The sequence below is a fragment of the Etheostoma spectabile genome, chromosome 4 (assembly GCF_008692095.1).
Source record: "Etheostoma spectabile isolate EspeVRDwgs_2016 chromosome 4, UIUC_Espe_1.0, whole genome shotgun sequence".
Taxonomy (NCBI): domain Eukaryota; kingdom Metazoa; phylum Chordata; class Actinopteri; order Perciformes; family Percidae; genus Etheostoma; species Etheostoma spectabile.
In genome coordinates, this window is record NC_045736.1 from 14,089,544 (window position 1) to 14,232,868 (window position 143,325).

General features: G+C 42.1%; 6 protein-coding genes across 11 annotated transcripts in view; 2 read left to right on the forward strand and 4 right to left on the reverse strand.

Moving 5' to 3' along the window:
* Positions 1-514: 514 nt before the first annotated feature.
* Positions 515-16,112, reverse strand: LOC116687986 (uncharacterized). Of its 3 annotated transcripts, none has more exons than XM_032513748.1 (9): positions 15,735-16,112; positions 15,359-15,481; positions 14,172-14,331; positions 12,269-12,377; positions 11,835-12,013; positions 11,494-11,643; positions 9,652-10,450; positions 7,498-7,573; positions 515-3,431 (listed from the first exon to the last, which is right to left on the reverse strand). In XM_032513748.1, exons 1-9 carry the CDS (start codon positions 15,876-15,878, stop codon positions 3,033-3,035), a joined length of 2,139 nt encoding a protein of 712 aa, XP_032369639.1. In that variant the 5' UTR covers positions 15,879-16,112; the 3' UTR covers positions 515-3,032. The 3 variants fall into 3 exon arrangements, with proteins under 3 accessions (XP_032369639.1, XP_032369638.1, XP_032369637.1); XM_032513747.1 differs by lacking the exon at positions 515-3,431 and adding an exon at positions 5,101-6,203 and having other exon boundaries at positions 9,652-10,381; XM_032513746.1 differs by lacking the exon at positions 515-3,431 and adding an exon at positions 5,101-6,203.
* Positions 16,113-16,928: 816 nt separating this feature from the next.
* LOC116687984 (protein TASOR) lies at positions 16,929-37,054 on the reverse strand. Of its 2 annotated transcripts, none has more exons than XM_032513733.1 (21): positions 36,587-37,054; positions 32,188-32,333; positions 31,767-31,859; positions 30,821-30,893; positions 29,561-29,652; positions 29,173-29,304; positions 28,788-28,918; positions 27,154-27,185; positions 26,840-26,945; positions 25,177-25,280; positions 24,058-24,161; positions 23,637-23,709; positions 23,318-23,386; positions 22,650-22,846; positions 21,406-21,696; positions 21,082-21,268; positions 20,613-20,741; positions 20,209-20,363; positions 19,660-19,846; positions 18,748-19,223; positions 16,929-17,169 (listed from the first exon to the last, which is right to left on the reverse strand). In XM_032513733.1, the coding sequence occupies exons 1-20, from the start codon at positions 36,855-36,857 to the stop codon at positions 18,775-18,777; spliced, it is 3,021 nt and encodes a 1,006-aa protein (XP_032369624.1). In that variant the 5' UTR covers positions 36,858-37,054; the 3' UTR covers positions 16,929-17,169; positions 18,748-18,774. The 2 variants fall into 2 exon arrangements, with proteins under 2 accessions (XP_032369624.1, XP_032369625.1); XM_032513734.1 differs by having other exon boundaries at positions 18,748-19,218; positions 19,664-19,846; positions 36,587-37,053.
* Positions 37,055-38,225: 1,171 nt separating this feature from the next.
* On the reverse strand, positions 38,226-82,570 carry arhgef3 (Rho guanine nucleotide exchange factor (GEF) 3). Of its 3 annotated transcripts, XM_032513750.1 has the most exons (12): positions 82,313-82,570; positions 74,465-74,528; positions 68,434-68,496; positions 51,712-51,819; positions 50,289-50,540; positions 49,920-49,982; positions 49,701-49,797; positions 48,755-48,831; positions 48,386-48,643; positions 46,637-46,807; positions 44,233-44,422; positions 38,226-42,832 (listed from the first exon to the last, which is right to left on the reverse strand). In XM_032513750.1, the coding sequence occupies exons 1-12, from the start codon at positions 82,345-82,347 to the stop codon at positions 42,126-42,128; spliced, it is 2,085 nt and encodes a 694-aa protein (XP_032369641.1). In that variant the 5' UTR covers positions 82,348-82,570; the 3' UTR covers positions 38,226-42,125. The 3 variants fall into 3 exon arrangements, with proteins under 3 accessions (XP_032369641.1, XP_032369643.1, XP_032369642.1); XM_032513752.1 differs by lacking the exons at positions 74,465-74,528; positions 82,313-82,570 and adding an exon at positions 72,194-72,736; XM_032513751.1 differs by lacking the exons at positions 68,434-68,496; positions 74,465-74,528; positions 82,313-82,570 and adding an exon at positions 57,175-58,023.
* Positions 82,571-84,586: 2,016 nt separating this feature from the next.
* il17rd (interleukin 17 receptor D) lies at positions 84,587-120,660 on the reverse strand. The gene is made up of 13 exons (XM_032512991.1): positions 120,478-120,660; positions 109,075-109,129; positions 99,851-99,901; positions 97,869-98,020; positions 97,645-97,710; positions 97,064-97,118; positions 96,489-96,599; positions 94,820-95,004; positions 94,560-94,675; positions 92,712-92,972; positions 91,357-91,893; positions 90,413-90,687; positions 84,587-87,553 (listed from the first exon to the last, which is right to left on the reverse strand). Exons 1-13 carry the CDS (start codon positions 120,595-120,597, stop codon positions 87,429-87,431), a joined length of 2,109 nt encoding a protein of 702 aa, XP_032368882.1. The 5' UTR covers positions 120,598-120,660; the 3' UTR covers positions 84,587-87,428.
* A 3,195-nt stretch (positions 120,661-123,855) lies between these two features.
* On the forward strand, positions 123,856-130,918 carry LOC116687991 (kelch-like protein 10). Its single transcript, XM_032513755.1, has 5 exons — positions 123,856-124,148; positions 126,102-126,591; positions 127,303-127,917; positions 128,228-128,377; positions 130,506-130,918. Exons 1-5 carry the CDS (start codon positions 123,952-123,954, stop codon positions 130,848-130,850), a joined length of 1,797 nt encoding a protein of 598 aa, XP_032369646.1. The 5' UTR covers positions 123,856-123,951; the 3' UTR covers positions 130,851-130,918.
* Positions 130,919-131,564: 646 nt separating this feature from the next.
* The window catches only part of appl1 (adaptor protein, phosphotyrosine interaction, PH domain and leucine zipper containing 1), a 22,311-nt gene continuing 10,550 nt past the window's right edge, over positions 131,565-143,325 (forward strand). The window contains 15 exon segments of the mRNA XM_032513749.1: positions 131,565-131,777; positions 134,607-134,705; positions 135,188-135,247; positions 136,423-136,494; positions 136,679-136,766; positions 137,370-137,411; positions 137,694-137,752; positions 138,967-139,113; positions 139,238-139,266; positions 139,268-139,318; positions 139,849-140,010; positions 141,205-141,393; positions 142,225-142,267; positions 142,362-142,418; positions 142,998-143,089. Of these exon segments, the coding sequence (XP_032369640.1) occupies positions 131,724-131,777; positions 134,607-134,705; positions 135,188-135,247; positions 136,423-136,494; positions 136,679-136,766; positions 137,370-137,411; positions 137,694-137,752; positions 138,967-139,113; positions 139,238-139,266; positions 139,268-139,318; positions 139,849-140,010; positions 141,205-141,393; positions 142,225-142,267; positions 142,362-142,418; positions 142,998-143,089 (1,244 nt within the window). The 5' untranslated portion in view covers positions 131,565-131,723.

Consider the following 143,325-nt stretch of genomic DNA (forward strand, 5'->3'; position numbering starts at 1 on the left):
TCAAATATTTGTAAAACCCACAGACAGACGTGACGGGAGACCAGTGGCATTGATCAATGAAAGAAAAAAAGAAAATGACAAAATATGGAGATACGAGGTTTCTGCTCGACGGCGGTGATTTGGAATTAATTTCATTAATTAGATCAGACTTTATTGTGGGATGAATAAAGTATAATCTTATCGATTTGAAGAGATTGTTCTCACTTTGTCATTAAGAGTATTTTTACTGTTTATCAGTGTGAAAAAAGCCGCTTTAAATCTACTTTAATTTAATGTAAAACTTCCCAGAGGAGTGAATAGGTTTCAGAGGCACGGTATTTACCTTTAGACGCGGCCGGATGCAGGTTTCTTCTTCTATCTATCTATCCATCTATCCATCATCCATCTATCTATGATTACATTGTGCACACAACATTTGTTGTGTGGACAGGATGAAAAAATAAATCAGATTGTGAGGTATGTTTGTGTATGTTTGTGTATGTTTAGGTGACATCAACAACATCTCAAGGCAAACTCAATGGTTTACGCAGGCAATTTTAATACAAAAAATGAGGTAAAAAAACATAAAAAGACTTTTAAGTTAAAATTATTGTTAGACAGTCACTTCCTACTGTACATACAACATCAACTAAACACAAACAGCTCTCAGGGTATTACACCAAACGCTTAGTACAAAAAAAACAAGATTATTTTACAAGACAGAGTCCACTGGAAGACGTGTAAAGTAGTCTCTCCATCGTTTTTCTTTACAGGTTGTACCAGAGTACAACAGGGTGCATCTTGGTCTCTCCCATGATGCAAAGAGAACAAATAAGCAGCCGTTATTTACTGTAGAAAACACCAACAAGGTTTCCTTTGAGGAAATGAAGGTGTCGGGTTGTTAAAATTGACAAAACGCTGTCAACGAGTTACTGTCAAGCTGGTGTTGTGTTCAAGAAAGCTGGGAAATGAGACCCAACCGGAGGCTTTTAGCATTTTAGTCAATGCTCTTAATCAGAGTAGCGTACAGAGAGAAAACAGGTAAATATTTACACAAAGCTCTTGAACGGATTAAACCTGAGAGCGTTCATTCAGTCAGAAGATGATCTGAGTTAGAAAGCACCTCCAGAAACCGACGCATGTTCACGTCGGGTCAGGTCTTAGATTAAATCCACGGCAGATAAACAAGATCTTGCCGCTACTGTTCTTTTCTTTCTTCTTCTTTTTTTTTTAACGTTGCACACACATGTTCAAAGGGGCAGGAGAACTTCTCTTAATGTTTTCTGACTTCTTCAGTACTAACAGGTAGTGGATACAGTACGTTTTTATCAGACTCTACAACAGCTGATTCCTGTAGTGTAAGCTGGCACAACAACTTCTTTCACATATAATAAGTCCACACTCTGGATACTACGCAACCGTTCCTCTTTACTGCCATTAAAATCTAAGTGATACTCGAGTTTTTGGGGCATTATCTACCGTTTCCTCGGAGAGTGACACAACGTGTTAGTGGTCGACTGATAAGAGCGTGTGGGCTGGAACATAAAATTCAAAATACACAAAAGTGGTTTCACAAAGAATATTATATAATAATATAATATAACAGGGTGGAAGATAAACTTTAAAACAAAAAAAATGTTGCACTTTTTTTCTTTTCTAGTAAAGTGATAGTAAACCAATATCTGTGGGTTTGATGTTCCACTTGCATGCTTGTTCACTACATTTTCTCAATGAAGAGAACAATAATCCATAAATTAAAGTGAGTATTTTAGGAACAACGGAACACGACAGTGATTAAATCTCTTCCCACGTTTAAAACAGAAGTGCAAAAAGGAGCCCCAATATATATTGACTTGTGACAAAGACTTTAAAAGTGGAAAAGACAACATCCACGCTACTACGTTTTCAGTTTGAAGCACCGCTTTGAGACAAAAACCAGAGTTTTAGCTCCGGGAGCAGAACTAATCTCCGTCCATATGAACACGGCTGAGAACACGCATCACGTGACCATTCGCACACACTGGGCGTGTGCGTGCCGGTGTAAAACAGGAAGCAGATTGTCTGATTGTTACTCTGCGGTTAGAATCATGGACGTATACGTTGAAAATACAGAAAGTCCTTCGGAGAAATACCAACAGTGAACAAAAGTAAGAGCAGGGATTTATTAGCTTGGTGGGACGACGCGGTGGAGCGTCACTGAGCGGTCTGGGAGCTCCGAACCGATAAGACTGACGCGGCGGCGTTTCCAGATCTCTGCGTTTGTGCCCGTCCAGACTGCAAAGACCCCCCCGGAGTTGTCCAACCAAAACGGAGGCAGCCATGTTTCAAATGTCCCAGTTTTTGGGGCTCGGAAACGCCGGAGTAGCGTGAATTCGAGGTGTAAACGTGGCAACGTATATTCATTTTTTTAAACCAAAACGTAGTAGTGTAGCTGCAGCCTAAAGGTCAGGCAGGTTCAACGCTATTTACTGGCTGATACAAAGCTTCCAGTCATCACAGGTCACTGACAGAGCGTCGATGACTTGTACTGACTTTAATGAAGACACCGTTCCCCTGTCAACATTTTTTTGTTGTTAATTTACACCTGCCAGACATCGATTCTTCCTCAAATGTCGCTGAGGTTGCCATGTAACGGCAGCGCGACTTTTTTTTTTTTTACTTGTTGTTTCCTGCCTGTATCTCTACTCTCACTATCAAATATATCAAATATATCAAATATATCAAATATAGCAACAAATTCAAAACAGACATGAGTTTGTAATTTCAACAGTCTTCCTGTGAGCAAGTTTTTGAACCCGAGTGACAAACGACCAGATTCTTGGATTTGTACGACGACGGTCCTGGATCAGCATGTTGGGGATTTTGTGATGCTAGAGAATAAACCTTGCGAGCTGTGTACAGAGAGAGCGTGTGGTCACGCCTTCCCTTTCCAGTCCAGGACCTGTCAGCATTCAGGAAGAGTTTCCACCTCCTGTTCTCTGGTGGTAGTTTTTAATAAACCGGCTACATGAACGGCAGCAGGGACCGTTCCTCGAGTTAGTGAGCCCGGCTCTCTACATCCCGTTAAAGCCCCCTCCCCTTTGCCCCCCTCTGTACCTGCTGCTGCCTTGCCCTGCAGGGTTGTGGAACCCCCCCAGCAGTCTAGGACCAGTGAAGTCCCTGCCGACCTGCTGGAAGCCCCAGGCCAGGGCAGCAGCACTTGCAGGGCCCAGGCCCCCCGGCCAGACAGGAACTGGCCCCAGGAGGCTTCCTCCCAGGGCAGTCAGGGGCGCCAGCATGGGGCCTCGGGTGAAAGGCTGGTTGGGAAGTTGATGCAGGTGGGGGGGCTGCAGGAGGCTGGCGCCCCACTGCTGCTGCTGCTGCTGCTGCTGGCTGGGAGGCGGTGGCTGGAGGAGGGGGCGACTCGGCTGGAGCTGCTGGGTGGTGTTCAGGTGCTGATTAGGCTGCTGGATCTGTTGTAAACGGGGCAGAGCAGGATTTGGGTTGCGTTATGCCTAGCATGCACTAGAAGACTCTGAAAAGACTTTAATAAGACTACAGCCTGACACCATCTCACATCGAAAAACAATTACTACAAAGACTTTAAACTTACGATAATATCAAACCATTGGACTTTTGTTGGAACGAAAAAGACTTCAGACGGCTCGGACTGAGATTTAGGATCAGCGCGTCCCAACTCTAGCAAGACTCACGATTTCACTCCGACGTCGGTCATTTGTCCGCGACGGTGGAGACAAAAACTAGGGCGGGCAAGGATTTCCCAAATGGATTCAATTGCGATTCACAACGTCCCGATTTGATTACATTTCCGATTCGGTATCAAGCAGGTCAGGGAAATTTCAGTTACAATTTTTGTTTGGATGTAAAAGAGATTCTCAAAGAACTTCTGCTGTAAATTGTACAACCCTCAAATATGTCTATAATGCACCAGGTTAATGTTTACATTAAAAGGTGCCCTGCCACATAAAACCATTTTTCCTTGCATTTATTGAAATATGTCAGGTCCGTGTGTGTGTGTGTGTGTGTGTGTGTGTGTGTGTGTGTGTGTGTGTGTGTGTGTGTGTGTGTGTGTGTGTGTGTGTTTGTGTGTGTGTGTGTTTTACGTGGTGAATGTGAAGATGAACTGCTACCTCCTCTGTCAGCTCTAGCTACTGGAAAGAAATAAGAGGAGAAATCAGGCCAATCACAACAGCTGGTCAGTCTGAGCTCATTAATATTCATGAGCTCGCCCAGCTGCGCTGGGTAAAGGATGCTGATAGCCAGGCTCTCATTGGCTAGCTGTTAGCCAATCAGAGTCAAGCAGCTTAGCTCGCTGAATATTAATGAGAACTGGCCCAAATGGAGCTGAGTCTTCCTGCAGGCTTTCTATACCACGCTAGAATGGTTTGAAACAAGGTAACCAAGGTAACCAAGGCATTTCTTCCACAAAAGGTGTTACAGAGTCCACGGTAGAACTTCAGACATTACCACAAAGTCATGAAATACGTGTGGCAGGGCACCTTTAAGAAATAACCCTCATTAAGTTCACTGTCGGTGACACATCCACGGTGAAAAGGCATTTAATAAAAAATAAGATATTGGAGCCAAACGACCTTGATCCCCGTCTCCGTCCCCCCCCCCCCCCCCCCCCCGGGGCTCCTGAGCTCTGTCAGACGTTCACTTCAGGGGCAAAACAAACATTTTAGAGAACTGCAGAATAAGGAATACAGAGTCGCTGAACAAGACTTGGACGGGGGGATGGAACAAATAGAGAAGGTAACTTGCTTTTCAACAGACCAAGTGATCTATTTCGTTTTATTAAGCAAAATAAAAATAATGTACAAAATGCCATACAGAGTAAAAACAGTATATGATTGTAGGGCCGGGCGATATGAGCCAACATCTTCTAGTCCACTATACAGGTCGCTCTGTATCGCAGGGACGACATAGATCACAACATAGCACGTCCACTTTTCTTGTTTTTAAATAAATAAATATTCTATGAAGCCTATTATGGTATTGTCCCGTGAAGAGGTGGATATCTTTTAGTTTTCAAAAAAAAAAAGAAAAAAAAAAAGATAAAGCTATACTTTTAAAACTGCACAAAACTAAAGTTGTGATAAAATGTGGCATTTTTTTATGCTGAGGCCAAATATAAATGAAGTTGTTAAAATGTAATAATACCCTTTTTGGGGGTTTTGGTACCCACTACTACTCCTGTGTGAATTGAGTACTTGATAAATGAAATATACAGTATTTTCTTATTTTATGAAGCACTTTAGTGCAAAATGAACGTAAGGAGCGCAACTATTGTCATAAGGCGCTTTGCTTGTTTTTGACTTCACAATACACGATTTAGAAACATATATACGATAAACATTTGATATAGATTTGACGATATATATCGCCATATCGCCCGGCCCTATGAGATTGCTTTTCCAAGGTTTCTTGTGAAGAGTGCTGTCTCAGTCTCTCTAATGTCTCTTTATATCACATGATTAAAAACCGAATACAAAGCTTCTCAAAAGGTTACACAGACTACACATGCGCATTAAGTTTTCTGTTATTATGCATAGGTTAGATTAGAGCATTTTGTTTTAAATTGTCAGTCTCCTTTTTTTTTTTCTGGCTTGTGCAGTGAGCACTGGCAGAACGCACGCTTGGCTCGGACCCTCGGTAAACATCCTGTCATCCTCTTACATTCTGCCCCCCCCCCCCCTTCCGTGGTCTGTGCCTCATCACAGGCGATGGGAGATGGCAGACCTTGTGGTGAGGAAACAGACCCCGTCCCCATTGTGGGACTGGACCTCGCACCAAGGGCCTTCGAAGTGGTTGTAACAGATTACTCCACAGGCCACCCTCTTCGGACCTTTCCCATATGAAGGTGCCATGCCACTGGAGACCACCGTGCTGTTAGCCTTCAGTTCCCAATACCGGTTGCCAGGCTTGAAGAATGGCAGGTGGCACGGTACCCATCCTGGTCTGTAATAGGTGATGTGCTTCCAGGACACGGGGTTTTTGAGAGTTGTATAGTTGAATTTTTCACCCACGTGGTTGTACAGCTGCAGGCGTTGCGGGGTGCAGCCCGACGCGTTTCCACGTTGCCGTTTTCCCGCTTGTTTTCCATTTGTTCTGGTGGGGGCGCTGGAACGTAGTTGTGGAAAACCTTCTTCTGTCTGGGAACAGGTGATAGAAGATGGGTGGGGGCCGTGATGGTCAGGCCCATCTCCCTCTCTGCTAACGGTCTAGGGTTAAGGCAGCACATTAGTGATCTATGTAAACCAAACTCCTGTTTTACTGTTTTGAAGACATTGTGCATCTGAGTGGTGTAACCATGAGACCTGGCATGACTTAGCTAATGCCACTACGCCTATGGGTAGGTGGAGGGTTTTCACCCCTGAATATCCTCAAATCCTGTGGTGGTGCGAATGCAGCAGTTGGGGCTTTTAGAGGAACACCTTGGGGGTTGTAGAGTATTCTCCCAACACCTTCAAAAGGCCATCTGCCTGGGTCTATTGTTCTTTGGCTTTTCGCTCGGGGACAACTCTCTCTGGTGGCTTTACCATTTATTTGCCCCCATTCCTGCATGAGGTCAGGTAATGCTCGGGTAGGAGAGGTCACGAGGGGGTGGAATCCAAAAGAAGATTGGGGATTGTTTGTTTCTGTTACCTAAACAAATTGTATGACTTTGTTTTTGTCATTTGATACAATGCTACGGGGTTAGGTTAGTTCATCTGCTACTGTAGGTTGTTACTGTAGGTTTAATGTGCTTCGTACTCAGATGTAGCTTGGATGGCTCTTACACAGTTACACGTTAGTGGGGTACCTGTTCGGGCGCCATGTTAGCCGGTTCTGACAGTCTCCAAAATCTATCATAAGTATCAAACTGGGTGCTGCATAGGAGCCAAGGCCCTTCTTTAGTAGATTCAAATATAGTGTCAAGGCGGGTTCTGGAAACATTTCCATGGTAACCGAGAGCTCCACCAATCAGAGACGTCGCTGTTACGCTAAGGATTGGGGGTAGTGTAGCGAATGAAACTTGTTTTTCTTAATAAAATGTTGATTGTAAACAGACTTGTGGCTTCTGCAGGAGCATAAATCCTTGTTTCACAGTTTTGTAGTTCATGGTAAGTCTACTTTGGACATTATTTGTCATTATGTCATCATTATGGCTAATAATAAAAAATGATGGTATTTTTACCTCCGGAAACAAAATTTTGAGCTCTAAAGGAACGGACTGGCATAGGCTTCTCAGCAGTGCCCAGGTTGACATTTTCATTTGATTTTTGGAGTCTATTAGAACCAGTTTCCCTCCTGGTCACAAATGTGCGTTTCCTAGTATGGGGATGACTTGTCCTGCCCTACTCTGCCTCTGATTGGCTGATCCTGGAATTCTTACACACTAACCAATCTCAATCCAACCAACAAAGGCAATGAGTACTGCCAATCAGAGGCAGAGTAAGGCAGGACATTTCTTCGCTATTCTAGGAAATGCAAACACACCTCCTGGTCTGTTACGATGGTGATACTTCCTGTTACCTTGGTGCCACTGACAGTGCTGTTGCCAGGTGCTGCTCCCTCTCCTCTTGGCTGTTCCTGGCCTGACTGTTCGTCTCTACAAGAAGAAAACAAGAAGGGGTTAAGCAGCAACACACAAGCAAACTGCAGAAGAGAAATCATGACAGCAGTGCGTTTTAGAAACAGTTTGGAAACTAAAAACCGCAACAGTTTATAATGCTATCACACTACAGGGCTGGGTATTAAATATACTTCAAATCCAGATTCTGTGAGTAAAGGCATGGCCCTCTAAGAGCAGTTGCCATTAGGTTTATCCCTTGTGCATGCGCAGTTGTGTAGATTTCTTTTGCGCGCTTGTGCCCTGCCCGGGTCTCTCTTAGGTCCACAGTTACTGTTTATCACAGCTGCGAGACGTGAAATCTGCTCCCAACAATCAGCCTCAGGCCTCTATGCAGCCTACTAACAAGCGACTGTGAGATTAGAGGTGCACAGCTGGTATTCAGGTGAATTTGCTCCAGTTATCATTCCGTATTAAAACGCAGATCAGCACATCATCTATGAATTAAGCTCTCATGAGTGTCCCCGGATGCCCTGAGGGGGCTCCACTCCCTCTGCAATTAGGCCTGAGTGGTAGCATCACACAGCCAGTGACACAGACGCTGCTGTGTTCGCCTACTGTGCGTAGAACAAAAGGAGAAAATGCACGCATTGGGCAGAGTCGGTGAGGCGCTTCTTGTGCCTCGTTGCTGTAAGGAAGAGGGGAAGAAACCCTCAAGGAAAACATTTTCAAACAAAAAGGAGTTTGTTATGACTTTCTGTGTTAATTGACTTGTTGCTCTCCAGCAGGTGTGTCTCCGTAGTTTCTCCACTTCCTCAGCCGCTTCTTGCAGGTGGATTGTACCAATCCTGAGGCACTGTCCAAACAGCCCATCACATGGGACCATCTAGGCGCTTAGATCTGATCTCGGCGGGGAACTGTAACATGCGCAGCCAGATGTTCCACTGCAACATTGTCTGCGGTGCCATGATCCTGGACAGCGCCACCGCGGAAGCCGTGGTGAGCGCCAGGACAGCAGTCATAGCTTTGCCTATGAAGCCGCCCTGGCCGGCGACTCATGGACGTAGACGTTTCCACCCAAGAGGCCACAAGCAGGTGCAGGCTGCTCTTTCGGCATCGCAAAGCTTCTCATCTCCGCCGCCTTCTTAATGATGCCGGGTAGGTAGAGTAAGTGTGCCTTGATAGCGGGCAGGTGACCAGTCTAGTGCGTAGGAAAAAGCCGCTTCTGCGAGGCTCCTGACCGCCCCGGAGACAGAGAAAGTCGCAAGGGTGGTGCTCCGTAGTTTGCTCCTACGTCAAGCTCCAGTGGTCCCAAGAGCGAGAAGGGAGAGCCGGCAAGAGAACCCTCTCTGGAGGGAGCTGAGTCAGTGGACTCATGCCCGCTACAGGATGTTATTGGTGAAGATGGTAATTTGACGGTATGCCCAGCTGCCATTGCTGTCGTCTTCAACTTGAAGTGCTGAGAAGGTGTACGCCTTCGCTTCAGTTCCTCTGTTGGTAGGCAGGCGCAGAACTGGCAAGTGGCCTGTGGTGTGAGCGCCAGCCCGGCATGGACAGGGCCCAAGGAACGCTTTGCAGCCGGGATGTAGATCTGACGGCAGGATGTAGCTGGTTCCGGCAGGCGTTACACAGATGAACACCGCTAGATTCTGAAGTCTTCATACTGCTTACCTTGGTGCTAAAGAAAAAAAGTGGAGCAGCTCTCAGGTCTCGCAGCAATGACTGCGGATGTAAGAGAGGCCTGTGCAACAATGGCACGAAAGAAATCTTCACAGATGGGCATGCGTAAAAGATAAACCCAACAGCAACAGCTCTTGAGAGTAAGAAAGCCTATACGAAATACAACTATCTTGTCATAATGAGAGATTGAGCATATTTTTTGAGGCATTGTTCACATACATGCTGTGTACTCTGAGAGCAACTGGAGGATTAAAATCCTCCCTAAAAAAACAGAATCTCTTCCTTGAGAACTCCTGATTCTTACAAAACTTGTGACACTCGAGGTTACCTTTTTGTTAATGTTGAGATCGTGACAGTTAACGGGGCTTACAGGGTAACATTATTTTACATTTCTTTTCAGAACTTACACCTAAAGTCTGAAGTAGTCATTCACATACCTCGTTACGTCGCCTTCTTCAGGACGAGCTGTGTTACTCGAGGAGGCTGCAGTGTGTTTATCTGTTTTGGGAAATACAGGTTCTTCGGTTGGATTTACCATCTCTGTCCGGTCATTGGTTGAGCCTGTTTGTGTACTTGGTGCCATCATGGCCGCTGTGCTTTGAATGGACAAAGGGCTAGAAGTGTCACTATCATTAGGACCCCTGTTTTCTCCCAGGAACCCCACTACTCTCACTGGAGTACCTTCTCTCTGATCTCCAGCCTCTCCTTGACTTCCTCCTATTGTCCGCCCCTCTGTGGGAGTCTCTGCTCCGTCCTCCCTCCTCTCCTGCTGTAATGCTGAGTGAAGGAACTCCAGACTGGCTGCCATTGCTTTCCTGTCATGAGTGACGTTAACAGACTCGGTGGGACCTCCTTGAGCTAAAACAGGGGCAGCGTGACCGCTACCTGTACCAACGAGATTGGGAGGGGAGCATTTGAGGGAGTTGATGCTCAACTCCGCCTGAGAGTCCAACTGCTGCTGCAGCTGGGCCTGACGCTCAGCCCGTAACTGTGAGATGGCCAGTCGAAGAACCTCAAAGTCTGTGTCCGAATGGTGCGGCACACCGTCCTTACAGGAAGCGTCCGGGACGAGCTGGTCAGACAGATTGGAGGGAGCGGGGAGGGTGGAGCCGGACTGCTGGAGGAGATGTTGGGGTTGATCACTGGAGGGGAGGGGATAGATGGGTTCTGGGAAGATAGAGGGAGAGCGTTCAGAGCCTGACACAGCGTCACTATGACTCAGCTGCATCCCGCGCCCTGAGGACAGAGGAGAGCAGTTAGTTGAACAAACTACAGACGCTGGAACACAGCGAGACGGATGAGGGGTGGAACAGGGGTAGAAACCGCAGCACGCATTGGGAGGATCTAGAAGGAAGGTTCCCCAGCTATTTGTAATGATGCTTTCTTTTCAAATGATTGACAGGGATTTGAATAATAAACACAGGTTATTTTATTCCCCAATCACTATGTTACATAAAGAGGGGGAAGGGCAAATTTTACACTTTAAAGTCTGCCACGTTAAGGCCTTGGGGAGTCCTACTGCATATAAGGATGAAAAAATCTGGAGGTGTGAAAGAAGTGAGCTTACCAGACCTCTGTAGGTCGCTCCTCATCTCTGCTTGTGGCTAACGGCTGGCGGCTACATTAGCCACTAAATACATAACAAACTTTAACCTCTGACAGATCAAATTGCTTTGTGGGTAATGTAGGCACCAGGATTTGAAAAAAAAAAGAACAAAGCATGTAATAAAAAGACGACATCTCTAGTTCTGCTGCACCGATTTAGATTTCTTTTTTTGTTTAAAGCTGTACACTGGGAGTCTGACAATGATAACTCTTATAACTGCATCCAAAGACAAAGATGTTCATTTAGACTCAGCATGTCATTTGATGGTTGTTGATCACGCTTCAAGCTATTTGTTTTTTTAAAAGGAAGATACTGCAGGTGAATAGGCAAAATATAATAAATATCACCATGACACTTCTGCAGTTGTTTAATCACCTTAAGACAATATTATTTTTTTGAAATGTATATTATATATGTTGAAATAAGCACAAGGCATTATACTAACTTTTGGTGAATGTAGGACACATCTACAGGCGCAAATAGACAAAGTGTAAGCATTAGTGTAAGTTACACCTTAATGTGTTTTTTGGGTGTTTTTTCTCCACTAGTCTGAAAGAAGACATGTTATGAAAGCAAAAACTCAAAATTGAAAAATTATGGTGTTGCCTGTAGTGTCTCCCCATAACAGGATATTGACGTATATTACACACATTTCACAAAAACCACAACTGACCTTTGGGAGCCAGCATGTCATCTACGATTGGCTGACTGTCCTTCATCTCATGGTTACCGACCAGTCTGGTGAAGTTGTGCAGTAACTCTTCAATATTGGCCATGATGATGCCGCTACTAGAGTAGGCAGCGAACTGCTCAAAATGATGCTCTGCGTTATAAAAAGACAGGTAACATCAGTACTACAGATCAACAGGTAAATCATGTTTTCAAATCGCAGCAGCAATACTGAGTCACAGGTCTTGACTAACATATCCAGAACCAACTCCATGCTGCTAAAGTGAATCTTCAGGGATTGTAAGACAAGTCCTGCTTACTGAACCCAACACGTACTGTACGTACCAGTCAGGAAGACTGTGTGTCGGTACTGGGTGTATCGGGCCTGGAGCTCCATGAGACAGTCCAGGTCAGGGGACTGATGGTTCATCATGTCACACTGATGATATGGGAGGAACTCAACAATCTGGCGCTTGTGATAGGTTGACAGTACGTTCAGTAGGTTGGCTGCATCTCTTCTGAACCTGATGACCAAACACACAACACGTTAAAAGACCTACTTTCCCGCCTGTAATTTAAGACAATCTGCACTTTAAACCTGTAAAACAAAAGGAGAGAAACCAAGCAAAAACTGGCTACAATTCTAAAAGGTTAATACAAGTTTAATTCTAAAAACAAGAGTGTGGCTGTTAATCCATTCAGTTATTAAACATATTAGAGTTCCACCTTGAGGCTGCAGTGTTTGTGGTGTGTGTACAGTGCTGACACAGTGTCAGTACCTGGCTTGTTCTTTTAATTTCTTGTGGGTTTTGCAGTGGACCTTCCACTTCCAGACGCTCTCTGGAGAACTGTGCTGCTCCAGGATCATCAGCAGCGCAGCCAGTCGATCTGCACAACATCATCAGTCAAATAAATACAAACAAGTTCACTACCAGTGATGTATTTGTATTTTCAAAATTTACAAAAAGACAGAACACGTAATTATGACAAAATTACAGTTGCATCTCCTAAAAATAAACTTTTCAAAATTATGTTTTAAGAGGGACTAATGTAGGACAAGAGTAAAAGAATACAGGAAATACTACAATCACCTAAAATATAAATTTTAATTGGTATTTGTTATGAATCCGTTACGTTCCATTCTTTAAAAAAGGTGCCCTGCCACACAAAAGCATTTTTACTTGCATTTATTGAACTATGTTAGGCTCATATATGTGTTATGTGTTATGTTGTGAATGTGAAGATGAACTGCTGCCTCCTCTGTCAGCTCTAGCTACTGGAAAGAAATAAGAGGAGAAATCAGACCAATCACAACAGCTGGTCAGTCTGATGTCATGGTGCCTGAGCTCATTAATATTAATGGACTCGCCCAGTTGTGCTGGGTAATGGATCCTAATAGCCAGGCTCTCATTGGCTAGCTGTTAGCCAATCAGAGTCAAGCAGCTTTGTTTGTTGAATATTAATGAGAACTGGCACAAATTGAGCCGAGTCTTCCTGCAAGGCTTTTTTATAAAACGCTAGAATGGCTTGAAACAAGGTAACCAAGGTAACCAAAGCATTTTCTCCACAAAACAAATGTTACAGAGTCTATGGTAGAACTTCCGACATTACCCCAAAGTCATGAAATACGTGTGGCAGGGCACCTTTACATTTTTTAACAAAGCCTCTCCGTCTTAATTTGTATCATAAATTGTAACTTTGGTTTTCCTTTCTGAATATTTATCTTTGTGAACCTACATTAAACCAATCCTACTTCTATGGAGCCTCTTTCTTATCTACTCTCACATTATCCAAAGCCCAGTTAAGACCACAGATTCACAGACGAGCTCAAACGCACCAGTCTGCAGCGTTCTGAAACCTGCCCGTTTACACCAATAAACGGCATTAGATGTTGTATACTCTCCATAGCAACAACTCTCTGTACGTCCGTTTTAACTTCTGACATTTCAGGCTTTATTGTAGCTTGATATCATTTGTAGTGCTTAAAATAGAATGAGCGATAGTGACAGAGAGATACTTGCTACAGCTTGTTTTAGCTTGACCTTATACCGCACTCGTTTTAAGACTCTTTTTTTGGGCTTTTGTAGGCCTTTGGAAGACATCAAAGGGGAGAGATGGGGAATGACATGCAGCAAAGGTCAGAGTCAAACCCCGCCGCGCTGTGTCGAGGAATAGTAGTAGTAGTTGAAGTATATGGGCACCCGCTCTACCAACACAGCTATCCAGGCGCCCGGCCCAATACTTTTCGACCAGTTGACAGTTTTCAATATGGAAATTAAATCGATTATGGATTATTATATTTCTAGTTTGGAGCCAACTTTACAAGCTGTTAAACCGCTGACGTCCCTTACAATCTGAAACCTCTGCAACTTGACCAGCTGAGAAGCAACAACGCCATCAGCTGGCTCGAGTAGAGCGGAGACGGGCTGGTTCTGACCAATGCAACTTTCCCCTGAAACTTTCCAAAAAGATTTCATCTTGTTGCAAATCTTTGGTCTGAACTGGGCTAAGGGAATGGAGTGAAAATGTATATATTCTTGTTTGTCTCATTTAACCTTTAGGACATTGTGAATTGTACCCTGCTTTGCTGCGGTCAAGCCAGTAATGAACAGGATACAAAACACAAAACAATAGTGATCGGATTGTTTCATAACAGTATTGGTTTGCTTATCCCTGACCTACCGTGAGTGATGAAGTCTGGATTGAGGACTAACTCGTCCGAAACGATGCAGCCCCCAGAAACAAAAAGCTCGTTGTAGCTTTTGTTCCTCATGTCGTCCAGTGTATCAATTCCCACAAACACCACAGAGGCATGACGCTTCAGGGACACCAGACCGGGGATCTGATGTGTACACAAACACACCCACTGTTAGTCATCCAGTATATCTGCTCAGTGTGAAAAGTAGACAGTGACTATGGTTGATGTTGAACTCCTTCCAGTGGCAGTAAACATGTTACCAGTTTATTAACCATTCCTTAGAAAGTGCTTTGACCATCAAAGTGTATCTTGTCACTCCAGTTCTGAGAGCGTTACACTGGCTTCCTGTCCCTCAAATAATTGATTTCAAATTACTTCTGTTGGTTTGTAAATTACTGAACGGTTTATTTCTGATCTGCTGCTACATCATGAACCACCCAGACCTCTCGGGTCTGCTGTCTGTCACAACGAAACACAGAGAAGCAGCATTCAGTTTTTATGCACTACATATCTGACACAAACTCCCAGAAAACTGCAGGTCCACTGCAAAGGCTGAAGACGTTTCCTTTTTAATACCGCATTTTATTTTAAAATTGTATTGCATTGTAACCTTCTATTCTTGGGGCAGTGGTACGGACCGTTAATAGACTGAACTGGTAACTGGTGAGGTGCCAGTTCACCTCCTGGGCACTGCTGAGGTAGCCTTGAGCAAGGAACCAACCCCTGCTTGGGGTTTCTTTAATGGGCTTCACTCCGACATCTCTCCATTACTGCATGTATAGAGTCCTGTTTGTGCCTGTGTGTGTATTTAGGGCCTGTGTGTAACACATCAACAGAGTGAAAAAATGTAATGTCTTCTTCTAGTTCTTATACTCCAAATCTGTCTTATTTTTTTAAAATATATTCATTTATTTTTTACTGCTCTTTAATGTTTTATGTACATTTGGAATTGCCATGTTGCTGAAATAGGCTTTACAAGTAAGGCTGCCTTGCTCAAAACAGCGGTTGCCAAACTCCCCCCCCCCCCCTTTTTTTTGTACATACAAATATTTCAAGCCGCAAACTGTAAACCGCCTGAAAAGTCAAGAAGAAGGTTAACAAACACAGAATGTAACCCTCTGTGGACCTGCAAGTGAAGTCAATAGATGTGAAACTGATTATTCGGAGGTACCTTGTGTATGTGTCCAGCTATGTCTTTGTTCTTGATGATGACCAGCAGTCTGTTGTCAGAGGTTTCTTGGCTCAGAAAGGTCACAGGACTCTGCTCCATGTTACCCTGCTTCAACAGGTATTTCTACAACATAAGAGAGAACACACACACACACACACACACACACACACACACACACACACACACACACACACACACACACACAACCACACACAACACACAACACCCACAACACACACAACACACAACACACACAACACACACACACACACACACACACAAAAAAAAAACACATCTGTCTGTCATATTCTTCAATGACAACTAAAACTGAAATATTATATCTAGGCATCACATTTTAACTGCCCATGAGGGTTACCTTGACGTCCTCATGAACCTGGTCTCCTGGCTCGGGGCTGTGGAGGTAGAACTGCAGCGAGTGTTTCTTGACGTCTTTGATGATCTCCACCAGGCTGTTGAACACCTCCGGCTGCAGCTGGCTGATGAGGGAGCTCAGGGCCATGGCCGGGGGAGCTGGGCTGTGCCGGGACCGGGGATGGATGCAGAGGGCTGACTGGAGAGCGCCTCAGACGGGCGAACCGGTTCTGTCAAGGGCTTAGAGACACCGCTGAACCCTGGCATGGTCACCTCAGAGTTTATACCTGCAAGACTGCTCCCACCTTCTACACTAGTGGTACAATGCACAGTCCTGGTAGTGGTGTTGTCTTGCGTTTGTCTGACGTTATGAGTGACTGTTCTAGTGATCTCCAAAGTGTGACTTTGCTGTGATTTCCAGTGGGACTGTGGGGACTTATTAGGAGAAACGAGGACGGAGGCATCAGCAGGCTCGTAGGTAGAACCAGACGCAGAGGTAGATAAAGTGACATGAGACGTTGAGGGGTTCCTGTTTGTAGCATTAGGAACCTGTATGGTGAGTGTATGTGGCTGCCACACCTCACCTCCTCTGGAAAGAGCAGGATTTTGACTGACTGACTCACCGACATCAGCAGCTGTCAGTTCACCATAGAGACCATCATCATGTCTGCCGGTTTTAGCATTAGCTGCTCGGATGCTAGACACAAAATCACTAACTCTGCTAGCCAGAGCGTCATCAACAACAGTCCGGCTGGTGCCAGCCTTCTGGCTCGGCCAGCTGTCTTCAAACTCTGTCAGCATGCCCTCAATGCCGTCCTTTAGTGAGCTAACATAGTCCTGGACCGAGGGGCAGGGGTTGTAGAAAGACACATACTGTGAAAACTGAGATTTGAGGGTGTGTGGGAGTGTGTGTTGAGGTGCGGGGTTTTGTGTGTATGAAATGCAGTGTGGGTACTGGGGGAAGCTGTAATTAATGCTCTGCTTCTGCAGGAGGAGCTGTATCTCAGAGGAGAAGTCGCCCAAATGTTTGTCCACAATGTTGTCAAGATGAGAGGGAGGTAAGGAGACGGAAGGAGATAACAAAGAGCTGCTCACGAGTTCTGTGGCTTCTCCCCTCTGATCATTATCACTAGCTACCACATGTATCCTTTCCACCACCTGCCCCTCCTCGTCTTTCTTACCCTCGCCGACCTCTTCTTGTTCTTGCTTTTGCACTCTCTCAACTAGCTGAGATTCTTTTCCCTCCTCTAAAACTTTAGCCTGAACCTCATTCACCTTCCCCTTTGCATGTTCCTTCTCGCGCTCAGCTGGTTGTGGTGAGAGGTTCGTCCTCCTCTCTGGAGCTGGAGGGACAGATGGCTGGAACAATGCAGACATGGATGGCTCTTCATTCTTCTTTTCTTCCACCTGAGGTTTCTCTTCTCTGTCCTTGAACACCCCTGCAGAAGGAAGAACACACAATGGATGCATACTGAGTAAAAAAAAAAAAAAGTCTAACAACGCAAGTCCCGACTGATGTAGCATTATTTAAAGTTGAGTGCAGAATGTGGTTTAGGGCTAATTTGAATATTAAGATTTGTGGCTCATCACCTATCTTGTTGGAGCTAAAACAGTTGTGTGGACAGAGATTGTTCTTGTCTCCAAACACTGCTTAAAAATGAAAACGTAGTTGTGGAGTCTCAGTCTACATCTCTAATCTCTTTTCGATCCCGATTGCACACCCACTCACAGCTCTAAAACCTTGATTCTATTTGCACGTGACATCTGCATGGTGCAAGGACAACAACCTGAACTTCAACAACACAAAAATTAAAATAAAGAAATTATCACTGACTTCAGAAAAACAAAAAAAACACACACACCACACAAGACTGAGTCTAATTTCAAGTTCCTGGCAGTCTACATAGACTAGTCTTCATAGTCTTAAGCCTGGTCAAGAAGACTCCTAAAAACTCCTGACCAATGGGGCTCCCATTAAATTCATGTCATTCCCGCTCTCCCTCCCCTTTCTTGTCTTTAGCTCTCCTGCCAAATAAAGGCTCAAAATGCCAAAAAATAATCTTTACAACATTAAAACAGATGATCGCTGCAGACAGGAAGGACCTGCAGCGGATAGTTAAAACGGCTCAGTTGAGAGACATCCACTTGAGCAGTCTCTATAAAAACGGGCTTCAAACATATTGGGAGACCTCACACCACAGACCCCCCCCCCCCCCCGTTTACCACCCTCCCAGCTGGCACGCAACACCTTTTCCCCAGAGGCGTGGACCCCGCCCTGCCCCCTCCATAACAACTAGGCCCCAGGTGCAATGACCAACTGCTGCTGCTAATGCCATAAGTACCATGACTGTAAATCTGTGTTGTTAAATTCATGTATAGTATTTCATTTCCCACAATGTTTGCCACCATAATATTTTAAATATATATATATATATATATATATATATATATATACACATTGTTATTATGGAAATGGCTAGTGAAAATGTTACAATGGCTACCTTTTTTTTCTTATTAAATCTCTCTTTCAAACTTGGTGGCAATAGTTTGATGTTGCAGCGCTGTTTGGGAGGAGAAGGGAAGGAATTTGTGGCCAAGAAGACAGAAGTTACAAATGGAGCAGACGTGTATCACAACATCGTGCCGGAAGAGGGCAGAAAATATGCGTATCTACACAAGTGTTCTGTTTCCATCACTGCAGAGCATAGCTGGAGCCGCTTAATACCCCGTCTAGTCTAGAGTCATTTGTCCCGTGATGTGAGTGAATGCCGATTGTAACTTTTCCCACTGAAAACCAAAGCCCAATGTTACTGAGTGTAAGTGTGTTTTTTGGCCAGTGGGAAATGATTACATATGTGTAGACTACACAGTGTAAATCTTTTAGGTACAGTATACAACTCCTTATTTCTTTATAAATGGATATATATTATATGTGTGCGGTGTGTGTGTGTCAAAGTTGCACACTCTGAAACGGCCATGTGACCATTTAAGCAGACCCCAAGTGTGGCTGAGGTTACCTGCAAACTCCCTGGAGGCTGTGGCGGCTAACTGCTCCTCGTTAACACCACTCTGCTCCTTGTTAAACATGCTGAGCTCATTAGGCTCTGTGTACTGGCACCAGGAGGGTGAGTGGTAACGACCAAGTTGAGAGTCCAAGCATAAGGAATGGGAAGGGGCAGGGCTGGGCACTGGGGACGGGCACTGTGACGGGGAAGGGGGTGGGCTGGGCTCTGGAGATGGACATTGGGAGGGTGACTGGGGAGGGCTGGGGTCGGGTGAGGGGCATTGGGAGGGGGAGTGAGGAGGGCTGGGCTCAGGGGATGGGCACTGGAGGGGGGAAGGAGGAATGCTTTGCTCAGGAGATGGGGTGGGGCTCTTCCTGCGAGGTTTGGTTGCTGTGGTGATGCTCGTTGCTGTGGTGAGGTGCTGGAAGCGAGGGTCCTGGGGGATGTTTCTGTCTCTCTGGGTGTACCTCTGTGAACACACACCTGCAGACGAGTTTAAAGTTAACTTTCAGTTTTCCTTCTGGTCACTTCTGTTAAACAGTTGCAGTCTGGCCAGAATACTAAGCTGCTCTGGAAATGGTAATGGTAAAAGTATAAAATGCACATTTGCTGTGTCTTAAAAAAAGAAAACATTATAAAGCACTGTGGCTCCCACTGTGAGTTTGACATCTTTTTGTGCAGGATAAATTAATCAGGACTTCTATCAGCCATTTGTTTCCCCTTTTTCCCCTCATTTGTCTCATTGTTTGTCTTCCGTTGATATTGTAATGTATGTATGCACATATGAGATGTGTACGTATGAGATGAATGTAGGCTGGTGTTAATGTTGATTATTTGTTAAGTGAATCTAAGAATGGTTTGCTTGCTGATTTATTACAAAACATACATTTATACTAATTGCAGCTATTTGATAAGGTGGCAGACAGACCTGTAATGGGGATGAGAACCCAAGGGATCTCCCCCACGTCGTCGTCCTCTTCGTAACCTGCTGCTCTCCTCGTTTGGCCTCCTCCTCCTCCTCCTCCTCTCTACCTGCTGCTCCGTGGCGACTCATCTCCCCGCTGTGGGAGCTGGGACTGAATCCCTCCGAACTACTGATGCTGCCCGCCGTCTGCTCCCACACACACACACCCACACACAATTAACCGTACCTGCTCCTTTTTAGGTATTAAATTCTGTCCCACTATGAAAGAGGGTCTTAAAAAGTGAAAAGACCCAAACTCTGTTTCTGCTAGCCGAGGACACAATCAGAGTACAAGTAAGTACTACATTCTTTTCAGATGGAGATTTACACAAAACGTATATTGTTATTATTTATAATTATTAAGTAACGCAATATACATCTTTTGTAATGCTTTGTACACAGTAGCGAAGTATAACAGCACTAAACTTATTAGCACAGAGACCTAAAAGGGGACGTAAACATAAGAAAAACATTTTTGAGTGGAGGGGATCTTTAAAAACGTCAGTTACCTCCAGCTCGTCCTGCTTCCTCAGGTCAATGTCACAGTTGGTGGGCAAACCAAGCTTGGTGGCCAACTTATCAAATGGACAGGATTCCCTCTGCCCCTCCTCTTGCACTTCACTAGCACTTTGATTGGCCGTTCCCCTGGCATCCTGGGCGAGGCCTGTCAGTGGTGCAGGAAACATTTATTTTCAAAGATCTGTTTTTCATCGAAAGTTTTCAAAATGTGGTCATCATAACCAATGATTTCAAGATGTCCTACGATCTACTTCTAGCGTTTTGATGCAACCAACTGGAAAAAGATCATGTTAAGGAACAGATAGAAAAGAATATGAATAAAAAGTCAAAGGCTCCACAGGTGGTAAAGTGGTTAGTGTATGTGGTTAGGCAGAAAGTCTCCGTATCCAGTCACCTGTTAGTAAACTGAGAAGACTAGCAGCTAGTTCAGATCCATCTTCCCTCAGATCAAAGTCCTTCAAACCCACTGAGCCAATGACAGACGCAAGAGATCCAGGAGAGCCAGGGACTTGGCTTCCTTCAACTAGGAACCAAAAGCAGAGATAAAACATGTCAGTAAGCAGAACATTGCCCATTGATTGCAAGATGAACAATTAAATTATAAAGAGTAAATGATGATGCAGACTTAAATCAAAGCAAGAACCAACTGGAGGTGAAACAAATGTACACAAAGTTGATGAAAAGCTGCAAATTCCTGACTTCAGAAGTTACATTTTTGGTCCCAAAATCTAATTTTACGTAGCCGGGAACAAGTCCCCCTAACATCATTGACATTGTTGACTGGCAAAAGAACAAACACGCCTTGTCCCCTCAATAAAGCGTGTTGCTGGCGGGGGGGGGGAAAAAAGCTTCAGACTCCTCACCTGGAATCTTGCCGTGTCTTCCGGGATCCTGTGATGCCTTCAGGAACTTAAGTGCCCTCTCTGCGGTCTCCTGTTCCATTTTCCTCTTCCTCCCTGGTACCTTGACCCCTCCTCCTCCTTCCTCCCTCCTCACCTCATTCTCTGCATTCCTCTTACAGGTCAAAACTAGGTCTACCAGCTGCTGCATCTGAGCCACAAAGAAAAAACATTTGAGTTGACTAAATAATTCAATCTAAAGCACCACACTGACAAAGAAATCTTTGTCCACACCGCTATATTTTGTTTTGTTACATATACCATTGTTGCCCAAATGTCATCGTTCACCTTTTGAGTGTTGGCCTGTTTGTCTCTAGCGTTGCTGGTCGCCTCCTTCCCTGTTGCCTCCCTCTGGCCTCCCCAGCCCTTCCTGAGCCTCACGTCCTGCAGCTCCTCGGGGCCACACTGTGCCTCCACCATCTGCCTGGCCCGGGCCACTGAAAGCAGGTAGAGGGCTGGGTTGTACAGGTAGGAGCGCAGATAGCCGTCCATGTTCACCCGGTGGTGTTTGGGAGCAGGAAACAGCTTTCCTCGCTCATCCAGTTTGGAATCGTACTCGCTCATGGGGTACTGTCGAATCTGGAGAGCAAAGACAGAAATATTTGCTTTAATGCTCATGAATGATTTAAAGAACAAATAAAACGCATATGGACTAATTACATGCCAAAAGTATGTTGACCGCTACAATCAAATTCATTTCAAAATAGTGGCCGTCAAAAATGACACGATAATAACGAGTTACCGATCGATTAATTCGGCGCGTACTGTGATTTTAGGTCTAGGGCTGTTTCATAGCATGGGAAAATCAGGAAGCGATGCAGCAGTAACCTTACGGACAGCTAGCAGAAACCGTAAAGAACTCCATGATAACATCCAGGTGATCACCAAACCCGGCAGTGGAGCGCATCTCTGATCTGATCTAAGAGGTGACCCGCGGTGGGCTGAAGGTGTTCTTGGATAACTCGATCTGTGACGCCGTCACCTAACACTGAGCACGTCCAGAGGAAGACGGTGGCCGCCATGGATGTGGTGTACGCTCTGAAGAGGCTACGGAGGTTAAACCTGATCCTGAATCACAAATGACCCACTTCATCTAAAGAGAGACTTCCCGCTCTGAGTAACAGCCTATATTACTTACATTTTGAACTAAATCAATGATTAAAAAGCAGCTTAAGGCCAAAATGAAGGTAAAAGAAACAAACCTCCTCGAGCAGAAATAGATAAGGAAAAGGTTCTTTTGAACAGAAAGTTTAGTTTTCAAAGCTCTTCCAGATGGTTCTCTTGACAAGATTAAAGGTATTTTTATGTACCGTCTATGTGAACTGAGTTACCACCGGAGTACGTCGAGTCTCAAATATCACTTTAGGGTTAAAAACTTTAATATCCCTTTTAGAGTACATTTAAAACAGATACAAAAGAAAGTGCTATGAATAGCGAGTTAACTATGGACAATCGTGCGATTAATCTCGGTTTAATGTTTGAATCAAGAATTGAGAGCCCTATTTAAAAACAATAATTATAATCTGTCTTACAATGCCGTCGTTCAGGCTGGCGAGGTAATCCCGTGCCAGGCGCTCCACCCCGGCAGACAGCTCAGGAGGGGGGTTGGCGCGGGCCTTGACCAGGGCGTGGTGCAGCACTGGGATAAACTGGTTCAGCCGCGGCATCACCATGCCGCCAGACATCAACGACTCCGAGGCATCATGGGAGGAGGAGGCACACCTTAATGCTACAGGAAAGAAGTAAGAGAACATTAATATATACATCAAAGCTTCAGTTTTTGTTTCCTGTAGATGTTGCTTAGCATTCACGGTTGATGCCGGTGTGCTTATTAAAGCTGCACTAATCGGTGCTGTTTGTATCTACAGTGGGTCAACTGACTATGTGTAATAGCGTAATAATGACCTGCTGTCTCATAACTCTGCTCAGCTATATGAAACCTTAAACCTCTTTTAGCTCACTCTCTTTTTAATTACTTTCTTTTGTCCAACAGACAACAACGCACTGAATAATAGAAAAGCCCTGAGCTGATCCTAAAGATTAGTATTGGGGGCCGATCCTGGCATATTTTAATGGCTCTGTATTGGCTAAAGTAAGGCCAATGAAAAACTAGATCGGGACATCCAAACTGGAGAATACAGGATTTGGAAAATTTTGTAAATAAATCATCCACACAAGCCGCAGCCCCGGTGTTACTCACTGGACACATCTCTGGACTCTGGGAATACGAACAAGGCCTGAAGACACCTCTTCCAGCTCTCTCCTCTCTCTGAAAAAATACAACAACATGGCTTCTCTTACCTGAAGCTGTAATGTAACATTTACTCCATATAACACAAACTTCACATTTAAAGAGTGTACTTGCCCAAAATATGAAACTATGAGTCAACAATATTATTTGGATTACTGGCAAGTGGCCATTGTAAAAGTGGAAAGATTCACTCCACCTCATGCAGTGAAAGGGTTATCCTTTACATAGTTTACCCCCACCCCCCCCCTCTATCTGACCCACGTCATACCAGAGGGAGTAGCCATCTGAACACTGGATATCAGGAAGAGGAAGCCTCTGTCTGTAAGTTGAGTCACCAAAACCTGAAGGGAGACCAGACGACTGTCATTCAGCAATCATTACAGCTTAGCAAGAGTAACATTTAGCTTTCATCAACCAAACACATAGCCTCCAGAAAATGCAGTTTTCTTCTTTGTCATATTACTTAAAAGCCCAATTGTAAATATATATCACATTTATCCTATCTATCCTATCCTTCCCTATCCATCCATCTATCAAGGAAAATAAAAGCCCTGGCCAATTTCGTACATTTTACATTGATGTTGAATAATTGTCTTTCATGTGCTGTATCCTGTTATTTCTCTATATTGAAGCTGTCATATACTCAGCAAAACAAAACTGATATTATTATAAAAACAAGCCAAACTCACCACTCTGTTGATCTCCAGTTCCTGCAGCAGTCTCGTCACGCTGGTCGTAGACCGACTTCTGTCAGTCACCTCCAGAAGACTGCTGCAATGGCCATTTTTCACAACTACACACACACACACACAAACACGTAAAATTAATGTAAAATTTCTTCTCTAGTTTATACAATGCAACACTGATAATACAATACAAACGGCAAAGAAAAACATTTTCTTCTTTCCACACTTTAAGACTCCACCCTGAAAGGATTTTTCACGTCCTGTGATTGTGTAAATGTGGTCTCAGAAATGCTGATTACTACAAATCTGCAATCGGTCAACTTTAAAGATGTTGAATGTCCACACAAAATAACATCTGGAGGAAAAAAAAAAGGTCTGGAGTGCTCAGAAGTTCAAATAACAAATAAGGAAGGTGCACTATGGAAAGGAACATAAAACATAAAACATAAAACATCTGTTTTGTGCAATAACACTGGCCTGACATCTGTGCAATTTCAAATACTACAATAATAATTATTATTATTATTATTATTATTTAACTTTTCACCATTCCAAATCCTTAATTATGTTAATTATGTAAATAATGTATAATAACATTCCTTTATGTAAATACCGTACGTATCCAATTCCTTATATTTCTTTATTTCTTGTATTTCTACTCTATTTATAATATTTGTGCAACTACAACACAGAGTTTCCCTTCGGGGATCAATAAAGTATTTCTGATTCTGATTCTGATAAAAGTAAAAAAAAAATTAAAAAAAGAAAAGGTCCAAGGCCCTCTTCTTTCAAAAAGTTAAAAAGCCTTTATGTAGATGGCTATTTCATGTGGAAATTGTTAGGTTAAAAATATAGCTGGGTAGCAATCCACACGTGGTGGCACAAATAGCCTTCCTCTACGCGTGGGTTGCTACCAACCTCAAACTTAACGTACTAACAATTTAAATATCTATTTTTTTTTTTACTTTTTTTGTAAGAATAGTGCCTTGGAACTATTTTTTTTTTTTTTTTTAAACAAAATAATGGCTATTTGTAACTCCTTGAGCCTTGAGCTAGACCCATCCTCTGCATCCCGGTGTGTTAGGTGTACTAGAGTCACTCCGAGGGTTCATTCGGCTTCACCTTCTTGGCTACTGGTGTAGAGGTTGTACGAGAGCAGGTCGGAGGGCAGGAGCGTGGTCACCTGGTCGAGCTTCATCAACCAACCGATTTCCAACTTCTCTGGTCTGAAGGAGACAGATGATGAACACAGAGTGAGGATGAAATTGTTACACTCGGTTTTTAGTTGGTAATAAGTAGTAGGAGTGTAACAATGCATCCTTAATAAATGTATATAAATGTAAAGAGAGACAACCAGGTGAGACTTTAAAAAAAAAAGAAGAGTATCACAAAAAGAATCACAATGCAATTTTTAAAAAAAGGGCCTAGGGTGTTTATTAAAAAAATCCTTTTATTTAGTTATTTTGATGTGGGATTTGTTTTTAACATCTAATTATTAACTTGTGTCATTCAAGATGAAATACAATTTCAGTTGCACTTGCATAAGAGATAAGAGCCCACATCTGTGGATTTGCACAGTTTATATAAATAAAGTCATATTTTCTTTTGTTTGTTTGTTTGCTCAATGTGCGAAAGAAATCGTGATTCCGTGAATCGTATCGACTCAACGTGAGTAAAGTGTTATTGTTACATGGTTGATAGTTAGCGGTGATTCCCCTACACAGGCCTGCCATCCCGGAAAAGAAATTTCTTGATGCCAAATATAACCGCAAATTTGCATTCCAGCGTTTCCCCTAAATTCATTCTGCAGTGGCACAACGACATATAATAAAACTCTTCAACACTTCATCCCTGGGAGCTAGATGAGACTCAAACAACACAATATTGCAATAAGGGCAACCGGCACGATTGGTTCATTTACATTTTAACAGTTGCACATTCTGTCTTTTTCCCATCTTGTATATATTTAAATATTTTTTCTTATATTCTTATATTTTTATTCTTATATTTTGTTATTATAATTATTATTTCATGTATACTGTATGTATGTATATTTTGTGTGCTGCTGTAACACTGTAATTTCCCATTTTTTTGGGATCAATAAATATCTATCTATCTATCTATCTATCTAATGAACGAGGCAACCGTCTATGGTTAGTTCACACGTCTGTAGTAATAGCAGGACAGCCGAGTGTGTTATCTAAACTCAGGTAAAGAAGACGTTGTCGGTACCAGTTGCGGTTAGGCTCGTTAGTAAAGTTTGTTAGAAGTGATTTAACGTAGCCCTGGAGTGTTTTATGTTGAGAGAACACTGAGCCGGACTGAAGAAATAGCCGGTCATTGTAACTTAGGAGACAATTTGGCCTTGTGTGCTCTGGTATCTCTTGTTTTGTTGTTGTCCAGTCCCCCGGACCCCTCCCGGGTTGTCCCGGAAATAGGGCTGCTTGATATTGATTATGAATGTAAAAATTACAAAAGTTATTAGAAAACGCATCAAAATTGTTTCATAACAAACTTAAAGTTTTCTTGCAACACAAGGTTTACTTCAACTGACAGTCACAAATGTCTTGCTTTGTCACAACTCAAAGATATTCAGTCACAGAGGGGTGAAGACAGCAGAACATATTTACATTTAAGAAGCTGGAATCAGAGATGTTGTTGAACTTTTTTTTTTTTTTTTAAATGATTAGGACCTACAGTATCATTGGTTATCAAAATAATTGCAGATTAATCTTTGCAGCTCTAATTACAAAGTTGCAGTCATAGAAGGCGGTTCAGTACTCACAGTCTGTGGGGCAAGAAGGGAGGAGAGAAGGAGCGAAGGGCGATCTGGAAGAGAACCTGATCCCCTTTCACCAAATCTCCAGTCCACACTGTGAACTGAGCCCGCTCTGAGAGAGAGAGAGGAGAGAGAGAGAGAGAGAGAGAGAGAGAGAGAGAGAGAGGAGAGAGAAGGAGATAGGAGAGAGAGAGAGAGAGAGAGAGGAGAGAGGAGAGAGAGAGAGAGAGAGAGAGAGGAATTAGTGTCAGGTTCCTATATGTAAGTGTGAACCATCTTATTTAAGGTGCGGTGTGAATAGATGGCAAACAGGGACTCACCTTTACTCCCCTCTGCTGACTGACTGTTCAACCTGTCCATCAAACACAGCCCACAGAGAACATTAAGATACTTAACTTATATTTAAAGGACCAAGTTTTGTAAGTTTCAAGATTTGTATATTTGTCCCAGAGGAGATCTGTCTTGGACAAAAGGCTGGCACGTGCAGCATGCATATAATACAACGCATACATGGACAGACACAAGACATGCGTACAATACAGTGTGCAAATACATTCCATCCCTCCATATACCTTACGGCCTGAGTTTCGGAGATTTACTGACATCTGGAAGAATTAGTTTTAGACCTGTTGACTTATCTTTTATGTTAAATTGGGACCCCCATAAGCTAGCTGGGCGCAGCTCATATTCAAAAATCAGTTGCTCTGTTTCAACAATGATGAGTTGGCAAAACTCTGCTAGCCGCTAAGCTAATTAAAGCAGTGTAAACTGTGAAACACTGCAGCGCCGTGTCGACCATCTCAGCTGAGAATGCGGAAATGTTGAGTAACGACCGATGTGTCGTCTGATGTGTAAAGAGGACTGGTGATACTGTAGCACCCGGGTGTTGTCTTCAAGCCACGTATTGAAGGTCAAAACTGTCGCACAGTGAAATGCCCCTGCACGGGCTGGCTACCCAATCATCCACTGGGCGCGTCCCTGCTGCGCCGCGGTTTTAACCCACGCTGGGAGCATCACAGAGGCGGAGCATCTTGCCTACCTGACTCACAGATTTTATTGTCTCTAGAAGTACTTTACGGAACCATCACGTGTGTATTAAGCTGGGATCTACCTTCCACTCCAAGCACTCCTGCAGTTAAACTCCATGCCCTATCTTTTCTGGTGTCCTGATAAAAAACATCTGTGAAGTCTTATTATGTTTTTCCACCTTCAAGATGAATCTCTCGGCGTTTGTGGTGTTCTAGAGGATATGTGTACGATATTGGGGGTTGGGTGTTTATTTTTTTTTATTGACCAGATGCGCTGGCTGTTTCACTTCCTGCCTGGCTGTCCCAACAGCCCCGCAGCTGGCCTGAAAATAGACCTGACGCGTATCTTTAGCGCAGCTGAGAGCCGCTTCTGGGACGAGCCGCGGCGCAGCTGGTGGAGTAGCAAACATTTAGTTGAATGGCAGCGCTTGCTCGCGGGGGTTGCGACGCGCCCAGTGGAAAATAGGAGGTAGTCCTTCCCGAGCTGCTTCATTCACTGGGAAGAGGAACGTTTTGTCCCCTGCTTCCATCATGTTTACAGAGCTACTGTGGACAACTGTCTGTACAGTGACCTACGGGTAAAGGGGCAATCAAGGAATCATTTAAGTTGCATTGTTATTTTTTTACGTGTTATTTTATTTCTGTAAATTAATAATCAAAATGAATGCACTATATTCACATCCCTATTTTAAACACTTCAAACTATTTGATTAACAACTAAAGAGTAAAAAGAGCACCCTAAAATCCTCCATGACCTCCACAATCCAGATGATTTCATTGACCACCTCAGTTCTATGTTCTCTGTATTGGCTTCTTTAATGTTTAATATATAGTACATTTCAGGATCTTTGTGAATTATTCAATTTGTTTTAGTGTAAGCCAAGAGTTTTCACTGGAATAACAGAGTTGCATTCTGAACTTGATACCTGATGGGGGTCAGAGGCTTGCTGGGGAGTGAAGAGTCTTTTCCTTTGAACTGGAAGGAGACGACGGCGTACGGACACACCTGGCGAGGGCGCTGCAGCAGCTCGTCGAAGGAATACTCGTAGAAGTATTGCTGAAATAAACAACAAAACAAGACAACGGGAACTTTAAGTCATAGAAATGTTTTAACAAAACAAAATCTTTACTTAGCAATTAAAAGCTCTGAAGAAAGTTAACCTAACACCAAGTGGCCTGGTCAGTGTTTCAGTTGCTTTATGTCACAAGTAAGTGTGTGTGTTGTGTGGTGTGTGTGGGTGTTGTGTGGTGTGTGTGTGTGTGTGTGTGTGTGTGTGTGTGTGTGTGTGTGTGTGTGTGTGTGTGGTGTACCTGTGTGAGTTCGAAGGAGCGGTAGGATGCGAGCGATGTGACTTTGCTGGCATTCTTGGAGATGTGGCTGTCAAAGCGAGGCGTTGGATCCAGAACGTTCTTCATGTTCTCATATATGCTCTTCACTTTCCCCTGAAACCAAAAAAACTGATTATTGCCATTTCTATTACTGCATACTCAGTGTATACCAGCTACAATAATACACTCATTAAATGACAATTTCAATGACTGTCGTAAAAAAAAAAGTAGCAAAAAGAAGAAAAACTGACAACTGCATGAGAACAAAGCAGAGAGCAGGGGAAAAGAGCATCTGCACTGCTGCAGGAAGCAGAAACTCCAGTTCCATCACGCTTTCTGCCTCCGACAGGTGAACAGACGGCAGATTTACCTTCATCACTTTGAAGATGATTACCTCCCCCGTGGCTCCAACATTTAAGGGGTTAATCTGAAGTAGGTCTGAGTACCTGGACAGATACACTCCTACAGACACACAAAGAGACACACACACACACACACAGATAACAAAAATTAAGATCACATAATTTTCCATCCAAAATGTCCATCCCACTTTAAATAGCATACATAGTTGGTCTGGGGGGAAAAAATCTTAGATGCGTCGCGATTCTCTCTAGAACGATTCAATGCTCGATTCTGAAAAGTTAATAGTCGATTATTAAAAATATGTTGATTTTTATTTAAAAGTTACTGTCTCCAGACATGTGTAAATCTGAAAACAGAGGGACTGAAACAGGACGGGATAATGGACAACAACTTAGAGTGTAGGCAAGAGTACAGAAAATAAACACAAAAATGGCCAAAAGACAAAAGGTTTTGTCCATATACACATGATCCAATAAGACATGCATAAAATAATTAGGCAATACACATAAAGGCTGTTGATCTACTTTATCACATCACATGTGACCGCCTCATGTTTCATGTTCTAAGAAGCCGATTCTCCACCTTTAAACATGACGTAGCCTCTGACATGGAAGATTATTGTGAGAGGAGGTGACTTTCTCAAGCGTGTTCAAGGCTTAAGCATGGAATGACCACACAATAAAAAAAAAACAAGTAAAGAGAAAAAAAATCATTAAAACGTGTGGGTGAAAAATACTGTATGTGTCAAAATCAACAACAAAAGTGCACGGAAATGTACAGAAAGAAATTGTTGCATCGAGATGAATTGATAATCGATTTTGAATCAAATCGTTGGCTTCTGAGTCTAATCGTGAGGTGCCCAGAGATTCCCACCCCTAAGAAATAATATAGTATAAGCACTCAATAAATACCCTAAGATTACACTGAAATAAGCACCAATTAAATAAGATTATGCTATAATAGAATTTGTGGTTTAAAACATTTTAGAAGAAGAGTCTCTTATTTGATTAATCTGATTAGTCTGATTGCTGTTGGCCTTTTCCCAGACCGCATGAGTGCAAACATGCCAGGAGAGTTTAATATGATATAAAACTGAAATAAGAAAACTGTATTTTGTTCGATTAGTTTAATGTCCGTTGCAGCTCTAGCCTCCTTTCAGCATGCAGGGTGTGGAGCTCACAATGAACAATAAACAAGGCTAGAAAGATACATTCATTTTTATCATTATTATGTTTTTATATTTCTGCTTGTATCTGTTCCCTCCTACCTTTACTAGGGTGTCCCAGCAGTGTGATCCAGCTCTGACCCACAAGCAGCCCCTTCTCACAGACACAGGGCAGCTACAACAGACAAATAATTCAGAGAAATGACAAAAGGGGATTATAAACTGGGTAAAATATCAATCCTAAAGTCTTGTTTTAGAGAAAACCCAGTCATTCAGTCCTCAGGGCACAACAACAATCTGTGATGTTGCCTTTTTCTCCACGCATCCAAAGTAGAAGGCAATGTCCCCCATTAAGAAGGTAAGTAAAGTTTATTTCTAGAGCACATTTAAAAACACAGCTTAAGCTGACCAAAGTGCTGTACAATGAAGCACCAAGGTGCTGTTTAAACATTGAAATGTCAGAATAAAAAGAAACAAAACACACAAACAGAAAAGCATCCCAAATACATCATCACAACCACAACAACAAGCCGCAATTTAGAAATATATCATTATAAACATGACAGAGCGATTAGAATAGTGTGTTAAAAAAGACCAGAGAGGAAAAATGTGTCTTTAGCCTAGAATTAAATACAGAAATTGACATATACTCGCTGCAGTTTTCTTTTCAGCATTATAGTGCATTGATCCAGGAAAGTCCTTCAGTAGTTTGACTGTTACAAAATACCTACAGTATGGCACAGGATAAATGGCCAACTAAACAAAAAAGCAAAAGCACCACACAGTTACTGCTTGTAATGTGCTCATAACTAAAGCTACAGTTACAGTACACTACACCTGTGGTTTAGAAATGAATATCTTTTGCTACGTTTATTCACAAAACTCCAGCGTTTCAAGCCACTCAAAGAAAATTTGAAAAAACAGCTGCTCCCGTTTTAGTTTGAAAACTAGGGTATCTTTGTACTAGAGCTAAAACTCATGTGTGGAAGGAGATCTTTGGAAAAGGTAGTAGTGTAGATGTAGCCTTAGACTCTTCCTTTCCTCTCACCTTAACAGAATCAGCCAACAAGAAACAGTAGCTCTCCTCAAGCTCTTTGTCTGTCCTCCCATCTGCCTTCATCTCCTTCCTCTTCTCCACAAACTGAAACGCACACAAACAAACACACACAATCAATTCATGAACAAACAAGAAGCTCAGCTGGTCACACCAAACATGGCTCCATCGTAAACATTTACAACGTATCCCAATTTGTCTGAATGGCCTTTTCTTGACGTCTTTGGACAAATCTAGCCACGACCATTCCTCCATGATCCCATTTTTATTTTACATTCATCACCACTTCTCTATAATTAGCTTCCAAATTCTTTGACATACAATCAAACACAAACTCTTGTACGCACTGCACATTTCACCTCCAGGTAGCAGACATATTTAAATGGTAGTGCTCCTCCACCGGTCAGTATCTCACCTCTTTCTCCAGCAGCTCGCTGTGGACGAGCCGAGGTTTGCAGTAGGTGAAGCAGCCAGCAGAGCCGGCGTCGATGTAGCTGGACGTCAGGATGGTCATCATGTCCTCATACTCCCTGGACTCAGTGGAGACATGCTGGAACAGCGCTGAGAGAAAGAAAGCAGGACACAAACAGTGTCAGGAGCAGTGATTCGCTGGCTAACCTACAACACGTTCTATCCCCTAGCAACCAAGAAGCCCGATTTCCAGAGCCCCTACATACACTACAAGGCCAAGAGACGGTGGACATCAGAATCCGAATCAGGATCAGCTTTATCTGCCAGGTATGAGGACACATCCGAGGAATTTGTCTTTGGAGCATCGTTACTCACACTGTGCTTACACATACAAAACAACCAGAACGAAATATACACACTAATATATACACACTCTAAACAGAAACAATATAGAGGCATGAGTGCAATGAAGAGATCAATAAAATTATTTAAATATGGAGCATAGTGCAAGGATACTGGTATAAATAGTATTATGTTATTATATTACAATATGAACAGTTCAGAAATAGGAAATGAGAATGATGAATAAATAAAATAATAAGTGAGATGTGAGAATGGGAATGATGAGTAATACTAAATAAGTGGAATAATGAGTGGAACCAGTGAACAGGTGCTGTGTAGAGACAGTGTTGCTGGGTTATTGACCAGAATTGGACCCGACACTGTGGGTAAGAAGTCAGCTGTTCATCAAAGAGATGGCTTGTGGGTAGAAACTGTTCCTGAATCTGTTGGTTTTGGCGAACAGTGCTCTGTAGCGTATCCAAACATTGTGACCATTGTTGAACACGGTATTCCAAAACCATTACTGTACGCCATTTTATTGAGTTTAAGTTTAATGAAAGAATCTGAGTCAATTCAATTCCCACCGGTAAACAGTCGCCTTAGAATGTACTGACAGTGAAACATCCAGTATCTCTATGGCTTTTATTGTGAAAGGTGAGAACTGAAAGAGTGTTTTAGGTAAACGCTGCTTTTGTCGAGGTTTAAAGTTGTGATAAATAGGGCCGGGTATCGCCAACGATTTCCCAAATCGATTCGACTCCGATTCACAAGGTCTTGAAGAAGATTTTAACCCAGCCCTAGAGATAAGGTTTGCTGTCTATACAGCCTCCGTGTTGTTGCATTATGATCGTCATAATAAGAGGTTTTGATTCGCACCAAGTTGAGAAAAATGTTCCGGGGAAAGATTATGCTGCTTAATCTCCGCGTAATATTTGCATTCTGTGTAAAAGTTTATTGACGTGCGAATTAATCACACGAAAGTAAAACATCCCCAGTGAGTAAAGCCTCCGCTCCACTGGCTGCAGGGTTTTGATCCTATTCAGAAATCAGGAGCATTAGGGAGGTCTGACACCGATGTTGGATGATCATTTCTGGCTCACAGACAACGTTCACCCAAAAAGTGACGTGCGTGTGGTGTGTGTGTGTGTGCAGTTGGCAGGGTTACACTTTGTTTCGTGTAGATTGTGTTGTTTGTGGTTGGTTGTATGCTTCATTGATTCGGGTTCTTTATTTTACTCACATTTATACTGTGTTCTTATATGTATGTTGTGTATGCTACCTTTGTTCCCATGTTCATGCTTATATTCTATTATTTTGTCTTTCACTGTAAAGCACTGAGCTTCTTTACAATATCTAATTTTTTAATTAATAGTGGATTTCATACGCATCGGAAACCATAAATACACGATCAATTGTGTCCTAATACTGTCAATCCTGTGAAAATAAGACATTTTATTCGTTTAGTGCTTTTTATTAAATTCAGAAATATATAACACACTTTATGCAGCTTTTAGCACCTTTCAGGTGAGCCTCACCCACACAGAAGGTCTGGGCATCTGGGGAGCCCGCGAAAACTAGTCGTTAGCCCGCCTCAATTATAACAGAGGCGTTGCAGCCTTTTTTGTGCTAAATTCTCAGGAGACTACCTCCTCCACCCTCAGCGTGGAGGAGGGGTTGAAATGGAGCATCAAACACCTGAGAGAGGCGGCTGTCGATGTGCAAAAACATCCACTCGTGCCAGACATTTAACAACAGTAGGGCTGTGCAGTTGATCTAATTTTGATGTATTTGAGACAAAGATTGTTTAGCAAATTACATTTTGCAAGTAAACGCTTATTTTGTCTTGTGTTTTGAAGGGGAATTAAAAAGCTCAACAGCAAAAGTATTAAAGGAAATTTCATAGTTCAAGGTGTTTTCCCTGTTGATTTGATTAACTGTTTCTTAAGTTCAATAAATGCTGCTTTTTTATATATTGTAAATTATATATTTTTTCACGCCGACAAGCACAAACATGCATGCACAGTCAGACCTATCAAAACAAAAAACAACAGAAAAACTTGAATTACCACACACACACACACACACACCCACACACATATATTTGTTTGTTGCTATTAAAGTTCTGAATGTTTAGTGGAGCCCCTTTATTCAGGACCAGTGATGTGTTTCTTTCAGTTTTTTTGTCACACAAAAGGCAACATACTACATATATAGTGTTTACAATACGGCAGACCCAGCCTAGCGTGTCTAGTGTGCCTCCTCAAAATACAGCCGTGATACGGCAAATTGTTACGGCCACTCCAAAATAAATCCATATCATTCTGCATGCATGCATGCAGTAACATGCAATGGCAGAAATATTTCTGCCAAGATGCAAATTTACATCATGTGATTCCACCCAAAGCTGGATGAAAAGAAAGTGATAGCAAATCTCAAAGCTTTTACATACAGAGAGAAAGCAACAGAAGTCCCAAGAAAAATATGCCAGTTTAGTTTGCCTTGTAAGGGACCTAATACTTTATACTAACACTGATTACAGTTTGTTGTTTGTTCAGAGAAAATCTCACCAAAAGATAATCATAACTGATAGCTGGGTGATGCTAGATACTTGCTAACTGACAACAACAAACAGGATGATGTGATGATGCAACACGCTGAGATGAAAAGTCAAACACAGCTAATGCAGGATGAAAATTGTGTTGTTGTTGTTGTTGTTGTTGTTGTTGTTGTTATCTCTTTTGACTGAATATAAGATGTGGAAGGAGGGATCATAACTAAGAACCACGTGGCTAATATTAGAATAATTTACTGTGCACATTACCTACCTTCAGACGGAGTCAGGCTGGCCGTTTTACAGTTTCCAGTCTTTGTGTTAAGCTTAGCTAAGTGGCTCCTGACTGCAGCTTCATAATTGATTGATTGATTTTATTTGACCACTTAAATATAAAATATGAAACAGTACTCTGTGTCATACATTAAAATACATTACCATTCAGACATGAGAGTGATGATCTTCTCATGTAACCCTCCGACAAAAAGAAGATACGCTTGTTTCCTAAAATGTTAAACTATTCCTGTAAAGTGAGGTAATCCAAAACATGATGGAGACTACAATTCCAATGCTATAAATCAATGTAATCACTTTAAAGATGAAAAGATGAATCAATTAATCGATTAGTCTCCGGTGACCTTTTAATCGGTAACTATTTTGATAATCGGTTTGAGTCGACCGTGAAAATAATATGCAGTTGGAGCCCTTATAAACAGTAAGTAATTAAAACAGTAGGTAAAACTACAATTTACCCATATATCGAGCCTGAGCTGGTCAAAAAGAAGAGGGGACCGACACAAATGTCCTTATTTATGACGTTTTTACTTCATTTTAGTGTCATTCATCAGTGACACTAAAAGCAGAAAAAAAGAAAAAAGCAGAGAGGGCACACGTACATGTGCACGCACTCGCCCAAATGTAAACAAATCAAGGAGGTGGTTACCTTAAGTTAGCTTGACGTGCACTAAGATAGCGTCAAAATAAAGCTGAAAACAAGCTTTGGACTAACAACTGAGACACAGTTAATGAAGATTTATTGTCACTTGCAAACAAAACTACGGTTTGCTGGTAGCTGAAAACAAAACGTCAACAAGCACGTTAATAACGTTAGCTGGCTAACCGCTAACGTTAGCTAGCAACGTGTTAGCCTAGCCGCTAGCTCCAACACATCACAACACAGCATGTACAGTGTGTATGGTTTTCGTTAGTTCATTATAATGAATATATATATATGACAGTCCCAGTTACGTATATGACATAGCTATACTTTGGTGATTAAGTTATGTGTAGTTAACGCTTGCTCTGCACCGATGCTAACACACAAACAGGTCGGAATTGAATGGACTTTGGATATTGTCCGATAATGGATCTTTTCCGTTAAACCCGAACGTTTAAAAGGATGGATACCTCTAAGGCAACGACTGTAAAATGCATAAAATTAGTCAAAGCATAACAAGTAAAACGTTAAGAAAAACACAACTTTTTGTGACTATACGAAGACTACTCCCACCTCTCTTTTCCTTGGTTTTCCTCGGGATATGGAACTTGAGGGGCTCCATCGGCATGTGTCTCTGGTGGACCACCTGCGGTCCCGAGTTCCTCCTCTCGGTTCTCCCGCCGGCAGCACTCGGTCTGTCCGGACCAGCTTGAGTTTCCCTGGCTGAGAGTACCTCGAGTCCCTCGCCATCTTGCAGGCTTACGTTAGCTCCTCCAACCTCCGCGGCAGCAGACGCCCTCCTCCTCGGACGAGCTGCCTCCCTCCGAGCGGGGTTGTCGTCCATTGTTTTGGATTCTCGACCAACCCTACGCGTCTCTCTAACCGTCAGTGCGTCACTGCTTGTGGGCTAGATCCCGCGGTGACACCGCTGTTACCTCCTGGTTCCACAGCGAAGGGAGCCGAACCAACACATATACCGCGCCATGCTCTTCCTGGGGGCCGAGGTCTTCTTCACTAAGATTTAACTGCAGCTGATTGTTATTCTGAATGTTGCTTTACTGCCATCTCCTGGAAATAATTAGCACTTCTCGACTTTATCACGTGACCTTCATACACGGAGCAAGGCAACATGTGTTCCACATTTTTCTATAACTTCACACAAGAAACGTTGTGCTCCAATCTGAGTCGTGTTATGATGATTTCCTCCCTTCTTGTCATTTCTTTATAGTTCTTTGTTATGACTTTTGTATTTTGTGATACTCCCTTCCTTTCTGGTCTTCCTCCTAACTTCTCTGTCACATCTGCATTCCTCTCGTCTCAATCACTGCTTTTCCAAGTGGAACTGGTACTGTTATTTTCTTTTGAAATGCCATTCATTTTCAATCTATTATGTGCTCTCACTCAATAGAACTGAACATCTAGATACCACCTCTATGAAGGCTTAGCAAACTTTGATAAAGTTCAATAGATACATCTTCTCTTACAGTTGTTAACTGTGTGTTTTCCTAGTTAGATATTGAGTCCGGGCTAACCACCACCCTATCAGGTCAGACCTCTTCAACCCACTAACTTAATAATGGCTGCCAATATTTCTGCTGTACATGCATTTTGGAGATGGATATTTCAAAATCAGGGACATACACACCTACTCCCACACACTCATATTTGTTCTTCGAAACTGTGATGGCAGTTTTCCATGTCCTTTTTTGTTTTCATTACTACACAGGTTGGGCATAAGTGATCATAAGCTGACCCATGTAACAGAGTTCCAGTCTTAGGGCCAGTGTGGCTGTTTGTTGGAGTAGTTTTTAAAGTATGGACAGGCCAGTTTTGTAGTTCTGCAACTGCAGCGGCGTGTTGATTTGTTGCTGGTGTGCTCTGCTCCTCCGTTTGTCGGGTTTGAACTGCGTGCTCTCTCTCTCTCTCTTCCTGTGCCGTGTCTTTCCTGTTCCTCAGGTTCCAATTTCAGGTCCTCTCCATTTTACAATCCACATTAATATCCCGGGGCTATATTTTTGTAACTTGCTTAAAAAGGTTAAAAAAAAAAAAACTTTAAAAAATGTTCTTTTAGTCTTTAATCTAATATGGCAACATTTTCTTTGCAACCCCAGTAACCACCCAGTCACTGATTGGCTTCTTTTATAACAATTTATTAATGTTTTGGTCTTATAACAATCCAAACATTAGATGATAGCTCCACTAAATATTACTCTTAAATGTTTTACTCAGCAGAATAAAGAGCAACCGACAGCATCACAACCATCCTGACGATGGCCATTTGTAATATCAAACTGATTGTCTCGAAATTGTAAGTCATATTTCCCGTGTAATGTGTAAGCACATTAAATAACATACAGGCATGGTTGGCTTTGTTCCTACATTCATATACATATAGACTTACTATACATTCTTTACATACATACAGTACATACGCAACAGGCTCTTTCTTCAAGATTGCTATGGCAAATCACTGAATATGTCAGCTATGCAGTAACACCTACAGCAGTTGCAAGCTGTTTCAGTTGCACAGTTGGACATTGTGGAAAAACTGTCGGGATATATGGTCAAAACTGATAATCTACTTAACATGTGTTGAACGTATTTGCAATGCATTACGTTGACTACGTGCTAAAATTACAATACTGTATGGGTAACCGTGTCTCCCATGAATTCCATTTGTACACAAAATGTCTGCAATGTTCACCGCAATGCATTCTCATGATATAGTACAAAAACCCATGCACAGCCATTCGCATGACATGACTACAATATCATGCGACTGCCGGCTGGTCATGTGACAAAAAGTCACTCAAAAGTTAATCTAAGCAGTGTTTACAGTTAAATTTAGCTGAGAAAATGTTACTGGGAGCCGGCTACAGAGCACCGTGAGCTGTTGTTCGTTTCCAATGTTTTCAGTCATTACAACTGATTTAAGACATTATTTAAAGAAAGTAAGGAGAATTGCTAAGATGCAAAAAAATAATAATGATTCACCAGAAGAACAAAAATACCCCAAATTGTGGATCCAAAGTACAAGTTTTAGATGATTACTGTTTAATTAGTTTTGGAAAGCTGTAGGCGGCTTATGCTAAGTGTCCAATAGTCACAATTCAGGAATTTCCCTTCAAGTCTTCATGTTTTTCAATATTGCATAAGTGCTATTAAGCGGCTACAAGCATGATTCATTATCTATCATTCACTGATAGGGTTTCAAATGCAAAAAGCTAGGAAAACCTTTCAGACAAAAGGTAAAACCCCCAGGATAAACGTTAAGGTGTGAGGCGAATCTTGGCATAGTGGCCACAGTTGGAACTGCAGTTCATGTGACAGCCACTGCCCCAAAAATGCTTTTTTTTTTTTCTAAAGCAGTAAAACCATAAATATATTTTTGCTTTTTCTTAAAGACTATTTCATGGGGCATTTTAGGGCCTCCTTTTCCTCAGGACAAAGAAGACACAAAAGGGGAGACAGAGGGGGAACAACATGCAGCAAAGGGCCGCAGGCCGGAGCCGAACCTGCAGCCGCTGCACTGAGGGGCAAACCCCTACACAAGCGCCCGCTCGACCAACCGAGCTAACCCAGCCACTAAATATATTTTTCTGAACATCACAAACAGGTCAACAGAAGTCTTTATATAATCAGAATTTGAGACATTGGGTCAGAGGAAAAGTTAAAGTCTTGTACAGCCATATCAGTAAATAAGTTGGGGGGGGGAGTTAGGAGGAAGTTGGTCTGAGCCCCCCTAAAAAGGCAAAGCTTGAGGAACCCGTAAAAACGTTTTTGCAGGATGTGCCTAGTGAGCAACGTTCACTGGAATGAACAGGACGCCATCTTTGTTCTCTTAATACATCCGTGCAGTTAGTAGGCCTGCAGTTAACATGGGCCCAGTGTTTCTGGGCGCTGCGGTGACCAGCAGTCGGGATACAGCAGTTACAATGTTCGGCAACACGTTGGTTAATGTGTACTGACCATAGGTATTTATACGTAGATAGCCTACCGCATTGGCGGCTGCCGTTTATTGGAAAGATAAGTGGAAGCGGCCGCCATGTTGGGACAGACATTGCGCGCTTCCTAGTTTATGTGTCTATCGAAGCACAAGGTTTGTCCACAATTTAAATCATGATTTCTCGTTGTATTTCCAACTGGTTTGCTTTGCTACAAAAGGACAGACGTGTAGAGTGGGGAGAACAAGTATTTGATCCACTGCCGATTTTGCAGGTTTTCCTACTTCCAAAGCATGTAGAGGTCTGTAATTTTTATCATAGGTACACTTCAACTGTGAGAAACGGAATCTAAATCTAGAAAAAAAAAAACCTTGTATGATTTTCAATTTGCACTTTATTTCATAATATGAGTATTTGATCACCTACCAACCAGTAAGAATTCTGACTCTCGCAGTTAGTTTTTCTTTAAGAAGCCCTCCTGTTCTCCACTCATTACCTGTATTAACTGCACTGTTTGAACTCGTTACCTGTATAAAAGACACCTGTCCACACACTCAATCAAACAGACTCCAACCTCTCCACATTGGCCAAGACCAGAGAGCTGTGTAAGGACATCAGGGATAAAATTGCAGACCTGCACAAGGCTGGGACGGGCTACAGGACAATAGGCAAGCAGCTTGGTGTGAAGGCAACAACTGTTGGAGCAATTATTAGAAAATGGAAGAAGTTCAAGATGACGATCAATCTCCCTCGATCTCACCTCGTGGAGCATCAACGATTACGAGGAAGGTGAAGGATCAGCCCATAACTACACGGCAGGACCTGGTCAATGACCTGAAAAGAGCTGGGACCAGAGTCTCAAAGAAAACCATTAGTAACACACTATGCCGTCATGGAGTAAAATCCTGCAGGGCAGGCAAGGTCCCCCTGCTCAAGCCAGCGCATGTCCAGGCCCGTCTGAAGTCTGCCAACGACCATCTGGATGATCCAGAGGAGGAATGGGAGCAGGTCATGTGGTCTTATGAGACAGAAATAGAGCGTTTTGCTCTAAACTAAACTCGCCGTGTTTGGAGGAAGAAGGATGAGTACAACCCCAAGAACACCATCCCAACCGTGAAGCATGGAGGTGGAAACGTCTTTCTTCGGGGATGCTCTTCTGCAAAGGGGACAGGACGACTGCACCGTATTGAGGGGAGGACGGATGGGGCCACGTATCGCGAGATCTTGGCCAACAACCTCCTTCCCTCAGTAAAAACATTGAAGATGGGTCGTGGCTGGGTCTTTCAGTGTGACAACGACCCGAAACACACAGCCAAGGCAACTAAGAAGTGAGAAGCATCTAAAGGTCCTGGAGTGGCCTAGCCAGTCTCCAGACCTGAACCCAATAGAAAATCTTTGGAAGGAGCTGAAAGTCCGTATTGCCCAGCAACAGCCCCAAAACCTGAAGGACCTGGAGAAGGTCTGCATGGAGGAGTTGGCCAACATCCCTGCTGCAGTGGGTGCAAACCTGGTCAAGAACTACAGGATCATCATGATCTCTGTAGTTTCAAACAAAGGTTTCTGTAAGTTAAGTTCTGCTTTTCTGATGTTTCAAATACTTATGTCATGCAATAAAATGCAAATTATTTATACATAATACAATGTTATTTTCTGGATTTTTGTTTTAGATTCCGTCTCTCACAGTTGAAGTGTACCTATGATGAATTATTACAGACCTACATGCTTTGTAAGTAGGAAAACTTGCAAAATCAGCAGTGTATCAAATACTTGTTCTCCCCTCTGTATCTCTGATGCAGGATACTTTACATTTAAAATGTGGGTTTTCAAACTAAAATACCTCATCTTGCATAGATATCAACAGTACACAGCTTTAAGCCTTAATATAATTTAAAGGGGTGCGTTATAAAATAAAAAAAATAAAAAAAACCTTAGTTTTGGCTTATTTACTCTTGAACATTCAAAAGTCTGTTATGGTAGGAACCGGTCAAATGTACATCCCAAGATGGCGGCAGCAGAGATGCATATCGCAAGCCGGAGGCAATATCTACGTATTTATATTTACGTATTGTAAGGTTGTCTGATGTTCTTTTGACTTTTGTCAGTGACATCATCATCAAGTCCCCAATTTGATTGGCTGCCAGTCCCTCAGTGTGGTTTTGGCCCTGGCATCAGCACCGGAGGTTCAGCTCCTCGCGCTGCCGTGAGTCCACCTCGCCGGTGTCCATGCCGTCCTCTTCCCCCTCGCCAGAGACACTCCGCTCCTCCTCCATCACCTCCCTCGTCTGCTCTTCTTGACAGGGAGAAGCAGAGGAGAAAAGCAAGGCTGGAACATCTTCAGCAGCACCTCCTCCTGGAGTTTCTCCCCCTCCATCCATTTTCCAGTCTGCTCTGGCTCCGGGCTCTGCCCCCATCTCCCCACCGACCTGCCCTGTCTCCACCTCACCGATTGGCTGCCTCGACTCACCCTCCATCCCTGTTTCTCCGTCTAATTTCACACCCGTCCCACCTTCCCTACCCAATATTGTCTCTCCAGTCAAACCCACCTTAACCTCTTTCCCCAAACCGAGATCTTTCTCTCCACTCAGACCTTCCTCTCCATCCACCCCAAGCCCTGTTTCCATCGCTCCCCACACCCCATTTTTATCTTCACTGCGCAAACTCAGACCAGTCTCACCAAGCAGCCCTATCTGTCCAAGCAGCGCTGTCTCCAGACATTGTCCTGTCTGTGGTGGCTGGTCTCCAGTCAGTGCCGCGGCTTCTTTGGCTTGTCTGATGCAGTTGATCCACTGCTGTTTGTTGAAGGCGTCGCTGGCCTGGAAGCAGTGGCTCTGCAGCTGACCTCCCGTCCGGTGCGACACCCGGAAGAAGTTCTTTGCTGTTGGAGGAGAGAGAGAGACAGCAGGAGACATGAGGGATTATTACGGACCGGCAATAGTTTTGAAGATATGTTTCTTAAATTCTTATGTTGAATTCTGTCAAACTTAACCTGTTCTCCGTTTTAATCCAGAATGTGTGTATAAATTCAAGCCTGACGGATACAGACTTTTTGAACTTGATACCCATTTTGATATTTGAGAGATTAAATGTGTCGGCCAAAGTAATTTATGCACGTGAACACAGAAAATAACCAGACATATACAGCCAAACTATGTGTACACATTCCACCCATATGGGAAAGGCTGTAACTAAGGATTATTGTCATTGTTGGTTAATTGATTAGTGATTGACAGCTTCAGCATCGGGTCATGTGGCGCACACCCACACACACACGCACGCACACACTCCAGACAACACACACAAACACACACACACACCACACACACACACAACACACACACACACACACACACACCACACACACACACACACACACACACCCTCCTGTAACCAGCCAGGCAGCATACCACCGCAGAGCCACATTCCTCCAGACATCAACACGGACTGCATCACATCACCTCGACTATTATCATGACTGTATGATATCGTTCACATGTAGGACACATTGCTTCAGCTTTTCTTAAACATTTAGGGAATTTATCTCTGTTTATTGTGATTTCTGAACAACACTAATCAGTTTTTATAATAGCACTGCAACTAACAATTCTTTTCACATTTGATTAATCTGTCAATTATTTTCTCAATAAATCGATTAGATGTTTGGTCCATAAAATGTCAGAAAATGGTGAAAACAGTGTGTTTCCCGAAGCCCAAGATGACGTCCTCAAGTGTCTCGTTTTGTCCACAACTCAAAGATATTCAGTTCAGTGTCACGGAGGAGGAAAGAAACTTATCAATCATTTTAATAGTCAACAACTAATTGAATAATCAATTAATATTTGCAGCTCTACATATAAGATAATTGAACAGGATTCCAAAACCATGGAGATTAATACGCAGATATAACGAGCATTTGTGAGGTGTAATGTTGGGGGTCTGGCTCAGTCAACGTTCCTCTTCATCCTGAAGGTGTAAAGGTGTTGCATGGGGTTGAGGTCAGTGCAGACCACTGCCTTGTCTTTTTACCCTATCACCTGTTATTTTTATTTTGTTTATTGAATTGTCATTATTTCTGTCCTTTAAAGTGGCACTATCTTGGGTTTTCACTATTACAATTATTGATTTGTATGTGCTTTTGTCACAAGCTCTGATCTTGTCCGATTTAGTTTCCTCTGTCAAAGCACTTTGTCACTGTTGTTTTTAAAGGTGTAATACAAATAAAGTTTTCAGAATTGGAACTCTTATTATTATTATCTGTAATATTTGTGAGGTACTGACTTCGCTCAATGTTGCTGAAGGCTCCTCTGATGGACCCGCCCACTCTCATCTCCCCGTCTGATAGGTCCTCCAGGTCCAAATGCCGGATGGAGATTGGCTGGCGGCAGAGCTGGTAGCTGATTGGCTGGTCGTTCAGCGAGACGGACCTGGTGATGACCAGGACGTCCTGGAACAGGAACACATGGAGCTTCTGGAAATAGAGAGAGAGAGAGAGAGAGAGGAGAGAGAGAGAGAAAGAGAGAGAGGAGAGAGAGAGAGAGAGAGAGAGAGATGCAGACGTTCACTTTTCTTCACTTGGTGATTGCTCTATTAGGTGTTTTTGTGTACATCAAAGTGCTCTTTCTTTCTACAGAAATGAAAGATAAAATATTTGTTTATATCTTTCTTTGTTCGGTATGTATTGGTAAAATGATCGAAGTATTAGTAGTAGTAGTAGTAGTATAGTAGTAGTAGTAGTAGTAGTAGTAGTGGTAGTAGTAGTAGTAGTAGTTTATGTGTAGCAAAGATGAAGACCTAAAGTAAACAATCCCAATAAAATAAAGTTATTGTTATGACTACAATAAATATTATTAGTTATATGTTATTTTATACGTTATGGACAAGGCATTACATGAAGGTAGACACAACAATAAACTGTCTTGTTCTTAGAGAGACATGTTTGTCCTGTTAATTAAAAAGTACTTTTTCTCTAAATACTAAATTAGGGAATCACAGGGTACCTCACGATACGATACGATACGATACGATACACGGCTCACGGAACCGATAATTTCACGATACAGCGAGCAGCGATATGGAGCACGGAAATCTATTTAGAGCTGTCTAAGCTGTCTAGCTGTCAGGCTCTACAACACCTGCACCACCTGAGAATGTTGTAGTTTCTGTTCCTGTTTTTTCATCTACTCCACACACACTCTGTATATCTTTATTATCAGTATTTATATTTTTCCATTACAAGTGCTTACTTTTTCAAAAATTTTTATGGTCACAGGTAAGGGTGTGACGAGATCTCGTTTTACGAGATCTCGCGAGATTAAAACATGACGAGATTTCTCGTCGAGGTGAAAAGTTGTCTCGTGAGGCGATGTGATGTCAGCGTGATGGAGCGTGAAATTACAATTGAAGATCCCCCTGCCACTTTTAAATCCTTTGTGTGGCAACATTTTGGTTTTTTGTTGTTTGTTTGCACAGTTTTGAGAGAGCAGTACTTTGGTTATTGATACACTTACTGTTTGCATTTTAAATGTTATTTTTCTGTTATTTACACATTCATTTTATTTATACTGTTTATTTTTTTATGTTCGGTTTGTGGAAAGGAGTTAGATTTCTCGTGTGAAATTGTACAGGGCAGAAGCCAGTTGGTAGAGTTTATACAAAACATTTTGCAGTGTTTGCACGTCCTTTGCAAAAAAAAGTTAAATAACATTCATCATTAATAGTTGATTTCAAAATGCACCTAAATTGTTTTGCATTTTGTGATTTTTCAGTTGAATAAAAAAACTATTTTCCATTCATATATTTCATCGAGGATTTCTTTAAATTGTTTTTAAAAATCTCGTCTCGTCTCGTTCTCGTGAACCCAATCTCGTGATGTGTCTCGTCTCGTGGAGTAAGCGTCTCGTCACACCCCTAGTCACAGGTAAATATGACTCATATTATTGTCACCTACTTTTGCTTCATTTCTTTAATTACATATTTAATTTAATTTTACGTTACTTAATTACACTGCAATATTGTTTCTTGTACTATGGCAACCGCACTTTACTTTACAAAACCTTTATTTGACGCCACTTTATTTTACTTCAGTCTACCTTCGGCTCATTGTCTGTTGTTTGCCTGTTTTTCTTGTGTGTTTCCTTGTTTGTTTGTTTGTTTTGCTTTTATTGTAGAAAATGCTGCTGTAACAAGGAAATGTCCCCACTCACTGTGGGATGAATAAAGTATTATCTAATCTAATCTAATCTATTTTATTCCTTAAAATATCAATATTTGGCACCAACGTATTGATATATTGTCCCACCCCTACTTCAAAGAAACCTTTTGAGGGTAATAATAACATTAAACTGCTGCATTGTGAAAAATATTTCAGGGTTTACTTCTTGCTTGTACACTTTACAGCCCCAGTTCTCTGAGAAGCTCCTTTAAATCCAAGCAAAATTGGTATTGTAACTGAAACTCCCCTGACCTAATTGACATTGAATCGTAAATGTAATTGAATCGGGACATTGGGAATCAGAATCAAATTTATTTGGGAAATCAGTGGCTATACCCCGCCCTTCTTTTGAGAAACACGAGTTTTACAGAAGGACTGTCTTGGCTACAGATGAGAGAGAGTACGTCATGCATAAAAAGGGGTTTATAGGTTGGTATAAAATTGTAAACAAAACAAAAAAACTCTACTGACGAGTCCTCTGTTGTTTTTCAGTTCTCCGTGGCAGCTGAGGGTCCTGGACCGGTCGATGAGTTCGTCCCTCTGTCCGTCCTCCGTGTACAACAGGCGGTCCTTGTAGAACTGACACTCCGACTCCCCCGTCCGCCTGTTGATGTCCGCCACCACGCTCTGAACCCTCAGCATCTGGAGAGCAAACACACTCCGTCTTAGGATGGATTGTAACGTCACCTGATCTGATCTCTCGTTATTCAGTGTAACGTGGCCGCTGCATTATGATTCCTTCTGCTCGCTCCAGCTGCTCTCTGTTGCCCTTTTCAATGAGAATCAATGACAACATGTTAATGTAGAGGACCCTTGTACCTCAAATTAAAAAAAAATTAAAGGAAGAAATTCATTTATATTATTGATTTTCATCCAGATTAATCTGATTTGTTTTTAACTAGTCTATAGCCAAAATCCTCGTCCGGTGCCGCCAGATATTCCACCGGACGTCACTGTTTTCAGCCGGATGTCCGTTACCTTCGTCTTTCTTTGTGTTGAAGTTCTAACCTCCGGCTGATGTCTGAGGACTATGGTTACCTGGTCCTCAGATCTCTGCAGGGTAAATCCAGACAGCTAGCTAGACTATCTGTCCAATCTGAGGACTATGGTTACCTGGTCCTCAGATCTCTGCAGGGTAAATCCAGACAGCTAGCTAGACTATCTGTCCAATCTGAGGACTATGGTTACCTGGTCCTCAGATCTCTGCAGGGTGAATCCAGACAGCTAGCTAGACTATCTGTCCAATCTGAGGACTATGCTTACCTGGTCCTCAGATCTCTTCAGGGTGAATCCAGACAGCTAGCTAGACTATCTGTCCAATCGGAGTTTTCTGTTGCACAACTAAAACATTTCAACGTACACATGTTCCACCAAAACAAGTTCCTAAGCGCTGTCCAAGACGATTTTGATTGGTTTGAAGAAAAATTAATATAAAAAAAAAAAAACAGAGCACGTTTTTCTCTCAACCAGCATGCTGTGTGGACTAGCCAGACCCTCCTCGGCAGTGCTGTGGAGGTAGGTCTGGCAATTAGAGACTAGTTTTTAACATACAACATAAAGTTATACCCCTACTTCCAAAATAATTCACAAATTGTTGGTGTTAATCAAGATCACTTGAGGTGTTTCTCTAAATTCAACATAAACTTTGAAAGTTTTAACATGTTAATTTTCAACTTTTCCCATGACTGTGACAATTACTGTGTTGTATAGCAATAAGCCCAAGACTCTTGTATCTAGAACTTCATGTTTTCTAATGTTGGTTTCAAATAACCGAGTCCCACATGTAAAAAGTCACTCAATAGGTTTACTCTAGTCAGTTTTAAATTATATTTGTGCTTGTCACTTGATGACAATTTACGTTGATTGAAGTAATGGTCAGGTAATGGTCTTTTATTAGTTGATATTATTTTTACTCTTTCACCTCTGATTTTCTGATGGATCAGACTTTCAGGAAAGGTTAACCCAACGGTCACGGCCACAGTACACAATGATGGCAATCAGTATCTCCAACCATACCGGCTAGTGGTATTCCAGGTATAGGGATTCTCCTGTTCACAGGTAGGCAAGTACTAGTAATGGAATTGGGAAGGAGACAATGAGTCTGGACGACTCCTGTTCTGATTAGTCTTATATTAATTTATTCTATACCGTCGGTTGACAGGGAAGGGATCCGACTTGAGGGAACAGGTACTACAGTATCCTAAAGCTGGTTATCCTCACCGCCTCGTCCAGGTGCTGCCGGTCCGGGTGGTCGTTGGGCGTGTGCTTCAGGATCTCCCTGACCAGCAGCGGGTATTTCACCAGTCGGCTGCGGGGGATGTCCAGGAAGTTCCACAGGTCCAACTTCCTGCTAAAGGGTGACTGGAGACAGCGCTGCAAGAAGTCCTGGACCCGTCGATCCTGCTTCTTCTGGTCCAACAAGTCCTTGGCCTTCACCTGGTTACTGCAGTACGAGGTGTAGGAGCTGAGACAAGGAAGCTGCAGGGACCCGGAAACAGAGACACACGGTTACTACGCAGTACAGGAGACAAGGAAAACTGTATTTATTTTCAGAATGTTTAATTTATTTTAAGAGAAACACTCACTCACCCAGTCAGTCAGGATGTGACCCACATGTTCTGTGGACCCGTCTGGTTTTCTGGCATCTTTGAGGCGACTTAGCAGGTCTGAGGAGAGACGTTTTTAAAAAATATGAAAGAATTTAAATAGGGCAGGACCCAGAGCAGCATGGGAAGATAAAAGAGGACACACATACAGAACATTTTTTTGTGACATGCAGAAATACTGATACAGCCGCACTGCAGGAGCATGAAGTGAATGTCTGAACTCAAGCCATGTCAATCAGAAACTGCTACCTGACAGTTTTTAAGACTTGGTATCACGGACACATTTCAGTCCGTTCCAGGTCGATATGCAGCTGGTAGTCTGGATCAACGGAAGTACATTTCCAAAATAACTGCCTGACATTCGGCGACGCTCTCTGCATGTTGTCATTCTCAAAATCCTTCCTCTACACGCTGACAATGGTAGGGTTTCAAGAACATTTGGATCGTGCAACAAGGCAGGCCTGCTTGGTTCCTCTGGGAATGATTGTAAAGACTTAAAAAGAATTTGTTACGACATTTTCCCTCTAACTGGGACATTTGGGGATTTACTGTAGACAAACTACACATGGCGATACACTGGTAAGAGCAAATGAGGTTTACCAATGCATCAAGCTAATTTAAATAGCTCATGTTACTGAATTGTGTCAACAGTTAACTTCATGTAAAATTTTATGTGGCGTTTTCTTTTGCGGGGTTTAAATGTTCCACCAAAACAAGTTCCTTCAACTAGTCCCAATTGTTGTTAAAGAAATGCAAACAACCCAAACTCCTGTTTTTGGAAGGACAAGACATTAAAGGGTAGTTTTAGAATTTTTCAACCTGGACCCTACTTACCTATGCTTTGTGTGTAAATGACTAATAAATAATAATCTTTGAAATTGGTCGAGTATCGAGTGAGAACGCTTAAGGTAGGAGATGCTCCCGCCTACCTTCATGCAGGGGTATCAGCGAGTCCAGAGTGCCAAAGATCTGGTTCAGTTCCTGCTCAGTCATGATTGACAGCTTCAGCATCGGGTCATGGTAAGCCTGTGACACAAACACACACACACACACACACACACTTAAGCATGCTCAGAAACAACTGGTACCACAGAATAAATACAGAAGGAAAGTCAGTTCTTCAAAGGAAAGTAAAGGGTTTTGTTTACCTTCTTAGCCAACTTGAGATCCTCCACCAAGTCTTGCTCGCCCTGAGCCAACTCAAATATAGCCTGCAGGAAGGGAGGGAGGGAGGGAGAGGGAGATTGTAAGAGAAAGGGGGAGAGGGGGAGGGGAGAGAGGAGAGAGAGAGAGAGAGAGAGAGAGAGAGAGAGAGAGAGAGAGAGAGAGAGATGGTCTTAGAATTAGGTCAGGCTATCTATGCGTGGCATTTCTTTTTTGTCAAAAGTAGGTTGTGGTAAAGCTGTATGTTTATATATATATATATATATATAATATATAAATATATATATATTGTCATTTGTATTTCTTCTGTAAATTTCCTCTAAAGAATCCTTCAGTAGCAGTGCGTCTCTCACCTCTTGTCGTTTGATCTCTTTTGGGCTCAGAGGCTGCGTCGCTCCCAGTCTGACGTCGAACGTCTCACTCCAAAGCTTGCTGTCACGGCGCTTGGCGGGCGGGAAAGTTGCCGTGGAAACCCGTGTCGCAGTCATGGAGGAAGAAGGGTTGGAGACTGACGCTGAGACGACGCGCGTCTTCATCGTGGAGGAGGAGGGAAGAGGACGAGCTGCTCTCTCCGTCTGACTCTCATTATTTAAACTGATGGACCGCTGCAGAGGCAGAGAGATGGGGAAATAATCAAATAATAGCCCAGAGTTTAATTCGTTATAAAATACAAAACCATACAATATTTCTTTCAGATATTTTACTGATAGTTGTCAAAACTAAAAACTCTTTATTTTCAGCATCGGTTGAGTATAGTGTTGTAAAGTGGGAAGAGCTAGTTAGGCGCCGCTGGTTGCAGAAGTAAAAGCCCTTTATCCCGTATATAATGTTATTTCACAGTTGGAGCTTCGACAGCATGGATTGGCATGAAACTCTCCCGGTTGGATCGTCTGAGGATGACTAACTATGTCAGAAAATATCTGATTCTTTGACTAAAATATCAAAGCTACAAGGCGACATGCATAAAAAGGTCAGTGGAGAAGTTAACTACATCTCCCAATGTGCACCGCTAACGGCAAGTGGAAGCTAAAGACTAGGTGTTGAGAAAACTGGGTACATGGTATGGGTTAATTATACTATACATCTGTATTAAAGTATGCCAAATTGACAAAAGACACAAAGTGGAAATCATTACTGGAGTTCATAAAATGAACAAATGAATACATTTTATTTTCAAATTGTTCAGGTTTTATATAACAAAACGGGACAGAAAAAAAGGCAAAAAAACCAACACAAACAACGGAGCTGCCAGGAAAATTAAGATTAAAAGCATGTCTTGGATAGATGTCATATTGCTGTCATCTACACGTTCAGATGTCATAGCAATACAAGTTGCACTACAGTCAAGAGCACATCTCTACAGAAAAGAATCACATGTTTTGAAGATAGTCAATGAATGGTCGCCGATGCTCAGAAAGCGGTTTTGTGTTTTAGAGTTTTGCATGCGTATCCTTTCCATCTGGATGATCCCAGTCATTTCATTAAGCCATTTTTGAAAGCAGGGAGGAGTGGGCGACTTCCAGTCCAGAAGAATCATTTTCTTTGCGGCAACCATGCCAAGCATTAGTGCTTGTTGCGTCTCAGGCGGATACCTGAGAGCCTTTTCTGAACACCCAAAGAGCGGCAGCTCTGGGTCAGGGGCAATGTCCAAGTTAAAGACCAGACGGAACATCTCTTGTTTCTGTGTTGTATGAATAAACCCTTCTGGAACCAGCAGCCCCTCCCACTTTACAACCTTATTGTGACTGGGGGGGGGACGTCTGAGTGGCGGTTTACCTGCAGCGTCTGGCCAATCCTCTTCAGCGGAGCGGTCTTAACGGGCTGCAGCAGGCCGGCCAGAGACGTCAACCTGGATACCAGTTTACTGCGCTTGGTGCTGGGCTCCTGGAGGAGAGAACAGAGTCAAACTACGTTCACATCATCACACAAAAACAAGTCCTGTGCTCCACGTGAGACTTCACACAACACAACGTGTGAAGCCCATATGAGGGCAGGCCCGTAGCCAGCCTAGTGGAAGGGGGCGAGGGGGGGGGGGGGTTCTTTATTATGAGATTGATATACTTCATTTTAATGCCCTTGGCCTCATAGATGTTGCTATGAGTGTATAAGGTTAGTTGCGTGGATTGTTGATACATTAGACGTTAGATTGTGTTAGAAAAAACTTTCACGTGTTCTTAGATTTGATGAAGACGAAGAGAAGCTGGAGTTCCAATGGAGAATTGAGAAAAGGTTTAATGAAACAGCATGATGAAGATGATAAGACAAAGACAATAAAACACAAAACATAAAGACACTGCAGCTGACAGCGGACTTGATCCCTGCTTCTCCCTGATGGAGTCACATGAGGCCAGTCCCAAAATCAGTTCCAAGTCCCAAATTTGACCCAAAGAAGTTGAGGGTGGTTCCTCAAATTAAAACTTTCCCTATCGGTCAGATGTTTTCTCAAGATCAAGTCCCATCTCTGAACTCTCAGGTTTTATTGTCAGGAAGTTAGTATTGATATAATCCCTTTTCGCCCAGCTGCAGGGTCAACTGATTTGTAACTAGACCAAATGTACATCGTTTTCAAAATATTAACATAGTTTTATCTTTTTAAAACCCAACAATTGTTACATGTCGCATGCCAGTTAACACATTCACAGAAATGGTGGTTTTAACAAGATTAGGGCTTTGGGTGGGGGTGGGGGTGGGGGGGATGAATGCACACATTTCCATCTGTCTAGAAATGTTTGGAGGTTTTACCTGACAAATTAATTATTCAATAGAATTATACTCTAGATCAAGTGCCAAAAGGTTTGGAACACAGTGTCCAGTCTGAGGTTTTTAAACAGTGTGGTGTGTGTGTGTGTGTGTGTGTGTGTGTGTGTGTGTGGTCTAGGTATAGCTACATTTGTGGGGACCAAAATTGTGAAAACAGTATACTTTGGGGACCTGAGTGCTTTGTGGGACCAAAATGCTGGTCCCCATACCGTTAAAGGGTCTTTTGAGGACTAAGACTTGGTTTAGGTAGGGTTAGAGTTAGGTTATGGTTAGGGTTAGGGTGAGGGTGAGGTTAAGGTTAGGCATTAGGTTTGATGGTTAAGGTTAGGGTAAGGGGCTAGGGAATGCATTATGTCAATGACTGGTCCCCACAAAGATAGGCAGACACGACTGTGTGTGTGTGTGTGTGTGTGTGTGTGTGTGTGTGTGTGTGTGTGTGTGTGTGTGTGTGTGTGTGTGTGTGTGTGTGTGTGTGTGTGTGTGTGTGTGTGTGTGTACAATGTCTTAGTTATTTGTTGTAAAGTTTACTCTGTATTGTTACTGCTGTAATATGCTGCTGGTCAAACAATGAATCAAAGCCCTTCCCTCTCTGAACTCAGGTCTCCATATTTTAGGTTGTGTCTCTGTGTGTGAAACTGCCTCCAGGATGCATGTCCTCGATACAGACTTACAATAAATCAATACGTGTGTGTGTGTGTGTGTGTGTGTGTGTGTGTGCGCGAGCGTGAACGGTCTGCTGACCTACTGGAAAACAGGAACCATCAAACTCAGTTTCCATCAACACAGCCAGGGATCAGTTGACCAAAAATAAAATCGACCTCAGATGGTTTTCGTTTTTTTCGTCCTCGATCGCCTCCAAGTCACAGATAGATTTTCATCGTCAGCTTCAAGTTCAAGTCCCAAATCTGACAGATTTTCAATAATTTTACCAAAACCAACAAGTTTTTTTTTTTTTTGTCTTTTAAAATCAACAGTTAAGGAGAATGAAGAAGAATGGAAACACCACCGTTTAACTATGTTATTTAAGTCGGTGTGTTTACGCTCAACTGCCAGATGATACGGTTGTATTTGCTGTAAGTGAGGATAATACATATGCAGTTTATTTTCTCTACACTTGAGAAGTTTCCATTGGACATGTTGTAATGGGTTTCTGTGTGTGATGGGGCTTCAGTTGATTTAATTTGACAAAGATCAATTGAGTGCAGTGGGTCAACAAAACAACTGGTTATATAATTAGAGCAGGTTTACAGCAGATTGACTCTCTGGTCAAGACTTTTAAAAAGAGCCAGAAAAACTCGTGAAACAGCCTATAGTACACGTTTAGTCTAATCTTTTAAAATTCATGTTTAGAAAAACACTGTTCGTTTTTTTGTAACTCCAGTTCAGAAAAAACATCAGGGCAGCGGAGACGCATGTTGGAGACTCTGTGGAACAGACGGGGCAAATCATCATCACATCTTCTGGGATTGTCCGGTTATTAAAGGTTTTTGGGAACAAATGTGTTCCCACCTGAATAACATCTTTACTGAAAGGATCCCATGTAAATGTGAATCCCTATACTTAGGAAACATTTCACTTGATAACTGGACTCTGGAAGATAAAAAACTGCTGTTGGTGCTCCTGGCAGCAAGCAAAAAGGCAATCACTAGAAAATGGTTGAAGCCTGAAGCTCCTACTGTTGAGGAATGGTTCAAGATTGTACAGGACATTTACATTCTGGAGAAGATATCTTTTCTGTCCAAGGCCGAAGGGAATTATTCTTCAGGATCTGGTCTAAATGGACAAACTATATAAATCAGTAATTCCTGTGGACTAAATATGTCTATTACATGCAAGTACTGTTTCTCTGTGTATTGTACTTTGGCTCAGGATTATGGCAAATTTACGCTCTTGATTGTGTTTTTCCCCTAACATAAGAAATCTCAGACCTGACCCTTCATCCCCCCCACTCACTCTTCTGTTATGGTTGTTCTGTTATTCTACAAAAAAAAAAAAAAAAAAAAACCTGGTTGGGCTTATGTTTTTCATTCTCATACTTCCAATGTGGTGGAAGCTGGATTGTACAAAATAATTGCAATTTTGCCTTTCCAAATAAAAAATTAATTAAAAAAAAAAAAAAAATTCATGTTTAATGTCTTCTAACGTGATATTTCATCACCTGTGATATGAAATCATCAGATTCCCACACAGTACCATAATCTACTGACAGCTTCTTTTTAAACCATGATTGCGGCAGATGTTGTCTTGACAATAGTGGCCTTAGATTAGAAAACAAAACACTATGAAGGATCAAATACGAATGTTGTTCTTTAATTGGGAGGACTTGGTCAATGAGCAAATCAGGCCAGAACTAGGTTAGGAAATAGGCATTAAAAAACAAGAGTAACACCTAAACAGGGAAGGACAGTGTCGGACTGCTTAAAGAAGTGAAGAAGAGAACTGAGAGGAATGTTCAAGCCTAAGGGGACACATGGAAAATCTAACAAGAGCTTCACATCATGACAAACAACACGCGGTTCCCTTACATCACACGTCCTAGTTTGAGGCCTGCAACTTCACCTTTTGCTTATTTTTTTTCTTTTCTCAAATTGGAAAAAAACAGCCTCCAGGGACAAACAGGCTGTTTTGAGACCCTGAGCAGAAATTGTTTTCATAACCATCCCAGAAGTTGTCGTCACAAAACAGACAAGTGACCTTCTGAATAACAGAAGAGAAATTTATGAAAGGACTCATTTAATGCCATGTTGTCTTTAGCAATAACAGTAGTAGTAAGGACAGTAGTTGGCATTAGGAACGTGGTGTAGGGCTTCACGATGTCGAAACGATAAATCGCAAACAAAAGGATAGAGATGCTCTTTGGTGTCGGGTTTGGCGGTTATCGCACCACCATAGTGTCTGCAGGTTCTAGTGTTAAGGCTTTTACACACCACGGGGCGTAACGAATAAACAACACCAAAATGTGAAATGCTCACCTGTGGTTATTTTAAAACAGATGAGGGAGATGAGGTGAGAGCGGACGAGAGAGATCAAATGGAGCAGAGTTAAAGTTTAAAGATGGCGATAGCAAGTGAATGTACCGTAGCCAGAGTCTGCAGTTTGAGTACAATTACAGCCGAGCAGGGAACGTTAACACTGAGCTAAGTAAGATATAGCTGAGTACTATAGGAGTAGGATAATATATTGATTTTGCTTTTAGCAAAATACTGATTTTATTGTGAAAGGTAAGAGTGAAAAGACGGTCAACGCTGCCTTTGTCAAGGGTGAAAGGAGAAATAAAGTTTGCCATCTGTACAGCCTATGGTTCGGACAACGTCATAAGTAAACACTAGGACTGTCCCCTCTTTGTTGATTGGATTTTTTTTAGTTGAGAAGTTATTTTTTATGCTTATTCATGCTTAATTACTTACTTCCAAGAAACTTATGAGCCCATTTCTGGTGAACACAAGATTTAGAGTGGTGCTTTTGCAGGATTAATTGTGTAGAAACTCAGTTTTACGGATGGTTACTTAACTACATTTGTATTGTGCTTTTCTAGCCTCAAAGCGCACAGCTCTGTAGATTAAATCAAGTAATCCATTAGTTGACAAAATCATAGTGTTAGTCAACTAAGGATTTCTTTAGTCGAGGGCAGCCCTAGTAAACAACACAACGTGATTGGTTGGTGTCTTTGGTTGGGGCATTTGGGGTTTTTGGGAACAACATTTTTACCCTTGGTTGTTTGTTCACTTCAACACTTTAACTCGCCAGTCGGACTTTGTACTGAACATACAATCGCTTAAGCTAGGTTTAAACCGCCGTAGTGTCCCTGACGCGAGGGGAAAATGACGTCATCCCGTCTTTTGCATCTTGCACAAAGGCTCTGCAAGTCTCTTGGTTGTGCACCTCTAATTTTTTGTAACTCGTGAATAACTCGCGCTGCACTTTCCATTTTAACATGGACGGCTATGAGGACTGGCCGAGCAGGTTCTCCTGTAAAAACATCTGTATAAAGTCTTCCTGTGGAGACCACGGGGAGTAAAACGGCCTTACATTGGGGGAAAGAGAGAGACACCACACTGGGAAAAGAAGTGGCATTTTACAAGAGGATGTGTAAAAACATTAGAAGTCGCTTAGTCAAAGCTAAAAACAGTCTCATGAAAAGAGTGTTAGTTACATCGATGGGAATGGCAGACAGGCATTTTGAATTGGAGGTAAGCGACAGTTACGTTAATAACTTGAGTACACAGATGCCATGTTTGACGATACGACAGCGTTTACTACTGTTGCCGGGCAGCCTGTTTAACTTTACTTCTTCTCTCTACTTCATAACTTCCAATAACCTTCTCTTCCTTGGCCCATGCTACACCCTCACACAAAGTTATCGGGCCAGTATACAAACCAAGCAAAGACAAAACCTCCTACCTAAAACTTAGTACAACTAAATAATAGAGGGCTGGGATTATAGTAGTAGTTCCACAGAGGTCATTTCCTCTGGCTTACCTCCACCTGTTTCCCCATGTTGTTGTTCCCTTTGCCGTACTCCACAGAGCCTGAAGACTTAAACCGGTGTACCAGCAGACAGAGGGGGCTCTGCCCCACCACCATACTGCTCACCACAAAGCCCAGTACAGGATCTGGACCCTTCCCAGTACCAAGAGAGCGTCCAGAAATATTTTCAAACTGGTCCTGGAGGATCCAGGTGTAAATGTTCAAAATAGGATTAATGCAGGTGAGGAGTGTCAAGAAAGAGTCTGGTACTACTTAGAGGGTCCGGTAAGAGCTCGAAAACAGAAGAGAATCCGGAAACAGTCTGGAGACTGCAGAAAGTGTGATTCTGACACAACAAGAAGGAGCTTGTTTCCAGTAGAGAGTTCAGACGGTGTGAAGAACACCGTCCAAACCGGGGTTTAGCGCTGGTCAGAAATACTAGAGACACTGGTAAAGAATCCACATAGAGAGTCTTAAAAGAGTCTGGTACTGGTATTGTGTCCAGAAAATGTCTGGTTTTTAGTATTCAGCGTCCATAAAGAATTCAGTACCAGAATCAGCTGGTACCGGTTGAGCATCTGCAAAGTCTTTGGTGCTTTTAGAATCCGAAAAGTGTCAAATACTAGAAGAGAGCCCAGATAAAAATTAGTACCTGTAGAGTTCCAAGGAAAAGTTTAGTTCTGGAAAAGCATCCTGAAAGAGATTAGTACCAGAGGAGTTTCCTGGTAGAGTCCGGAAAACGCTGTTGGAGGATTGACAGGAGCAGGGTTTCTGGATCCAGCTTTGTATCTACAGTGTTGAGAAAGAGTCCAGTAAAGGTTTGGTCCCCCCCATAGTCCAGACAGTTTGGGGGTCTCCAGGTATCTGTCTGATTCTCGATTAAATAGCGGTTAAAAAGCCTTCACTCTCGCTGATGGTTGGTCACTCGTCCCCCTCCTGACTCTGTCTGAAAATGAATGCTCTCTCTCTCTCTCTCTCTTTCTGACTCACTAGCTTTCCTTCCTTTCCTTCTGCCCTTTTTCCCTAGCTTCTATTTTATTTTATTTCTACTATGAGCCTTTACTTGCAAACAATAAAGTTAAGGATAAGAGATTCTATAATTTCTTATTATAGAAGATTATAGAAGACCAAAACCAACAATGAGTTGATCCACAAGCAAGTAATTGTTGTGTGTGTGTGTGTGTGTTTATCCAACGCCTATATAATAATATAACCTCTTCCTCCGTGCCACAGACACACACTTAATCAATTATAGGTCATCTATTAAATAATCACCAACCATTTTGATAATCCATTATTCTGTCATTTTTTTGTGGAAAAAAGGGAATAAATTCTGTGATTTCAGCTCCTTAAATGTGAATATGTTCAAGTTTCATCTCTTTATGACGGGGAATTACTGATCGTCATTTTTCACCATCTTCTGAAATTTTATAGACCAGACAACTAATCGAATAAACAAAAATAATGTACAGATTAATCGATTATGAAATAAGTGTGAGAGTAAATGTACTCAGGTTTTTAAGGTGAAAGTACTTTGTGACCGCGTCTTCATGTTGTAGTTGTAATCCGGCTGCTGTTAGATTTAACTTCTTTTTTTAATCATGTTATAGTTTAATCTACAGCATTGCATCATATTTAAATCTCAGATAATTTACAAGGAAAATGTAAATTATCTGAAATTACAAGGAAGAAAAAAAAGGTAAATGCAGTGAGGAACAAAATAAAAATATTTCCCTGGAAAAAAAATAAAAGTACATTTTTTCAACGTAACATGTAGCAAAGTAGACATTAAAATGTATTATTTCCCTGTTAAATGTAGTAAAGTGGAGGGGTGCTGGGGCAGGACAGTTCAGTTCTCCATCAGTCAATGTCAGTCTGATTAGTAATTAGAGAGCGAGAGTCGCCTGGAGGCAGCCAACGCTCTGCCCTGCTTTTATCACACGCTTCCATCACTGTGTGTTTGTGTGCACTCGTACATCTGGTTACAGAACCAAGCTGTGGGGACCAAAACATTACATTTAAGACTTGTTTTTTTTTGGTTTCGGTTAGGGTTAAACACAATTATTATATTGCCAGAGAATTAATAATTATAATTGATAAGTATTTCTGTTATCAATTCATCATTTTAGTCATTTTTCAAGCAAAAATTCCAATCGCGTTCTGTTTCCAGTTTCTCAAATGGACTTATAAAATTGAATATTTCTGGGGTGTGGACTGTTGGTCGGACAAAGCCAGACATATGAAGACTTCACCCTGGGCTCTGGGAGATTCCAATGGGCATTTTTCCCTTTTTTCATTGCTTTGTTGCATTATAAAGACAGTTTGGATGAGTGTCAAGGAAATGAATGCAAGTCGGTGTAATGTCTACTTTAGTGAAATGTATTCATGGTTTCCTTTGAAAAGCTGTGACTGCATCACTGACCCCTGACATGCCATGAAACCTCATGTTCAGCTAACAAAAGCGTCCCTTAAGACGCTGCTCCATTGTCGTGAATACGAGAGTTGGTCGTGGACGCCCAGAGAGGAACATTAGTCACCAACTGGTCCAAGAACTGATTCAGCTTTCTCTACTGACTCAGACAAACCTGCCTCATTTCATCTGAACTGTGACACATCGGCTGCATGCTCATTCATATTTAAAATATGGATTGATGTGAACAGTAAAACCAGGTTTTCCTCCTTCCTTTAATCACTAAAATGGGCAATAATCCACTCTATCCACTCTTTAGATATAGCACAATCTAGAGTCAGAATTCACGAGATTATGAGACTAAAGCTGTACAATGTGTTGAAAATCAGTATATAAGTATAAACAACTCTGTCATGAATTATTGTACCTTTACATTTTTAGTCTTGCGTTACCAGACCCTCCTCCACACACGATCAATCATTTAATTTTGACCATATGGCCTTAGCAATAAACGAGCCATTCTTCAATGTTGCCAACTGTCGGGGAAAAATGACATTTGTGTGACTCACTGAGCTGCAGGGAGTGACAGTAGAGAAACAATAGAGTGTCATTTCTTCCAGGTTATTTATCTGCCGGCGCTGGTTTGTAACAACATAAGTCTGGTGGTGTGTTTGGGTCCGTCTGTCACACTGAGAAATCTATTGAACAGGGTGAACATCCTGTGTTCGACTGAGCAGGGAGGGAAACGCCCAGGAAAGAACCGCCGCTGGCAGAGGGATAAAAATACAGACATGTACAGAAGGAGGGGCCCGACAAGGGGGTCGGGGGGGCCACCCGAGGGTCCGAATATACAAATATCCACAGTCTGAGGTCGAGACAACAAAGTGCAAAGTTCAAAAATCACAGGTACTGCCTGGTCTGTGAATATCTACAATGCATTTAGCGGCCTGTTGGCCTATTTGAGGGGACAAATTCAAAACCAGCTTCTCAGGTGGTGGTTGAAAGATTTCAAGTTTCATTTATAACAAAACATATGGACAGAACTAGGTGCCACACACAGTGCTTCAGATTACGGGGCTGTTCTCTGTGACGCTGGTTGGGTTCAGACAGAAATAAGCGTCCGGAGCCACATATTGTCCGTCCCATGCTCTGGTTCCAGAGGCTCCGCCCACAGAACATCATCCTAGCTGCCAGGTGGCTCGTAATTTGGCGCCTGTGGACATTTAAAAAAAATCTAGACCCCGAATAAACAGTGGGGTAACTTCACTATTTCAAATATATATATCCAGGAAGAAGAAAAAAACGTCATATATTTGGACTAATACGGTATTTCAAGTATTAAAAGGCATCCTGTTGAGTTTTTGATCACTATTAGCTCAAGGAATTAGTGTTATTGCGACCAGGGCCCCCGTTTTGTTTGCTCTCGTGCACACCCACAGGGGGTTTCATGAAATACATATTCTTGCCAGTGGCTTCACACCATCCCACTCATTTAAAGGGGGCAGTGATGCGCCAAGATAGGTCACAAATGTGCAAATATGGACAGAAATGAAAGGCCGCTAGCTTGTAAACAAGTTTGTGAACAAAGCAGCTTTCGATGTGTAATGTTTCCATATGCACTCATTGAAGTTAATTTGACTAGCAAAACAGGTAAAGTCCTTCTTACATTACACAATAATGTAAAAATCATAATATATATAAGAGTCAATGTAGTGTGTAAAGACTTCAGAACTGGAGTGATGTGATCCAGTCTCTTGGTCTTAGTGAGGACTGGAGTGATGTGATCCAGTCTCTTGGTCTTAGTGGGGACTGGAGTGATGTGATCCAGTCTCTTGGTCTTAGTGAGGACTGGAGTGATGTGATCCAGTCTCTTGGTCTCAGTGAGGACTCGAGCAGCAGCGTTCTGGATCAGCTGCAGCTGTCTGATTGATTTTTTAGGGAGACCTGTAAAGACCCCGTTACAGTAGTCAAGTCTACTGAAGATGAAAGCATGGACAAGTTCTTCCAAGTCCTGTTGACACATAAGTCCTTTAACCCTTGATATGTTCTTAAGGTGATAGTAGGCTGACTTTGTAATTGTCTTGAGGGGAGGACCTCAACTGAAGAGCCACATAATCAAAAGAAGCAAACTTTCCATGAGACATTTGCGTTTACTGGAATGAGTCATTAGGCAAGGCAAGGCAAGGCAGCTTTATTTGTATAGCACATTTCAGCACAAGCAATTCAAAGTGCTTTACACAAAATCAGTTAACAGATAAACACAAGTAAAAACAGTTAAAATCACAAGCATTAAAAACCGGTAAAACACATGAATAGACAGTTAAAAACAAAGAGAAACATAAAACACACAGAATAAATTTACAGTGCAGCATAAGAAATTTAAAGAAAGATTAGTCATTAAAGAAAGGCAGCATCAAATAGAAAGGTCTTCAGCCTTGATTAAAAGAACTGAGAGTAGCAGCGGATCTACAGGTTCTGGAGTTTATTCCAGATATGAGGAGCATAGAAACTGAAAGCTGCTTCACCTGTTTAGTTCTGACTCTGGGGACAGAAAGCAGACCTGTCCCAGAGACCTGAGAGGTTGGGTGGTTCATAGTGTAGTAGCAGATCAGCAATATATTTGGACCTAAACCGTTAAGTGATTATAAAACTAGCAAGAGTACTTTGAAATCAATTCTTGGACACAGGAGCCAGTGTAAAGACTTCAGAACTGGAGTGATGTGATCCAGTCTCTGGTCTTAGTGAGGACTCGAGCAGCAGCGTTCTGAATCAGCTGCAGCTGTCTGATTGATTTTTAGGGAGACCTGTAAAGACCCCGTTACAGTAGTCAAGTCTACTGAAGATAAAGGCCATGGACAAGTTTTTCCAATCCTGTTGACACATAAGTCCTTTAACCCTTGATATATTCTTAAGGTGATAGTAGCTGACTTTGTAATTGTCTTAATGTGGCTGTTAAAGTTCAGGTCTGAGTCCATGACTACACCAAGATTTTGGCTTTGTCTGTTGTTTTTTAACATTGTTGTTTGAAGCTGAGCGCAGACTTTTAATCGTTCTCTCTTGCTCCAAAAACAACCACCTCAGTTTTTCCTTCATTTAATTTCAGAAAGTTCTGGCACATCCAGCCGTTAATTTGTTCGATGCACTTGTCAGTTTTGTATTGGACTATAGTCCCCTGGCGATAAGTTATGTAAATTTGTGTGTCGTCCGCATAACTATGGTAACTTATTTGTTTTCTCCATAATCTGAGCCAGTGGAAGCATGTAGATGTTAAACAGAAGAGGCCCCAGAATGGAGCCTTGCGGAACTCCGCACGTCATATTTGTACGCTCAGAGCATAATTACCTATAGACACAAAGTAATCCCTATTCTTTAGGTAGGATTCAAACCAGTTTAGTACTGAGCCAGAAAGGCCAACGCAGTTTTCCAATCGGTCTAGTAGTATGTCGTGGTCGACCGTGTCAAATGCAGCACTGAGATCAAGTAATACTAAGATTGAAATTTTGCCATTATCTGTGTTAAGGTGGATGTCATTAAAGACTTTGACAAGAGCCGTTTCAGTGCTGTGGTGTGGTCGGAAACCCGACTGAAAGGTATCAAACTGTTGCTTAGTGACAAGAAATGGTGAGTTGTTGAAAGACTACTTTTTCAATGATTTTACTTAAAAACGGAAGGTTTGATATTGGCCTATAGTTGCTCATTAGTGACTTGTCTAGGTTGTTCTTTTTTAAGAGTGGCTTGATTACTGCAGTTTCAGGGCCTGTGGAAAGATTCCTGAAAGAAGAGATGTGTCACATCTGTAGAAGATCAGAAGTCAAACAATTGGAAACTTTTGAAAGTCCCGTTGGTGAACATCAAGGCAACAGGTCGAGGTTTTCAGATGTTGAATAATGTCCTCCAGGTTTGTATGGTTGATCGTGTGAATTCTGTCATATTGGAACTATTTTTGCTGAACACTGTGACAACACATATCCTGAACTTGATATGGAGGCACTGACTTTTGTCTAATCTTTTGAATTTTGTCTTTGAAGAAGGAGGCAAAGTCATTGCAGGCCTTGGTAGATAAAAGTCAGATGCTACTGGTACTGGAGGGTTTGTTAACCTGTCAACAGTAGTAAACAAAGCACGTGAATTATTATTGTTTCTAGAGAAATATCAGAGAAAAAGGACCTTCTTGCATCCTCAGTTCCAAATTATAAATGCGAAGTCTCTCTTATAGGAGTTATAATGGACCAGGGGATTTGTTTTCGCCACCTCGTTCAGCTTCCTACACTCTCTTTTCTGTTCTCACCAGTAGACATTTCCCATGGAGATCTTTTCTTACCAGATACAACTTTGACCTTAGTGGGAGCAATGGCATCAATAACATTTGTAATTTTACAGTTGAAATTATCTACAAGCTCAGTGACTGAAAGCCCAGAGAGGGCTGGTGTGGAGGAGAAAAGCTGTATAAATGGTCACTGGTGTTTCAGTGATATACCGTTTCTGATTATCTTTGTTTGGACACTTTTGGGCACAGAGATAGTGCCGTTAAAGAAAACACGGAATGATCTGAGAGAGCAACGTCAGTCACCACAACCTTGGAAATGTTCAGACCTTTGGAGACAATCAAGTCCAGAGTGTGCCCCTTTTGTTGTGGGTGGGCTCCGTCACATGCTGAGTCAGTCATAGTTCTCAAAAACACAAACACAGCTCTTTGGTCCCCCTTCCTGGGGTGTCAACATGAATGTTAAAATCACCCGCAATGATTACACAATCAAAGTTAATGCAGATAATAGACAGCAATTCAGTGAAGTCATCAATGAAGGTTGCAGAATATTTAGGTGGCCTGTAGATTTTAGAAACATCGCTTGAGGGAAGATCTTAATTGAAGAGCAACATATCAAAGAAACAAATTTCCCTAAAAATTTTTTAAATGGGGAAAATTTTTTTAAAAAAAGGCGACCCCACTCCCCTTTTTTATTCCTCTTTCCACCATAAACTGAAGTTTGGGGGGACCGAGAGAACAGCAGGGGTTTTTTCAACCCCCCAAAAAACAAAAAAACAAAAAACAAAAAAAACCCCCCCCCCCCCCAAACAACCACCCCAAAACAACCCCCCCCCCCCCAAAAAAAAAAAAACCCCCCAAAAAAAAAAAAAAAAAAACCCCCCCCCAACAAAAACCCAAAAAACCCCACCCCACAAAAAAAACCCCCCACCCCAAAAGGGGCCCCAAAAAAAAAAAAAAAAAAAAAACCCAAAAAACGGAAACCCCAAACAAACAAAAAACCCCCCCCCCAAAAACAAAACCAAAACCCCCACCCCTTTTTTTACCGGAAAAAAAAAAAAAACCCAAAAAAAAAAACACCCCAAAAACACCCAAAAAAAAAAAACCCCCCCCAAAAAAAAAAAAAAAAAAAAACACAAAAAAAAAAAAAAAAAAAAAAAAAACAAGCAATGATTACACAATCAAAGTAGAGAAATGACGCAATTCAGTGAAGTCATCAATGAAGTTGCGAATTAGGGGCCTGTAATTTAGAAACTCGCTTGAGGAAGATTTTAAATGAAAAACAACAAGAAACAAAATTCATAAAAATTTCGTACAGGGGGAATATCATTAAACCAAATGGCGACCCACCCCTTCTTATTCACTCTATCCACCAAAAAACTGAAGTAGGGGACGACTCGATGAGAAAGCACGCTTTATTTGTAACCAGGTTTCAGTAAAAAACATAACTAGATTGTGCTTAGAAAATAAATCATTGATTAAAAATGATTTCCTGCCAAAGACCTGACGTTTAGAAAGGCTAGTGTTAGTGTGTTTCATTTTTTGGGACAGGCTGTAGCTGACGGGGAAATGGATGCTAAATTGCTAAGTTGCAGTTAAGTGCTTATCACCATTTTTTTCCTATACCTTCCAACAGAATTGAGGAAAATTGAATCCACGGGCCCCCCGGGGCTTGTCTTGAAAAGAGCATTAGTATCACTAGTCCTGCAGCCAAGGCCCGCACATTCAGTAGGGCTTGCCAGATTTTGCACAAAAGCTTTCCTTATCAGTCTGGGGGGAAGGAGTTTTCTGACATCCGGTAGTGGTGCTTGGGGCGTTTTACTTTTGCCGGGGTTGAGCCATGGGGGTAGAAGGGGGTGCATAATTGATGGGGAAATAGGGAAAGGGTGTTGGAGACATCGTAAGACAGCGATGAATCCTCAGAAGGTTCGGGTTGGAAGGTTTGAGGGGTGCTGGACGGGTGAAGGGGGGAGTGGAGGTTTCGTGTCTTGCTCTCTGGTCCCATGGTCAAATCTTTGCACAGGCGGGGGCGGGCTGGATCACTGCCCGCACTTTTTTGTGTCTTCCTTTTGTTTTGTGCCCTTTGGCAGAGGGAGCAGATGTGTAGCGCAGAAAGTAAGCAATAGGGTGAACACTTTACTCCTGGCTTGTTAAGGGAAAGTCTATCTGTTTTAAAAGAGGTCTGCGCTCCAAAAATTTTTAAAATTGTCAATGAACTTCAGAGATGACGTACATTCAGTTGAAAGCCTTGTTTAGTCCCAACAGTCGCTGAAATCTCTCATCTCCTCTTCTGATGACGGTATAGGACCACTGATAAACACATTTGCGCTTAGGGGGGTGACTGTGTCAAGCATTTCCCTAAAGCCCCAGTTTCAGCAATTCAGATGTTGCTTTACAACATCATTTGACCCTATATGCAGAATAAGTTCTTCACAGTTGGGTTTTGCTGCCACGATATCGGGGATTTTTTGGGTCCAGTCAGCACCATGTTTTTGGGAAACATAGTTTTTTGGGTTTTAACGTTTTTAAACCCTTTACCGCAGAGTCACCCACAATCAGGTTTTTAGGCCCAGTTTTTAGCTTTTTTCTTTTTTGGAATTGCTCTCGTCCTTACCGCTGTGTGGTGATGAGACGCAGTCCGTCATCAGATGACTGCCCAGCGTCTTTCAGCAGAGAGCAATCTGTTATCCAGTTCACACCAGGTTGTTGGGGGGGCATTTTTTTGCTTGATTTTCCCTTTTGGCCCGCTGTGTCCTCTAGGTACAGGGGTTGAAGAGGCGCTCTGCCCAGATATAGTGCAGGCCACGGTCATACACAAATCTCAGGGCGCTGTGCCCGGCCCCTTTGTCGTCCTCCCATTTCCCAGGAAAATGATTTACTCTTAGGCTTCGCACCAGACGAGTTCCAGGGGGGGACCGCCACTTTTGATTTATTACCTTTCCCCTCCTGTTTCTTTGTAGTCTTGTTTGGGGCTAATTACCGTGTGTTAGCATACTTTTGTCCATTGTTATGGGTCCATGGTAAAGTGGGGGTCATTTCCACAAGATCCTTAACTTCCACGTTCACTTCTAGAAGGTGAACCTTGGTTTCCAGAAGTGCAATCTTCTGAAGGAGTTTGTAGTAGTCTTCTACGGAGAAAGGAGGCATCTTGCTGCTAATTAGCTTTAGCTACAATCACTGTAGGACAGGCTTGAGCTATTGGTAGGCCACGCTCACGCAGAAAAATTTTAAAATATGGCAATAGCCTACTATGTCTACAAAAAATGTATAGTCCAGTGTTTTTGAAGTGTCCAAGAGCCGCTGCTCATAGTTTCTCAGAGGAAAAGCACGATTATCAGCAAAAATATGCAAGCAGAAGCAGGAGCAAGCAGCAAAGCGTCTGCACTGTAAGAAGCCACATCGTAGCTTAAACAAAATGGCGACTCCACCTCCTTTGTTTTTCACTTTATTCTCGCTCATTAAACTAAAATTCGGGGGGAGCTGCCTCGATGAGAACAGCAGCGCTGGTATTATGGTTTCAGTTAAAGACATAAAATCTAGATTGTGATTAATAATAAAATCATTGATTAAAAATGATTTTCCTGCCAAAGAAAGAAAGACGTTTAGTAAGATTAGTGTTAGTGTGTTTTCAGTTTTGGGGACAGGCTGTAGCTGACGAGGAATGGATGCTAAATTTTCTACGTTTGGAGTGAAGTGCTTATTCGCCATTCTTGTTCTATTACCTATCACAACATAAACTGAGGAAGACTTTAACACACAGGGCCCGGGCTTGTTCTGGAAAGAACCACGAGTGCCACTAGGCGTGCAGCATGGACCCGACACATAAAAAGGTCATTATGACTAAATATGGACCAGAAACTCTTGATCGTTTGATAAAATGAAAGCACATACAAGTTATTTACTGTAGTGACTTAACAGGCTGCCACCACAGCATCATGGAGTATTTCACTGAGTCAAAGTAAAAATCAACAGCTCTTAAAGTGCCCATATTCTGGAAAACAAATCACCTTTTTCTGGGGTGTTGTTTTGTGTCTCTGGTGCTTCCAACGCATACAAACACGAAGAAAACAGTCTCCAGGTGAGCTGGTCAAAATCTACACAGCTTTCTACGTCATTAGCCGAGATGGGGTTGCTAACCGTAGCATGCTAGCGCTAGCATACTAGCTCGTTCTCAATGGCAAAACACGGATACAGCACACACTAGTACACCTTAATCTACAAAATGTCCTTCCATGTCTACCAAGTGGCCTTCGTTTAGAAGAAGTCTCCCAGCTAGTCCTGCCTTATTGGAGAAAGAGTTATCTAGCTGATGGGATCTTACCAAGCTACTGAGCATGTGCGACTCTGAACAAAGATAGTATAGAGTATCTGGAACTAAAAACAGAGACCCAAACACACAGGGTGAAAAGAGGATCTGCAGCAATGTGCAGTACAACAAAAATAGGTTTTTGAAAATGAAGCCATGTAAATCTATTCTGGTAAAAACCTCAAAATACAATTATAAACCTGAAAATGAGCATCGTATGAGCGCTTTAAGAACACAAAGCGGACACACTGAACCACAACAAAGAAGTTAGTTCAGAGGAAGTGAACTTACGTTGATGTCCAGACTGCAGAGACTGAGGGAGTCTGCATCTCTGCTGGCCTGCTTCCTCTTCTTCTGCAACACACAAAAAACACAGCAAACATTATGTTAGATGGATCTAACTTCTCTGCTTTGCCCGCTTTTCTCCTCCCTTAAAATCTACAGACTCAGAAATGGCACGTACTAAGGAAAGCTCGTTGTGGGACTGGCTCTAGTGGCTGGAATTCTGCACCAAGGCTGAATTTTGGGAAAGAGACTTCAGATACAGTATTAGGGACCACTAAGGTCTATATAAAAGAGACTTCAGATACAGTATTAGAGGACCACTAAGGTCTATATAAAAGAGACTTCAGATACAGTATTAGGGGACCACTAAGGTCTATATAAAAGAGACTTCAGATACAGTATTAGGGGACCACTAAAGGTCTATTTAAAAGAGACTTCAGATACAGTATTAGGGGATCACTAAGGGTCTATACAAAAGAGACTTCAGATCCAGTATTAGGGGACCACTAAGGTCTATATAAAGAGACTTCAGATACAGTATTAGGGGACCACTAAAGGTCTATACAAAAGAGACTTCAGATCCAGTATTAGGGGTCCACTAAGGTCTATACAAAAGAGACTTCAGATCCAGTATTAGGGACCACTAAGGTCTATACAAAAGAGACTTCAGATACAGTATTAGGGGACCACTAAGGTCTATATAAAAGAGACTTCAGATACAGTATTAGGGGACCACTAAGGTCTATATAAAGAGACTTTAGATACAGTATTAGGGACCACTAAGGTCTATATAAAAGAGACTTCAGATACGGTATTAAGGGACCACTATGGTCTATTTAAAAGAGACTTCAGATACAGTATTAGGGGACCACTAAGGTCTATATAAAAGAGACTTCAGATACAGTATTAGGGGACCACTAAGGTCCATGTAAAAGCATCTAAAGAGCACCATGTCATGGGACCTTTAAATGACTGTTAGTATCAAAGTAATAATAACAACTTGATCATGATGACTTAAACAAGTGCGAATGAGCCAAACAGTTCCTGTAGGCTGCCATGACGACGAAAAACAGGAAGTAAATACACAAAGACCTGATGAGAAGGGTCACTGAGGGCAAACAGCTGTATGAGGGGAGGAGAGGAGAGGAGAGGTTTTCAAAGTCCTTTTGCTGGACCATTTTCAGAGAAGATTCACAATCATAGAAATAAAAAACAAAAAAAGATGACAAATAAAAACCTATCAACCAAATATGTGCTTTTTCTAATCAAAAGCTAAACAATTCTCCATCATCCCCCACAGAGCATCACACGAGGAGAGGAGAGGAGAGGAGAGGAGAGGAGACGAGACGAGACGAGAGGAGAGGAGAGAGGAGAGGAGACGAGAGGAGACGAGACGAGACGAGACGAGAGAAGAGGGAAGAGCAGAGAGAGGAGACGAGAGGAGAGAGAGAGAGGAGAAGAGAAACGAGAGGAGAGGAGACGAGAGAGAGGAGACGAGAGGAGACGAGAGGAGACGAGAGGAGACGGAGAGGAGACGAGACGAGAGAGGAGACGAGAGGAGACGAGAGGAGACGAGAGGAGACGAGACGAGACCAAGAACACGTTCAATCTTAAAACAGTGTGTATGGTTTTGTTGCGGTTTCCAATGTAAACGGCGTGTTTCCTCCGTACGGTGTGAAAAGTTGTCCAACGAACTTTAAAGTATGGTTTCTGGTCCGGTGGTTGTGTATATGAGATGGCCTCCGATGGACCGGGGTGGCTGCGGCTCAGAGTGGGCCGCCCCTCAGCCACAAGACTGGTGGTTGGACCCCAGGCTCCTCCGGCCCCAGGTCTCGAGCAACACACTGAGCCCCCAGTTGCTCCCCGGACACTGTATGTGTCCACCGCTCCTACTGCTTACGATGGATTAAATGCAGAGATTGAATTTTACTACATTGTACGGTACGATTGTTTGTGACGAATAAAGTTTCTTCTTCTTCTTCTTCAGTGAGCAGCGACGTGTTTAACTTGTGGAAAGTAAAAGGCAAAAAAATGGCTACACTACAGGGTGTTCAACCCACCAAGAGCAAGAAGATAAGAAGACTAAGAGAGGAGGAAGGAGAGGAGGGAACAAGGCGAGGAGAAGGAGGAGGGAGGAGGAGGAAGAGGAGGAGAAGGAGAGGAGACAAGGAGGAGGAGGAGGAGGAGGAAGAGGTGGAGGAGAAGGAAGAGGAGACAAGGAGGAGGTGAAGGAGGAGGATGTTGTGATCAGTGCAGCAGAGTGTAACAATAGCAGGAAGCCTGCAGCTTGTTAGCATTTTGTTTTTTTGTTGTTGGCCGGACGTTAAGTAAGCTGGCAGACTTTACCTTTAACTCACTGTCGCTATAGAAACCAAGGAGGAGGAAGGAGCCTGGTCCTCCAGACCATATAAGGTCGGTCCTCGCAGCTACCTGTTGACTGACTATATTAAAGAATATTGTGACTTTTAAGGGATAGTTCCACATTTTTTGGGAAACAAGTTCATTTGCTTTCTTGCAGAGTGAGATTCCAATCTAATGTCTCCGAGCTAATTATGAAGCTGGAGCCAGAGACACTTAGCTTAGCTTAGCTTAGCATAAAGACTGGAAACAGTGGTAAACGGCTAGCCTGGCTCTGTCCCAAGGTAACAAAATCTCTGTACCCGCATCTTTAAAGGTCACATACATACATACATACATACATAAAATGACATAAAATCAATAAAACATGAGCCACATTTAGAGCTCCAAAGCTATGTAACTAAAAAATACAAAATAAAGTAAATTTAAACAAAACACAAAATATTTATTTATGATGTTAGGAAATTGATTGAATCCCACAAAAGGACAGGAAAAAAATAAAGACTTTTGTAAACAAAAGTCAAGACTTTAAAGCCCTTATTTTTAGAATATTAAACGTAAGATTTTTTAAAGACTTAAGACACCATCCTAGTGCTGTGCAATATGGAGAAAATCAAATATTACAATATTTTTGACCAATTACCTCGATGTCAATACCGATGTTGTAGTGTTGAGTATTGGTGCTTTCACAAATGAATTTACACAATGATATTTTTGATAAATAGTCATCAGTGATGTGGATATATAATGACTAAGTGGAGTAAAGGTAAATAATAGAACAGTTACACCAGGCTGGTATGTTCAGAAAATGACATCACGTTACTGTAATGCAGCCTTTAAAACCAAGGAAAGACTACACTTATGCCATATTACGATATCTAAAATCTAAGACCATATCTAGCCTCATATCACAATATCAATATAATATTGACATATTGCCCAGCTCTACCCGACAAGTACCCCGTTTGAATACTTTGACTTAATTAAAAGGATCTGAATACTTCCTCCACCAATGGTGTAGACACAGACTCACACATGGACGCAGGCGTCGCATAGAGCACAACACATGTCACACTGTGTCCCATTTCCGAGAACCTGCCCTCTTTAAAAAAAACACCTAACGGAAATGGGTTGGCAACGTTATCGTTGCGCCTGAAACTTTGAGCCGAGCGTGATGTTGAGGAGAAACGTGCGAAACAATCTGAGATCCTCAAGGCAAATAAAACATGAAGCAACAGACGCGTCGGACGACAAGAAGATGGCGCTTCTGCAGGGTTTTGTGCGATCGACCTGCAACAAGTGATCAAACTCATCAATTCTTTCTTTCTTCTTTTTTTTTTTTTAGGCCATCGGTGAACGGCATCCTGGGATACGTTTATAAATCACTCACGAAGACGCGTTGACTCACCCGATAGTACACAAACAGACAGCAGCCCATCATCAGGGTTAGAGCTGCTCCTCAAACACAGTTCAAGTGTCAGTTAACTCTCACGTGCTGCCCCTCTTCTTTGTTCTTCTCCTCCAGGTCCCTTTGTTTTTACCCCAAAGTCACATCAGCGGTCCTTTCTTTCCTCCTCCTCCTCACACACCATCTGTGACCCTTTCTCCTCTTATCTCTTCTTTTTGTTGCCTCTCTCCTCCTTTGAACCACTTCCCTTCGCAGTCACATCGCTATTCTCCTTCTTCTACTTCTTTCTTTTCTCTGAACTCTCGCACTCAGCTCCCCTCCTCTTCCTCTCTTCCTCCTCCAGGTTGTCACTCCGAGAGCCACCGCGCTCCTGCTCAGACAAACTTTTAAAGGCTCTCTCTTCTTATTCTTACTCCTTCTTTCCGTGTGTTCGCTGACCTCCTCTCGTCCCTGCCTCCACCTCCTCAGTCACACTCTAGACCTCCTCAGCGTCACCTCTCCGAGTGGATCTACAGACCCTCAGGAACAGGAACCCCCCCACAATGTGTTTGTATTGTGTATTGTATTGTGTAGTGTGTGTGTGTGTGTGTCCACTCAGTTCCCATTGGACAAACAGGAAGTGACGGTCGTCGGGGGAAACAGGCCGTCTATAATTAGGAGCTACAGGAGACAGCAGCAGTAGAGACACTGCCAGACATGGAACTCTAAAAAAAATATATAAAGGTGATGAGTTTATTAAAAAGAAATTCTGCTTCCGTTTTTTTGGTAAAACACCTAGTTAAGCAAAGCCTGTACTTTACTCAAATTTCCCCATGTCAACGCTCAGTAGAAACTTTCATTTATGGTTGCCAACGCAACCAACACGACCCCGAATCACAGAGATTTGCAAATATGGGAGGTATTTTGTTTTAAAGGAGCATTCCGGTCGATTTCAACACTTAGCTCTGTTGTCTGTAAATGTGGAGGTCTGTCAGTAGAGAGAAAAACCAAACCAATCGGTGATGCCTAAACCGAGTTATCCTTCTGCTAGAGTTAGCACCCAACAGGCTCAAACAGGGCAAGTTATAAACGTGTTTTTAGCCTCTAAACATGTTCAAAATGTCATTGAAAGTGCCTATCCATGTGCAGTGATTCCTTCTGACTGAGCACAATGACTCTGACTGCTGTAGATGTGAAAGAAATGCATGAAAGTTGTGCTAATTCAGCATTTGTTTAGTTCCTGTGTTGAGAGGCAGTTAGAAAGCTTAGGGACCGTCTACAAACCACACAGAAAAGATATAAAACTAAAAAAAATTTAAAAAAAAATTGTATTAATTTAATGATTAAACAAGGTAGTGTCTCCAAACCTAACTCAATTATAAATTATCTTCTGCTAGTTGTACTATAGCACTTACCTTTCAAAAATAAGCATATGCTTAATTTAGAAAACATTTTTTCATCTCTTTTATGTGTTGTAGTTTGTAGACGGTCCCAAAGCACTCGTCTTGCCGTCTCGTCACAGAAACTAAACACATCTGAATTAGCACAACTTTCAGGCATTTCTTTCACATCTCCAGCAGTCAGATTCACTGTGTTCCCTCAGAAGGAATCACTTCACATGAGTAGGCACTTTTATTGACATTCTGAACATGTTAAAAGGCTAAAAACACGTTTATAACTTGCCCTGTTTAAGCCTGTTGGGTGCTAACACAAGCAAGAGGATAACACGGCGTAGACAGGACCGATTGTTTTGGTTTCTCTCTCTACTGACAGACCTCCCCATTTACAAGCAGAGAGCTACGTGTTAAAATCAACCGGAATTCTCCTTTAATGTTTTGTCTGCGTCTTAAATGTAAATTAACTGTAAACGGAGCACCGGCTAAGGCGTGTTGACGCCGATCTGGCGCCGAGCCATGGAGTGAGCTGGTGGAGACATGTCGAGGCGGCAGCGGGGCCAAGGGACAGGTAAGCCCATCCACTTTCCCTTAGGCCTGGCAAAACGAGTGTTTAGCTCCGATTATTCACAGATATCTAAACTGGAAGCCTAGACAAATAACAATAGTATCATTTTTCCCCAGGGTTGTGGTTATGCCGTGACATACACACATCTGAAAATCAGATCATGCTCTTCATTTTAAATGTGATATTAGAGCCATAATGCACTTTGAGGTGTTGAGTGGAGGTTCTTCACTTCTACCTCCTCCTTTATCTGTAATGGAGCCACCTCATTGTTCATTATGGCTTAATAAAGTGTGCAGTATGTAGTTAATACTGTGTTACATTTGTTCTTACCCCCCTGATGGACCAGCTGTCAGGAGAGAGAAGAGAGGACGAAGTTTTCTTCCGCAGCTTCGACCTGAAAAAAGGAAGGAAGGAAGGAAGGAAGGAAGAATAGATGGGGAGGGAGGGTAGATGAAAAAAGGAAGGAAGGACAGAAGGGAAGAAGATTAACAAAAAAGACATAACATTAGATTTCTAATGAACTAATAGAAACCTGTGATTTCACTTTATTTATTAAATTAAGTTTGAAGGCTTTAGAGGACACAAGAACAAACAATGAGTTTTTGGATATTGGGAACTTCAAATAGGGAGTTATATTAATCATTAACCTCCGGTGCTAAACACTCAGGCCAATGCTGAAGTGCCAAAAACTGCAGTTCATCGAATGGCCAGTTGAGGTTTGCTCCATGAGGAAACACATTACAGCAGAATTAAACACGTTTACAGTTGTATCTCTATTGCTAAGTTCACCCTCAGGGGATTAAAGTATATTTAGGCTGCACCTTTCACCCACATTTCGCCCATTCCCGATACGATATCATCACGATACTTATGCCACAATTCGATATTATTGCGATTTTAAACATTTTGCAATATATTGCAATTTATAACTTTTTTTTCCAACTTCCAATTTTTTTCCCAATTTCGAATGACGTCCCCAAAAGGAAACATCTGTTTTATCTAAAAAGATACAATTCTCTGTTTGTTCATCTCACTTCATCACTTTTATTGCGGCAAAATTGGACAAACTGACCAACAGATATATAACAAAAGATCGATACTTGGCGCCTGTGTATCGATACAGTATTGCCACTGAAAATACCGCGATACTCTGCTGTATCGATCCCCCCCCCCCACCCATCCCTAATGGATAAGCTGACGTCAGCGCCTGACTAACAGTAGAAATGATTGCAGTGATCGATTACATATGGGCATGAGAGCGTTCTAGTAAGATAGACGAACAGATCCAAAAGTCTAAATCCTAGAGGGGGTTTAGCTCTTCTGTGTCTCTGCACTGAGCCAACAAGCCAATCTGCTGCTTGTTTATTGAAGGCAGGGTCCTTTTAGGGTCGGACTAGAGCTCCCTCTGGTGGTATTGTAAACAATAAACAAATTAAAAGGTCTAGAGACTCTGACGGACTTTCACTGAAAGTTTATTTTGAAGGTTTTTTTGGGAAATCACTGAGAAAGAAGCAACAAAAACAATGCTAAAAACAGAGGTTGTATGCCTCGCTCAGTCCCAACATTACATCATTGTGTGTGTGTGTGTGTGTGTGTGTGTGTGTGTGTGTGTGTGTGTGTGTGTGTGTGGTGTGTGTGTGTGTGTGTGTGTGTGTGTGTGTGTGTGTGTGTGGCCAGGGAGTCAGAGCCCCACTTCCTCTGTTGGGAAAAAAATAAAAAATAAAAACCTAGCGGGGGACTGGACACATATTCTGCAGGTTCCGGTGTCTGGTCGGACCTGAACGATCTTTGTGTCCGAACTGAAGTATCACTGGAGGGGGGGCGGTCTGAATCAGGGACCGTGTGGGTCTCAGAGGATCTTACTACTGACCATCTGACTTATGTCAGGGCAACTGCTACACACGGTGGTCATAGCTACCCGCTAACACTAACAGACGCCCAGCTGATGGACTTACAACAACAACAACAACAACACTGGGCTGGACTGAAACTTCATGGGGAACTTGCATGTCTTCCCTCTGCTGATCACTTGGTTTAGATTAGATTAGATTAGATTAGATTAGATTAGATAAGATTTTATTGTCATTACAGTGTGTACAAGTACAGTACAAGGCAACGAAATGCAGTTTAGGTCTAACCAGAAGTGCAATAGCAGCAAGTGCAGGATATACACTGGTTCCATAAGTGCAGGACATGGATAAGTACTGAATAAATATAGAGATGAATACTATTATAAACAGAATTTTACGGATAGATTTGTCCTATGAATCACTCATTTCTTAAGAATACTGCACAAATGTACACAGCACGTCATGACAGACTAGAGGATCTGCTACTGAAAGACATATCAAAACCATTTCACACCTTCAGTAAGAATGCACAAAATCATTGTGTTCCTGTGTGTGTGTGTGTGTGTGTGTGTGTGTGTGTGTGTGTGTGTGTGTGTGTGTGTGTGTGTGTGTGTGTGTGTGTGTGTGTGTGTCTCATTCATTCATTCCTGGGAGTTGTAATGCTTTTTTCCAATAGCATAAATCCTCCCTCCCGGGATGCACGCACATGCACACACACAAACACCCACACCCACACACACATGCACACACCCACACCCACACACATGCACACACCCACCACACACATGCACACACCCACACACATGCACACACCCACAGGCTCCTGATTTTCTCTCTCATAGTGTTGTCTCTTATTGTTCAGAATGAGGAGAATAAGTTCTTTTAAAGAATGTAACATTAGTAAAAGTTTGATACTTGACCAAAACGACAACAATGAACTGATCCAAGTGTTGTTTAATGCATCAAAGCCTGATATGTCTTTAAATATGTTTTGTTTCTGAAAAACTCTTTTTTTCCCCTTTCAACAGACACTTCTTAACACAAGCTGCTGCACAAGAACGTTGCCTAAAAAGTATTTTGTTGTTATTGTTGTTGTTGTTGTTGTTGTTGTTGTTGGCCCTTGGACGCGTTCTCGTCTCAGTGTGTTGTTTTTAATTGTTTGTCACTGTTTATTTCTTAAATATGTAAAAAAAAAGAAGAAGAAATTAAGAAAAATTTGATCACAAAAAACTTTGCCAAAAAAGTATAAATGTTAAAAAAACCTAAGCTAGCCTCTGATTAATTAATAGATTTTACTGTTATAAAATGTATATTAAATTCCCCAGAAGGAACCGCTAAAGACAAAACAATTCCATTTTTACATAAAGTTTTGGAGTTTGAGGATTTATAATCATAACCACACAGAACTGTCACATTTAACCTGTGGAGCTCGGGCAGAACCTGGACATTCATTTTATTCTTTATCCAATTAATTTTAGTGTTTTGAGACTGAATAACTTCCACATTCACACAGACGTGACTTCATCTGTCCAACCGTGACTAACACATGAACCAGGAGTGTATGGAATTACATTTGTGCCATTATATTCAAACAAAACTTTAATTTAATAATTTGTACTCTGTATTGATCCCCAGTGGGGAAATTACCATTTGTCCCCTGATGTTAGAAATCACTACACACAGGCCTGAAACACCACACACACACACACACACACACACACACACACACACACACACACACACACACACACACACACACACACACACACACACACACACACACACACACACACACACACTTAATATGCACTAATGGAGAGATGAAAAAACGAACAATAATCACTGCCTGAATCCATAGATTTCTCTATAAATTAAAAAGGTACAAATGCAAACAAACATCATTTTAATAAAGATCGCTTCCTTATGATTTCAAACAAATGCGATTAAACAAATTTTGATCGGGAATATAATTTTGGCTCCTAATAATGTAAATGAGAAAAACATTTATATTGCACATTACGTTTAGCATGTAAACTCTTAAAGGTCCGATTTTCAAACGGGAAAGATGTTAATGTTGTTGCTTTTGTATTTTTATGGACCATGAGTCTAAATAATAAAAGGCTATATACTATATATATACTATATATATGTTAAGGAGTTGAGTTTCACAGTTGCAGGTGTTTTCACTGATTTGTTTCACTCTGTTCAATAAATGCAGCATCTTTCCAAAAGTCAACGAGAAATTGGGATTAGGATTTGTTTCCAAAAATCACACCCTCATGTTGTCCTTGGGTCAATTTGACCCATTTTCAGTTAATTTATTTATTTTTTGTCCAAAAAAAAAATGGGCCATTGAAAGAAGCGCTGAAAATGTCAACATTAAAAATATCAAAAAACATCGAGAATAGCACCCACAACATTTAAAAAGTGACAAAAATGTTGGAAAAAGCAATTATAATGTTGAAAAGAAACGGGGTTTTTTTTTTCATGGTTGACTGGAAGACAACACAAGGGTTAAGAAAACTTGAAACATTATTGTTAACGACACACACACACACACACCACACACACACACACACACACACACACACAACACACACACACACACACACACACACACACACACACACACACACACACACACACACACACACACACACACACACACACACACACACACACACACACACCACACACACACACACACACACACACACCACCACACACCCCTTGTGGAACCAGCAAGGCAGCATCCAGCTGGTAGAAACATGATGATTATCAAGAACTAAGAGACAGAACAGACGTGTTCATTGTCCCTGGACAGCCGCAGAGCCACATTCCTCCAGACATCCACACCGTCTGCATCACGTCACCTCGTCTGCTGACGTGACTGCATGATGACATTCACTTGTAGGACACACTGCTTCGGCTTTTATCAAAAATGTAGGGAATTTATTCGGTTTATTGTGAATTCTAATCACATTAATCACCTTTTTAATAATAGGTCTGCAAATAATTATTTTATCAATAACTCAACTAGTTGTGGTGGCCTATAGTTCACTGAGTAAGTGCGCTTGCCCCATGTTGGCTGAGTCCTGCAGCGGCCCAGGTTCGAATCCAGCCTGTGGCCCTTTGCTGCGTGTCATCCCCATCTTTCTCTCTCTCTCCCCGTTTCATATGTCTATCCACTGTCTCTATCTAATAAAAGAAAAAACCCTGAAAAAATAATCTTTAAAAAAAAAAATCAACTAGTTGTTTATGTCTATGAAATGTCAGAAAATGGTGAAAAATCTGGATCAGTGTTTCCCAAGATGACGTCCTCAAATGTCTTGTTTTGTCCACAACTCAAAGATATTCAGTTCACTGTCGCAGAGCGGAGAAGACACTAGAAAATATCCACTCGAGGAATCCAGGAAGGTTTTAGCATGTGGACGCGCTACCAGCTTTGTCGTCATTGGTTAGGATTCCTGATGGGGAGGACAGACCTACGCATGCAGCCAGGGAGCCGGTGGAGGTTCAAGGACAGGAGTGATGTGTTCAGGGGAGCGGGTGTAGGTCAAGAGACGGGCAGCTTAACTTTGGATGAATTGGAGTAGAGCCCGACCGATATATCCGTATCGGCATTTATAATAGCCGATGATAATAATAAAAAGGTTCTTTTTTTAAATTGTATTCCTTTTATTCCATTTATCAGAATCATTTATGACAAATAGATGATAGTATAGTTATAGCATAGTTTGTCCATCCCTGTTGGCAACACGCAGATTATTTTTGTTGCTTTTGTTCAAAGGGACTTTAAGTTTCATATCTTAAGTTTGTATTTTTATACATTTTATTTATCAGAACTTTTGTGCTGTTCTGTTGTGTCAATAAAACAAATTATTATCATATTATTTTAGTAAGAACTCATAAATAACTAGAAATAACTAATCTTAGGAAAATTGTTTTGTTAGGTGTTCCTGCATTTATATATATATATATATATATATATATATATATATATATATATATATATAGCGCCCAATATATCGGAATATTGGATTTTTAAATAACCACATATTTGTGTCGGTATCGGCCTAAAAAATCCTTTATCGGTCGGGCTCTATATTGGAGTAGAGCTGGGCAATATATCGATATTGAGATATGAGACTAGATATTTTCTTAGATTTTGGATATCCTAATATGGCATAAATGTTGTCTTTTCCTGGTTTTAAAGGCTGTATTACAGTAACGTGATGTCATTTTCTGAACATACCAGCCTGGTATAACTGTTCTATTTTTTTACCTTTACCCACTTAGTCATTATATATCCACATTAATGATGATTATTTATCAAAAATGTCTTTGTGTAAATATTTTGTGAAAGCACCAATAGTCAACACTACAATATCGTTGCGGTATCAGTATCACGGGATTTGGTCAAAAATACTGTGATATTTGATTTTCTCCATATTGCCCAGCCCTACATTGGAGCTGTTGCAGTATTTAATTAGGAAGTTATGGCGTGAATCAAAGTTTTGGGAAGCAGAGAAGGTGAGTGATGGACGGAGAAGGGCCGATGTTTTTGAGGTGAAAGAAGGCCGTTCTGGTTATTTGGTTGATGTGATTTTCAAAAGTGGGGTTGCTGTCGACGATGACTACCAGATTACAGATGTGTGGGGATGGAGACAGGGTGGAGTTGTCGACAGTGAGAACGAAGTTACGGGTGTTCTTTGTGAGAAATTTCGGGCCAATGAGCATCAAGTTGGATTAATAGTCGTTAGTTGGTTTGCATCCAGGTTTGAATATCGGTGAGGCAGTTGGTCAGGGTGGAGGATGTACTGTAGCTGTGGTGATGGGTTTGGTAGAAATGTTGATCTGGACATCGTCGACGTAGCAGTGGAAGTGAAGACCATCTTTGCGTATGATATTTCTGATTGGCAGGATGTAAAGGATGAAAAGTAGAGGACCCGGCACTGAACTTTGGGGGATGCCTTGTGACAGAAGAGCAACAGAAGAGGTGCAGTTGTTGATGTGTGCGAACTGTTGTCTGTTGGTGAGATAGAAACGGAGCCGGGAGAGTTCGGTGCCAGTGATGCTGCAATAGGTTTCCAGTAGTGACAGGAGAACGGAGTGGCGGACGGTGTCAACGGATGCAGTGAGGTGGAGCAGGACAAGGATGGCGAGGTGGCCAGAGTCAGAGGACACGAGGACGTCCTTGGTGGCTTTGAGGAAGGCTGTTTCAGTGCTGTGTTGTGTTGTGTTGTGTTGTGTTGTGGTTGTGTTGTGTGTGCGTTGTGCTGTGTTAGTGCTGTGTGTGCTGGTGTCTGTGTTGTGTTGTGCTGTTTCAGTGCTGTGTTGTGTTGTGTTGTGCTGTGCTGTGCTGTGCTGTGTTGTGTTGTGTTGTGTTGTGTTGTGCTGTTTCAGTGCTGTGTTGTGTTGTGTTGTGTTGTGTTGTGCTGTTTCAGTGCTGTGTTGTGTTGTGTTGTGCTGTGCTGTGTTGTGTTGTGTTGTGTTGTGTTGGGCTGTTTCAGTGCTGTGTGTGTTGTGTTGTGTTGCTGTGCTGTGTTGTGTTGTGCTGTGTTGGTGTTGTGCTGTTTCAGTGCTGTGTTGTGTTGTGTGTGCTGTGCTGTGTGTGTGTGCTGTGTTGTGTTGTGTTGTGCTGTCTGTGCTGTGCTGTGTGTGTTGTGCTGTGCTGTGCTGTGCTGTGTTGTGTTGTGTTGTGTTGTGTTGTGCTGTGCTGTGTTGTGCTTGTGTTGTGCTGTGTTGTGCTGTGCTGTGCTGTGTTGTGTTGTGTTGTGTTGTGTTGTGTTGTGCTGTGTTGTGTTGTGAGCGGAAGTTAGATTGAAATGGTTCAAACAGATTATTGGAGGAGAGGTAGGTTTTAATTAGCGCAATGTAAATGTAGTGGAGTAGAAGTGGTAGCTATTAAGTATATACTATATAAGTATATAATGGAAATACTCAAGTAAAGTACAAGTACCTAAATTATACAACAGTAGAGAACATGTACTTTGTTACTTTCACGACTGATAGTATCAATAAGCACAAAAAACAAAAAACAACACATAAACATCATATTTAACACCAAGCTGCCATAGTGAATCTGTGTGTGTGTGTGTGTGTGTTGTGTGTGTGTGTGTGTGTGTGTGTGTGTTTGCAGACTCTTAGGCAAACTTGTGACTCACACAGCGCAGCAGTAAAAACCTCTTTTCTTCTCTCAGTAGTTTCAGACAGACAGACAGACAGACAGGTGGTGTTAGAGTTACCTCCCTCACATTCTTCCTAATATCCTTTTCGTTGTTATATTTTCGACGATAAACTAACAGAAATAAGTGCAGCTGCTCACCTTGATCCCTGTTGACATCCATCACCTGTCTGCATCGGGCTGCAGCTCCTCCCGACAGATCCACAGTCAACTGATTTCTACCAAAACAAACACTGAACCCGAACCGTTTCCGGTTACTGTCGCTCTTCCGTTGAGTGAAGACAACCCTTTGCTCTTCTGTAACGAGTCAAAAGTCAAACTTAATTCCGAAGATTGAAGCTGAACAACAAACTGTGAGTCGCTGTGTAAACCCATAGAAAACCCTGCTTTCATGTAACCGTCAAACTCGAGGAAGAGCCAGAAATCCTTCTTCCGGTAATGCCTTCAAAATAAGAGCTGTTAACTGAATTGTTCACGTTCACCTGTTCGCAGTGTACTTCGTCCTCAGCAAGGGCTACCTATCGGTCTCAAAACGTCCCAGTCAATGCCGTAATGTCTCGTACATCTTTACAGTCAATAAACGAAAGAACCAAGCAGGCCTGCTTGCACAATCCAAATTATCTTCAAAACCTTCTCAGAAACAGAGTTTAGGAAACAAAATGGAGAGCAGAAGGTAAGGGACATCAAGCGCCGGATGTCAGGCAATTATCCTGGAAATGTTCTTCCGTTTATCCAGACTAACAAGGTTATGCATCTGGTCATTGGCTAATTAAAAAATTCTGTTATGAGTTATGAAATTCTCATATGAGCGGGCTACTTAGTAGTGCCTAAAGCTGTTTGAGACACAGTATATCCTACATATGCTTGTGTGCTGTGGATGTTGAAGGTCAGCTGTGTCATTGGCAGTAGTGCATAGTGCACGATATTGTATTTTATATGTGGTACGCTTCAGGCAGAACCAAAAATAATTAAGATGAGTACCCAGTCCTGTACAATCAAACTAAATAACTTAACTGGAAAAAAAGCTGATTAATAAGTAATATTTAAATTATTTGTTTCAGCCAGATTCCTTACAGGGCTTGTGCTTTTACTTTGAAGGTAGACCTATGTAGGACTGGCTGACTTTGTGCCTTTGAGCCTGGTTGGCTGTGAGTTTTAGAGGCTTCTGTTGTTTTAAGGATTGACGCTTCACAGCTCACACACTATAGAGCTGTCTGCTGGTTTTCATGTCAGTGAAGTAAGTGTGTGTGTGTGTGTGTGTGTGTGTGTGTGTGTGTGTGTGTGTGTGTTTTACCTAAAACCTTTTAGTCAGCTTGAAGCAAATGAGAGACGATTACCAGCCATAAAGCAAATTAATGTGCATGAATGTGTATTGGTTATCTGATAAAACTAATTTTTGCGACAGCTTTGTAACAAGTAACTTTCTTATTATATTCATAAACCCTTAAAAACAAAGATTGAGCAAAAAGAGATGAAAAGACAAACACTTTATTAGATGGATTCATCCGTTTCCTACATTAAGGTACTATAAAACAGTACATTTCTATAAACTGTAGAAGAGAATAGTACAGTAATACAACAGTCTAACTATACATGATTGAAGCAGAACAGACATTTCCAGGGAAAATATAAAAATAAGAATACTATTTACAAGTAGGAAATGCTGAATCTTCCTTTCCAACAAACTGAAACCTGCAGATGAACCAGAAGTCGTCACTCTGCCTTCAGCGGCAACTCAAACATTTGCGTCAGGAAATAAAGACGTTATTATGTCACAATAATTACCAAGTCACAATTATGAGATAACTGTAAAAATGTAAGCCACAATTATGGTAAGTCATAATGTTGTTTAACCCTTGTGTTGTTTTCCCGTTAACCATGAACTTGTCCTTCCAGGTAAAAAATTGAAAATGAATATTTTTTTGTGCTTTTCCAATGTTTTTGTTGCTTTTTCTGATTTATTTGTCACTTTTTTCCAGCTTTTGGCGCTTTTTTAAAAACCTGAGCTGGTTTAATAACAGGTTTTGCACTAATTCTTGGAATTCATGGTCAACAAACCTCATTTATATCAAATTATACATACATTTTTAGTTTAAAAGGCAGAAATTATGAATTATTTTGACTAATAGTTAAGATCAGAGGATGTTGAGTGGATCACAGATGGGTAAATATCAAAGTTTAGTCCGGAAACTTCTTTTGAAACCATTAAAAAAAAAAAAATTCAAATGCTATACGATTAAATAAAACACCCATAAAATTCAATGAAACTAATCATTAATTTTACCTGAAGAATATTTTATGGAATCATCCATGTTATTTTTGGGCAAATCGGTTGAAAGAAATCCATATTTCTGATATAAAACACTTTAAAACAGGTCAGTTTGACCCGAGGACAACACGAGGGTTAAGCCAGTTTTCCCCTAAAAAACGTTCCCATAGGTTGTTTGTTAAAGCAGAAATTACGACTTATTTTTACCTTTTATAGTGACAGCGCCCACTGGTAGCCGCAGTAACTATAACAGGAGCAAGTTTCTCATTTGGAGAGGAGTAACATCGGATTTGAACCTAAAATACGATCTTTTCTAAACTTTACTGAGTAGTTTTTGTGCCTAAACATGAACTGTGACCATTTAACAACGTAAAAGATGTGTTTAAAATGACGATCTTCTCGTTTTAAACCGCGACCGACTGGAAAATTAAAGGGTAGGGATAACAACATGTATTGTTGTTTGTTTCTCACAACTTAAACTTAGTATCTCCTAATTCTGACTTAGTAAATTGAAAATGTGACATTATTTTACAATTTCATTTGACATTTCATGGATGGATTTCTTGTTCTGGCAGGAATGGGCTTCCATGTCTGCATCTTTAAAGTGGTTTAGTCATTTAAAACCACGCTGCTTCCTGCAACAATATTAGCAAAGGACTGTAAAGTAATACATTACTGTAAATGTGACATTATTGGGTTCAACGAGTTCCTGAATAGATGTGATTCTGATTCACAACGTCCCGATTTGATTACATTTCCGATTTAATTTTAAATTAGGTTGGGGAAAATTCAGTTACAATACTTATTTTGCTTGGGAATAAAAGGGAATCTCAGAGAACGTATGCTGTAAATTGTCAAATACTTATCATAATGTACCAGGTTAATGTTTACATTAAGGATTGACCCCAAAAAACATTGTACTCGTTTGATTATCCATGATGAAAAGGCATTCAAAGTTACATTTCTGGACTTTATCAATCGATATCACTCAAACAAAGATCGATTTTAATTGGAGGATTGATTATTCGTACCCGGCCCTAAACATTAATATTCAATGCTTTATAATACGTAACCACAAGCTTAACAACGTAACCACCGTGTTCAACACGGCATGGTGTAGGAGTGGCGCCACCAGCTGAACGAAGCTGAATTGTATTTTCTGAATTTGTGAATCAGAATGCAGAGAAAAATCACCAAATTATAATTCAACACAACTCCTCCGCCCCACTACGGCTCCATCTTTACTACCACGTTTATTTAGCGGTGGTTTTGAGACAAAAAAAACAATCTCCGTCCACACCAGAGTTCTAGCTCCAATAGCAGAACTGATCTCAAAACACGTCTGACAACACGTCTTCACCAGTCCTGCGTACACCGGGCACGTGTGCAATGGAATTAGCTTGGTCCGACGACGCGGTGGAGCCGTTACGGACACGTCTGTAAGCTACTAACCGATAAGACTGACTGACGTGCGGCGTTGTTTCCAGAGGTCTCCGTTTGTGCCCGTCCAAACTGCAAAGAAACCCCGGAGTATTCAAACCGAAACGGAGGCAGGAGTGTTTCAAATGTCTCAGTTTTAGGGGCTCGGAAACCCTGGAATAGTTTGAACGTGGTAGAAAAAGATATTTGTTTTTAAACCGAAACGTAGCAGTGTAGCTGTAGCTTAAATCACATTAGCGGGTTTAGCGGGATTGTTCAGTTTGTCAAAATTATTTTCCAGTGGAGTTATTTATGATTAGACAATGGTCATCATGTTGCTGTACTTGCTGCTTCAAGGTACTGTCATTGTCAGCTAATGTTTAGAAGATATTTCTATGCTGTAAACAATTTAACCCTCGTGTTGTCCTCGGGTCAAATTTGACCCGTTTTCAGTTAATTAGCCGTCGAAAAAAAGCATATTAAAAATATTAAAGCATATTAAAAATGTCATAAAAAGCACCCACAACATTGAAAAAGTGACAAATATGTCGGAAAAAGCGATAATAATTTTGAAAAAAGTGACCAAAACAGGAGTTTTTTTCATGGTTGACGGGAAGACAACACAAGGGTTAAATGAGGTTAGGTAAAACATACGAGGGGGAAAACTTAAAAATCAAATAAATATTGATGAAATGTGTTAAAAAATTTTTAGGGGAATTTGCCTTTTATAATGAAAAATGCTCTTAAAATAAAATCCCATGTAAAAAGACAGCATTCATTGATGAATATGTGGTTTTCTCCAAAGTATTTAGTGTGTTCTCGGCTTTGGTCCCAAGAGTTGAGAACAACACAAGAATTATCCTCTGGTGTCCTGGCGTCCGTTAACGGTTACACTCAGCAGCTTTTGGTAAAAAGTCTTTGTGGATAACAGAACCTCAGGAGCTGCTTTGATAGTTGTTGCCGGGGGAACATCTGAACATGTGTTTTCCTGTGTTTCTGCAACAAAAAGTGCCCGAACATCCATTCATACATGTGTCAGCTGTCAATCAATGAAGACGCAGCGCCGAAGCAGTCTTTGGTTCGACCCGGTCCGCTCTTCCAGTCGTCCGGAGATCCAGTCCTTCAAACGTCACTCAGGCAGAACTCAGTGGTTAACATAGTTAGGACCAGTGGACCGATGTTCTTCAACCCGGCGATTACCACAGTTACCAGGCGCTACCGGTCATAAAACCAGTTCAGACCAAAGACTCGGGCCAGATGAGACCGTTTTAGAAAGTTGCGGGGAGTAGTTTCAGGGGTTGAACCGGCCCGTTTGAGCTCACCTTAAGCCAATTTCAACTCCTCTTGTCTGAATCTTTGGTCTGAACTGGGCTTCAAACTCTCGCTTCCACCGTTACCAGGGACCAGTGTTCAAGAACTCAGTGGTTACCATAGCTACTACAGACCTTTAGAACACAGTCCTTTCCACAGGTCAACCCCCGCAGTGCCGTTTCCTTGGATTCGAGTCCAGAGACCAAAACATTTCCAGCCCTGTGATGACATCACTGGTCTGGAGGTGTCCCCCCCCCCCTACAGCGAGGCCACGGGTGCGAGTCCGTCGCTGTGCTCCAGGTGGCGGTGGTGGTGCAGCTCAGCTTTGCAAACCGTGGCGGCGCTGCAGCGGAGCAACGTGACAGCCGGCGGCTCCTCGTCACCTGAAAGACACACGGCCCGGGGTGAGCCACACCATTTATTATGTAGCCTTCATGCAACAGTCACATGGGGAGATGAGAGCAGACTCTGTCACATGTAAAGTAAATTAGGGCTTTCAGTGGACTAAGGCAGGGGTTCCCAAATCTTTCAGCCCACGACCCCAAAGTAACGGTGCAAGTGACTTGCGACCCCCTCACTATTTTTTTTTTAAATGTATTTATCCTTTATTTAACCAGGTAATACCCATTGAGATTAAAAATCTCTTTTGCAAGGGAGACCTGGCCGAGATAGGCATCAAAATTACATCACATCATTACATACGCACAAAGACACACACATGAAAGCCAAATATGCACTTACAATGAAATCTCGATTAAAACATTGACATGTGAGGGAGTCCAACTCAAAGCTTCTCATTTTCAGCATAAAAATACTCAAAGGAACCAATTTACTAAGTTTCAAGTTCTTCTGCAGCAAATTCCATGTAAAGGGAGCAGAGTAAGCAAAGGCCTTTTTACCCAGCTCAGCACTGACACGTGGGACAGAAAACAAGACGACAGCCTGAGAACGGAGAGAGTAATGACCAGCACTTTTCTTCATAAGTAGTGAACATAAATAAGATGGAAGCGCACCAAGAATAGCCTTATATATAAATGTATACCAATGACAAAGCCTCCGAGTAGCCGAGGCAGACCACCCTACACGGGAATACAGCTCACAGCGATGGGTGCGAACTTTACAATTAGTAATAAATCTCAACGATGCACGATAGGCTGCGTCAATCATCTGAAGGCATTGAGCAGATGAATGCATATATAGTATATCACCATAATCCAGCACAGTTAAAAAAAGTTGATGCCACTAACCGTTTTTTAACATTAAAAGAAAAACACAGCTTATTTCGAAAGTAAAAACCCAATTTTAGTCTCAACTTTCTCACTAGACAGTGAACATGAGGCTTAAATGACAGGCAGTCATCAATAACAATACCAAGACCTATAACCGTATATAAACATTGCTCGCAACCGCGCACGCACTACAGGCGTAAAAATCAAAAGAGCTGTTCCCTTTTTAGTTGTTTGCTTGCTTTTGTTTTAAATTTAGCCACTAGTTTTATCTTGTGTTAAAATCCTGGCTAACATATGCTATTTCTAATCGTTTTTAAATTTTTGTTTTATTTCTGGAAATCAACTTGCGACCCCCCCCCCCCCCCCCCTCTCAGAATCAGAATCAGAATCAGCTTTATTGACCAGGTATGAAGACACATACGAGGAATTTTCCTTTGGAGCATAGTTGCTCACAATGTGCTTACACATTCAAAACAAACAACCCAACAAACAATATATACACACTCTCTGGCTCGCGACCCCCCTGTGGGTCCCGACCCCCACTTTGGGAATCCCTGGACTAAGGCGTTTGGGTTTATAAAAATCTTTTGCTACGGTTACAGCTGCCTTTGTTTCCAGAGCCCTTAAACCGGAGACATTGGAAAACTCTTCTGACCCGTTTTGGTTTGGAGTCTCCAGGGTTGTGTTGCAGGGACAACGGCCACGTCCGGAGACATTTGGCAACGCCGATACTGACGCCAACGTTTTGCCGCCCGATTGAGTCTTATTGGTCATGAAGTCTCGTTCTCTGAGATTAAGCTAATAACGCTACCGTGGCGACTACTAGCACATGCCCAGTATACGAGAATGTCAATGGGATGTACGGTTTGGATTTGGTAGTTTAAACAGAAATTAGTTCTACTAAAATACTTGTTATGGCGTTTTTCCACTGCATGGTACCTACTCAACTCACCTCTACTCTACTCTACTCTACTCTACTCTACTCGCCTTTTTTGGTTTTCTATTACAAAAAAAAAGTCCCTGGTACCTGCTATTAGGTACTTTTTTTAGTCCGGACTGGGCCAAATTCTTCTGTGCGAGCTCGATCTGTGTCCAACCGAACCCGGCCCGAACTCAACAGGCATTAAAAAACAAATTGTGTCCGAGCCCGACACAGTTAAAATCAGATTTTTTCCCCATACTAATGACACATGTAGGCCACATTTTTGAGTGGAAAGCCCGCTTTTATTAAGCTTTTATTAAGCAACTGTAGGAAGGCATTCGGAAATGTCAACGGACGAGCTCATCAGTGCACACTGGGCAACAAGCGCACGTTAATAAGCGGTTTAATTGTAAATGTTCAAAGTGTTCACCTTTCCTGATTGCTCCGTTTCCGACCGTGATCAGAAAACCAGGGGAGACTCGTTACCTCCAGGGCTGACGTTATAAAATGAATAACGTCGGGTATCCGTGCCTTAACTTGTGTGCACGGAGATTTCTTTTGGCCCAAAGCTCTGCTTAAAAACGTAGCATTGTAAACGTAGCCTAAAATGTTTGAATTGCAATTAATCGCATGATTATTTACAGTTAACTTGTGATTACTACCTAATTAATTGCACGTTTCTTATCCGTTGTAATTGTATTTTTCAGGTTCTTAATGCTCAAGTGCTATTGAGACTGGACTGCTCCGGTGGTACCTCAGTTCACAGCAACAGTACATGCCAACGGCTTTAGTCCTGTCAAGAGAACCATCTGAAAGGGCTTAGAAAGAAACTTGCCATTTAAAAAAAAGACCTTTCCTTATCCATCTAGCCTTTTATTTGTGATTCGGGATCAGGTTTAACCCTCGAAGCCATACAGGGTGCGGGCCTGCCTCTTCAGAGCGTACACCACATCCATGGCGGTCACGTCTTTCTTTTGGTGCGCTCGGTGTCAACTTGTTAGTATCGCGTTTATTTTGACAGCCCTAAAGTAAATTAAATCATAACAACATTTCTGAAAAAGCTGTTGTATTTGCCAAACAGCCGGCCTTACCCAGCCCCGAAGAAGATGATTCGCTGTCTGCCAGGGAGGAGGAGTCAGCCTGGTCATGTGACAGACCCTCCATTAGGGGAATGGAGAGCTCTGAGGAAGGGACAGACGAGTCATAGATGCCCGAATCACGAGGGGGGGGGAGCTCTGGAGGGCAATGGTGCCCTTCTTCTACATGGGTGTGGACAGGGCACACCCCATCCTGCAGAATGGAGGGAGAGGAGGAGGAAGAGGAGGAGGATTCTTCAGGTAACAGTCCAGATATTCCAGAAGTGGACCTGACGGAGCAGAAAAGCAGCAGCAGTCAGTCTAGGGCTGCTCGAGTATGGAAAAATTCACAATTATATGTCAATTATTTAAATCACGATTCTTTAACACGATTAGTCCTCGACTTTTGGAGAGATGTTGCATTTTTTTAACAAAAAAAACAGTGAAAACACCTTGAAATGTCTCTTAATACTTTTCCCGTTTAACGTTAAGTTCCCATTATAATATAATAATAATATATAAAATATGTTCACATGTTGGCCGAGTGAGTTTAGCATGCCTGAGGAGCAATGTGTGTGTCATTCAGAACACAAGACAAAATAAGAGTTTACCTGCACAACTTAACGTGAAAACAATAGTTTTTGTGGTCGTTAGGTCGTCGGTCATCCGAGAGACTTCTTCAGTTGTGACTGAACGGTTTGGAAACCCAGCTATTTAACCTGTGTGGGGTCGTCAAGGTGATCAACAATGCTTGGTTTGTTAGTGCTCCCGGCTTTAGATGTAACACACCGTTCACTCAGAACTGACAAAGCCTCTCGGCTGAGAGACCTTCACCTTTGAGAAGCTATAACTAAAGTCCAGTTTCCTTGATATTTAACCTTCCTTGGATAACTAGGACCTAGACGACGGAGAACCTTCAGCGGTTCAGCGGAGTTCAGCGGTATTAAATCTGGCCTTACCTTGAAGTGGGTCCCAGCGTGGCCAGAGAGCAGTGTGGCAGGCCTGGACTGGGACAGGGACCAGGACTGGGACTAGGACTGAGGCTGGGGCCTAGGTTAAGGCTGGGACTGGAGCCAGAGGCCAGCAGGAGCATGTTCCTCCTCGATGCTCCCTCCCCGCCCTCCAGGGACGGCGTATTCACCAACACCTCGTTCAGCACCAAGCCTGAGTCACACCTCTGATCCGGCAGGGACGAGGAGGAGGGGCAGGGAGGCTTCGGAGGAGGGCTCGGAGCCGGGGCAGCAGGGAGAGGAGGATGTTTGGAGGAAGAGGCCGAGGAACCTCCTGAAGGAGCCAGCTGCTTCTCAAACCAGTCAGCGTTCTGGCTGATGTGCTGGTGCATGTTGCAGATGGAAACGTAGAGCGAGCGTCCGGACTTGCTTCTGAAGTAGTTCCTCCGGGAGACGTTGAGAGGCTGCGAGTCACGATCAGCCAAGTTGGACTGACTGGAATGGAGCCGACTGAAGAGCTGAGGCAACTGGTCCATCAACTTAAACCTAAACACAGGAAATAACATGACCGAGTGATCGGACTGCATGGTTTCTAGACACCCAGTCTCGTCAAAACTTAAGATTTATTTATTTTATCAGGACAATGCACAATAATTTAAGTTTTTGAAATGGCGCCAGTGTCAGCCAGACAGATCCGTTCAACTGTAGTCCTAGTTACCCAGCATGCATGTCTCTATGGTGGGAGGAAACCGGAGAACCCGGAGGAGAACCACGCAAACACAGGAAGAACATGCAAACTCCACACAGAAGAAGCGGCCCAGGTTTGAGTCCGACCTGCGGCCTTCGCTGCGTGTCATCTCCATCTCTCTCCCACCTTTCCTGTCTATTTTCCAGTCACTACCCAAAAAGAAGAAGAGCTAACCACTGAGCCACTCACACGTTTTCATTAATTTATTAAATTAACACCAGTTTTTCTGCTACTGTGGGCCTACACGATGTGGAGAAAATATGTGAATTATTATTTGTATGCAACTGGCCAATCTGCTGTCAGCATTGTTTGTCAATTTCACCTGCACAAGTGATGCTCAGCACCGGCTAAATTAGCAGTTCAAAGATATCAAAGATACCCTTAAGAGCCGAGCAAGTCAAGATATTTTGTCTTCTAGAAATGGGATCCAAAATGGAAGCAGCATCAAAACACAATCCTGCTTAATCCCCAGAAAAAAATGCAAATTCTGCGTATTTTGTTTAAAAATCCCATGCAAAATAGCAAATATTTTTACTGTTATGTTCTTATTAACTTAGGGCTTCTGCTGTTGTTTTTGAAGCTGTTTCTGTTATTTTGTCCACAGGGCGGTGTTTACCTGGGAGCCAGGCTCAACATGGTGGGGATGTCACTTTCTGTGGAGTAGTCGAAGTAAACCGTCATGTAGCGGTCCAGCTCCTGAGCTCCGCCCCCCTCGCTCTGCTTCGCCAGCCGCAGCTTCTCGGCGACCATGGCCACGCCCACAATGAACAGGTCCCCGCCCGATCCACCAATCGGAGAGCTGCTGCTGCTGCTGCTGCTGTTACTACGCCGACTGACCGGCGTCTTCCCTCTGCGGCTCTTCTTCTCTACGTAGTAGCTGCAGGAAGAGAACCGAGCCGGTTAGAAGAGAATACAGTATAAAAGAGTAAAAAACAAGGGACGATGTAAAGGGAGGAGGTTGATTCAACCACTTAATGTCTTAGGCTTTATTCCATGCTCCCTCTGTGGTTTAGTTAATAAGACAAGTTTATAAGATTTGTGGAATCCTATTCGCCCATTTATCTCGACTATGAAATTACCACCATGTTGTTTTAGCTTGTGGCTCTTTCAACTCGGGCGAGCCTTCAGTTCTATTAAAGCAGCTATAATTTATTTACTTTTTTTTATTACACAGTAGGCCTGCACGATTTGGGGAAAAACATGAATCAGGATTTTTTTTTAAGATTAGAATTGATATCACAATTCTCTGCCACGATTTTTTCTCACAAAGTATAATGTTTATCACACACATGAACCGTGACAACACAAAACACATCGGCAGTACCAAACATAGATTTTTTGGCACATTGGGCATCACCACACGCCTGTAGACATGGAGGCTTTAGGCTTTAGAAGGGGGAGCATCGCAGCGCTTTAATACAGTCTATGTTTAAAACTCACAGAAGAAAGTCGTAGCGTTTGTGATGCGGTCGGCTCGTAAAATTTAGTTAAAATTAAAATCATGGACAGGGTGAATCGTGATTGCGATTTTATAACGATTAATCGTGCAGGCCTATTACACCGCCCTGTTGAATTCTCAATTCTGGTCAATCACAGCATTCTACCGTGTGTTATTTCTGTTCAAAAGACCGTGGCTAAGTATAGTATATAACCTAACACAACCAGCCGTTGATTTCAATTGCAGGAATATATGTAGGAAATCAGCAAACTCTTGTACTTAAATTGAATGTATTTATTTACTGATATACACCTATTTTAACATCATAATGGAATGGATATGTCGTATGTATATATGTTGTACATTGGCATATATGTGCTGTTTGTTCTGCTTGGGTTTCTGGAAATGAAGGATAATAGTTGATTGTATTTATTAATGTTATCATTTGTATATTTATTACTTTTTTGTTTTTTGCTCATCCTACGTGGTCCCTATCTGTCTGGACAGCGAGCTGGAGAAAAGAACATTGGGTTAGATATGGAGACATCTCTTCAGTTGAACCTTTAACCCTTTCTTATCTTTTGGAGAATTGTTTTGAAAATAGATATTTGAAATGGGAAAAGGAGACAGAGGGTAGAAAGGAGGAAGAGAGGGAAACCGATAGGGTCAGTATGAAGAAAGATAGGAAAACAGATAGATGTGAAAGGTTGTGACAGCTACAACAATTAAGCTGATTAGCCTTAATTTCTTTTAGTGAAACAATATCTACCAAAACACACAGTTACTTCTAATGTCTTGTTTATAAATTAAGATATTCATGTTTTTTTCTCTGGAGAATCTATTCATTACAAAGTACATTAGCAGCATCTAGTGGCCACTGGAGGAACCGCAGCTAAAGGCACTTAAACATCTTCAGTAGTTTTGACAGAAACACAGTAGACAGGAGAGAACAGACAGACAGACAGACAGACAGACAGACAGACAGACAGACAGACAGACAGACAGACAGACAGACAGACTATATACCGTAGGCCTCTAGAACAGACGGTGATGATGAAGTCGGCTTCGTCCAGCTGTCTGCTGAGCCACGACATCTGACCCTCTCTGCACATCTCCAGGTGTTCCCAGAGGTCCAACACGACCTGAACACCAGTCAACAAGAACTTGACAACTGTACCCACCCGTCCAAAAGGAACTTTGATTTAAATGGCCATTTCATTTTAAGATATTATTGTTACAATTCAAATTTTTTCCTCAACTTTCTGGTTTGTCTGTCTCTGTCTCACCTCACAGCTGCAGAAGTCCTGCAGGAAGTAGGCAAAGCTCTGGATGACGCTGGTGTGTTTGGGGCAGTCTCTGTTGGAGTAACAGATGAAGACCTTGGGGCGAGGCCACGGCCGCTCCGTGTTCAACGCTGCACTGTGATTGGACGACTCGCTGCTCTCCTCGTCCAGCTGGCTGTAGATGTTTTCTAAGAGGAGAGGGTTCAGGTATTAGAATAACGTTACATCTGTCCACTCTCAAATAATGAAGCACCTTAAAGTATCACGATCCTTTATTTAACAGGGTTTAATGTTAAGCTTGTTTTTCATTTGCCCCGTCTAGCAAGTGGACAAAACGTCTTGTGACGAGTTGAGAATGAGACGGGTTGTGCACATATGAAGGCACACTGTAGCGGGGCTCGGGCACTTTGACCACATGCCTTAACCTTGTATTCTCTCTGGTAATCTCTGGGCATCTCACGATTCAATTCTGATTCAGAGGCCAGTGATTTGATTCTAAACCGATCATTGATGCATCTCGTGCGTGATTCAAAACAATATACATATAAAGTTTGTTAGATTTTGACGTGTCCAGTATTTGCCACACACAGGTTTTAATGATTTTTTTGTCTACAGGGGTTTTCATTTTTTAGTCATTCCATGCTGCCTTCCTCCTGTTTTTGTCTGGTTCTGCTTATTGACTCATGTGGGTGATGCAGTTGTAAAGGAAATGTTTTTTTGGAGTGTGTGTAGTCTTGCATTGCCGGCGGACCTTCCTCCACAGCGCTACGGAGGAGGGTCTGGCTAGTCCACACAGCATTATGGGATAGGAGAAAAACAATCTCTGGTTTATTGTCATTTTTTAAACCAATCCCAATCATCCTGGGTGGTGCTAGGCGCCGGACGGAGCCCCGGTGCCTCTGCAAAATCGCCCCGGGAAAGAACTTGTTTTGGTGGAACACGTGTACGTTCAAAAGTTGTTTTAGTCGGGCAACAGAAAACTCAGATTGGACAGATGGTCTAGCTAGTGGTCTGGATTTACCCTGCAGAGATCTGAGGACCAGGTAACCATAGTCCTCAGAAATCCACCAGAGTTTAAAATTACAACACAAAGAAAGTGGAAGGTTACAGACATCCGACCGAAAAGAAAGACATACGGTGGAATATCTGGCAACGGAGCAATCACAGGAGTGGAATGTCGTGTTTATAGACTAGAGCAGGGGTCTTCAACAGGGGGGTACTGCATGGGGGTCGCAAAAGTTTTGGTTGATTAGACTTTTTTTTATATTCCCCCCCCTGCAATTTTTTCCACTAATTGAAATGTCTTTAAATACACATTAACATGAATTCAACACACTGTAGTAAACAGATAAATGGAGGCAGAAGATGTCTTTCAGTCATCAATGCACACACGGCACTATAGGACCAGTTTGATATAACACAATGTATACAATATATATAATTAGGGGGTCCCCGCTCCATCTCGCCATCAGTTTGGGGGTCCTTGGCCTGGAAAACGTTGAAGACCCCTGGACTAGAGCGTATGTAGTGGTTATATGTACAATTATTAACTTTTCTGCATTGAGCACTAATCTTTAGAGAATCTTGATGAACCTAAGAATCAATATTTTCTCCCATCTCTAATAGATAATGGCGACCTAAACGCAGCATTACCAGCACCGAATGCTCTCACCTTGCTGTTTCTTGCGACACATGACAGTGAAGAGAGTGGCGAAGGCCGACATGATGACCAGAGGAACTGTGATGGCCATGGCACGAATAGGCCCCGCCCAGGGGGAGTGGACTGGAGATGAAACAAACGCACCCATCATTAGATAAGGAATCTGGTGATTGAAAGTCCTACCGTAGCTAAGTAGTAAATCCTGAAGATCCACAGGGCTGGGTACCGCCACTGATGTCGTGAATCGATTCAATTCAGATTCACAAGGTCCTGATTCAAATTGATTTGATTCAGTATCAATTTAATTAGGGATATTTTGATTATACAACCAATTTTGCCTGGATATGAAAGAGCTTCTCAGAGAACTAATGCTGTAAAATGTGCAAGTAACCCTCTAACCTGGTGCATTATTTAAAATAATATACATTGTTGTAGTTAGTGTTGTGTGGTTGTGTGTGTGTGTGTGTGTGTGGGTGTGTGTGTGTGTGTGTGTGTGTGTGTGTGGTGTGTTGTGTGTGTGTGTGTGTGGGGTGTGTGTGTGTGTGTGTGTGTGTGTGTGTGTGTGTGTGTGTGTGTGTGTGGCTCACCCTGGCTGACATGGTACTGAGTTTGCCTCCTGGTCGTGTTACTGTCGTCTCTCAGCTGACGTAGAAAAGAGGAAAAGTGGTGAAAGAAATTGAGGGAACAGAGGAGAGAAATGTAAAATGTAAAGTCATTGTATGAACTGGTCGATATGCATTTAAATAATTGTAATCTATAAAGAATGTTTTATGATGAGTGTTGGCTGTTGAATGAACAGTTATTGTTTTTAGGTTATCAGAATCAGCTTTATTCGCCAGGTGTGAGGACACAAACGAGGAATTTTTGTTTGGAGCATCGTTGCTCACAATGTGCTTACACATACAAAAACAACCAAACAATATACACACACTAATATATACACACTCTAAACAGAAACAATAGAGAGGCATGAGTGCAATGAAGAGTTCAATAAAAATCATTTAAATGTGGAGCATAGTGCAAAGGGTACTGGGATAAATATGTCTGGAAGAATTCTTTTAAGCACTGCTCGGGGGGGCACTCTCAGTTCTGTTGTGTTTTCTGTAAATTAATGACATTAAAGGCTTCCTATCATTTACTGGACTGTGTAAATTAAGCGTTAATGTACCTCTATAGTGTAGGTCCCAGGTGTGACGTTCTGGAGGATGCATGTGGTTCTGGGCTGGTTCACATCCTTAAAAAAAGCATTACAAACATCTATTAAAAACTCAGCTGGGCTGCAGGTAACATCATATTCTAATGAGTTCCAACAGCGTAACGATCACAGGAGCTGCGAAATCCGACGTCAGAATCAGAAAGGTTTCGAGACTTTCCAGACCTGACAGCACTTACCGGTTTGCAGCGCTGCTGCCTGAAGGGTCCGTCCTGCCGGAGTTTGTAGTACAGGAAGTAGAAGTGGAAGCCGAAGGAGGCCGGCGCCTGGTCGAACGCCACGTGGAGGTTGGACCCCAGCTGAGACACGTTCAGGGTCTTCGGCTTCCAGACTGCACGGACAGAAACTAAACTCAACCTCCACTTTTACTTTTTAAAATGCACTGTTGAAACTTGAATGATGCGCTTAACAATTGTACAAAAGTAGTACACGAGTATTAATAGTGTACGTCCCTGGAGTCCCTTATTAAATAAGCTAATAACTATAATTTCTAAATGTTTTTTATTACCTCAACAGCAGAGATAACCATGTCTATATAGTATAGTATATATAATTGGTCCTGAGACACGTTCCCATGTCTCAGGATGTTGTTTGTAATTTTGAACTAAAAACATTTGGTCACAACAACAAAAAAAGTATATATATGAGATCATATTTTAGTAAGAATTAGGGATGTAATGATTACCGGTGAAAGAGTAAACACGATTAAAAATGTTGACGATAACAATATCCTTTTTCATTTAAAATATCCTTATTATCACAGTGTGGAAATCGTTGTTTAATCCTTCCCATGATTGAAGTGATTTTTTATTTGTTTATAGTGGCCATTTATCACTATTATTATTTAAGCATAATGCACTCTTTTCTTATTTATTTACTGTAAAGTGTTCATGTGTAGATTTCTACATTTTAATTTTGATGATATAGACAACAAGTATATAATTAGTGGTGTTTCTTTGATTTGTTTCCATGTCGTTCTTTATGTCTCAGCTTGAATATTTGGATTTGTGTGATTTAAACCGGCACTACTGGAAATGTTCCTGAACAAATACGATGTTTACATGCTGAACCCTCGTTCCTTTGACGTTAAAAGTTGCACTTTTGATAAGGTTTTGCCTAAATGTTTGTAATATAATAAACACTGTTACACTTTTTGAAACTATTTCATCTCGTGTAGGCCTATCAGTGCTTTCTGAACATATGGAAAACACTTAAAATACCGCGCTAATACCAAAAAACTTGATCATTTTGGTCATTGTAACCGTGAGGTTACATTTTCATACCGTTACATCCTAGTAAGAAGCCTCCCTCGTTTAATTTGCTTGTTAAAGGACGTTGTGTTCTTGTGTCTAAGTGACTGATCGAAACAACAAACTTTGATTTGATCCAGTATTAATTAAGACTGCTGTGAACAAGCTGCAATATAGTATTTATTTTTCTAAAGATCCCCACCAACCTTCCCGACCTTTTACCTAAAGACAAAGATCCTTTTTGTTTAACGTGAAATCGCTATTCCCAAACCCGCCAGACTCATTTGATTTTTCATCATCGTAACAAAACACTTCCTTCAAAAGGCATCATAAAACAAAAAAAAAACTACCAAAAGCTGTTTAGTTTCATCGTTCCTCTGTTTCACCATTCTGATTTGGATGAAATAAACTCTTAATTCACCCATTTACACGTAAAAATAATGTGCTCTGTGCACTCTATAAGTATTGTTTATTCAAATGGAGTCTGGCGATGGGGATTTCGGAACAGTTTTTCCAGATTTCCTTCCATTCACCTCCCTTGTTTCCTTTGCTCCTCTCATCTCCTCTCTTTATATCCCTTCTCCATTTCCTCTCCTTGTTCCCTTTCTCCCCCTGTTCTGTTCTCCTCTCTCCTTTCAAACTAAACACTTCCTTCAAAGATCTGGCAATGATGACAAAGCACAAACCCTCTCTCTCTCTTTCTTTCCTGGTAAGTTTTTAATGTAAAACATCTGCACCAGAAATATAGAGTATACAACTTTAAAACTTTATTTTTTTTTTTAAGTAACTGCAAACAAGTCTGTGGAACTGTCTTAATTAAATTTAACTGCTCTTTAAAAAAAAAAAAGACGATCAAACCCTGGACGGACTACATGTGGCTCTGGTTATGACGAAGACACTGAGGAACTTACATGGTCTGCAAACCTGGTTGTCTGATCCTAGGAGGACTTCACACGCTGTAAGACACACACACACACACACACACACACACACACACACACACACACAACACACACATACACACACACACACACACACACACACACACACACACACGGTTAAACACTTTGTCTCCATCTGTTTTTGTTCTAATTGTGCAGCCTCATCTTCACTTTCAATCTGACAAATTTAAAGCGACAGTATTTAGTATTTTGGACGTGTGTACTTTTCTTTAGGGCTGCAACTAACGATTATTTTCATAGTCGATTAACTTGTCAATAATTTTCTTGATTAATGGATTCAATGTTTGGTTTAAAAAAATTTCCAAAACCCAAGATGACGTCCTTAAATGTGTAGTTGTGGCCACAGCGAGATATTCAGTTCCCCAACAAAGTATTCACGCTTAAGCTAGAATCAGAAAATTTTCACTTTTGTGATGATCCAAACCAGTTCTTCTGGTCTTTCCCAGACGGATATTAGTTTAATCTCTGTGTGTCCAGCATGTGTTTAGCCTGAAGGCCTGATCATACTCTGCTACAGATGCAGACGTGTGGACAGCGCAGCGGACATGCAAGCGCTTCTACACATCTACAATCGAGGGGTCTGCCATGAATTAGTCTTAACTTAGGATAAAGTGGAAAAGAAATCAACCTCCCAACAACTCTGGAGCGGTCTATATGTTCTATCTTAGTAGCTAATAAGCTAGTCACCAACCCAATCGAGAGCAAGTTGGATTTTGTTTGGCTGCACAGTAAAGGCAGAGCTCAAACCTGGCAACCCCACTTTGAGGACGATACGAAGGATTTTGAGATGCTGTGTGCAGTCGTTCAGCAAAGCGGGTTAAACCCTTTGGATCTGTTGGAAGGCATCACTTGGACTTTTTCAGAGCTGGGCCAGCAATTCCCTCCTGCCTCTAGAGTTTGTGTTTGTGCTAAGCTAAGCTAAAGACTCAGAAAAAGAAAAACAATCGTCCTTTGGGATGAAGGGAGTTTTTGGACTACGGGTTGGTGCGGGGGAAAGGGGAGGGGGAAAAAAGCTCTCTTTCCCCCGAGGGGGAAAGGAAAAACCGCAAAACCATGTAGTGGGTTTGTAAAAGGTCAAGGGGGTAAAATGGGGAATGCTCGCTTCTGCGTGAGTTAAATAATGACAATACATCAACAGTGAATAATACAAAAGTCTGAAAACCCAACATTTAAATGGAGACAAAAAACGGTTCCATTGGCATATTTGGTAAAGTGAGAACTCAAAGGTTGGGGGGGAAACCAAGAGCAACATGAGTTTACCCCCGGCGGGGGGGAATAAAGGACACACGTTTTTGGGGGGTTTTGAACAATAACGGGGGAAAAATTTCCAGCTGAATTTTCATATGGTCTTTGTAGTTTTTTTTTAAAAAATAATTTTCATTACTGTTTGCTGTCTGGATTTTGTACCGAAAGGGTTTAAAGCTTTTAAATTGGAAAACTTTTGGGAAAAGAAAAAAAAAATTATGCCTGGACCGTCCCCAATCTCTCTTACGTGCTTCAGTTTTGCTTCATCCAGAGAAGGGCCCAAAGAAGTAGGCAATTGCTCCTCTTGTCGCCGACCGCGGGACTTTTTTTCCCCCGGGGGATTTTCCTATCATAAAAAACCCAGACCAACAAAAACCCCCAGCGGGAAAAACCGGCCTAAAAAAGACGCAGGTTTTAGCTGGGCGTTTAGGGGGACGGGAAAAACGGGGGGGGGAAAAAAAAAAATGTTTTGGGGGAAAACAGGGGCCCTTTTAAAAGGGCCAAGGATTGGAATCTCTCCCATCTAGCTTTGGGGTTTAAACATGCCCGCAATCAACTCTCCCCGCACCCCGCAGCTCAAGTAAAGAGGTAGCTACGGTCCCCTTTCCCGCTTAAAAAAGCCGGCCTTTTTGTTTTTTAAAGGCCCTGGGAAAACCCGATAGCAGGTTAGAAGCACCTGAATTTTAATCGGTGACAGCGAAAATTTGGAAAGGTGGGGGCGTACCCGGTGTTCCCTCCCGGCAAAAGTTTTCCCAAGAGGAGAAAGGAATATGGAGCGTCCCCCCGTGTAGCTTTGAAAAGGGAAAAATGTAAAGTACCTGGGGGGCTTGGGGGTTGAGGGTGGGGGGGTAAATATTAATAAAAAAGGGAAACCAATTTGGGAACGGGAAACCCGCGTTTAAATAAGAACTAAGCCGTTAAAACCTGGACCTTTAAAAAAACGTAACACGGGATGCCCAAACCGGGGGAAAATCAGAAAAAGGTGAGTAGTGTTTAAACCCCTCATGTTGTCCCGGGTCAAATTGCCCCCTTTAAAAAAAAAATGTCTAATCGGAAAAAGGGTTTTTTTAAACCCAAATTGCACAAAAAAGGTTTGGGAATCCATTCAAAGCTCTATGAAAAACCCAAAAATTTAATCATTTCTTTTGGGGTTTTAAAACTAAATTGTTTTTCCCTTTGATTTTAAAATATTAGTCAAAATAATTAAAATTTCTTTTTTTTTTTTAACCCAAATATTGGGTTTAAAATTTTCTTTTGGAGAGGGTTATTGACCATGAATTCCAAAAGTACTCAAAAATTTACTGGTTTTAAGGTGGTGTTGGGAAAAACCAAGAAAAACAATTAAAAAAGGGGACAAAAATGTAAAATATTTTGCATTTTTAAAAATATTTAATAGGGACACTTGTAACAACAGGGGGAAGGGGCCCTTGGGCCCCCCCCTTTGTGTTTGGGGGGTTTGCCGCGTCGTTATTTGGGTTTTATCCCCGGGTTTTGTGGGGAGCATTTGAGTCCCGAGGGCCCTTTGGGGATGGGTTTTGGACCGTTTTCCCTTTCGGGGTTTTTGTCCCCCAAGAAAAAACTCGGAACCCTTTAAGTGTTCGACCCCCTCCCGGGGGCCCACAAAAGTTAAACAAGGGCCCTCATCGCCCCTTCTCCCCTCTTTTCCTTTTCCTTTTTGTCCTCCCCCCCCCACCACTCTTCTGTACCCATTCATCCATAAATAAATCAAACTTTTCTTTTAAAATCTATCTATCTATCTATTTTATCAATCTTCAATATCTTTCTTTTCCCAACCCTTTCCCCCCTCCCTTGTTTTCCTCATCTTTTCCTTTTCCCTTTTTTTCCCGGGTTCTCTGTTTCCCCCTTTTTTTTCCCCAACTAGGTCCCCCTTTTTCCCGGTCACCCTTTTTGGTCTCCCTTTTTAACATCTAATCTAATTCCCTTTGATTTTTTTTTTTAAAATATCCCTCTTTTAATTTCCTTTTTTCCCTCTCCTTTCCCTTTTTCCTCCCACTTCCTTTTCCTCCCTTTTTTACTTTTTGTCCTTCTTCTTTCTTCTTTTTAAGTTTTTCTCCTATTCCTTCCCCTTGTCCACTTTTTCTAAATCCGTTTCTTTTCCCGCCTTATTATTTCCCCCAAAACCCTTGTTTCCCTAATCTAAAAACCTGTCTTCTCCGGTTCCCTTTCCCTTCACGGTTTCTGTTCTTTTTTGTTTATTTCCGAAAAAAACCCCCCCCCCCCCCCTTTCCCCCCCCATTTTTGTTTTTTTATCTTCTCCCCCCTGGTTTTCCCCCCCTCATCCCCTCTGTTTTCTGTTTTGAATTTTACACCTTACATAAAAGGTCAGGGTTTTTTCCTATTAGCTCTGCGGGGGGATTGGGGAAAAGGAGAAAAGAGAGAGAGGGGGAAAAGAGGAGAGAGAGAGGCGAGAGAGGGGGGAAGAGAAAAGAGCAAAGGGAGAGGGGGAGAGAGAGAGAGGAGGGGAGAGAGAGAGAGAGAAAAAACCGAGGGGAAAAAAACAGAGGGGGGGGAAAGAGAGGGGTAGGAGGGGAAAAAAAAGGGAAAGACAGAGCGTGGTAAAAAAAACCCGGGGGTTTTTTTGTTTTGAGGCAGTTTCCCTGAACATGTTTTTTCCTTCCCCCGAGTCGAGGAAAAGACGAGGACGTTATTTGCTTTTTAAACGCTGCAGTGGGGGCGGGTTTTTTTTTGCTCGGCAGTTTAATTTCGGGTTTGGTGTTTTTAAACATGTTAAAACCTTGTTTAAAAGGGGATTTTCTTTTAGAGCAAAAAATTGGGGAAAAACAAGACTCCATGTATACCACTTTGCCAGACAAAAATCTAAAACCCCTTAATGTAAATCCCTTTTCCCGACAGGTAAATTCCTACGGGTTTTGGGGGGGCCCCTTTTTTTCTATTTTAAAAAGAAAAAAAATAGATTCACGGTTTTCCAGAGTCGGGGTTTGTCTTTTCAAAGGGCTTTTTTTTGTCGACATTTAAAAGCAGTCCAGAATTTAAGGCCTTTATTTTACTAAAAGGAGAAAATTTCCCCACCCTAAAGAAGCTGAATAAGTCAATTTTTTTAAGATTTTTGAAAAACCAAAAATTCCCAAAGTTTTAAGATGATCAAAATAGTTGAGTTTTTTTTATTTTGCAAAACCGCCAATTTATTTTTGGGTGTATAAAAATTGTGTCTAAATTTTTGGGCAACACAAAAAAAATTAGCTTTTTTGGAAGGACATTGGACGTGAGGGGTTCCAGAGGACGGATTCTGGCTGTGCCAATGAAACGTGACATGAAATTTTTCTGGGTTTTCTTTTCCCCGGTAAAAACACAACAGGGTTGTCAACAAGAGAGGGGAGGAGAGAGAGGGCCCCTACACGCGCCCACACAATTCCTCACGGTCAAAATGTGGCATTGAGGTGAGATGTTCTCTCTCTTATCTCGGGCTTGACAAAGACACACAACACACACACACACACACAAAAACCACAAAAACCCACACCACACACACAACCACACACACACCACACACACAAACACACACACACAAACACACACACACAACACAACAACCCCACCACACACACAACACACACACAAAACCACACACACCCCCCACCCACAACACCCCCACACCACACACACAACACCCCCGGGGGGAAATTTTTTACGGATTAGAGACTTTGAAGGTTTTTTTTTGTCCTCCTCCCTCATATTTTTAAATTCCCCGCGGAGAAGGTGCAGACAGACAGGGGGGCAGAAGGTACAAGACAACCAGACGGGACCAGTGGAGGCCAGACCAGTGGAGCCCACGGGGCCCTGTTCCCACGGGCCCAGTGGCTAAAGGGACGTCGGTGCCTAGGATCACTTTTTCCCAACGGGTGTTAAATAAAAAAGTTGCGGGCGAGAGACACAGACTTTTCCCATAATTTAAAAACCCCTTTTCGCATACTTAAACACCCCTAAAATGAACATGGACACCGAGGGCTCCCAACAAAAGATTTTTCTTGCGATTAACTGTTGAATGTTTTTTGGTTGATGATGTGGTTCGCTCTAGAAATGTCAAAAATGGTTAAAAAGTGGTTTGTTTTCCCCCAAAAGGGCCAAAGATGAGTCCTCAACTTGGTTCTCAAAGTTTTATTTACTTAAGAGGGAGAAGACATAGAAAAATCCAATTTAAGAAGCGGAATCAGAAAATTTGTAAAAAAATTTAATCATTTCCAAATATCGGGGTCTTTTCGGGGGGGACGATGTGCTTTTTGTAGTTTTAAAAAAATACAGGGTGCGATTAAATTGTTTTCCCAAAATTTCTTTTTTTTTTTGACAAAACCAAAAATGGAAAACTAAACTACACTTTTTTAAAAAAAATAAAAACAAAAAAAACTAGCAAAAAAAAAAACTCTGAAAAAAACCCAAAAACAAAACTAATAGGAAATGAATAGTCAAAACAAAATACTTTGGGAAAATTTCAAAAAATAAAATCCCTTTGGAACCTTTTCCCCACACTCCCCTGTTTTTATCTCGTGAAGGAGAAGGGAGGGGAGGAGGAGGGGGGAGGAGGAGGGGGAGGGAGGAGGAGGGGAGGGAGCGCAGCCATGAACCGAGAGGGATGGAGAAAAAAGGGAAATTAGCGGTCAGAAAAAAAAGGGGGTGCGCCCCGGACACGACCCCTGCTCCGTTTTCCCCCTGCCATCCCTATTGACGGGAGGTTTGAGGTGAGGAAGAGGAGGGGAAAAGGGGGAGAGAGGAAGGAATTAAAAAGAAAAAAGAGAGGGGAGGAGGAAAGGGAGCATGGATCGACACGACCCCACGCCCCTTTCTCAAGGGGGGGGTCATTTCAGGGCTAAAAGGAAAGGGGGCCCACGGTGACGCCCCCTTTTCTCCACATAAGTTCTCATGGAAAAGGGGGGAAAGGGTTTGCAGTTTTGTGCCCTTTCCTCCTTTCCCCTTTTTTGTATCCGAGCTTCTTAAAAAGGACAAAGGAGAGGATGAAGGGAGGAGAAAAGGGAGGTGGGGGCCCAAAGGAAAAGACCACGTTGGAGGAGGAGGCAATTTCCATTTTCATTCCCTGCTTTTCCTCATGTTCTTATTCCGTTAAAGAAGAGGAAAAGATGAGGGGATTCTTTTCTCCATTTTTCTCGGGTTTTTTTGGCCCCGGGGACCGTTTTTAGTTCCGGTTTGCCTGGGTTTTTTGTATTTTTCAAAATTTTGTGGGGAAGAAAAAAAAAAAATCTGACGCAAAAAAAAAAGGGGGGTGTGGAAATTATAAAATGAAGCAGAGTAAAAGGTGTTACGATTAGGGGATTTTATAAGAGTTTATAAAACTGATTGCATAGTAAAACCCACAAGAGCCAATCTAAGAAAAAAAGGGAACATTTATTATTGATAGTTTGCATTGCCCAGTAAAAAATTTATTTTAATGCAAAAAAAAAAAAAATCTTTCATTGTTTGGGGGGTATGTTATTATGTTTTAGGGGGGGGTAAAGGGCAATTACTGTGGGGAGTACGTGCCCAAAATTAAATCCCTGAAAAGACCCCAAAAAAGCAATGTGGTTGTCTTGTAATAGTTTGGGTTTTCTACGCAAAACCCACACACAACCCCAAAAAACCACACAAAAAACAAACACAAACAATTCAGATTGTTTCAGAAGTGCAGTGTGGTTTAAAAAACAAACCCCAGAATTTCTACATAAATTCAAGAAGGTCTTTTTGCGTGTGTGTGGTGTGTGTGTGTGTGTGTGTGTGTGTGTGTTTGTGGTTTGCGCACACCTGATGTTGCGATGGTTTCAAAATGACAGGGGTGGGGATAATGGAGGGTGTTTAGAAAATGCAAAAGATACCCTTGAAATATATAAGTATTTGGTTTAAAAAAAACAAATGGCTTTTTCCCCCTTTGCCCTGGCCACTCCCCCTTCCCCTGAGGACCAGAGACAGAGAGCAGCTAAAATGTGAAATCCAGCAAATCAGCCCACAAAATGGCAAAGTAGCACACGGGGGACTGTCTCAGGCGTTTCTAAATCCCACACATGCAAAGAAATCAGCTACGACAACAGGAGACAAACGTAAGCAGGCACTTTCATTTCCGCCGCCAAAAACCCCTACTTCCCATTAACCTCTCTTTCTCTCTCTGTTTGTCTCGTCTTGTTCTCTTCTGATAGGTGCTGATTTGCTCTTAACAGGAGTTTGGGAGAACCCCGCCAAAAGTCTGAGGTAGTTGATTATTCACCCAGGGGTATTTTTGTGTTAGCCACATTTGAATACCCGTTCTGGGTAAATGTAGTGAAAAATGTCTTCCTGAGGAGAGAGCCTACCTGTAAGGGGAGAAGGGGTACACAGGGGGTTGCAAAAAAAATGGTCGGGGTCCTTTGTAAGTCATTTTTGGGGACGATTTGGTTTTGAAGAAATTACAACCCGTAAAGTGTGTGTGTGTGGTGGGGGGTGGTGTGTTGGTGTGGGTGTGGTGTGTGTTGTGGGTGTGTGGGTGGTGTGGGGAAAGGGCCATAGCAGCAAACTTGTTTGTGGTTTCAATTTATTTTGAAACATGAAAAAAATAAAATATCTCAAAACTTATGAAATTAAGATTGTGATTTTGTCAGCATTAGTGACCCCTGGAGGTCAAAGGCCCCCCGATTAATATTAACACAACATGCTGCAAGAGCAAGGTGAAGCGAGGGGAAAAGTTCCCCTCTCCTCCATGTCGTTTTTCCAAAAGCTGGAGGGTTTAGAGAAAAGGGGGGCAGGGGGTGACAACACAACACCACACACAACCCCACACACACCCACACACACCACACACACACACACACACACAAAACCCACACACCACACACACACAACCACACACACCCCCAAACACAGGTTTGAAGTGTTCCCCCTAGGGGACAGACAAAGGCAAGGGCAGGGACGGTAGGCTCAGGAACTGACTTTTTAAAATGAAAAGAACAAAGACGAAGAGGAGGAAGGGAGGGGGGTGGAGATGGGGGGGTGAAAGGGGGTTAGAGTTTACCCCGGGGAAAAAATCTGGGAAAATGATTTAAAGGGTTATCCTTGGTAATTTAAACTTTAAAGAGATTGTTGGGGATCTAAATGTTAATAAACAAGGCAAACTAACATCTATACGCTTTTTTTTTTAAAATGCATAGCTTTTCTACATTTGGCCTGGCCCTCCCCAATCTTAAAAATTTTTTTTTAAAAATCCGAAAAGGAAGAGATTTGTAAAAGTTCAGATGCACCTGGGGCTGCGTGTAATCTGGACGGGGAGAACCAGACTTTTTGGAAACCCATGATCCCTTATCAACCCCGTGTCCTTCACTGATTCGTCATCCCTCTATCACATGACCCTTGTCCAGAAGAAAACAATCAGCCTTGCCCACCGGTGGTTAATTCGACATAATGAATTAAGGCCGTTTCTGATCTTCTTGTCGATGCTAGCAGCGATTGTGCAGTTAAATTCTACATTTTATAATCTACTTCTACTGCCTACATGGGCAGAAGATGAGCTTTCATTCAAGTGATTGGCTCCAATTCCTGTGTCCAGCGGCATTATCAGCCTTACACTGTGTTTTTTTTTTTACCTTTATTTATTCAGCAAAGGGTTACTAAGAGCAAGTCTTCATTTTGCAGGAACGCCCTGATCCCACTCACACCTGGAATCTGCCCAGTACAAACACAGTCTGACCCGCTGGCCACTGAGCAGCTGCACCATGCCCAGTGTGTGTGTGAACGGTCTGTGATGTGTGTTTTCAGTTGGTCGGCATGGATGGAGATTAGTTCTGAAATGGTGCTAAAACACCTTGAGGTTCAGAGATCGCCTTTTTTTAAATGAAAATGTAGTAGTGTGGGTGTGGAGTAAAAGGGACTCCGACACCTGGGTATTCAAGATAAACCAAAGTCAATGTCCGAATTTACAGAGTTACAGATTAACTCACTGTCAGCTCTGGAAGATGACGGCCAACCCCCGACTTCCATCTGCACCGGACTGACCTAAGAGAGAGCAAACAAAGGGGGGGGGGGGGGGGGGGGGGGGGTTAGATTATTTAGGCCACTTAAAATATTTGGGAACAACGTGTGTTCGGTGTGTGGTGCTTACAATAAACATATCGAAAGGGAATAAACAATAGAGCAAAGTACTGCAACAGTCAATAACATAAATATAGAATAGAAAAATTACAATAAAAAAAGTAAGAAACCTGTTTTGAGAACAGCTGAAGCGGCTAACTGACGGCGTGTTTTTGGAGGCTTGTATCACGTGGATGCACCGAAGGTTTAGCTGTTATTACAACGCATTCCTCATGGGGTAGACAGAAACTACGCACTATAGCTTTAAGATTCAGAGTTTTATTTCAAATTGTTTAAAATCTGTTTAAGATTCTGTGAAGTTCTGCTTCCGCAGATTCCTTGTGGTCCAGGTGATAACTTCACAATGAAAAGACAAAGGAACGGAGGATCCAGAACACGCAACAACCTCTGTACTAAAACAACGCCGGTTGCTAACACTTCCGCTGCTCCGAACAAAGAAACTGCTGGAGCGGTTTGGTTCTACTGGATATCTGTCCAAGCTCCACCCGGCTCTATTTAACTATAAATGACAGCAGATACAGTGACGCACGATGAATGGTGAGATGATCCGAGGTGTGAACGTCCCTTGTGAGTTTTACTTTCTTTCTTTCTTCCCCAGAATCCCTTTCTGTGTGTCCTAAAGCAGAAGGCATGGCGTCTCATGAAGTGAGAATGTTTCAGCAGAGCAGTTTTACAGCGTTGACCCTGTTTTCATTTGCATGCCCCAAAACACACACACACAACACACACACCGGCGTTTTACAGAGGTGTCAGGCTGTGGTCACACACAACAACCACAGGCTACACCTGAAGCCAATCAGACAGACTCCCTAGTGCGTGTGTGTAGTGTGTGTGTGATAGAAAGTGTGCCATGGCTTATTAGCAGTCACTGTACCCCAACAACCCATCCACACCCACACCACACACACACACACAACCAACACACCACACACACCACACACACACACACCACACACACACACACCACACACACACAAAACACACACACACACAACACACACAATATACAGCCACTGAAGCCCCACACAGACAACACACCCAGACTTCAACAACACTAACACTGGATAACACCTACTGTAACCATCAGCAGCACTTTGAACAGGGGGATTACAAAAGCCTTTATGGCCCTTTCAAAAACAAATGTCCCTCAAAAAGAATGAGATACAAAAGGTGCTATTTTTGGCTTTCCAAAAAATATCAAAAGATATATATACACACACATTTATGATATTATATATAATATATATATATATATATATATATATATATATATATATATATATATGTCCAGATGTCCTGTTGGCAGCATAAATGGCTGAATGTGGAGGAGTCTGAGACATCCATTATCTGCAGAGGGGGAGGATCATAGAATCATTTATACAGAGAGATGAATAACCAAGTTAGCCTACAAAGTAGATAGGAATGTGCGTTTGGCTGCATTTGATTGGCTAGCATCTTGCTTGCCAGGTGACACCACATTGTATTGAGACTGGTTCCAGTTTATTGCGGACAACTTAAATTATAATTAGCTGAAGCGCTTTGTGTCTAGACTTGGAATGAAGTGGACTCAATCGAAGGAGGTTTGGCATTTTTTCAGGCAGTGCTGTTGTCTGTCTAACATTTACACTACTACGTTTTGGTTTAAAAACAAACATTTACACCTTGCGTCCACACTACTCCGGCGTTTCTGAGCGCCTAAAACTAAAACACTTTGGAAACACTGCTGCCTCCATTTTGGTTTGAAAACTACGGGGTTTGAAACGGAGACCTTTGGAAACGTGTTGTTTCCAAAGGTCTCCGTTTAAAAAAGTCTCCGAAAAGATTAACTGATGTGTTATCAGTCAGTCTTTTCGGTTAGGTAGCTTACAGACCTTTCAGTAACAGGTCAACTTCGTCACCAGACCAAGAAAATAAATCCCCGCTCTTACTTTATCGCCATTGTTGGTCTACGTGTTTTCGGTTTTTAAATAATACAGCCATGATTTACAACCCCAGAGTTAACATCAGACAGTCTGCTTCTGGTTTACACCAGCACGCACATGCCCAGTGTTGCCAAAGCATTGCCTTAGGGCGTCAGTGTACCACCACACACACACCACACACAACACACACACACACACACACACACACACACAACACACACACCACACACACACACACACACACACACACACACACACACACACACACACACACACACACACACACCCCACACACACACACACACACACACGTAGGTGTTATGGAGCTTGTGAAAGCTGTCCAGCAGTGGGTGGTCAGAGCTGCAGGGTTTCCGCCAGTGTATTTATTGCAAGCCCAGCAGACACAAGCTAAATTAAAGTGAAGAGAGTTAGCCCCGAAGCTAGCAACAACTTTGGCATAGGCTCACTTAAGATGGCCTGACCTTTAAGGTGGACCAGCCATTGTCATTTTACCGTGAAGTGGAAACACAGCAAGTGACAAGCCGCTCCATGTTTTGCTCCGCACCTTTTATGTCAGCATGCTAGGTACCGATGCCGTTAACCATCTCTAGTCTGTTGGCCTTCTAATACACAAGTATTAGTACTAACATACTTCCTGCTCATTTCACGCAACACAGTGGGACTGCACTGTGAAAAAATTTGTACCTAAATAATTAGATAATTCAGAATTAAGGCAATTTCTCTAACACCAGTGCTCTGCCGCTGACCCTGCCCATCGCCACAAGCCAAATCTTTATTCTACGCAACTGACAATCTTTCAAAGAGGCAGACAGAGAAAGAGACTTTTCTTGCTTCCTGTTGCCAGGTGTTTCTGACTAGTAATAATCATTACTCCCCCCACACACACACATTCACCCCCTGAGGCCTGAACAGACTGAGTCACATCAGTAAACAACTGAAGAAAAGATCATTTTTAAAGCAGTTCCTTACAAGACAAAGATCTGAAAAGCAGCTGTTGGACATCCAACACACGGTCAACAGACGCACTGAACGTTTGGGAAATGTTGTAGGTTCGACTCCTGAGTGTGGTTCCCTTTTTAGAATCACAATAAAGAACCAAAGTGGACTACAAATGAATACACGCGGGGAAAACTCAAACCCTGAAGAAAACCGAATTTCCCTCGGGAATCCCCACAGCCCACTAAATCAGTTCCTGTGGTAATCAGACAGCTAATTGCAGGCTCAGTAGCAGCACATCAACAGCAATTAATCAGATTGCTGGAGGAATGGAAAAAGGTTAAGGAGGAAAGGACACAAGAACAAAGGAAAGGAGGCTGGATAGAAGAAGGAATACAGAAAAGGAGGCTTCAGAAGGGGGAATGAAGGAGGAGAGGTAATCACAAACCCTGCAGAGAAGCAAGGAAGGAAGGAAGGAAGGAAGGAAGGAAGGAAGAAGAGATGGAGGAATCTGATTGAACAGGAACTCCTTAAATTACAGCTTTCAAGGTTCATGTAGCAGACTTCTCCTCTCCTTCATTTTGTTTGGAACGGCCAGACCATTTCCAGATGTGGAACAGGGAACACGGGACAAACTCACGAGCTGACCTTTAATCAACGTGCTGTTCATGGGGTACAAACAGAATGAAGATGTCTGGGGAACCAGAATCAGAGCTTGGTATTGGGCTTTGATACTTTTTCAGTAGCAACCAAAATAATAATAATGTATACTTTATTATGATATCCATAGTACACATCTGACCAGCAGTGTTGGAAAGTAAATTACTTAAGGACCGGAGACTTAGGACAGGGACATTTATACTCTTACACCCAAAAAAGAGGATCTGCCGATTTTCCGTGGGGTTGTGCGGCGGAGTGGTGGGAACGTCACTTAAATGGTCCATTTTATTTAACACACCAACGTAGCACAGGTAGACTTTATATTTCACAATGACCCACAGATTGTTTGTTAGAGCTCAACGTTTCCCACCGCATTTCACGGAGAAAGAGAGAAAGCAAAGAAACCGTGGGACTGTGCTTGGATGTTGAAGGAAACATTCTTTCAAAACAACTAAACTTAAAGGGTGGTAGTAGGTTTTTGTATTGATAAGATTCAGTGTTAGTGGAAAATTGGTAAAGAACAAGGTCAGCTTCATCCTAGTCTAAATCCACGATGTTACACTTCCGGGTTTGCTCCGGTGCGAAATTCCCCCCGGATGTCTGCAACCTGTGGTCTTTGGTCCAATCCCAAAATCCGGACGAACGGACATTGGTGCGCAATCTCGCAAAAACTCGTAAGGGCTTAGGGTTGTCCCAATGTCGAATTTCAAAGGGCGTGAGGGTTTGAGGTACACACTTACCGAGCCCTTTCCGTGAGTCTGCGTCGATGCAGACTTCACCAAAGGGAATTACCCACAGTTCAAAGCGTTGAGACGTTTACAGAGGAGACCATTGGGAAATACGGAAATTAAAAAAAAAGGTACACAACTGCACGACACCCGACCACGGAAAACGGAACGGTCCTGTTGTCCAGCTTGCAAAACAAGAGTTTGAAGAAATGTGGAATCAGCTGGCCGTCTCCTGGCCCTTGGCCGTGTGGAAAGCAACAAACTTAAAATGAAAATACCCAAACCGGCAATTGTCAGCGACATCTTTGTTATTGAACGTTATCATGGTAACATGGGATCTCGTGAAGTGCTGTCCCAATCCCATTTGTACCTATCTGAGCCCATGAGGCATCACAGACTCACTCACTCAGCTCCTCAGATCTCTGCAGGGTAAATCCAGATAGCTAGCTAGACTCCAGTCTGTCCAGTCTCAGTTTTCTGGTGTATGACTGAAACTGCTTTTAAACGTACACATGATTCCACCAAAACAAGTTCTTTACTTCCTCATTTTGCAGGGGCTCCGTCTGGTGCTTAGCACCGCCCAAGATGATTGTGATTGGTTTAAAGAAATGCCAATAAGCCAGAGCATGTTTTTCTCCCATCCCAGAATGCTCTGTTCTCTAGCCAGACCCTCCTCCGCAGTCCTGTGGAGGAAGGTCTGGCAATGCGAGACTAGTTTCGTCCCTGTGTAGCAAACAGATCTCTAAATCATCGGAGATACACACTAATGGAGAACCCAGATCCCGTTAGATGGACTGCTGACAGACTGCCGAAAAACCTGCTCAGCCAGTGAGCATGAAAACACATCAACCCAAAAGACAATGTGAGATTTCCAATTTACATACCAATTATTCAGAATGTGAATTTCTGATTATCTTCTGTCTAACAATCCTGGATCCAGATGTGATCAGATTTTCACTGTCGATTGATCACATCTGATCTGAGAAGCTCCAGAGGAGCGACAAGTCCAGAAATAAGCTGGACAACAATGCAAACTGTGTGTGTGTGTGTGTTCGGGGGCAGCCAACCAGAGATTTCCCACCACAGGAACAAAACCTGCAGCTTCCTCTTCCTGCATGACTGCTCCTCAATGATCCCCCCCCCCCCTCCCCACACACACACCCTTCTTCTACATCACAACTCCTATTTCCTCCTCACCCAGGAGGATCTACTCCTCTCCTGCTGTGATAGTTGTGCTTCAAAAGAATCTCACACACACACACACACACACACACACCACACACACACACACACAACACACACACACACACACACACACACACACACACACACACACACACACACACACACACACACACACACACACACACACACACACACACACACACACACACACACACACACACACACACACACACACACACACACACACACACACACACACACACACACACACACACACACGACTAGAACTAAACCTGACTTTCTTTCAAAAGACACAAACCAACTTCGGTCACCACCAGCAGCATGAACCAACTAGCTGGCTAGCTACCCTGGGCTAGCAGTGGGTCAGGACGCGTTCCATTTAAACAGGGAAGTTAAATTTGTTCAAGTGAACCGGAACGCCCCCTAAAGTCGGAAAGCAGGGAGCACCTTACCAACCCTGACCAAAGACGATTACAAAATCCAACATAGCTGCTCCGTGCATCAACAGTAGTGAAAGCTGTAGAAATATACTGTTCTTATTTTAGCACTTCTGTCTCAGTTGTGTCTCATTAGATTAGTCGTACACACGGTACTGTCCAACGTCCATCTGGGGACCTGTTGCTATGGTGTTTGAATGCACAAAATACAGCATAATGCGTTGTTATTAACTGGTATTTCTAAGAATGGCTAACCTGGCTAGAGCAACTTGAATGGCGTTTTGAGCTAACGTTAGCAATCAAACAATCACAGATAGCTAAAACGTTTTTCAAATTATTCCCATCTTCTGTTGTTGTTTGTAATGAGAAAAGTTTATCATTTCATGGATTTCACAAATAGTATATATTCAAATATTTGTTCTTATATTTTTATTTCTATTACTATTATTTCATATATATGTATGTATGTATGTATGTATGTATGTATGTATGTATGTATGTATATTGTATCCTAGCATTTCATTTATATTTACATTCTGTGCTGTGTGACTGATGTGAGTTTGCTGCTATAACACAATAATTTCCCTTTTTTTGGGATCAATATCTATCTATCTATCTATCTATAAGACGCCATGTGAATATGATAAACCTGGCCAACCTACAAACTATCCAGAGCCACTTTCCAAGAATCCTGTGGAGCAACAAATGTGGACAAAACATGGAGATAAAGACAGCACAAGGTTTCCCCTGCCTGTCTCCAAACCCTATTCATAAAAAACATCTGTCATCTCCTTAATCGGACATTCAGACGGTACCTGAAATTGTTTCTTTGTTTTTGTTAGTGAAAGACAAGACAAAAACAGAGCAAAAAAAAAAAAAAAATGTTGAGACTAAAACGATTTTTAAGCAAACTTTTTATCAATGAAGACAAATTTTTTGCAAGAGGTGAAGTTCCCGCATCGATCCTTCACCAGAAAACCAGAAAGCACACATGTTTTCTATCGGACGCCCACCCAGCCGTGACGCTCTGTAAGGCTCTCTGTTTCTCTCTGATGCCTAAAACACACCGAAGCCCTGGATGATGATGGAGTACGTGACACGGTTACAGCTTGGAAACATGCTTCGGAGATGATAGGAGGGTGAGAGAGAGAGAGAGAGAGAATGGAGGAGATGAAGAATCCAGAGAGAGGATGAAAGCTGGTGCGTCTTCCTCCTCTGAGACAGGCGTGATGGCTTCAGCAGATGGTTTAGCCAGGGAGCGTTTACATGGACCTAAATCATCTCTCATTCCTGCCTTCTGCAGGAACCAGACGTATGAAAATATCCAGTAAAAAGTTCCAGTTTCCCTCATTAGGTCTAGGGATTAAATGAATTCTAGTTTCATCACACCCCAAAACACCCAAAAATGAACATGTGCAGGACAAAGAGCAAGGAGTGAGAACAGCGACACTGCAAAGTTTTAAAAACAATAATATTGGTCACTTTTAACAGGAGGTGTAACTATGAAGCAGTATTAGATTGGATTATTTACTTATTTTCTTTTCTGTTATAGTGTCTTGCTGGAAAATGGGAATTTTGTGTGCAAAGTACAGTAATGTATATTTGGTTTCTGGGTACCTGGCGATATTTGTTGGGTATATGGACCCATTCTTGTTTGACACCTTTGTATTTTTTTAAAGTGAAGAGAGCGATGAAAATAATGTTTCTTTGTGAACTATCTTGTATAATCAAAATTCAATAAACACATTGTTTAAAAACAACAACATTCAGACTGAAAACAGTCCTGCATTAAAAAAACACCAAAGGACTACAGTTAATCGATCACAGATAAACTAGTCGGCTGTGTCTAAATATACTCGGGTTGGGCCCTTTTCAAACATGATGCCTACATGTAAAACAGCAGAGCATTTACGAGCCACACACACACACACACACACACACACACACACACACACACACACACACACACACACACACACACACACACACACACACACACACACACACACACACACACACACACAACACACCACACAACACACAACACACACACACACACACACACAGCTCCAATAACCTCACACCTGTAGAATAGCAGGTCCTCACACCCCCATCCAGCAGCCTTTGATGTGTGGTTTTCTGAAAAGAGAGGGGAAGCAGGAGAGAGGGGGGGAGGTGGCGGAGAGGGAGACAGTGTGTGTGTGGTGTGTTTTGTGTGTGTGTGTGTTTGGGGGTTGCAGGAAGGAATGTTTCAGCAGAGTAAACAGTGTGAAGCTTCCTGTAGAAAACACTTCAAAGCCAAAGAGAGGAAACCAGGACTCTCTCTCTCTTCTCTCTCTCTCTCTCTCTCTCTCTCTCTCTTCTTCCACACACACAGACAACACACACACAGACACACAGACAGACAGACACACACACACATCAAAGGCAGGTAGGAGTCATCTATCAACACATGAAAATTAAAACCTGTAGAGAGTACACACACACACAACACACACCACACACACACACACACACACACACACACACACACACACACACCACACACACACACACACACACACACACCACCACACACACACACCACACACACACACACACACACACACACACACACACACACACACACACACACACACACACACACACTTTCCACAATAACAACTTCAAAATTGCATCACTCCCTTTTTAAACATCTCAAAAATCAAAAATCGTCACATAACTTTCTCAAAGTTTTGTCTTTTACACGTTTCCTTCTAGAGCTGAAAACACTATTCGATTAATCCAATAGTTGATCAACAATTGTCAAACAGTCTGATTATTGATTAAATAATTTTTCCGGGCAACGTCTCACCGCCGGTCGGACCAGCTTCTAGTCTTGGGTAAACGTAAACTGTCAATTTCTTTAATCTGTGGCCCGACGGGTAAATTCCGTCTCAAGCCTAACTTTAGGAAAATGGATGTTATTGTTGAGATATGAACGCATCAATCAAGCATGTTGGAAGAATGAGATGCAAACACTTTGAAATAACAGTTTAAATAATTTGCCCTTGTTTGCTCAGCGCCGTTGAACTGTAGGCCCATGTACGTGACGCAGGCGTTTTCTACCCCGAAATTATTGTAAACAAACCATAGACAGTTAAAGAAATGGACCAACAGATCCCCTTGCTCTGGACGGAGACCAGTGAAGGATGTTAGAAGCTCTTTTCCGGTGATAGCTGAGCGTTACTGCGCAGCCTCCAACTGAGCTTGAAGACGTAGATGTGACGTGAGCAACCTGTCTGAAAGCTGTAAGTCTTCTGGTAGCTGTGCAAGAGAAATCTCAATCATTCCCAATCAGCAGAGACGGAGAGCGTAGGTTTATGTTAGGAGATAACATAGACACAGGCTAACTAACATGCTAGTTAACATTAACATAGACACAGGCTAATTACTGCTAACTAACATGCTAGTTAACATTAACATAGGCACAGGTTAATTACTGCTAACTAACATGCTAGTTAACATTAACATAGGCCCAGGCTAATTACTGCTATCTAACATGCTAGTAATTAAACCTAAACAGCTAATGTAAGTCCAAACTGTCTGCGAGCTTCTCCTGACAATACGGTGATTTGTTGACTATGCGACGGCCAGTCGCGGGGTTATGATGCAATCGTTAGCCTATTTTTAGAAAGACGTCTGCTATGGAGCCATAACGTAAGGTACAAGGTAATGGAGCCTTTTATACATTTTCGTGTTTCTTTAGAAATAAACAACAGACAAATAGAGTCTTTAAACGCTTCAGATGTAAAGTTCTTCGCTGTCAAAGTGGAGCCAAAATGAATGGCAGTCAATGGGATGCTAACGCCAGGTGAGTGCTTGGTAGCATCCAATTGGCGCCATGGGAGCTACGCTTCGAGGACGCTCGCTTACCTCCTAGAAACAAACACTGTGATAGGTACTATTAAAAAAAAGATTGTAGAAGCAGGAATACAGCAAGAAAACCTATAGAAAAGATCAATAAAGATCTTTATCATTACAAAAAAATGTATGCAATAATATAAAAAAATAATGGTTGTATGACGTAAGAGTAAAGAATATTATGACATAACGTTTTGAGGTATCTGAAGACATTTTGACAACAGTATTTATCTGTTTCTAAGCACAAAATCTGACTAAAAAACATAACTGGTGGCTTTTTCAAGTAGAAGCTATTCCACTATCATTTCTTCTTGAACCTTTGATTTTTTTGGTTCTGCTTAGGCTGCGAAAACAACCCTCCTTCATCAGAATTATGCACCTTTTTTTGTAGATTTTGTATGCACAATGTAACCAACAATAACCCAGATGCAGAAAAAAAAAATAGTTTAACCCTCATGTTGTCCTCAAGTCAAATTTGACCGTTTTTTAGTTTTTTTTTTAAATCACAAAAAATGGGCGTTTGAAACAAGCTGAATATGTCAACATTAGAAATATCAAATAACTTTGGAAAAAAACTCAAAAAAAGCCACCACAACATTGAAAAAGTGGCAAAAAAATGTCAGAAAAAGTGATAACTTGTTTTCATGGTTGACAGGAAGACAACACAAGGGTTAAAAGCGCTGTTTCAAAGGGAGCAAACGGCCAATTACCATTTTCTTTTAAGGAGTTTGGTGTAAAGCAGAGGACGGCACATCTACCTCTCCACAGACAGGACACATCTTATTACAGTTTATCCAAAAGCCAAAAATCACATACACATGAGCTTTGGGTGTTTTACAATTCAGCATAGGTCAGGTACTCAATACAAAACGTATTTTGTAAAGTTTCACACTCACACGCCATCTTTATGGGAGACAGAGCCCAGTAAGACTATACAATTGAGATTGTATTGTGTTGTCGCCCATTGGATGTTTGAAGTCCTCTGTGGTGATTACACGTGTGCCGATTTCAGTAGGACATCGGACTTATTGAGAAAACGTTTAAATTCCGTTTAAAGAAATCTGCAGGTTTACAGTAGAGCGAGATATCCTTAAATTCGCATTGCGTACATTGGAGTTTGGTTTCTTACGTTACGTTAAAAAAAAAAAAAAAGCTGCTGCCTGAGCTACGGTGCCGAGAGACAGGTAAGAGAGGTAGCGTGACTGCCGCAACCTGACTTAAAAACACTGCGGACTTACGACTGTTTATACAAAATGGTTTCTTCAGACTCAAGTACATTTGATCTACTAGTTCACCAATGCAAAATGCGTAGTCTACATCCACAGAAGATGTGACAGAAAACTTTTTAAGGACACTTGAGACGACGCAGCAGCAGCAGCTTTAACAAATGCTCCAATGTCGATAAAACAACACGGTGAAGGTGTAATTGTGGGGTTTACCTTAGAACCGCATCGCTCCTGGTTCGCTCTTCTGCTGCCGGAGGTCGTAGATCCACAAGAGGAGCATAAAACCAGAAAGAGACCGGAGAGAGAGATGAAGAAACTCCGAGGAGCCGCCATTCCTCCCTCGCGTCTGAACAACTCTGAGAGAGCCAGGAGAGGAGAGGAGGAGAAGGAGGCGTGTGTGTGTGTGTGTGTGTGTGTGTGTGTGTGTGTGCGTGTGTGCGTGCGTGCGTGCATGCGTTTGTGTGTGTGTGTGTGTGTGTGTTTTCACTGTTCACTGTCTTTGTGAGGACCAGCTGGTTTTTTAACCGTGAAGGTGAGACTATTTTATCCGGTCCTCACTTTTTCTAAAGACCTGACTGAGGGTTTGACCTGCAGTGGTGGAAAGTACCTGTAGGCTGCTTTTACTCAAGTGTTGTACGTGTAAGTTAATTTTAAAGTTTCTTGTAGGCTCCTTAACTTGAGTGTTTCCATTTTTTGCTGCTTTACACTTTAACTCCGCTACAGAGAGAAATATTGTAGGCAAGGCTACGTTTTACTCAACTAAGTTTATTTGACTATATTAGTTACTTTCAAAATATAATCAACAGATACATTGTGATATATTATTATAGTTTAAGCTTCCCAGCAGTATATAAAGTAATTAAAATTGCTCCACAGTCAGCAGCTACAACATTAAAGTAATGCATGCTTTAATGCATCACTAGGGATAATAGGGTTATGATTAATTAATTAGGGTAATCAGGACAATTAGGGTTCATAAAGCGGGATTACCAGTTCCTTTTAAGTTAATCAACAGTGGTGGGAAAGTAACCAACATAAATACAAGATAAAGATAACAATCCTTTTTAAGCTAATGTATAGTTGTTCTCCACGGCATTTCATAGCGAAATACTCCACACCTTTAATATGAAAACGTGTGAAATATGTCAGTTTTAATATCAAAGATTTGCGTTATTCTAAGGTGTCAGTTGTCAGACAAAAACAACAAAGAAGCAAATGTTTATTTTTCTTGTTTTTTATTGCAGCACATTTGAATAAACACTGGAATGACACTGAATTAGGATTTTCTTTTTTTACTTTGTTACTCTAAAACACTAAATACATAAAATTTACTTTACTATTATGATCATTTCTCTTCATCCTTTTGTCTCAGGACTACACTTCAATGTGTTTCAGGTATTATATATATACATATACTATACATATACATATACACATATATATATATTATACATATACATACATATTATATATATATATATATATATATATATATATAAATAGCCTAGGTACTATCAGAATCAGAAATACTTTATTGACCCCCGAAGGGAAACTCTGTGTTGTAGTTGCACAAATATTATAAATAGAGTAGAAATACAAGAAATAAAGAAATATAAGGAATTGGTACGGTATTTACATAAAGGAATGTTATTATACATTATTTACATAATTAACATAATTAAGGATTTGGAATGGTGAAAAGTTAAATAATAATAATAATAATAATAATTGTAGTATTTAAAATTTGCACACATGTCAGGCCAGTGTTATTGCAAGAAAGTTGCAGCACGATGTGACTTCACCTATTGGTTTGTACCAGAGAAGCACTCTTGCCAGCGTCACACACACACACACACACACACACACACACACACACACACACACACACACACACACACACACACACACACACACACAAACACACACACACACACCCTCTTGTGGCAAAACTTCGTAAGACCGCTTCCCTAACTCTTCTCTAACTGCGCTTCCTTTTCCTGCATGGAGACACACACACTTAACATTTACTAACACCCGACATGTTGCCATGGTAAAACAGTGTGTAAGTTGTTTTCATTCATCAACGGGTGAGGGTAGAAATTGATTGATTTATGGCAGTGGAAAAAGTTTATGACCTATAACTGATAGATTTCAAGATACTGGATTTGTACTTTGATGGTGCAACCTGTACCCGGGACTGTTTGTTATTGTTTTTTTCAGTATAACTGTTTTTTGTTTCCATTTATATATGATTGTACCAACAAAACATTTGGTTATATGCACAAAAAAAAACAAAAAAAGTAAAAAAAATGAATAAATTGTAGAGTGTAGTGTCTCACTCAAAGTGCTCTTTACACAACAACACCAACAATCACAAATATAATACAAGATGCAGGTAAACATAGTCTCGCATTGCATTTCCGGGATTGTTCAGGTGCCGCTGGAAATTCCTCCGGATGTCCCTCATCTCGGCCGATGTCCCTCATTCGGCGGATGTCCCTCATCTCGGCCGATGTCCCTCATCTCGGCCGATGTCCCTCATTTCGGCCGATGTCCCTCATCTCGGCTGGATGTCCCTCATCTCAGCCGATGTCCCTCATCTCGGCCGGATGTCCCTCATTTCAGCCGAATGTCCCTCATCTCGGCCGATGTCCCTCATCTCGGCCGGATGTCCCTCATTTCAGCCGAATGTCCCTCATCTCGGCCGATGTCCCTCATCTCGGCCGGATGTCCCTCATCTCAGCCGATGTCCCTCATCTCGGCCGGATGTCCCTCATCTCGCCGATGTCCCTCATCTCGGCCGATGTCCCTCATTTCAGCCGAATGTCCCTCATCTCGGCCGATGTCCCTCATCTCGGCCGGATGTCCCTCATTTCAGCCGAATGTCCCTCATCTCGGCCGGATGTCCCTCATCTCGGCCGGATGTCCCTCATTTCGGCCGATGTCCCTCATCTCGGCCGGATGTCCCTCATCTCGGCCGATGTCCCTCATCTCGGCCGATGTCCCTCATTTCGGTCGGATGTCCCTCATCTCGGCCGATGTCCTTCCTCTCGGCCGGATGTCCCTCATCTCGGCCGATGTCCCTCATTTCAGCCGGATGTCCCTCATCTCGGCCGATGTCCCTCATCTCGGCCGGATGTCCCTCACCTTCTGCTTTCTTCGTGTTGAGATGTTAAACTCCGGTAGATTTACGAGGACTGTGGTTAGCTGCTCCTCAGATCTCTGCCGGCCATCGGGCAACCCTTTTTGTTAAACCCTGGAAAAACTACTTTTAATACTTATTATAGGCCTACCTATTTAAGTTCATATTTTGCTCACTTGCATCTTTCATGAATCTGTTGATGATGCACGTATATGTACAGTATAAGTTTCTATACTTGTCACTAGTTAGGATCAACCTACTTTTTACGTAATATACATTGATGAGTAGGCTACAGCATTTGTCTTCTTTAGTTGTCTTTCTATTTTTATGCAGATTAGTTGTACTGTAACAGTTCCTTCTTTTCCAGATTCTGTGATGTCACAGTGTAACATTCTAGAAGAATGTTACATTATGACATCACAGAATCTATGACAGTGAAGAATCCGGACACTGTCTAACTGTCTGATGAAAACCAAACAGCTAAAAAACTTTCTCAGGACTTACTGAGTGGAAAGATTTTGACGAACGTGTGGGGGGAGAAAAAAATGGGTGAACAAGGAGAAGCTTCGGCCAAATTTAATTCACATAGAAGTGAATTGGAGAAAAGGACGCATGAAATGGCATCTTCAGTCTTAAGTGATCTCCGCCTGGAGGGAAAACTGTGTGACGTGGTGATCAAGGCGGGCGACGTTGAGTTCAACGCCCACAAGATCATCCTCTGTAGCTGCAGCTCGTACTTTCGGTGAGTATAGGTTGTCCCAGCGGAGACTCGATTAATATTACATTCAGTACATATCCAGCTGTGAATCTTGCTCACAATGCTTGTTATCTATATTTTATATTCATAGGACAAACCCATCTGTAAAATTCTGTTTATAATATTATTCATTTCCATATTTATTCACTTATGCACTTATGGAACCATTGTGTATATCCTGCACCTGCTGCTATTGCACTTCTGGTTAGACCCAAACTGCATTTCGTTGCCTTGTACCTGTTCATGTGTAATGACAATAAAGTTGAATCTAATCTAATTAAGACTATCAAACGATCACAGTGTGGGAACTGCATCTGAAAATCAACATAAACACGACTGTTAATACAGTTCCTGACGTATTCATGTCTATCCCTCAACGTTTATTCAATACGTACTCCGATGAACACGAAACTCGATGTAAGTTTCCTACGCTCCACTAAGGCTGCGTTAAATTTGGTGTCAATCGGCCACTAGCTGGAGCAGTTTTTCAAATATTTCCAAAAACTAGCAAATTTGCGATACATCCCGTATCTACTGTAGAAAAATGGTCTTACTATTCACGGATAAATGTAATAAGAATGTAAAAGGTTTCCAGGTTTCCAGAGGCGGTAGTTCCTCTCAACACTGTAACTGCATTGACAGATAACGTTGTATATAATTTAATATAAATGTATTTTTTTAATGAATTGCTATTGTTCATGTCTACCCACTGTTTTTGAAAGAGCAGATGTGGTTTTTGGGGCAGTAGAATTAGCAAATTTGTCCCGATTCAGCTTGAAGATGGATAAAATATTCTATATAATTGTATGATTATTAACATTTTGCTGTCGGTTTGTGGCACATGTGTCAAACTCAAGGCCCGGGGGCCAAATGCGGCCCCTCGCAAGTTTTGATCCGGCCAGCATATCAATATAGATTCACAATAAATTTGGGCCCGCCTAGTTGTGCTCCAAACCAAAAAGACAAGAAACTGTTTTCAAACTATTGTTAGACGACACTCAAAGCAGAATTTGGCAGATTTGCCGACTTTGAGAAATCCCACAGAACCAGAGTTTGTTTATACTCAGGCTGTGAAAAAAAATTATGTTTTTCATGATTTGCTAAACTCTAAGATGGCAAGGGAACATTTTTGCTGACTTTTTAGGGCTTTATGACCAAACTGTAAGTAAGAAAGCTAAAGGAGACATGCAATAATACAGTCAAAAATATTTGACTTTCTATTAAATAAAACTATGTCAATAAACTTCACATGATGGCACTTAATGGGATTCTTATTTTCCAGTGTTAATTACAGTTAATTTTCCAGTATTAGTGAATTTGAGTTTAACACCCCTTGTTTATGGGGTTTATCTTGAAAATGCTTTGTCGTGACTTAGCTGTGATCAAGCATCAGAATCAGAATCAGAAATACTTTATTGATCCCCGAAGGGAAACTCTGTGTTACAATTGCTCAGATATTAGAAATATAAGAAATATAAATAAAGAAATAAAGAAATATAAGGAGTGTGGATATTTACATAGTTAAAGGTTTATTATGATACAGTATTTACATAAATAACATAATTAAGGTGTTGCAATGGTGAAAAGAAATAATAATAATAATAATAATAATAGTAGCAGTTGAGTATTGCACACATTACAAGCCAGTGTTATTGCACAAAACAGATAGTAATGTCCAGTTTCAACCCTTCTAAGTGTCTGTGTGTCGGACACTTAGACACTTAGAGGGGTTGAAACTGAGGTTTGGATTTGTTGCTATAACAACAGTTCCAGATACATTTTACTCCAGGTTTGAGGAACAGAAAAATCTGGGTTTGTGTCAAATGATCAATAATTAAATCAAGCTACAGTCCCAGATTTCCTTGGACCGTTTGGTCCAAAAAAATACACACGGCTGACCTTCTAAACCCTGGTATTCTCTAAACCCTGACCCCACAGCACTCTCTTCACCGGTGCCTGGGCCACTTTAAAGAAGCAGAGGTACACCATCCCTGGGGTGACGCCTGAGATGATGCACATCATCATCAACTATGCCTACACCCACGTTGTTGCCCTGACGGAGGATAATGTGGTGGAGGTTTTGGCAGCTGCAGACCAGTTCTTGCTCTCGGGGATTGTTCAGACGTGCTGCTTCTTCCTGGAGGACCATCTTTGCCTGAGGAACTGCATCGGCGTCTGGAGGCTGGTGAGCTTCTACCACTTCCCAGAGCTGAGCCACAAGGTCTTTCGGTTCATCCTACACCGCTTTGAGGAGATAGCTAGTGTCTCCCAGGAGCTGCTGGAGCTCTCCGTGCCGCAGCTGGCTGCTATCATTGAGAGCGATCACCTCAACGTGAAACGAGAAAACACAGTGTTCGAGGCCGTCCTCCGCTGGATCAACCACCTGCCAGACCAAAGACGAGGTCACATCTCCGAGCTGCTGCCCAAGGTAACTAACCAATGGGGGTAGTGCGTTTAGGGGCTGAAGGTTGAGACCAGTTCAACTCAACAGATGTGTTTGACATTAGATCTAATTGGACTGTTTCCAATAGGGCTGCAACTAACAATTATTTTCATAGTTTATTGTTCTGTTGATCAGGTGTTTGGTCTATAAAATTAGATTAGATTAGATTAGATTAGATTAGATTAGATTCAACTTTATTGTCACTACACAGGTACAAGGCAACGAAATGCAATTTGGGTCTAACTAGAAGTGCAATAGCAGCAGGTGCAGGATATACACTGGTTCATAAGTGCAGGACATGGATAAATACTGAATAAATATAGAAATGAATACTATTATAAACAGAATTTTACAGATAGATTTGTCCTATGAATATAATATATTGATAATTAGTATTGTGAACAAGATTTACAGCTGGATATATACTGAATATAATATACAGGTGGATATTACTATCCTATACCATAAAATGTCAGAAAATGGCTAAAAAGGTTGATCAGTATTTCCCGAAGCCCAAAATGACGTCCTCAAATGTCTTGTTTTGTCCACAACTCAAAGATATTATCTTTACAATTACAGAGGAGTGAAGAAACCAGAATGTAGGCCTATCCACTTTTATTAAGCTGGAATTTGAGAAAACTGTTTTTTTTTTTTTCATTAAACATGTAAATTCTATGATACGGTGTGTCCGGCCAGGTGCGGCTGGGCTTGATGACCATTGATTACCTCCAAAACAACGTGATGGACAACACTGTGGTAAAGGAAAGCATCGAATGTATACCCATCGTCAACGATGCAGTGACGGAAGCTATAGATTTTAGGAATGGATCCCCAAAATCTGTTTACAGTAACCAGCTGAGCCGCCCACGCCTGCCCTCCACCATCGTATTGGTCACCGGAGGTACAAACCAAGGTCGTACTGCGACCAGCCTCCAGGCGTACGATGTCCGAGCCGACTGCTGGGTCACTGTGAGCGCTGGGGAGATTCATCGCACTCACCACGGTGCTGCTTCCCTCAACAGCTTTGTGTACTTAATCGGTGGCTGCAGCATCGATGACACTTACTTGAACACAGTGCAAAAGTTTGACCTCGTCACCAGCACGTGGCACCAGGTGGCCCCCATGAACTTCTGCCGATGCTATGTCAGCGTCGTTGTGCAGAACGGGTGCATTTATGCCTTTGGAGGCTTTGATGGAGTAGCTCACTATAACTCTGTTGAGTGCTACATGCCTGAGACTGACCGGTGGACCATGGTGGCTCCTATGCGTGCAAAGAGGTGTGGGGCCAGTGCCACAACTCTAAATGGCAAGGTGGGTGAAGCAGAGATAACTGAAACAAGCAGTAACTGAAAGAGAGACTCTTGCCACTGAATTCTCATGTTGTTTTAACCTCAGTATTCAGTCTGACATCACGTCCATGTTTGCTAATCTCTTCATGTTGGAGAGAGGGGTTATATTGTGTTGGTCTCTCATTGCCAGACCTTACTCCGCTGTGGAGTAAGGTCTGGCTACACCACATAACTGGATACATGGTTAAACGTAATCTGCTCTTACCAGTGTATTGCCGTGTGTACTTCATCCCCAGCACTGTTAAAAGTAACTGTCCCAAATCTGTCTGTAGATCTACATTTGCGGGGGTTATAATGGGCATCGCAGCCTCTCCTCAGCTGAATGCTACGACCCAGACCTCAACCAGTGGACCACGATCGCCCCCATGAGGAGCAGCCGAAGTGGCCTGGGGGTCGCTGCCTACAAAGGCTGGATCTATGTAGTAAGTGTGGGGCATGTATATGTAGCTTAGAGGTTAGGTTGTACACCATGTTAGTGGTGACTGGAGCGTCACTGGGCAACGTGTTCTCTTGAACTTGTTCGTATCTACAACAACTTCCGACCGGTCACATGACAGTTAAGTTTAGCGGTCTTTACAGTTAAATTTAGCCGACAAAAGGCTACAGTCGGCTACAGAGCACTGTGAGCTGTCGTGGTTTCAGAGGCTGTTGCTAGTTGAGTTTAGCTGACAAAAGGTGACTTTGAGCTGGGTGTTGCTGCTGTAAGCACTCCAACAAAGGGCTGCCACAAGCAAGGCAAGGCAAGGCAAGGCAGCTTTATTTGTAGAGCACATTTCAGCAACAGGGCAATTCAAAGTGCTTTACACAAAATCAGTTAAACAGATAAAACACCTTTTGTATCCTCTTTTTGTATCCTCAAAAAAAAAGAAAAAAAAGAAAAAAGAAAAGCAACTAAACACTGAGAGATGCATAAATACACTGTGACGCTCAAGATTGTATTGCAATTTTTATTTCCTCCACACATAAAAAACAACTAGCACTGCAGTTACCAAATGTAAAGTTACTTGGTTCGCTCCCGGGCTCACCCCCTCTCTGTCAAAGCCCAGAAAACCCAGATGAACAGATGCAGCAAACAAATATGTTATCATTCTGCTCAAACTCGTGAAAACGCCCACCACCTACTACAGGGGTGCTCAAAGTTTACATACACATGCTTAAGTTGACAAAAAAGAGGAATAAAAAAATCATGTTTGGCAATTTATTTAATACCTAATTAAAAAATGAGGTAAAATCCAACCTTTAAGGACACCAATTTTCTTTGTGAATGAATAACGTATGTAAATAAAAATTTTTCTTATTTAAATACAGGGGTCATAAGTATACATACCCCTATGTTAAATTCCCATAAGGCAGGCAGATTTTTATTATTAAAGGCCAGTTATTTCCGGATTCAGGATATTATGCATCCTGATAAAGTTCCCTTGGCCTTAAATTAAAATAGCCCCACATCATCACATACTCTTCACCATGCTTAGAGATAGGCATGGTTTTATTTCAGTTTAAACAATACCTGGTTTTATTTGGGATGAGAGATGATTTTATAGAAAGTATCCCCTGCCTATCTCTAAGCATGGTGAAGAGTATGGGATGGGGGCTATTTTAATTCTAAAGGCCAAGGGAACTTATCAGGATGCATAATTCCTGAATCCAGGAAATAACTGGCCTTTATAATAAAAATCTGCCTGCCTCTATGGGAATTTAACATAGGGTATGTATACTTATGACCCCTGTATTTTAAATAGAACATTTATTTATTTACAATACGTTATTCTTCACAAAGAAAATTGGTGTCCTTAAAGGGTTGATTTACCTCATTTTTAATTTAGGTATAAAATAAATTTCCAAAACATGATTTTTTTATTCCTCTTTTAGTCAACTTAGCATGTGTATGTAAACTTTGACACCACTGTACATAAGTGCACACTGTAATAATCAGTAAATAATATAAATGAGACCATAAACAACATACAAGACATGGCTCCTACACCAGGTAAGATAAGATGGACTTTAGACCCTATGGATCCCACTTTGGGGAAATTGACTCATCGCAGCACAAATAAAATAACAAATAAAAAATATATATTAAATATAAGTAGAAAAGGAAAAAATACACACAAAGAAAATAACAGGAAATAAAAATAAGAATAGAGTAAAAACACTGCGAGATCCCAGTGCCTTGTACCCTGTTTTTAGGGTTTCAGGAGCTTTTGGGGTTAAATAAAATCAAACTCTCAAAGCTTCCTCTATACTTAATTGCAGTATCATGTGACAAAAGTACATCACGAATACTCCTTGCCCTTTCGGCCCAATCAAATTTAAAAAGTCTAGAAGACGTCATTCATGTGTGCAACCAACGTGAAGTCTCTTACACCTGCGACCAGCTAGGCCGTAGAAGTAGTCGTGTGTATGCTGAGGATTTTTCTCTGCTAGCTTTCTTGCGACTCTACATTTGAGAGTTTTAGCCCGATTGTACTTACTCTTTAACTTTGAACTCTTTTTATGTCTCCTTAACCGACTGAAACGCTCACATTTCCTTCCTTTCCCTCCTAGTTCGGTGGCACCTTCAGTGGGAACTCCCACCTGCGTAGTGCTGAGGCCTACAACCCTCTGACCAACAGGTGGACCCCCGTGCCATCCATGAACCAACCCCGCAGCTACTTCGGCAGCGTGGTGGTGGACGACCGGCTCTTTGTGGTCGGAGGATGCAACGGATCCACCACTTTGTCAGATGCGGAGTACTATGACGAGGAGGTGGGCTTGTGGCTCGGTGCCTCTGACATCGAGATGCCCCTCAGCGGCCTGAGCTGCTGCGTGCTGCATGGACTCCCCGACGTGGTGGAGAACCTGTTCCCTCGTGGTTTCCCTGGCGCTCCCCAACAGGGTCGAAGCTGCTGAAGGAGCCACTGACTCCCAGCTCAGTCCGGACACGTCATCTATCGTGGCATTTTAGATTAAATAAAATGATTCTGCAGAAGAAGTGTTATTTTCACATTATATTACATGTTATATTTCTACTTTTACCTAAAGGGCTGTTTATAGTATGTGTACAGTTACCTGTTTCTAAATCAGTATGAGTAATTAACAGGTCACTGCTATAGCTATGTTAAATAATTTGGAGTTGCACTTCTGAAATTATTTTTACACATATTGACAGAAATACACCTATATATAGATATATATATTTTAATTATAGATTTAGCTAGATAAACAAACAGTGTCAGGGTTACATGTTTAAAGAAATAGATGGGAGCGGGGTTGATGATGAACTCTGAAAATGTTGAAAATGTTCCAAAAATACAATAGTGAATATCAAACAATACCATCTTTACAAACAACATACTAAACATAGCTTGTATCGCACAAAAATGCGATTTTAATATAAGATGCCAGTAGCATAAGGTTTCCAAATGTCTTAATGAAAACATGCTATAAATAACGCTTATCTCACACTTCTTTAACTGTCTATGATCTCACACCGATCGCCATTTTGGCTCTGAGTTGTACTCGGATGCATTGCAAGGGCGATCCTCTTAAGAGCCCAAATGGCGCCGTTTCCCCTTTAAAACAAAAAACCAATCAAATGCGTGGATTTTCTTCCTATCCAATCTAAATCCAGTTGGAGGGCGGGACCTGCGGAGCTAGGAGGAGCTGTTTTAGGGTGTTGTGAATTCGTTCAGGCAAGAAATCTTGAGTGGGAGTTGTCAAGATCGATTTGTTGTGCGTCTTGTCCGTCGATTCGCACCGATTACCACCGCGCCAGCCGTAGCCATGCCCGGGATAGAGAAGCTACCGATAGAGGAGACGCTAGAGGACAGTCCGCAGGTAACGACTCTCTTCTCTGGAGGCTTCATCTAGCATGCTAACGTTAGCCACTTGCACGGCTAGGCTAACTGTCTTTGTAGGCTCTGTGTTTGCCAACAAGCAGCGAACAGTTTCCAGGTTCACGTAGCATGCTAACCACTAACGGCTTGGCTAGTCTGTGAGGCGGACTGTTTAAACCGGACACTCCAGCTGTGCATCGACATCAGACTGGGACCGCTGGACCGATCAGCTGATGGGAGGTTCCGTCAAAATGTCAAGTGTCGCTTTACGCAGAAATGACCTAGTTAGCTGAATTAGTTAGCCGGCTACTTCCTTAGCCTCTTTCTTATGGCCAAGCAGCAGTGTCATCCAGCTGCTATATGTTTTTGTGTGACGTGTGAGAGTCACACACAGGTCAGACAGCTGCAGCTGCACCCCCCCCCATCAGTACTGCTGTGTGTGTGTGTCCTGTATCATATCTTGCTGTGACATCACTGAGTGGGGTGTGGCCAGAGTTTGATGCACCTGAAAGGTTCAATCTGTAGATATGGGGGTAGAAATTGTTCAGATGTTTTCATTTAGTAGGCTATTTCTGAAATCAGGAAGAAAGTCTGTCTCTTAGGCTACACTGAACCTACCGCTGGAGGATCTGGATCACCAGTGGTGGAGTGTTACGAAGTACAATTACTCAAGTATTAAGTACAATTTAGAGCTAATTGTACTTTACTTCAGTATTTACATTTTCTGCTACTTCATACTTTTACTTCACTACATTTCAGAGATAATATTGTGCTTTTTACTCCTCTACATTGGAAACGAGATGAACCTTACTGATTCCAGTGGAAATTAAAGTTTTTTTTAGCTAATTTACATTAACTGATCATAGAGAAACCTGTGTGTCTCTACTACAGAACCTAGGGAGATCTGGACACCAGTGGTGGGTGTCTAAGAAATGTACTCAAGTAAATGTAGTGCTCTTAGAGAACTTGGTGGCTTTATCAGAACCTGTAGTGCTCTACTAGCAAACTGTAGTGGCCTCATATAGAAAACTTGGCTTATGTTACTCTATATTGAGAAACTAGGGGATGAAACCTGTAGTGACCCATGGAAACTTAGTTTTTATAGAGAAACCTGTAGTGGCTCTATAGAGAAACCTGTAGGGTGAGCTCTATAGAGAAACCTGTAGGGTGGGCTCTATAGAGAAACCTGTAGGGTGAGCTCTATAGAGAAACCTGTAGGGTGAGCTCTATAGAGAAACCTGTAGGGTGGCTCTATAGAGAAACCTGTAGGGTGGGCTCTATAGAGAAACCTGTAGGGTGGGCTCTATAGAGAAACCTGTAGGGTGAGCTCTATAGAGAAACCTGTAGGGTGGGCTCTATAGAGAAACCTGTAGGGTGGCTCTATAGAGAAACCTGTAGGGTGGGCTCTATAGAGAAACCTGTAGGGTGGCTCTATAGAAAACCTGTAGGGTGAGCTCTATAGAGAAACCTGTAGGGTGAGCTCTATAGAAAACCTGTAGGGTGGCTCTATAGAGAAACCTGTAGGGTGGCTCTATAGAGAAACCTGTAGGGTGGGCTCTATAGAGAAACCTGTAGGGTGGGCTCTATAGAGAAACCTGTAGGGTGAGCTCTATAGAGAAACCTGTAGCGGGGGGCTTTATATAGAAACCCGTATGGGGGCTCTATAGGAAAAACCTGTAGGGGGGGCTCTATAAGAAAAACCTGTAGGGGGGGCTCTGTAAAGAAACTTGTAGTCGGAGCTCTATAGAGAAAAAAAGGGCAAAAAGCAAGAAAACAGCGAAGAAATTGCCAAAACTGCATAGCGCCTTGATGACCTGCAACATTAAAATGATGAACATTTTAATGCGCCATCAATAATTATAATTTTATTTTATCCTATATGTTTTGAAATGGGACATTCTGCATATTGAGTACTTGTATAGGCTAATACTTTTTGTTTACCTTTGTACTTTTTTCTCAAGGTTTTGAAAACAAATCTTTTTCTTGTAACAGAGTATTTCTACACTTTGGTATTGTTCCTCTTACTCTTGTAAAAGATCTGAATACTTCTTCCATCACTGTGAATAACTGGTATTACACAAAGGTTATCAACAGGCTCAGTTAATTCGGGGTTTTCCTATCAGCCCGTTAGCGATATTTTCACATACTTTGTGATACAATCTAGGGCTGCCCCATTAAAAAAAATCACTATTATTTAACACAGTTATTGATTGGCTTTTAGAAAGATGCACTGCATCTGTTGAACTTAAAAAAACAGTGAAACAGTTAAACAAATCAACAATGAAAACACCTTGAACTGTGAAACTGAACGTTTTAAATTCCCCTTCCCTTTAGGAACACAAGACAAAATAAGAGTTAACTTGCAAAATATAATGTGCCAAATTTTCTCGATTACGTTGTTTTTGGTGATTGTTGGGAGCCGAAATCACAATCAAAATTCGACTAATTCGCACAGCCGTAATCCAAGCGACATCATCAGAACCGTGAGACCACAAGAGTGTAATACACCGCCACTGGTCTCTCTTTGTGATGCTGGACCCTTAGACCAGCTACCCAGCCACCAGGAATACACTTTTGGGGGTTTTTGTTTCTTACAATGACAGATGACATTGCTGCCAAGCCAAAGGCAAAGAAGTGCAGTTGAGACGCACCTTAAAAGCAGTATTGTGAGGACGGGTGATGGGTGTAGATTTACGTAGATAGGTATGGGTTTGGTTTTTTTGGCAGTTACCCAGAGGATGATTTGGGGCCGTGACGTGCAGAGGTTTTATGGAGCGGTTGAATGATTAACACCGGCTTCATTATCTTTTGTTTTGTGTTTTATATGTAGACGCGCTCGCTGCTGGGAGTGTTTGAGGAAGACACTGCAGCGATGTCCAACTACTGTGCACAGCTCTATCAGGCCATGCAGAGGATTTATGATGCACAGGTACACACACACACACACACACACACACACACACACACACACACACACACACACACACAAACACCACAAACACACAAACACACAAACACAAACGCACGATTCTAGAGCTGCAAAGATCAATCGAATAATTGATAATTATTATCGGATTCCAGCTTCTTAAATGTGAATATGTTTCTTCTCTCCTCTGTGACAGTAAACTGAATGTCTTTGAGTTGTTGACAAAGCAAAACAAGACATTTTAGGACTATTTGATCTATATTTCACAGACCAAACGCGTAATCGATTAATCAAGAAAATAATGCGATTATTATTATTACAGATTATTCGACAACATAAATAATCGTTAGTTGCAGCACTAGAGGATCCCCAGGTGTAGTGCCACTGGCTTTGCAGGCGCAGACAGCAGATCCAGGAATGTTACTGAGTGTTTGCTGATGTGAAAGGTGTGTCTCCAGCTGTGTGTGTCCTGTCTTCTCTTTCAGAATGAGCTCAGTGCTGCGACCCACCTGACCTCCAGACTGCTGAAAGAGTACGACAAACAGGTAGGCCAAGTCGTACCAGCCACCGACCTCAGGACACTAGCCACTAAACATTGGCCTTCTAACTGAAAAAGCTTGTGTTATAACACTAGCTACTGGCCACACAGTCTGGATCAGCAGAAGTCCTGGATCATTTTCGCAAAAAATGTCCGCTCTCTGTATGTTCCCGTTCTCAAACTCTGTTCGTTTCAGGGAAACAACAAACTTCGAATTAGCAAGTGACATGCTAAAAATGGCTACTAGGTAAAAGCTTTGAAGTGCTTATATAATGCTTTTTGGTGTTTGCCCTTTCCTTTATCGTGTTATAAATCTTTGTGTGCATGTAATAGGCTTCCAAAGTGATAAAAATCCCAAAGTCCCCCCCCCAAAGGGAGTTACCATCTCCAACAGAAAACACCGTTCACAAACGACTCCAAACAGCTCTGTTGTAGTCCAGCCGTTACTTCAGAGACTAACGTGCGTCACTTTGTAACGTTATAATGCTGAAAATGAAATGAAAAATGTATTCGTTTCATATTGGTAACATAGACGTACGCCACCCAAGACGATTGCGTTTGGTTTAAAGAAATGCCAACAACCCAGAGTGTTTTTTTCTCCTTTCCCAGAATGTATCTGTGTTGTAGTCAAAACCTTATTCAGCAGCGCTTTGGAGATAGGACTGGCAATGTGAGACTTTGCCCTATAACACTAGCCGACAGTCTTATACCATTAACACAGTTTTATAATGCTAGTCATTAGCCTTATAACAGTAGCTACAGTCCATAAAGTATACCAAATAGCCACAGCCGTATAAAGCCAGCCTCTGGACCTGTAACACTGGTGACCAACAGTAAAACAGAAGCAGCTAACTAGACGTTAGCTTTATAGTGCTATCATCACTCTTATCTAGCTAACAACAGACTTTTTACACTTGCCACTGGCCTTGTCTGTTAATTTACACACATTTGCCTTAATATTTGGAATATTTTTTCCATCGGTCTTTCCAACACGTTTGTCCTGAACCTGACAGCTTTGTAGTTATTTCGATGACCCCTGACCTTTCCCTCTAGAGAAAACACCATGATTTAATTTCAGATTCCTCAGCTGTTTGGGTTTTATGCTTATTTGCTGCTGCAGCGACACACTTTTCACAAGAATCAGTCTAATTTGTTTCTCAATGCTGTTGATGTCGTCTGCAGCGTTTTCCACTAGGGGGCGACGATGAGGTGATGAGCTCCACCCTGCAGCAGTTTGCAAAAGTTATTGATGAGGTGAGAGAGAAGACAAACGCGTGTGGATGGGCCACACAGGCAGATTTGACCTGACATGATTTGACATATGATATGACAACTTCCTCTCTCTCTCTGTCTGTCTCTCTGTCTGTCTCTCTCTCTCTCTCTCTCCTCTCTCTCTCTCTCTCTCTCTCTCTCTCTCTCTCTCTCTCTCTCTCTGTAGTTGAGTTCCTGTCATGCTGTCTTGTCCACCCAGCTTGCAGATGCCATGATGTTTCCCATCACTCAGTTTAAAGAGAGAGATCTGAAGGGTAGGAAACGCACAAACACTAAAGATCTGACCTCTGGCTCAAACCTGATAGGCAAAAATTGGCCATGCACTATAACTTTCAGTTCTTTTTGTTATGAGAAAAACTCAGTAGCAGCTTTCTTCAGGATACATGACTTGACCTTGTGTAAGACCTTAGACTTTGATGTCTTACACACGAGCATTTATTGATCTCAATCGAGGAGATTAACGAAGACAGGACAGTTTCCTCCTCAACTCTGAGGTCCTGTGTCTTTCCTGAGGCTTATATCCTTAGCAACTATCAAGTATGCGATATCTCAAGATAAAGAAAAGACGGTCACCTTGAGCATAGTTCTGGGATGCATGAGAGACTATGTCACCTTGTTACACTGCTTACACTGACCTCCTGCAACAAAACATTCCCTTGTTATGACGGCTGTCCACTTAGGCTCCCTGATTGAGACAGGGAGCTAAGGACAGAACAGGTTTTGGGTGACAGAGACTGGACTCTCGTCCCCAGCCCTGTGGCCTGTGATGACCTGACGTCTAAGCTTTCCCTTTAGTCCTGTCATAGCACAACATGGTGTTTCTGGAAATTCAACCACACGTTTTTGTCTCTCTGCAGAGATCCTCACTCTCAAAGAAGTCTTCCAAATATCCAGTGATGGTGAGTTAGTAGTGCTGCTTCAGGCTACAGTTAATATGGTGTATCAGTTTTTTTGTTTTGTTTTTTCAGCTAAAAGAACAAAGGGTACAGATCTGTGTGTCAGCAGGATTTGTCTGGCTCCAGATTGCTTGCACATTGAGCTAAGCTAGGAAGATTTCACCTTATGTGGAATGTTTCCTTTGTCTTCATTTAGTTGCTGCTTTATGGTCCTTTCTAACGTGAAAGATTAAAAAAAATGTGTCTTGCCACCAAAGTGTCTTACCTGCCGATGTCTGTCCGCAGATCACGACGTAGCCATTAACAGATACAGCCGCCTGTCCAAGAAGAGGGACAACGACAAGGTAAGAGACACTCACGCTAGGGTTGTCACTCAGTATCACTCGATCCTAGGCTTCTAGCCATATTTTTAATTTATAAATAATTCCCTAGGAAGTTTCCTTCAAAGAACAAGAAGAAAAAAAATACAGTTTAAAGCTCTGAAACTTTGATTTGAGTTTGTGTAGTTAGTTGGGATTACTTTTTAAGAAGTTATTGATTTCTAGAGCAAATTCCTTGACACATCTCAATTTTAAACGTCCAAAGAATCCACTCAACTTTTTTTTCCACACTTCAGTTGTTGGATTGTTTGGATTATTTCTATGAAAATCAACTTCTAGAGACCTGAAACCTGCTTCCGACTGGAACGAGGCGTGTCTTAGGCTACATCCATGTACTTTGGTTTCATTTTTAAGCAGCGTTTTGAGACCAAAAACGTCTCTGTCCCTATTAGCACGTCTGACAACGCACATCACGTGACCATTGACACACACCGGGCGTGTGTGTGCCGGTGTAAACAGGAAGCAGATTGTCTGACGTTACTCTGCGGTTACAGTCATGGATGTATGAGTTGAAAATACAGGAAATACTTTTGAGAAAGAAAAACAACGGTGAAAAGTAAGAGCATGGATTTATTAGCTCGGACCGACGACGTAGTTTTTATGCACCACATATCTGGAACACACTCCCAGAAAACTGCAGGTCCTTTACAACTGTCAGTTCTTTAACATCAAGGCTGAAGACGTTTCTTTAAATAATTGTTATTTTCCTATACTGCACTGTAACTTTTTTTCCTCGTATTTAATCTGTTTTTTATTATTTAGTTGTTTTTAACGAATCTTTGATGTTTTACATAAAGCACTTTGAATGGTGCTGTTGGTGAAATGTGCAACACAAATAAAGCTGCCTCGTCTTTCCTAGATAAGACTGACTGACCTGTGTCCTCGTTTCCAAAGGTCTCCGTTTGTGCCCGTTCAGACTACAACAGATCAATCCGGAAACATAGCGAAAGATAATTGTTTTTCAACCCAAAGCGTAGTAGTTTAAATGCTTGAAAACTCTCCTTTTATGTCTGCAGCAAGGCATAAGTTTCTGCAGTTTGATTTTCATAGAAATTAACGTCAAGCTGCCTGAAAGGGAATTGGTCAGCAGACAGTTTCACAACACGACTATCTTGGCCAAATGTGAATGATTTTACCTTGATCCTGAAGTAAGAGGAAAGTCTTGTGTGTGTTTGAAGTTGCGTGCGGAGGCCGTGGAGGACGTGTACACCTCCCGCAAGAAACAGCACCAGACCATGATGCACTACTTCTGCTCGCTTAACACGCTACAGTACAAGAAGAAGACGGCTCTGCTGGAGCCGCTGCTGGGCTACATGCAGGCCCAGGTACACACACACACACACACACACACACAACACACACACACACACACACACACACGTGATGTTTTCAGAGCTGATACCAAGCCTGCTCATGTGTCTTTATCTTATTTTCGTGTTTTCTCTGCAGATCAGTTTCTTTAAGCTGGGTTCAGAAACCTCACCCAGCAGTGGGAGACTTCCTGGGAACCATAGGAACCAGTGTCCAGAAGTAAGACCCCCCCCCCCCCCCCACCCTTACCACCCACACACCACACACACCCACACACCCCACACACACACACACACACACACACACACACACACACAACACACACACCACTACCCATCCAAAAGTGTTTAGAGCTGCAAATATTAATTGATTAGTTGTCAACTATTACATTTTAATGAAAAAAAAAGTCAAATTTTTCTGATTCCAGCTTTCCAAATGTAAATAGTTTCCGGTTTCTTCATTCCTCTATGACAGTAAACTGAATATCTTTGAGTTGTGGACAAAACAAGACATTTGAGGACGTCATCTTGGGCTTTGGGAAACACCAATCTACATTGTTCACCATTTTCTGACATTTAATAAACCAGACAGACCAAACAACTTCTTGAATCGAGAAAATAATTGAATAATTGATTATTCAGCGAGTTAGTTGCAGCGCTAGTATTATTTACTTAAACTCAGTGTGTGTGTGTGTGTGTGTGTGTGTGTGTGTTGTGTCTGTGTGTGTGTGTGTGTGTGTGTGTGTGTAGTGTGCGTCGGGAGATGGAGGCAGAGGTTGGGCAGATGCAGGAGACCATCCAGGAGATGGAGAGATCATGTGACGGGCTGTACACACCATGTGACCCTGATCCCGCCCACTCACCCGTCTGTCGCAACCTGACCAGGAAACAGGGCTACCTGCACATCCGCAAGTAGGACACACACAACACACACCACACCACACACAACACACACACACACACACCCACAAACACCCACACTATATATATTAATGCTTACATTAAATGTTCACACTAAAGCTCCCGTGGGCAGAATCATCTGATCATTGAAATCATTCTCATGTCATAAATCACTAACCCCCCCCCCCCCCCCCCCGTTTTTTTTCAAGCCAAGGACCACTTACAAGGGACCCCCCAAATTCAGGAAAGAGTCACATCAAGGGCCAGACATTTATAGGTTATTGACAGGCTTTTGTTTGTAATCGGAAAGGTTAAATATCTTTGACTGTATTACTGAATGTCGCATTTTTTGACATTTTGTAGCTTTTTTTGTGACTTTTGTTCTTTTTTTTGTGACTTTTTTATGGCTTTCCCCAAACATTTGCTGCTTTTTAGATTTTTATTGCATTTTTTGTCAACATAAAGCCCTACAAAAGTCAGCAAAAAAGTTCTTTGTCATCGTAGAATTTAGCAAATCAAGCAGAACACTGATTGAATTCACAACCTGAATTTGAGGAACTCTGCTTCTGAGGTACATCTTCTACATCTGTAAATCTGCCAAACATTGCTTCATGTTTCACGTAACTGCAGTTTAAAAAAAAAAAAAAAAAAAAAGAAGCTATATCCCGTGTATTTGGTTTGGTTCACAAACAGCGGGCAAAAATCTATTGTCAACCTAAATTGACATGGGGCCCGGTTAAAAATTGGTGAGGGGCCAGATTGGGCCCGCGGACCTTGAGTTTGACACGGGCCGTTATGTATCACGTTGAAGTAAACTGGAGCATAATCTCTGAACTGTTTTAAAAATCTAAAACACAACGTCACACAACGTAATTCTCCTTTAATGAATACAAATCTGCTGTTATATATTAGTATTGGTATCTGATGTTAAATTTGACACTAAGCTGGGCGCCTGGGTAGCTCACCTGGCACAGCAGGCGCCCATTTATAGAGGTTAACACAGCGGCCGCAGGTTTGACTCCGCCCTGCTGCCCTTTGCTGCATGTCATTCCCCCTCTCGCTCCCTTTTCATGGCTTCAGCTGTCATATATAAAGAAATAAGGCCTAAAAAAGGCCCAAAATATATTTTTTAAAAAGTTGACACTAAGTTTGAAGTCACGATCTTTACATTTAATTTGTCTGTGTCGTCTCCTGTGTGTCCCTCAGTAAGACGGGACTGGTGTCGTCGTCCTGGGAGCGCCAGTACTTCTTCACGCAGGGCGGTAATCTGATGCAGCAGGGCCGCGGCGAGGTGGCGGGGGGGCTGGTCACGGACCTCGACAACTGCTCCGTCATGGCGGTCGACTGTGACGACCGTCGCTTCTGCTTCCAGGTCACATCCTTCGATGGCAAGAAGTGAGAAGGCTCCCACTTTTTCTTGTTTTTTTTTTAATTCTTTGTTTATTGTACAATGGGAATGTTACAGTTCCTTGCTCCCGCAAGGAAATTAAAGTTACCAGCATCCGATACAGCATGAGAAGGAGAAAAAGAAGAATACAATACAATATACAAATACATATAATAATGATCAGAATCAGAATCAGAAATACTTTATTGATCCCCGAAGGGAAACTCTGTGTTGCAGTTGCACAAATATTGTAAATGGAGTAGAAACACAAAGAAATAAAGAATTATAAGGAATTGGATATGTACGGTATTTACATAAAGGAATGTTATTATACATTATTTACATAATTAACATAATTAAGGATTTGGAATGGTGAAAAGTAAAATATAATGATGATGCACAGGACAACACGCAGTACATGTGGTCACATGAAGGGATTTTTTGAGGTGACTGGAGCGGGGAGGTGAACAAACAAGAATAAGGTCCCCGAGGCAGTCAGGTCGGATGGGGGTAGGGTTAGGTGTGTGTGTGTGTGTGTGTTGTGTGTGGTGTGTGTGTGTGTGTGTGTGTCTGTGTGTGTGTCTGTGTGTGGTTCTGTGTGTGTCTGTGTGTGTCTGTGTGTGTGTGAGATAATACATGAACTTAGGGTATCTCCTCTCATTGCCCTTTTTTCTGTCTCTTCAATATCACTTCAGAACTATTTGACAGAGGGCTCCAACTTTTTACATTTATCTTTCATGAACACACCGTAATTTTTCAGATTCTTTCCCCGTTTTAAAGTTTTTGCAGTAGCGTATATGCTGCTCTATTAAACCTTTTTCCTCGTTTTGTGTTCTCAGAGTGGTGACGCTGCAGTCGGAGAGCAGGAAGGACTGCGAGGAGGTAAAATGTCTTCCTGTCACGTAACCTGCTCTTTGTTAACTATCAGTTGTCTGTTGTCTCCTCATGCCGTCTTCTGTGCTGCTTCCTCCTCCAGTGGATCTCCACCATCAACAACATCTCCAAAAGGATCTACCTGAGTGAGAACGCCGAGGTCCGTGTCCTACTTCCCTCGTGAACTTTTATTCACCTGGTCACAGATCACGGTGGAGATTTTGGCAGCAATCTTCAGATGTACAGCTTAGCCTGGTTTCAGACCTCTGAGTCCCCTCGGATTTAGTCTTGCATTGCCAGAACGTTGTCCACAGCACTGGGGAGTAAGGTCTAGCTGCACCACACCTCCATTCTGGGATCGGGGTGGGGGTGGGGGGGGGGGGGGGAATCACTCAGGGATGTTTGCAAATGGAGAAGCGCTTCTGTATAATAAGGATTTTAGTCTCTAACAACTATCTCTGAAGGGATCCTTTCCTTAATGTTCAGGGTTCAAAGTTATTGAAGGAAATTAAAAAAATCCTTCAGGATGAATAAAGCTTCTATCTATCGATATAAATGTAAATTCCAAGCCTGGAAAGATTTTGGAAAAATAAAAATAGCCTGAAAGTTTTGGAAAAACCAAAATGAGCCTTAAATTTCCAATGTTTTAAACGTTTAAATACTGATGAATATTGATGAATTCATGCATTCAAAATATTGAATTGAATTGACACTAACAGTACTTTCTTCCTATTGGCAGGAGCTTGCAGCCAGAGTGAACCAATCGGCTCTTGAAGCCGTGACGCCGTCTCCGTCCTTCCAGCAGAGACACGAGAGCATGAGACCCAGCAGGTGTGTCTGTGTGTGTCTGTGTGTGTCTGTGTCTGTGTGTGTGTGTGTGTGTCTGTGTGTGTGTGTGTGTCTGTGTGTGTTTCTGTGTGTTAAGTTAACCTAAAGTGCTACAAGGTTTGATTGACAACCTCATAACCAATCGGCTACCAGATATGAAGATGAACACTCAGCCAATCAGATTTCTGTGGGAAAGCTGGATTTTCACCAGTAACCATCCGTCTCTTTCTCTCTTCCCT

Bases quoted from the DNA above. Each gene is read 5' to 3' on its own strand.
- LOC116687986 (XM_032513746.1), bottom strand. From the start codon at position 15,878: ATGGCCCTGAGCTCCCTCATCAGCCAGCTGCAGCCGGAGGTGTTCAAC. The intron at 7,574-9,651 runs GTATGTGAATGA...TTCTTCTTGTAG, and splicing joins GAAGAAGGCGACGTAACGAG to AGACGAACAGTCAGGCCAGG. The intron at 6,204-7,497 runs GTAACAGGAAGT...CCTTAACCCTAG, and splicing joins GCACTGTCAGTGGCACCAAG to ACCGTTAGCAGAGAGGGAGA.
- LOC116687984 (XM_032513733.1), bottom strand. From the start codon at position 36,857: ATGGACGACAACCCCGCTCGGAGGGAGGCAGCTCGTCCGAGGAGGAGG. The intron at 29,653-30,820 runs GTAGGAGGGAAC...GTGTGTCTGTAG, and splicing joins GCTGGGACACCCTAGTAAAG to GAGTGTATCTGTCCAGGTAC. The intron at 23,710-24,057 runs GTGAGTTTGGCT...GTCTCCCTTCAG, and splicing joins AACTGGAGATCAACAGAGTG to GTTTTGGTGACTCAACTTAC.
- arhgef3 (XM_032513750.1), bottom strand. From the start codon at position 82,347: ATGCAGACAGGTGATGGATGTCAACAGGGATCAAG. The intron at 68,497-74,464 runs GTAAGAACAAAT...TGTGTGTTGCAG, and splicing joins ACAGCTGGTCCATCAGGGGG to AAGAAGAGGAAGCAGGCCAG. The intron at 46,808-48,385 runs GTGAGGATAACC...TTTGCTCTCCAG, and splicing joins GGCAGCACCTGGACGAGGCG to ATGCTGAGGGTTCAGAGCGT.
- il17rd (XM_032512991.1), bottom strand. From the start codon at position 120,597: ATGGCGGCTCCTCGGAGTTTCTTCATCTCTCTCTCCGGTCTCTTTCTG. The intron at 94,676-94,819 runs GTGAGACAGAGA...ACTGGTGTTCAG, and splicing joins AGGACTTCTGCAGCTGTGAG to GTCGTGTTGGACCTCTGGGA. The intron at 92,973-94,559 runs GTATATAGTCTG...CTCTTCCTGCAG, and splicing joins GTCTGTTCTAGAGGCCTACG to CTACTACGTAGAGAAGAAGA.
- LOC116687991 (XM_032513755.1), top strand. From the start codon at position 123,952: ATGGGTGAACAAGGAGAAGCTTCGGCCAAATTTAATTCACATAGAAGT. The intron at 124,149-126,101 runs GTGAGTATAGGT...CTGACCCCACAG, and splicing joins AGCTGCAGCTCGTACTTTCG to CACTCTCTTCACCGGTGCCT. The intron at 126,592-127,302 runs GTAACTAACCAA...GTGTCCGGCCAG, and splicing joins TCTCCGAGCTGCTGCCCAAG to GTGCGGCTGGGCTTGATGAC.